This window comes from Myxine glutinosa, chromosome 5 (assembly GCF_964187855.1).
Source record: "Myxine glutinosa chromosome 5, kmMyxGlut1.1, whole genome shotgun sequence".
NCBI lineage: Eukaryota > Metazoa > Chordata > Myxini > Myxiniformes > Myxinidae > Myxine > Myxine glutinosa.
In genome coordinates, this window is record NC_136265.1 from 16,839,490 (window position 1) to 16,983,668 (window position 144,179).

A 144,179-nucleotide genomic window follows, 5' to 3' on the forward strand; every position below is an offset into this window, starting at 1 on the left:
GATTTGGGAATTGTGTGTGTAATTTGATGTAAAACTTGTTGTAAATATCACCCTCTGTAGTATCAAGGTCAAAGGTCACCCTTAGTTAATCCATCGCACACACGTAGCAAATCATAGATTTCCCCTCGGTAGTTATGTCCTTAATATATGTCGGTATAAGGCTCTGTGGTCCACTAATTCATTGCATTGCATCAATTAAATAAGATAGGTCCCTCCGACGCCCCCATGGCATCTTCAAAGTGCCAGTAACTTTGGATGGGGTTTGTGGCATCACTATTGCCAACTGCATTGGGCGGTTGGCTGCATTTGCCTCCATTGAGCACGCGGTCGGGGCAGAGAAGAAAGGCGTGTCTCCACCTCGTCATCAAAGGGTGGAGCCAGGAGAGCCCATGCGACCAACCAAGGCTCGGGGGTTTGGCTTGAGAGGGCGGAAAGAGAACGATCGGGGAGGTTCGTGAAGGTTCGGGGGTGTGGTCAATATAACCCGCAGCGGGACGCCCCCACCTCAGATGAGATACGAGAGATGAGCCCTGGGAGAGCACGCGACGCACGAACGAAGTCCGTGGAGAGCACGCGACGCACCAGCACGCAGCAGCTTTAACCACAGCAGCTTTTGGCTTCGACGGCAGTTACACCAGCCGCGAAGGAATGCGCCGTGCGAGACCGATCAAGACCAGGGCGGCGGCTGCTCCCTCCCGGCCCGACCGTGCTCCGGTCCGAGCTGAACCTTCCTCTCCCTCCAGCCATCCACCTCCTGCCATTCCTGTCATCATCCCCCGTGTAAGTGTGATTGTCGTCTGTCTTTCATGTTGTCCCTGGGTATAAGTTAAGCCTGTTTAAATAAGCTCGTGTGCAACTGTGTCTTCTTCTTCCATTTATTTTCTTATCCTTCTTCCTCCTTGGTTACTTTTGAGTGTATAAATAGTGGTAATAAATCATATTTGTTCTTCCTACGTTCTTCTTCTTCACATTCGGTCGCTTTAGTGATTTCCAGATTGAGGTACGTGGCGCGATTCGGCCGACGCACATGAATCGGGCTTAGTCTTCGGTAAACGGCTCACGCCGCAGTTCGCTTCGCTCGGCGCAATCCATCCATTACGCTGCGGCCGTGAGCGAGGGGCGTTTCCTTGCGTGCCGGGAGGCGCTGGTATTTAGGTCATAGGACGGTTGGGCCTAATACCCTACCCAGCGCCGACCGGGCGTGACGTCATACCCCCGGGACCACGTCGGTCAGTCATAGAAGAGGGGATTAATCCCCCCTCGATAAGGGGGAAGAGGCCGACGTTGAGATCCGCAACAATATGTATTATTTCAACTCAACAATAATGAAAATTTTTATGATGTCATTTTAAATCTAATATAAATGACTTTTGTTGAAAAAGATGGTTCTATCTTTGGAGAATCCTCTCAGGATATTGATTTATCAAATTATTATACAAAGGCACAGGCTGAATGACAAAAATATAATATAACAAAAAATATTAATATGAAAAATACTTGTAAATTAATCAATTATCCCAACCCTACAGATGTGAATGACTTAATTAGATTCAGTGATTTATCACAATATATATCTTTAAATAAAACAGCACGTTTTGTTAAACAAGTAAAATTTACAACCACAACACCTGGTTATACTGACCATACACCTTTCCTCATTCAATTTAACTATCTGCTTACAATTGAATTTTATAAAGAAGGACATGAAGTTAATATGCTAATTAATAAATGGGGGTATGATATGCCTGATTTAAGGTATAATTGGTTTTTTTCAATAAACATAGAAGACCTACATGATTTTAATCAGTCTCGTAAAGAAGAATATTATCCGCTTGGAGAGGATAAGGATTTATGTGGAAGTACAATTAGCAAACAACAAATACATGATTTTAAGAATAGAAAATCATATGACAGCAAAACAATAGTTTATATGACAAAGAAGGAAGGTAATGAGATAAGGATAGATAGCCGAGGAATACAAACCGATTTGGTAGTGGGAAGATGGGGTGGTATTACCTGTCATAATATTAATCTCACATATATTTCTGATACATAAATGGCAGGAAGAAGACTACAAGAGAATTATAATTTTTGTATTCAGGGATACCTACAAGAAAAGGGTGCTCGGTATTACATACCTTATGATTTGGAGCATATACATGGGAATTTTGTCATAAAAAACTGGCCTTATACTGATATTGCTAAACCCACAAATAGAGACTTGATTAAAATATAAAATAAAAATGAACTTCTCAAAGTTATGAAATATAAAACTCTTTTAGAAATCATCAACAAATCTTATTGGTATCCTATTATGAGAAAAATAATTATAGATACAAGAATATCTCAAAATCCAGATGAGTATATGTATAATATTCTTTGGGGCTCAAACTCAAGGGTAGCAAGGGATGAGGAAGGAGTTGAAGAAGAGAAGGAGGAAAGAGAGAAAAAGGAGAAGGAGGAGAGGGAGAAAAAGGAGAAGGAGGAGAGGGAGAAAAAGGAGAGGGAGGAGAGGGAGAAAAAGGAGAAGGAGGAGAGGGAGAAAAAGGAGAAGGAGGAGAGGGAGAGGGAGGAAAAATATAAAAATATGACCATTCCTGAGATTAATGAAAGATTGAAGGTATTATGGCAAATAAATCAATCTCAAGGCACCGAAGAGGAAAATAAAGAAATTCAAAGTGTAAGGAAAATATTATTTGAAAGAATGAAAACAACCTTTACTACAATTTCAGGGAGGAGATTTAAACGAGAAAGTGGGGATAAAGAAGAAGAAGAAGGAAAAGATTATGTGGTTGATGATGTTGGTGTTATTGACTTTAGTTAGTTTTATTTGTAAATAAATGGAGGAGAGAGTGAAGACATTCTTAAGGATTCTTTATGTTTTAAAAATCAAGATAGAAATGTATATGGTGAAAACCAAAAAGGTTTTGGCACTATGTCGGACTTTTTCTCATAAATAAATATGAGTTATTGTCTCAAATGTAAAAAGAAAACTAAATCTAAAAATATCTCTTATGTTAAAGCTAAAAATAATAGAGTTTATCAAAAAGGAATATGTCAATTGTGTGGCTCAAAAAAGTGCCAATTCATCTCTCCTAAAAGTGGAGGAGACATACAAAAGTTTCTGTCAGGAAGTAAATTTACAACAACTGGAATTCCTGGGGAACTACATCTATCTGGATATTCTTTCTGTGGTCCTGGAACAAACCTGGATAAAAGATTATATGAGGCTGACAATCCTAAACCTTGGTCTAAACCTATAAATAGGGTTGATGAAGTGTGTACGAAGCATGATGTTGCTTATGGGAAAACCACTACATTGGATGAAAAACATGAGGCAGACAGAGAAATGTTGTATAATTTGTCTTTGATATGAAATCCTACGTTGAGAGAGAAAGTTGATAGGTTTATTGTGAAAAAAATGATAAGTGCTAACTTGAAACTTGGTCTTGGTTATTCCTCAAAAAACTATTAGGCTCTAATGATGTCATCAAGACTGAGGAGCTTTTGGCTGAAGAATTACACAAACCTATAATCACCAAGTTTAAAAGAAGGAAGGTTTATTCCAAAGACACTGACCACATATGGTCCGCTGATTTAATTGAATTGAATAATGACAGGGGATACATGTATGCTTTAACCGTTATTGATTTGAGGAGTAGATTTGCCTGGGTTGTTCCTTTAAAAAATAAAAAGGGTGGTACTTTAATGTGAGCCTTTAAGCTAATATTTGATAGGGATAAAAGAAAACCAAAGAAGTTATGGACTGATGAGGGAACAGAGTTCTATAACAAAATATTCATGAAATTTCTTAAGGGGGAGGGTATTAAATTATACAGCACCTTTAATGAAAGAAAAGCAGTTGTTATTGAGCGTTTTAATCGTACTTTGAAAGAGAGACTATATAAAAAATTCACACAACTCGGTTCTCAACAATGGGTATATTTAATTCAGGATATTGTAGATAATTACAATAATACTGTTCATTCATCAACAAAATCAAAACCGTCAGAATCATTTACAAAATTAGAATATGAAAAGGAGATTAATTTGAGAAAACCGAAGTTCAAAGTTGGTGATATTGTAAGAATATACAGATGGAAAAGTCATTTTGAGAAAGGTTATACGAAAAAATGGACTAATGAATTATTTAAAATCGTTGATGTAATGGATACAGTCACTTGGACCTACAAATTATATGATATGAATGGGGAAGAAATCTTGGGTTCATTTTACTCACAAGAATTACAAAAAACACAAGTAAGCGGATAATACCCTTGAAAACAATAAATAAATAATAAAATGTAATGGGGATACGTTCTTGAGATCTGTGAACCCCAAACACAGAATCCCTCAACTTTTCAGTTGGGGCTTAACTTTTGTGTGTGTGTATCATGGGGATACGTTCTTGAGATCTGTGAACCCCAAACACAGTATCCCTCAACTTTTCAGTTGGGGCTTAACTTTTGTGTGTGTGTAATGGGTATACGTTCTTGAGATCTGTGAACCCCAAACACAGAATCCCTCAACCTTTCAGTTGGGGCTTAACTTTTGTGTGTGTGTATCATGGGGATACGTTCTTGAGATCTGTGAACCCCAAACACAGAATCCCTCAAATTTTCAGTTGGGGCTTAACTTCTGAACACAATTTTGTTTGTTGGTGTGTGTGTGTGAGTGAGTCATAATAATATACAAACCCTAACCCAACCTCAACCCCAACCCTAACCCTAACTGAACCCTTAACCCCCCCATTAAAACACCAAATTTGTAAGTCTAAACAACTGTATCCATTACATCAACCATTTAAAAAGTTCTTAACTCCATCTCTTTGTATAACATTCCAATTCTATTCATCTTTTTCCAACTTTTTTGAAACAATTCATTGATAATATAAGATAAATGAGTCTGTGAGGTATGACATTCATTCAAAAATTTACCTCAGATCCAGAACCCAAACCCAACCCCATCCCTAACCCAACCCCATCCCTAACCCAACCTATCCCTAACCCTCACATTCAAAATCCCAACCCTAACCCAACCCTATCCCTAACCCAATCCCATCCCTAACCCAACCCATCCCTAACCCAACCCCATCCCTAACCCAACCCATCCCTAACCCTCACATTCAAAATCCCAATCCAAACCCCAACATAATCTTCTTCTTTTTTCTTTTTTTTCCCTTTTCCTGCCAATTCTGTCTTGCAAGGTTTTCAAGTTTGAAGAGGTAGAAATGGGATGAAAGAATTTTCCAGCATTTTCTTCCCCGATCTTTCTTGATATTGCTGAAATATATGTAAAAAAAAAATAAAAAAAATAACTTATCTAATATTGAATCAAATAACATATAATTTAATTGATTATTAATTAACTGAACTTACCTTAAATCAGACGTCATTAAACAAAGAACATTGTTCATTGCTTTAGAATCCAAAGAGTCTCCAAGATGGACCCCACAGGTAGAGTCTCCAAAATAAAACCAACTTTCCAAGTTCCCAAGGTATAACCACATTCCTGTTGAGCCTCCAAGATAGGTATCACATTCCGAGTCATCAAAACAACACCCCCATTCCGAGTCTCCAAAAATATAACCATCTTTCCAAGTCTCCAAGGTAGAACCACAATTTTCAGAAATATTGGGGGTTTCCGTGATAAGTCTCACATAGTATAACTGCGGACCATCAGGAAAAACTTCCCTTTCCCAATTTTTTAGGGTTTCTGTGATGAGTCTCACATCGTATAACTGCGGACCATCAGGGAGAACTCCCAATTCCCAATTTTTTAGGGTTTCTGTGATGAGTCTCACATAGTATAACTGCGGACCATCAGGGAGAACTCTCCTTTCCCAATTTTTTAGGGTTTCTGTGATGAGTCTCACATAGTATAACTGCGGACCATCAGGGAGAACTCTCCTTTCCCAATTTTTTAGGGTTTCTGTGATGAGTCTCACAGAGTATAACTGCGGACCATCAGGGAGAATTCCCGTTTCCCAATTTTCATAAATTTGTGGGTCTCCATTGTGTAACTTGTATTCTGGCTCATCAAGGTAGAACTTGTTCAGTGGGTTTTGTTTTGATACAATAAGTATCATCATGGTAGAACTCTTTTTCAGGATTTTGTGGATCTCCAAGGTATAACTCTTTGGCTGGGTCATCAAGGTAGAACTCGTTCTGTGGGTCTTGGCTGTTCAAAATGTCTTCAAACAAAAAAATAACTTCATTCCAAGTTGTGTTAAAAGCAGTATTTTCATTTCGTATCTCAGATACAATTTCCTGTGAGAGAAAATAACAATGTATTAATTTAATACAATACTTTTATTTGCATAAATCAAGCTCTATGAATATTAAAATAAACTTTGCTAACTCTTACACGAGTCTTATCTAAAAAAAATAAAAAAAATAAAAAAAATAAAAAAAATAAATAAATAAACTTACCTCCATTGATAAGAGGTTCGAGTCCAGTTCATCAATCTGAAGGTTGAGCTCCACACAGGTAGCAGGACTCCAAGGAATGGCAAAGTTATCCCATTCCATTTCAGCACAGTAGTCCATTCTCAAGTGAAGCAGAAAGCGTGTTTTAAAAAGCCTGTGTGGTCCATGCCTTTTATAAGAAGGGCTGGGTGTGTGTCATTTCCTGGGGAAATTCCCCGGGCAAACCTGGGCAAACCTGGGCATGTCTTAACTGGAAATGATGTAATGTCTTAACTGAAAATGATACAATGCTGGAGAGTTTATAAAGTGGGTGGGACTTAACAAAGTGGGTGGGGTTTAGCAAAAGTGGGCGGGGTTTAACAAAAGTGGATGGGTGTTTAACAAAAAGTGGGCGTGGTTTAACAAAAGTGGATGGGGTTTAACAAAAAGTGGGCGAGGGCTTAACAAAAAGTGGGTGGGGGGAGGGGGAGGGGGGAGGGGGAAGGAGGAGGGTGGGGGGGGGAGGGGGGAGGGGGGGAGGTGGAGGGGGAGGGGGGAGGGGTAGGGGGGAGGGGAATGGGGAGGGGGAAAAGGGAGGGGGAGGGGGAAGGGGGGAAGGGATAGGGGGGAGGGGAAGGGGGAGGGGGAAAGGGAAGGGGAGGGGGAAAAGGGAGGGGGAGGGGGAAAAGGGAGGGGGAGGGTGAGGGGAGAAGGGGAGGGGGTAGGGTGGAGGGGGAAGGGAGGAGGGGGGAGGGGGAAGGGGGAGGGAAGGGGAGGGCCAGTCAACAATGACGTTGCAGTTCTCATGGTCGGAGAGCAGCACAACAATCGCGACATCGTCCTGCATCTTCGCAACAGCACGAAGCGGCTTTTGGAGACTCACCGATCCTGTGGCGGGAATGGAACATCACGTGATCGCTCTGAGCGAATCAGCGCGCTGCTCTGCCACCGCCTCAGATTCCGTGTATAATATTCCTCGCTGAAAAAAAATCTATGTGAAACATGCTACTATCTATGCTAAATCATGCTAAATCATGCTAAATGCTAATCATGCTCAAATCTATGCTACTTGCTGTGAGTTTATGGCGGCAAGGAACATCACGTGATCGCTCTGAGCGAATCAGCGCACTGCTCTGCCACCGCCTCAGATTCCGTGTATAATATTCCTCGCTGAAAAAAAAAATGGATCTAAAGATGAAAGAAAAAAAAACCTATGTGGTGTGAATGGCAATTTTCCTCGCTGAAATGTGAAAAAAGGCAATCGCTTTTCGCTCTGAATTACGTGCGAACGCGTAACTGTGAGTTTATGGCGGCAAGGAACATCACGTGATTGCTCTGAGCGAATCAGCGCGCTGCTCTGCCACCGCCTCAGATTCTGTGCATAATATTCTTCGCTGAAATGCGCTGAGGTAAAAATCTGGTAAAAAAATATTATGAAATATTTTTTTTTAGGTCGGCCATGTTCTTCCCAGGCTCAATGGCCATGTCTATGCCAAATATCAAGCACATGAGCCTCTCCGTTTAGGAGTCTATCGGTAACATTACACACACACACACACACACACACACACACACACACACACTGTGTTTTATATATATATATATATATATTGTTGCGGTTTTGAGTTTGTACAGTGAGTATAATAAAGGTTAAAATTTCCCCCTCATAGTTAGTCACACAAGCAACATGTAGCCTCGCAATAGTATAGTTATTTCTTAGTATTTGTGAGCTTAGTCCTTTTCCTATGTTAGTTCTGCGTTGAGTAGAGTCAGGAGAATCGGCCCTACTGCTACTAACTTTCCAGCTTCCCTAGCCTCATGCCTCTTTGCGCTGACTTTGGTTCATTTTGGGCAAATTAACACGAGGCAGGCCTAGGAGGGTCGGGGCGGAGCCGAATGAGGGGCGGCAGAAGCGCTGACGGTAAGCACGACCGCCAATCAGGGCTCAGAGGTGGTGGCGGCAGCACTGCGTCACAGGGCGTGGTAAGAAGGTTCGAGAGGGTTCCAGAAGGTTCGGGGGCGTACCTATATAACCCATTGCGCAAAGCCCCCAGGAGGACTCGCTGATGAGAAGCACTGATGAGAAGCACCAATTGGGACAATTATGGTCAATAACCATATCTACAAATTGAACCACACGCCCAACCATTTCCACAGACTCACGCACCCCTCCAAGCACTTCTTTGCTACTACCTGCACCACAGGTGTCAATATCCAACAATTTACCTAAGCCCTCTACCTAACTTTAAACTACCCTCCCCGGGTATTCGTGAAGGGGTCCATCTTCCCCCATCCACTTCTTCGCACGATGCACTCCACACCACTCATTCCACACCACTCACTCCACAGCATTTATTCCACACACCTGTTCTCCACTTGCACACTATGCAAGCCGATTCACTCAACACAGTTACACTCCTCCTCAATACACCACTCATACACTTTCTCTGGTCATCCCCGACCAATGCCTCATTTGCGCAAGTTCATCCACAAACAATTTCATTCAATTCCTCATTTGCTCACGCTCACCACAAAGATTCTCATTCTCAAGCTCATACACACAGCATCATCTAACTAACTATTTCCCTCTAAAACTCGTGCTTTCCCGTCTTCCCTTACACTAAGCACACCCTCGTCATTAGCATCCATCTAATCTGACTACGTCCCCTCTACCGGTACAAATGTCACTACTTAAATATTGTCCCTACTGTCATTTCTAAATCCCTAACAATATCCTAGCCCACCCTTGGCTAGTTTTCACTGCCATCCCCATAATCTATAGCTCATGTGCCCTATAGAATGGTAAAGCTACCATTCACCATCACTACTGCTATTCGTCCACTATACTTGAGCCTCTCCGTGCAGCAATACATTTCCATCACAGCTCGGCTTCGAAAAGCCGAGCAATGCATGCGGGTGGTTGGTCTCCTGTTGGTTGGGTCCGTCCGGCATTTTCGATTCTGGGGAGGAGACATACTTGGGCCGAGGTTCCAGGCGCCATCTCGGCGCGGAGCCTTTCGGTCTCCGGCACGATGGCCCAACCTCCCCCGGCCGGAGCACCGCGCCCGCCAGTGGGCAAAGGTCCGACCTCGCCTACCTCCTCCTGAGTCGTGCCGTTTGCTACTTTCACCATGGCACGGCACCGACCATACAGGGCGGAGCCCGGTCCAAATCGTGCATGCCGCCGCGCAACGATCCCCGCCGGCCCCCGCAGCACACAAAGCGCACCACGCCCCGAGAGCTCGCGTCGGCTATACGTCGGCCTAAACGCTAACCCAGTCTGCGTCGATGCCCGAAGCGCATTTTCACACCACGTGACCGGCTCCACTCTCGCACATCGAGGCGCTCCAGCACCTCTCATACATCCCCTGCATTCCGTTATTGCACTTTCTTGTGCACACTTGTTCCCTGCACACTCTGGTGCACACTCCTCAGGTGCACTCATGCCGTTCATACATTCCATTGCCACACACTCCTCTGTTACAAACTCCGTAACACACCTGGCCTTCGCACACCCTCGTGTACACTCTTCCATTACATCCTCTGTAACACCCACGGGTGTGCACTCCTGCACATACCCAATCAGCGCACACTTACCCACGGGTGTGCAATCTCCTGTCGCACACCCAATCACGCGCTCTGGTGTGCACTCCCGCACACTCTCTTCGGCCATCGCACACTCTGTATCACACTCCGTTTCACACTCTTCCCACATACACTCCATTGTGCATTCACTCTCACTCTCGGTTTCACACTCGCGCTCCGGCGCCGTTCGCACATGCGCGCCATTCACCTTCACACAGCGCACCACGGACCTTCCACGAGCCCCCGGTGACGTCGGGATCCCAAGCGTGCGAAAAAAGTTTTTGCGCCAAACACTTTCGCGCCATACCTTTTCGCGCCATACACAACCCTACTCACCTTTGGGATTCTCCTCTCCAACCGCACCTGCAAACTTCCATTGGGGTTAGGCAGCACCACATCACGATGTGAATCCAGACTTTGAGTACATTCCATCTCAATCTCCCGTGATACATGTACTAACCCTGCCGTCTCCTCAACCCCAATTTCAATTATAATTTATTTTTCTTTATTAAGCTCGACGACCGCTGGCGCACATAAAATAAAAATTTTCTAATTCGGCGGCCGTCGGCTTTTCCATACCCCGTGTAGCGATTTCTACCCCAGTCCACTTAACTGTGCTCTGCTCTACCTGGCTCTCCACGCGTTCCTCACGTCGCGCTACCCCGTCGCGTACCAATGCGACTTTCCCGCTCGACCTGTGCCTTATGTCGTTCCCCATCTCTTTTATTAACTCCCCTCGGGTGTCCATTTTGCTTTCCAGCCCGTTTTTCGCCTCTTCCAATTGATCCCCCATCTCGTTTTTCAACCCTGTTATTTCCCGGGTAGATTTGTCCCCCATTTCCTTCAATTGGCCCCCCATTTTGTTTTCCAAGTTATTTAACCTGTCTTTCATTTCTTTCATTTGATTAGCCATTTGCCCACTCATCGCATCCATTTTATGGTCCGATTTTACCATATAGGCCTATATTTGTGCCAGAAATAGGTCCTTGTCTATTGGCACCACGGGCTCGGCTACTGCGGCCACGTGCACGGCGCTGCCATTTTCTTCACCTGCCACCCCTACTGCTGCACACTCACCAATGCTCTCCTCTTCTTCCCATTCTTCCTGGGGGTCCTGGGTCATCGATTCTAATTCCTCCTCTACCTCCTCATTTACCCCCACCGGCATCCGACCGTCTTGGTTATCCATGGCACGATTTCAATTTGGATTGTAATGATTACATTTCGGCCGCTCGTAATTTTGAGTGCGTTAGGTGCACTTCGGGTCCAATCCCACTCCCCTGACACCAAATGTTGCGGATCTCAGTGCCGGCCTTTCCCCTTACCAGGGGGGGGGGGGGGGGGGGTTAATCCCCATGTCTTTTACTAGCCAACGGGACCCGGGACCTATGACGTCCTCCCCGGGCAGCGTTAAATAGGGTTTTAGGACTATAAATTCGCTATTACCTAAGTACTAATGCTGACCGGAAACGAGGAAATAAGCCCTGCCCGAATCACGGGTGTTCGTGGAAACGCTGAGCGGTAGCGACCCGTGACCCGAGCCGTTATCAAGGACTAGATCCCGATCCGAGCGGTTCTTAATCGTGCCACACTTACCCAATGGAGAAATCACGGAAACGATCGAATTTGGAAGAAAGGAATAACAGAATTTATTTACACTTTGTACAATAAAGAAGAAGAAGAATACACAGTGCAGCCTTATACAGTCTTAACTTATCCCTGGACAAACGGGGCCATCACACTCAGACACACTCACACGGGGTTGCAGACGAACAGGTCGATGGTCCAGGGATGGCATCCAGGCAGCTTTTCCTCCGGTCCTCAACTCGCACCGCGAAGCAGATAAACAGACGGCAGCGGCCAGGAGCTCTCCACATGGCGTTGGTGCGCACGGGATTATTATAGAGCGAATCGGTAGGGCAGGCTTTGGTGGTTACACTCGCGGCTCAGCCGCGTACGTAATAAGCGAATAGTTCGTACTGGTTCAATAAACGCGAGCAATGCGCTTCTCCCTTCTCTACTCTGTCTCCTTTTCCAACCAGTCCTCTTGATACCAGCGCTTGGCTCCCGTCCTCATCAAGTCCTTCAACACTGCGCATCCCTTTCTCATCTGCCAACTCGACGAGTGCCTCTCCCTTCTCATCTGAGGTGGGGGCCTCGCACCAAGGGTTTTATTGCCACGCCCTTGGAACCCTCTCGAACTCACCAGACGTTTCTTGCCACGCCCCATCAAGCCATGCCTACCGAGCTCTGGTTGGTTGTTGCCCTTACCGTCACCGCCTTCTGACGTGCTGCTTGATGCGGCCACACCTCGACCTCGCACTCCTCCCTCTTTCCAGGCCTACCTCGTGTCATTGGATTAGTTTCGAGTGAAACCAAGGTCAGCGAACGTTGCTGGCGGCCAAAGCGTAATAAACTTGAGGGATGCCAAATGGGGCGCGAGATCGAGTTTGCCCATGATGAAAATTGGAGGGTGGCTGCGTAATGAAAGGACCTAAGCTTATTATTTCTTTACACAACGCAGATGTTACTAGTGAAATGGCCTACTCTTACACATACTATGACATAACTAATTCTAATGGGCCTACGTGTTGCTTGTGGACTAACTATGGGGGGAAAACCTTTAACCTTTAATGATGTTATCTATCTATAATTCCAGTAATCTCTGTGTGTGTGTGTGTGTGTGTGTGTGTGTGTGTGTGTGTGTGTGTGTGTGTGTGTATGCGACCGCTGTTTCTCGACAACTACCGGTCCGATATACTTGAAACTTGCCAGGTATATTGCTGGGGACCCGAGGATGTGCCTTTTCAAGGTTTTAAATTAATCGGACAAGTAGTTACCGAGCTATGGCGATTTCTTTACCAAACTCCGCAAGCCGTTCGCTTTGGACCAAACCATTGCATGTAAATAGAGGGGGGGGATTGTCACCGTACTCGCAAGCCGTTCGCTTTGGACCAAACCATTTCATGTAAATAGAGGGGGGGGATTGTCACCGTACTCGCAAGCCGTTCGCTTTGGACCAAACCATTTCATGTAAATAGAGGGGGGGGGGATTGTCACCGTACTCGCAAGCCGTTCGCTTTGGACCAAACCATTTCATGTAAATAGAGGGGGGGGATATAATTTTAGATATATATATAGTACGGGCATGCCCTAGTATGTACAATTCTCAAAACCTCAACAATATTGTTGCAGTTCTGTGTTTTTGCAATAAAGGTTAATTTTCCCCTCATAGTTAGTCACACTACAACATGTAGCCACGTTTAAGCTCAGTTATTTCTTAGTAAGTGTAAGCGTAGACCTTTCCTATGTGTAGTTTTGCGTTGAGTAGAATAATGAGAGTTAGGTCCCCTTCCAATGCTTTATGCCGCCTCGATGCTTTGAGTTTTGGCGCAAATTACCACGAGTCCGTCCTGACAAGTCGAGGCAAGCCGAAGGAAGGCGGAACAGGAGAAGTGGGAGTGACCGGTAAGCACGAGCCGCCAATCAGGGCTCGAGGGGAGTGGGTTAGCACTGCGGCAAAAGGCGTGGTTTGGAACATTCGAGGCAGGCCAGGGCGTGGCAATATATAACCCTGTGCCCAAAAGCCCCCACCTCAGTTATGGGGAGAGGCGCTTGCCAGTTCCGAGGAGAGGTGCGCTGAACTAAGTTTGAGGAGGACCTGCGCTGAGTAATGAGCTTGAGTTATCAGTTCGAAGCGCTGTGTTGAATTACGAGTTCTGAGGAGAGGTGCGCTGAAGTAGTTCTGAGGAGAGGTGCGCTGAACCAAGTTATGAGCCGGGGTCCTCTGTTGAATTGAGCTTGAGTCAGATCCTGAATTGAGTTGCGAGAGTGAAAGCACGCAGTTGCATAAATTGCGCTGTGAAGGACCGCCGTGCCGGGCGAGAGACGCGCATATATTCCTGCCTGCCTTTGTTCGAGATACGTGCTGCGAGGATCCCTCCCGCCTGCCTGCCTGCCTTCGTCGAGGGACGTGCTGTGACCGCAGAGGGCCACGCCGGGCGAGCTGTTCCTGAACAACAAAGCCGGCGCGTTCAGCGCATGAACCATCCTTCCTTCATTCCCCCTGTGAGTGTGAACGGGCCCATTGTCTGGGAGGTAAGCTAAGACTGTATAAGATCTGCCCTGTGTCTCTGCTTCTGCTACCGATCATTGTAAATAATAATTATTATTAAACCTGTTATTTCTTTGATTCGGCCGTCTCATCTTTTCGCTCATTGACTGAGCGTGGTACGAATAATATCGCTCTAATCGGGTTCCAATACCAAGGTAATAAGTAATAGCACGGACCCCGTGGTGCGCCATCCGCTCGGGTGCACTCAAATTACACGTGGTTCGTGCGAGACTTGATCCCCGCCTCCGCGGCGGCGTGGGTACTTAGGTACGTGCGAACATCGTCCCGAAACCCTGTCCTGCGTCCGACCGGAAGTCGCGACTCGAGTCTCGAGGTTGCGACGACCCAAGAAGAACAAGGGGCTTAATCTTCCCTTGGTAAGGGAACGAGGGTCGCGCACAAAACCGTAACAATATATAAATAAATAAATAAATAATGGAGCAAAGTGTATGTATTTATCACTACTCATCCGAGAGGATTTTACCGAGGAAGCTGAAACTTTCAGGGATCAATAAGGGCACCCTGAAGTTGTGCATATGCAAGTTTCGTTTGATTCCATCAAGCTTTGAAAAGGTTTTTTTTTCACCATCTTTGCATTTTCTTCCTTTGTGGGGTAGGATGGGTGCAATTGGAATTATCCGAGGTATATAACCACAATGTATTATATATGCACATAAGCAGTATGCATGTTTTCGCTACGTAAACCGCGTTAATTTAATTTTTGTGAGCGATCCAGACAGCGGTCCGTTGTCTATACACCGTCCAAAATGAAGGGACGTGTCAGAAGAATACGTTGTACGCTTGAAACAAGATCAGTCATAAGATGGGTATTCTGTTGTCGTATTAACAATTATAAAGATTGTGGCGATGATTCCTCATTTAGTACTGTTTGATAATGATTGATGTTAAAACCAGGTCAACATAAATCTTACTAGTTACTGCAATTTAAAACGCATTGATGTGTGGTGAATGAAGCCCGATTGATGATTAATCCATCACGTTTTCTCTCCAGCTGTTGATGGTGAGGGAAGCACTTATTGGTGTTGAGACACCGTTGCTTTGAGATGGCGTCAAATGCAAAACTAGATGGTATTCATAGAATACTTACCCTGCGCAGTCAACTTGGTGCGAGCCAACTCTTTTGTTTTTGAAGGGTTTTTTTCTTTGATCTAATAAGGCTACCAGATCACGTGAGCAATGACATCATAAATTTATATTCTCTTATATAATTGTTGCGTAGATCACTCAATAAATTTCAAACTTATCAGACTAAGCGTTGGACCTGTCGAATTATGACGTCATAATTAAGGCACTAATGATGTCATTGTTAACAACCCTTATTCCCCACGCAGAGTTCTTTACAATGAGCCACGTTTCAATTTTTTCCATTGAGTGGTTTCGGAGATATAGAGGTACAACGTTTTCGGGTTTTCCAAGATGGCACCTGTACCTCGTCACCTATGATGTCATAATTATCATTATATTCTACAGGAGGAGTCGCTTTTATGGTGAAAATTTGGTGTCCATCAGACCAACCGTTGCAGAGAAAAAAAAATTCATATTGATCAGATGAAGCGTTCATTGTACTTGTCAAAATATGACGTCATTAACGAAGGCACCAATGACAATCATTAACATATCTTATTCCCCATGGAGAGTACTTGACAATAAGCCTTGTTTCAATTTTTTCCATTGAGCGGTTTGGGAGATATAGAGGTGTAACGGTTTTCCAAGATGGCGTCCATACCTAGTGGCCTATGATGTCATAATTAGAAATGAAAATTCCTCCAGGCGACGGTGGTAAAATTTCGTGTCAATGAGACCAACGGTTGCCAAGATAATGAATTTTTAAAATGCAGACACGTATGTACACAACCAAATTTCTAACCCTGATTTTTGTTTCGCGAGTGCAGGATAATGAAGCTGTTCAGCCAAACAAACGAAATTAACTTCGCTCAATGGTCTTGGTGGTGTCGAACAAAAGTCACATAAAAATGAGAAAATCTTGCAGGGAAAGGTGGCGAACTCCCAATGTTGTCATGGTGATAAAGTCTTTGTGCGTAGACCTTGCCGTATCTACACTCCTATTGGCTCTCTGAAAGGACTCAACTGATTGGCGAATAATGTTCACACGTGTACTTTCTTACTCTGCTGTTAGCAAAATGTAAAGAAAAATGAATGAGTCACTACAAGATAATAACACAACACCACCCCCAAACTCCGAAGTGGCTCCCATTGGAAGTGAGCGCTTCCAGTCCTCATAAATAGGCTGCACCTGTTTAGCAAGGTTGTACCTCATAGTATTATCAGACTACCATACCATTTTTGAGAGCGGATTGAGCTTCATATTAGCGCTCATGTACACACATCGAACAACACGGACACGCAACTGAAGAGAAGCAGGGAAGGAGATACTTCGCATGCGGAAGGACGTTCTCAGAAGAGTTGACGTCAACAGTACAACAACAACAATATCCATAATGGTGTGGCCACTTTCTTTCCTAAAAAAGCTCTATGGCAGAACTGGATATGAATGGTCCATAGTGTTTTGTAGCAATGGCGATCGAGAGTTCTTCAATTTCACAGGGAGGCCAGGTGAGTTGGCGGCCCTGCAATTTGGCGCTGAAAAAAACCCGCAAGCCATTGGGTCCCACTACGAGTGAAATAAAGTGTGGTCCCTGTTCAAATTTACTGTTGTTTTGGTTCTTGTTGGGGGTCGATTTTTGAAATGTGCACCCATTCGTCAGACAGCTGTTTGACCCCACCCACACACGTTGCTTGACTCCACCCACCATGGCATCCAGAAAAAATTAATATGGCCGCCATCTTGGTTTTCCAGTGGGCCTCAGATATCAGGTCTGAAGGCTTCTGCTGATTAAACATTGCTTGGGTTTGTGGCGTCATTTCCATTGGCTTTGTTTGGGTCGAGAGTTACTCATGATGAGGGACCCCGAAAAATCGAATCAATGTGAAATAAAAATTATGACGGTAGTAAGGTTTAATCAAGCCCATCAACCAGCACGGTACGTGTGTTATCACTAAAAAATAGCCTGGCTCGCAGTCGGCGTTCCAATTCATCCCAAAGGTGTTCGATGGAGTTGAGGTCGGGGCTCTGTGCAGGCCAGTCAAGTTCTTCCACACCGATCTCAACAAAACATCTCTGTATGGACTTCACTTTGTGCACGAGGGCATTGTCATGCTGAAACAGGAAAGGGCCTTCCCCAAACTGTTGCCACAAAGTTGGAAGCACACAATCGTCTAGAATGTCATTGTATGCTGTAGCGTTAAGATTCCCCTCTTCACTGGAACTAAGGGGCCTAGCCCAAACCATGAAAAACAGCCCCAGACCATTATTCCTCAAACACCAAACTTTACAGTTGGCACAATGCATTCGGGCAGGTAGCGTTCTCCTGGCACCCGCCAAACCCAGATTCGTCCGTCGGATTGCCAGATGGTGAAGCGTGATTCATCACTCCAGAGAACACGTTTCCACTGCTCCAGAGTCCAATGGCGGCGAGCTTTACACCACTCCAGCGGATGCTTGGCATTGCGCATGGTGATCTTAGGCTTGTGTGCGGCTGCTCGGCTGTGGAAACCCATTTCATGACACTCCCGACGAACAGTTGTTGTGCTGACGGTGCTTCCAGAGGGCAGTTTGGAACTTGGTAGATCGACGATTTCGACATGGGCATCACTTTCGACACACGTTCTTTAATTGGTTGTTTGTTTTAATGTTTATTGTTTGATGATACACCATTTAAATTACATCTTGGAGAATATACATTCCATATTATATCACCTGCTTCATTTTATAGAGCTGAATTTTATACGGGAATATCTTTTGAGAGAAGCTAAACACACAAACCACTCAAAGCAGTCAATACACGGTCAGTATCTGGGTTCAAGGTGTGATTTACCTACTGCGCATGCGCAGCACCCATCGTGATAATGAATTTCCATTATCGTTATCATGATAACAAATATAAAGCCATCGCGATTATCGCCCAGCATTAGTTGGTAATAATAACGTGGGCTTTCCAAACAACCATTGTTCCTGGTTCGTTAACTCACTGAATTTACGAGCTTGACCTCCAGTCGTCAAACCACAACCATCGAACGAAGAACATGATAAGATATTCACCAAACAGGTGCTACGATAGATAGGTGGGGCTTCACTTTCTCCAAGTAGGGCCAAAACAATATGCTTCCACCATTAGGTCTCTAACTTTGTTTCTTGGTGAATTCTCCATTTGCGGTGGAGGATTCATTGGGCGGTGGGGGTTGAGGGGGGGTGAGGGACGATGAACTTAGCGAGATAGAACTTACCTGGAATGCAGATCAGTTATTATTAATTATCTTGGGCCAAAAGAAAACAAATGGCCTATTCTAGTCAAGTGTGTTACAAGGAACTTCAATGCAGGAGGCCAATAGATACAAGCAGGAAATCCACCCCAGATCCACTTTTTTGAAATCCCGACTTCTTTCCTGGAAGTCCTTGCAGTGTCCATGGGTTTTATACCTCTCCCACCCCCCCCCCCTTCCCAAACCTCCTCCCCCAAGCCCTCTCCCTCCCACAGATCTCCCGATGTCCCTGCTCTCAAATGTTGTGCTTGTGTGCTTCCCCCTCTCTCCCCATCTTGTCTCCCACTCCCCTTATTATATTTTTACGTCTGTTTTTTTTTAATGATTAATGTTCGCTCTTTCACGAGCCTCGACCTTGCATACAAAAAAAATAAAAAATAAAAAATAGACCTCGTCGAGTCAAGTGTGTTACAAGGAACTCCTTCTAGTCAAGGCAGGAGGTCATTTAAGGCCCATGAAGCATGCGTGTTGGTTCTCATAAACAGAGGTCTCCTCGAGGTGTTTGTTTGGTTGTTGTTTTATTTACTTACCCACGAGCAATAACACTTATCCACATACACCTCTGGCTTTTTTGACTAAAAATAATTGAGGCTCGTGGAATAGCAAGCTGGAGAGTATGAATTCACAAGAAGACAGTGGGGCAACTATTGGATGCCATAATCAAAGGAATGAATGAAGAGGATGGAGGGAACACTGCAAGCTGCCTAGTAGGAGGGCTGAGTTTTGAAGGGTTAATGGGGGTTATAAAAAGACGGCGGGTGGGGATGATATGAGAAGTGGGAAAGGACAGCCTCTGGAAGACAGTTCCACAAATGGGGGAAGTGATGAACAAATGATTGGAGGAATGGTCAGCCTGAAGAATGGAACTTTAACCAGGAGGGGGTTACTGGAAGGACATGTTCAACTTGTACTTGAAGGTTGGAAGGCTGAGTGAGCGAGACTGGAGGAGAGGCGGTAACAAACAGGCCACCGGCCTCATTGTGGGAGATAACAATTGTGAGAGCTTTAGATTCCACTGAATCCAGGAGACAGATGTGATGCTGGCTGGGTGCCAGTAATCTCCTCCATCTCCAGTGACGGATGTAATTATTTAATCCCAGCCAACTATCTTAATGATCATTTATTAATTACATAGTATGGATTGGGACAAGTGTGTCATGAGACATTGGTTTTTCCTTTGGCTTGGTGTGAAGCTCAGTGTTACACGGCATTATGTGCAAGTTCATTCCCATTTTTTCCCCCATAAAGAGCAACTTGTAATTAAAATGAAAATAAAAACAAGACGACGTCATACGTGCAAAATCCACCCCTCCCCAAAATAAAAAGTTACCATGGTTACATCAAATTGTCCATTTCATTATGATTGTAATTGACGATCATAAATCAAAGCTCGGGTCGATCGGATTAAAATCGATGATTTTCAGATGAAAAATGATATTAGAAGTTTGACGTCGAGTTGACCTTTGGCCTCAACAATAGTTGGTTTCCCAATTCAGTGATGCACTATGTACAGTTGCGGCCAAAATATTGGCACCCTTGCACTTTTTTCAAATAATGCACCATTTCTTCCAGAAAATTGCTGAAATTAAAAAATATTTTGGTATCCACACAGGTATTTCTTTGGTTTGCAGTGGAACAAAACAAAAAAAAGCTGAAAACATACTAAATCTTAGCTTATTCCACACATAAATCCTTAAATGGCCCGGAAAATATTATTGGCACCTTTTAGAAGTTGTTAGAAATAATTAGATTTCAAGCAGGTGATTCTCCTTTACTTTGGAATTGAACTCACCTGTGGTGAGTTGCCTGCAATATAAAAATCACTCAATCAACCAGTTTGAATGGAGAAAAGGAGTCATTCTGTTGTTTTGTGTCACTGTGTGTACCACAATGAGCATGGAGAAAAGAAAGAAAACCAGAGAATTGTCTGAGGTCAGACACAAGATTGTAGCCAAGCATGGACAATCTCAAGGCTACAAGTCCATCTCCAGAGACCTTGATGTTCCTGAGTCCACCGTACGCAATGTTATCAGGAAGTTTAAGGCCCATGGCGCTGTAACCAACCTCCCTGGACATGACCGCAAGAGAAAACTTGATCGACGATTGCAGCAAAGGATTTTTCGAATGGTGGCGAAAGCACCTCGATCAACTGCCAAACGGATTCAAGCTGACCTTCAGACACAAGGTACAACAGTTTCAACTCGCACCATCCGTCGCCAACTCAATGAAAGGTGGTTCTATGGTAGGAGACCAAGGAGGACCCCACTGCTGAGGGAGAGACTTAAGAAAGCCTGACTGGAGTTTGCCAAAACACACCTGAGCAAGCCAAAATCCTTCTGGGAGAATGTCCTGTGGACAGATGAGACCAAATTAGAGCTTTTTGGTAAAGCACATCATCTCCATGTTTGGAGAAAACAAAATGAGGCCTTCAAAGAAAAGAACACCTTCCCTACAGTCAAACATGGAGGAGGTTCAGTGATGTTTTGTGGTTGCTGTGCTGCCTCTGGCACTGGGTGCCTTGAATGTGTGCATGGCATCATGAAATCAGGAGATTACCAATGCATTTTGGAGCGCAATCTTCAACCCAGTGTCAGAAAGCTGGGTCGCCGTAGGTCATGGGTCTTGCAGCAGAACAATGACCCCAAACACACTTTAAAATCCAACCAGGAATGGTTCAAGACAAAACTCTGGACTGTTCTGAAATGGCCAGCAATGAGTCCAGATCTAAATCCCATTGAACACCTGTGGGGAGATCTGAAAACAGCAGTTGGGAGAAGGCACCCGTCAAATCTGGGAGAACTGGAGCAGTTTGCACAAGAAGAGTGCGACAAACCACCAGTAGAGAGGTGCAGGAAGCTCATTCATGGCTATAGGAAGCGCTTGACTGCAGTTATTTTGTCCAAAGGCCGTGATACCAAATATTAAGTCTGGAGTATGAATAATTTTGTCAATGCCATCTCCTTTTATTTTCTGATTTAAAAGGATATATTAAGTTCTGAATCAAAAACAAAGGTTCTGTTGTAGCGGTTACCGCTGGATGTACATAATCGCCTTGCACCGGCCAGAACACGGCCAGACGCGCCTCTCCCGGGCATGCCCGGACTCACTGTTCCCGGGCACGCCCGAACCTCCCGGGCACGCCCGCTCTCGCCTTTCCAGGGCTCGCCCAGAGCGTCCGGGCATGCCCGCTATCGCCTTTCCAGGGCTCGCCCAGAGCGTCCGGGCATGCCCGCTATCGCCTTTCCAGGGCACGCCCAGAGCGTCCGGGCATGCCCGCTATCGCCTTTCCAGGGCTCGCCCAGAGCGTCCGGGCATGCCCGCTATCGCCTTTCCAGTGCTCGCCCAGAGCGCCCGGGCACGCCCAGCCTCGCCTTTCCAAGGCTCGCCCTTGATACCCGGGCATGCCCGGTATAGCTTTTGCCGGGCAAACTTCCCGACATAAATGTGTATATATATTGTTGCCCGAAAAACGGGCTTGTCAGAATACCTGAGCTGTTTTGTTTCAATAAAGCAACTCGGACGAATTCCGTCTTTGGTCGCGTCAATTCTTTCGACTCACGTTGGAGCGCAGTTCCTTCATTGGTGATCTACCGACATGGATACGGCAGTGACGCTTAAACTGCCTACCTTCTGGGAGACTCACGCGGCTGTTTGGTTCGCCCAGGCGGACTCCCAGTTCGCCCTGCGAGGCATCACCGCGGACGACACCCGCTTCCACCATGTTGTGGCGGTGCTCGGTTCCACCACCGCGGCCCGCGCCTTGAGCCTCCTCCAGCACCCGCCGGCTGCTGACAAATACGACGCGCTGAAAACGCTCCTCCTCGGCGCTTTCGCCCTCACCGGCAGCACGCGCACGGCGCCTGCTTGACCTGCCCGAGCTCGGCGACACGCGCCCGTCCGAGCGCATGGACTATATGCTCTCGTTGCTCGGCGAGCACTCTCCGGCATTCCTGTTCCGGGAGCTGTTCCTCCGTCAGCTGCCTAAACCCGGTACGCCTCGCCCTGGCTGGCACGTTGATCACGGATTCCCGCGCCCTCGCCAGGGAAGCCGATAAGATCTCCTCGGCGGGCCAGCACATCGGCGCGGTTACCTGGAGCCCGCCGCCGTCCGAGGCGACGCCCGAGCACCCTGCGCGGTTGGAGGCCGAACTGCCGGTGCAACTGGCGGCCGCCACGCCGCACCGCCCGCTTCCGACACGACGACCGGGGCCTCCACCTGACCGGGCGTGGTGTTATTACCACGCCAGGTTCGGACACAAGGCTCGGACGTGCCGGCCCCCGTGCACTTTCGGCAGGTCGGGAAACGGCCGGGCCGGCGTTCATTCCCAGCCATGAGCGCCGACCATTCGGGCAACTTGCTGTTTATTCGGGACAAAGCGTCTGGACGGCGTTTCCTGTGCGACACCGGCGCCCAACTGAGCGTCATACCTGCCTCCGAGCAGGACAGGCTGGACGCAGTTTGTGGCCCCTCTTTGGTCGCTGCTAATGGCTCGGCCATACGCACTTTCGGCCCACGCGTCGTCACCCTCTGCTTCGGCAGCCAGCGCTTTCAATGGACTTTTGTTACCGCCAGCGTCCCCGTGGCTTTGCTGGGCGCCGACTTCCTCTGCGCGCACGGGCTGCTGGTCGACGTCAAACGACGTCGCCTTGTCCACGCCGAGACCTTCAGCTCCCTGGCGTGCACAATGAGCAGCTCCGCGCCGACCGAACTGGCGTGCGCCCTCCCGGCAACGAACGAGTTCGCTCGCCTGCTCGTGGAATTCCCGGCCCTCACGCGGCCGACGTTTTCGGCCGTCGCGGTGCGGCACGGGATCGAGCACCACATACCCACTACGGGCCCGCCGGTCTACGCCAGGGCCCGCCGCCTCGACCCAGCCAAGCTCGCCGTGGCAAAGGCCGAATTCGACGCGTTGGAGCACCTCGGCATCGTGCGGCGCTCCGATAGCGCGTGGGCCTCGCCACTGCACATCGTGCCAAAGCCGGGGGGTGGATGGCGCCCGTGTGGCGACTACCGCCGTCTCTGACGCTACCACCCCCGACAGGTACCCGATCCCGCATATTCAGGACTTTTCCGCCCGTTTGGCGGGACGGGTCATCTTTTCGAAAATTGACCTGATACGGGGCTACCACCAGGTACCTGTCCGGGCGGCCGACGTCCCGAAGACGGCCGTCATCACGCCGTTCGGCCTGTTCGAATTTTTGCGGATGCCGTTTGGCCTCAAGAACGCGGCCCAGGCGTTCCAGCGCTTGATGGACGGCGTGCTGCGCGACCTGCCGTTTCTTTTCGTCTATCTGGACGACATCCTCGTCGCCAGCACGTCCCGCGCCGAGCACCTCCTCCACCTCCGAACACTGTTCGGTCGCCTCAGCGAGCACGGCTTAATTGTCAACCCGGTCAAATGCCACTTCGGCGCGACGACCGTTGACTTTTTGGGCCACCGCATCACCAAGACCAGGGCCGTGCCGCTGCCGACCAAGGTCGAGGCCATCACCACGTTCCCGCGTCCCCGTTCCATCAAGGCCCTCCAAGAGTTCCTCGGCATGGTGAATTTTTATCACCGATTCGTGCCCCGCGCTGCTCAGCTCATGCGGCCCCTTTACGAGGCCCTCCGGGGTAAGCCGGCCAAGCATGACATTGTTTGGTCCGCGGCCATGGACGCGGCCTTCGCCAGTGCCGAACGGGCCCTCGCCGACGCAACGCTGCTGGCTCACCCGGTGCTCAACGCGCCCATCGCCCTCACTACGGACGCCTCCAACTACGCGGTGGGCGCCATCCATGAGCAATGGGTGGACGGGGTTTGGCAGCCACTCGCTTTTTTCAGCCGGCAACTCCGGCCGAACGAGTTAAACTACAGCCTGTTCGACCGCGAGCTGCTCGGGCTATTCCTGGCCGTTCGCCATTTCCGACACCTCCTGGAGGGCCGCCCGTTCACGGCTTTCGTCGACCACAAGCCGTTGGTCTACGCAATGGCTAAGGTCACGGAGCCCTGGTCAGCCCGCCAGCAGCGCCACCTCTCCGCCGTGAAGGAAGTTCACCACGGACATCCAGCACGTCGCCGGCAAAGACAACGCCGTGGCCGACTGCCTTTCGTGGGCCAGCGCGAACGCCGTCCACCTCGGCGTGGACTTCACGCTCATGGCGGCCGACCAGACCACCGACGCCTCGGTGCAGGCACTCCGCGTGGTGGACACGGGCCTCCGCCTGGCCGACATCCCCTTCGCGGGCACCGTCCTGCTCTGCGACGTCTCCCAGGGCCAGCCTCGCCCCATCGTGCCCGTTTCCTGGCAGCGCCGCATCTTCGCCTCCATCCACGGCCTTTCTCACCCGGGCCGGAAAGCTTCTCAGAAGCTGGTGTCGGCGCATTTCGTCTGGCACGGCCTTCGACGAAACATCCGCGACTGGGCCAACGCCTGCACGGCCTGCCAGCGAGCCAAGGTCCACCGCCACACCCAGGCCCCGCTGGCACCTTTCGCCGTGCCTGAACGGCGTTTCGACCACGTCCACGTGGACCTGGTGGGTCCCCTGCCCCCCTCGCGGGGGTTCACCCACCTGCTCACCATGGTGGACAGGACCACCAGGTGGCCGGAGGCCGTGCCCCTCACCTCCACCACCACCGCCGACGTGGCGCAGGCGTTCATCGCCACCTGGGTCGCGTGCTTCGGCGCACCAGCGGACATCTCATCCGACCGCGGCCCACAGTTCACGTCTGAGCTTTGGGGCGCGGTCGCCCGTTCGTTGGGGGTCACGCTGCACCGCACCACGGCCTACCACCCCCAAGCCAATGGGTTGTGCGAGCGGTTTCACCGCTCCATGAAGGCTGCACTCATGGCCGGCCTTCAGGACGACGGTTGGGCCGACCGGCTGCCGTGGGTCCTTTTGGGCCTTCGCACGGCCCCCAAGGAAGACCTCCAGGCGTCCGCCGCCGAGCTCGTCTACGGCCAGCCACTCCGCATCCCGGGCGAATTCGTGCCTGACGCTACCAGTCCCTGGTCCGCCGCTCGCCAGCGCTCGGACCTCCAGGAGGCCGCCCGACGATTTGCCCCCGTGCCGACGTCCCGCCACGGTGGCCCCCAGTCCTACGTCCCCCCAGCGCTTCACACAGCGGAGTACGTCTTTGTGCGTCATGACGCGCACCGGGGGCCACTCCGGCCGCCGTACGACGGGCCCTTCCGGGTCCTGCGACGGGGCGACAAGTCTTTCATCGTCGACTTCGGCGGCCGGCCGGACCGGATTTCTGTGGACCGCCTCAAACCGGCGCACATGGACGTCGACCGACCACCACGGTGAGGCCGCCCCCCGTCCACAGTTCCCCCCGCTCGACCACCCACCACCACGTCAGACCCCTCCCCACGACCCTCCAGGGGTCGCCGGGTCATCCGGACCCCCCTTAAATTGACCCTGCCGGTACAGGTCGATTCTGGAGGGGCGTGTGTAGCGGTTACCGCTGGATGTACATAATCGCCTTGCACCGGCCAGAACACGGCCAGACGCGCCTCTCCCGGGCATGCCCGGACTCACTGTTCCCGGGCACGCCAGAACCTCCCGGGCACGCCCGGTGTCGTCTTTCCCGGGCATGCCCGCTCTCGCCTTTCCAGGGCTCGCCCAGAGCGTCCGGGCATGCCCGCTATCGCCTTTCCAGGGCTCGCCCAGAGCGTCCGGGCATGCCCGCTATCGCCTTTCCAGGGCACGCCCAGAGCGTCCGGGCATGCCCGCTATCGCCTTTCCAGGGCTCGCCCAGAGCGTCCGGGCATGCCCGCTATCGCCTTTCCAGTGCTCGCCCAGAGCGCCCGGGCACGCACAGCCTCGACTTGCCAGGCCGCAGCCAAACATGCCCGGGCAGGTCCAGACTCGCCTTTCCAAGGCTCGCCCTTGATACCCGGGCATGCCCGGTATAGCTTTTGCCGGGCAAACTTCCCGACATAAATGTGTATATATATTGTTGCCCGAAAAACGGGCTTGTCAGAATACCTGAGCTGTTTTGTTTCAATAAAGCAACTCGGACGAATTCCGTCTTTGGTCGCGTCAATTCTTTCGACTCGCGTTGGAGCGCAGTTCCTTCACTGTCATGTTAACAGTGAAATAAAGAATTGTGGAGACCAAATCGTTTTGTCAATTTCAACTTATTTTTAGAGAACATTGTGAGTTATTTGAAAAAAGTGCAAGGGTGCCAATATTTTTGCCACGATTGTAATTGCTGTTTAATTTCCAAGTTAACAGCATGTAAAGGGATGATTTTTCAGATGAAAATTGATGATTTTAGAAGTTTGACCTTGAGTTGACCTTTGACTTTTTTTCTTTTTTACCTCAAAATAGCTGCTTTCCCAATTCAATGATGCACTCTGCATTTGCTGTTTAATTTCCAAGTTAATAGGATGAAAAGTGACGATTTTTCAGATAAAAATTGATGATTTTGGAAGTTTGACCTTCGTTTGACCTCAAAAATAGTTGCTTTCCCAATTCAATGAGGCACTCTGCAATGGCTGTTTAATTTGCAAGTTAATCGGATAAAAATAGATGATTTTGGAAGTTTGACCTTCGTTTGATCTCAAAAATAGTTAGTTTCCCAATTCAATGAGGCACTCTAGTGGGGCAACTTAGCATAACAATTGTGCATTTTGTGAGGAAAGCACCAAATTTGGCACACTAGTAGACTATCCTATTATGAACAGATTTGGATATTGGGCCATCTCAAATTCAGCAATTTTCAAATTCTCAAGAATTCTCAAATTTTTTTTTCAAAATGGCCGCCACTCATGGCATCGAGTTATTCACATACTAGTGAACATCTGTTTACTGTTTGGTATGACATCGAAATTGTTCTGAATCAGTGACGGTCTGCTCTGTTAATGTTCTCTCAATTTTGTGAGCACTCTCCCTCACACACACACAAAGCTGTGCATTCAAGTGCGGCCTTTTTGCACTTGCAACGCTTCACACAGCTCTTCTTGCACTTGCACGATACTAGCTCATAGCAGGTGTGGGCTGCTTTGGGTAGCTTCGTCCAGTGTGGCTCGTCCACCCCGTCATTCTTGACCCAGCCCCAGCTGGTTGGATGGCAGCCTTTGGCCAAGCCAATAGTGCTATGTATGCTTATCATTGGTTTTCATTCAGAATCTGTGTCTTAATTAGACTAATTAGTTCACTTTAACTTTTTTTTCTCAACCAAATCAAATTGTCACTTTCTTTGACCATTATTGGACCTTTATTAGTAAATAAACCTTCACTGTCAACCTGCATTCCTCTCCAGTAAAGCAGATATGTATCATAACAGTAACCGCTGGCAGCCATTTATAGCTATCAGGGGCTGAATCTGAGATGGCCCAATATCCAGATCTTTTCATAATATGATAGTCTACTAGTGTGCCAAATTTGGTGCTTTCCTCACAAATGCACAATTGTTATGCTATAGTTAGCTTAGCTGCCAGACTACTCTGCAATTGCTGTTTCATTTGCAAGTTAATCGGATGAAAATTGATGATTTTGGAAGTTTGACTTAGTGTTATAGCTCGTGTTATTGTGGTTTTTTTTTACCTCAAAAAGTTGGTTTCCCCATTTAGTGACTCAAAATACAAATGCTGTTCAATTTTCAAGTCAATTGGATGAAAAATGACAATTTTTGAAATTTGAGCTTCAGATGACCTTTGACCTCAAAATCAATAGACTTCTTCCTTATGACCAACTCTACCATCTGGTGAAGATCGGTTAAAAATTGTGACCTGTAGGCGACTGACAAACAACCAGCCAGACAAATAAACCAGGTATGATCTTCGATTTTGCAAGTAATAATAAAAAGAAATACATAGAGCACAAATCAACCTCATTTAGCTCAAATGAGCTCGTGTTTATTATTTTGTTCAACAAGACCAATAATTTACTGTTGTTGTGCTATCTAGAGATTGTTTTTGTAAACAAATTGCCACATTTCTCCATCACGCGTCCTCAATGAGACAATATCCTGAAAGTTGCCGGAGAGGGTCAGCGATGACATTTTACACAGCAAATTCCAGCTGTAGAACAGGGATGAAACGTCCGACGGGATGCTTGAGCGATAGCGCACTTTTCTTCAAGTCCAGAATCGACTACAAGTCGTGGTGCTACGCAGGCACGGTGGGACGGACATGAAGCAGACGGGACACCCGGCTTACATTAGTTAGCGCACATTAGAGCCCCCATTGTCTTTCAGGAAGAGTAGGTGAGTTATCACTAAAAGCCTTTAAAAAAATGCAAATTCCTGCCCTAACCAGCAGATGGCACTGCATCGGCGCCACAGCTGTGCTCTCAGCCAATGATGCTACCCCGCAGCCTCGTGCTGCAGCAAAAAAAAAAGAAAAAAAGAAGAAGTCAGTTAATGATACACTTGGGTGAGAAAAATTGAAAACAAGCCCACAAAAAGGTGGGAACAATCGGGGCCATTAAAGTAGCAGTAATATTAGTCAGTAGAGGTGAACAGCGCCCAATAGATCCTATGAGATCTTTGATCTATCCAGATTAAGGATGGCAAAAAGTCTGGCTTCCTCCGGATCGCGTGCTAGAACCAGACAACTCGACGCCGACGTTATTTGTACAACAGGGATTAAGGCACACTGCATGATGATGCAATTCCATTCAACCCCTCCTCGATCCAAGAAAATCCACAATGCATTTTTCACATCGACATCACTTCTGATACCCTAGGTAATCAAATTAAATCATCCACGACGTACAATGTTTGCATTCCAAACATATCCCACACGATTGCAAGATTAATCCCACAAAAAAAATCCGTACCATGCAATTTCACGACCACTTCCGCGTGACACCCGACGGACAGACTTTTCTCATCTCTATACAGGAGCAAGACAAAAAGTAGGCCTTCGGTCATTCATTTCTTATCCATCTTGAAAATTACATTTCAGACATTTTCCCGAAACCACAAACCAATGGCACAGTGGAGCAATAAATAAATAAATAAATACATATTTCTTCCTTAATCTTTTAAACTGCAGTTTTGTACAACTTTGACCTTCCATTTCCAAAATGAGATTCCAAATGTTGTTCACAACTTCCTGGAAGACCTAAAATTCATTTTCAAAACAAAATTAAAACGATGTCAGCATCTCCAAGGTTTCTTGGCAAAGGCAAGCAGTAAGCGGTAGATCATGTTTCAAAGGCTCACACAGAAGCTTTCGGATCCATATTGGGCGCTTCCTTCCCTCGCTCATTTCATCTGGGACTGAGGAGAGGTTCAGGAAGGGAGGCAGTGTAAAGCGGGAAGTGCTGGATCTTCGTGTGTCCGGATAGCCAGAACACCTCGAAACTTGTCAAGAAGAGTGAGCAGTTGCGAGCGGCGCACGTTCTCGTGGTACATCACGTCCTCCAGATGCTGTCGGCCGCAGAAATATGGCAGCAGCCTACACCAGGTGGGTACAGAACGACTTCTACAAACCTCGAGCGCAATGCCATCCCAACACAAAGTCTACCTTTTCCCCTTGCACGTGCATGTCAAAGACATGGATAATTCTTTTTAAAGGCCTGAACAGCATTGCCGGTAAATGGAAGCTTAATTCTGCTCTGCTCAGGAAGTGTGCAAGAATAGTCAGGGTCACTATGTTTTTTCGTTCAAATTTTTTGGAGATTAGCAAAACTATACATTTTTGGAATATTCAGAGCATGAGGAATCCAAAAATTAATGTTAGCATTTGCGTAGACACCTTTGCGAAAATGACACTCAGGATAGTGATGAAGATCTGTAAAAGCATATTCCTGAACGGTATAGACCTAGTAGATCCTGTGTATCAGACTTATAGTTCAATCCGATACTAACAAGGCTTTCTTTGCTTTATAAACCTTTGCTTTATAAGCTTTCTTGCTTTATAAACCCATACCTATAACTTCAAAGGACTTGCAATATCATGTATTATATTGTTACGATTTTCCGCCGCCCTTCCTACCCTTACCAAGGGGAGGTTTTAAGCCCCTTGTTCTTCTTGGGTCGGCGCAACCGAGACTTGAAACGCCCCTCCCTCGGCTAACGCAAGGTAGGGTTTCGGGACAATTCTCGCACGTACCTAAATACCTGCGCGGCCACGGAAGCGGGGAATCAAGCCTCGCACGAGCCACGTGTAATTTGAGTACACCGAGCGGATTGCGTACCACGTGGTCCGTGCAGTTACCTTGGTATTGGAACCCGATTAGAGCGGTTTTATTCGTACCACGCTTAGTCAATGATGGAAGGGACGAGACGGTCGAATAAAGGAAGAACACGATTTAATTATTATTTACACTATTATGTACAATGATTCGGTAGAAGTACAGAGACAAAGAGCAGTCTTAATCAGTCTTATGTTAACCCCAGACACGGGCCCAATCACACTCACAAAGGGGTAATGAAGGTAGGATGATGTTCCTCGCTGAACGGTCGTCCAGGAACGGACCCGCCCGGTGTGGCTCTCCCCGGTCACAGCACGTCTCGCGATGAAGGCAAGCAGGCGGTGGAAGGGATCCTTGTAGCGCATCTCTCGAACAAAGGGCACAGCAGGCAGGAGGGAAATGTACACGTCTCTCGCCGGCTTGGCGGTTTTCCACAGCGCGTTTAGTTACCGGTGCGCTATCACTCGCGTAACCCAATGGAGGCTCGGCCTCGAGCTCAACCGAGCGTCCAATTTGGTAAGAGCGCTTATAGCTGGGTTCATGCGCGTCTTCTCTCAGAACTCGTAACTCTCATCAAGCGCCTCTCCCATAACTACTCAAGCTCAACACCCAGCGCATGCCCTTCCCACAACTTGTAACTCATCAAGCTCATCACCCATCTCATAACTTGTAACTCATCAAGCTCATCACCCATCTCATAACTTGTAACTCATCAAGCTCATCACCCATCTCATAACTCTCGAGCACCTCTCCCTTCTCATAACTCAACGCACAAGCTCACCTCTCCCCGAACTGCTAACTGAGTGCAGCTCCCCTCTCGCAGAATTGCTCTGGGGGCTTCGCGCAACGGGTTATATGGCCAACCCCCTTCGCTCTCTCGAATGTTCTAACCATGCCTTGTGACGCAGTGCCGCAGCCACTCCCTTCGAGCCCTGATTGGCGGCTTGCGCTTACCGTCAGCTTCTCCTCCGCCCTCCTTCGGTCTTGCCTCGATTTGCCAGGCCTGCCTCGTGTTAATTTGCGCCAAAAAGCCAAAGGCGGCATAAGGCGGCATAAGGCAATGAAAGGACCATGATTCTACTCAACGCAAGACTAACACAGGAAAAGGACTATGCTTACACATACTAAGAAATATCTGAACTATCGCGAGGCTACGTGTTGTAGTGTGACCAACTATGAGGGGGAAAATTAACCTTTAATAGTACAACCTCAAAACCGCAACAATATAATACAGTTATATCACAAATATAAAGACAATGGTTTTCAGTTACCTTTCTTTGTTGCTTTTCTATAATCCTCAGCACTATTTTGAGGCCTTTATTGGATTCCTTGGCCCAGAACACATAGGATTAGCATATTTAATTAAGTTTCTAGGTTGACTAGAAGCCGAGATAGCGCAAAATATGTATTTTATGGTGGCCATTTTGAAAATCCAAAATGGCGGCCATGCAGGGGTCTGTGCAAATGCCAACATTGATTTTCCAATTCTCCATGCTCTGATGATTCCAAAAATGTACAGGTTTGCTCATCTCCCAAAATTTTGAACGAAATTATATTTGTTAACATAGTGAACCTGACTAGAAATGGAATTCAATACAAAACCTATAAAGATACCCAAATTTAGAAAGATCCAACAAACATTCATAAATAACGCTGGAGTTGAGAAGAGTAACCGCAAACCTGGTGAAAAGCCGAAGATCATCTTGATTCTGAGCTGCAGGGACGGAAAGGATGCAGCTGCGCTCGTGCTCCGTAAGAGCCGACAGGGGGTTTTCATAGGCCCCGGCGCCGAGCGGGGAATCTTCGCCTCCCAGTCCGAGTTCTGCACTCGATGCTTCCGTGCTCGTCACCTCCGTCACGGGACTTGCAAGTGTCAGGTCATCTCCACTGGCTGTGGTGGGAAGCAAGCACGCAGCGATCAATTTTACAAAACGATGATTAATGCTCGCGAGTCCGAACCGCACATTTGTATTCGAAGCTGGTGAACACTGTGCCGGTGGTCTTACAGGGAGAGCCAACGGGAAGAGTATTGGGCACACCGGTCGCTCTTGCCTCCTGGGTCGATGGTCCGCATTCCATGAAGGCCGGAGGCCTGCAAACTGTTCCCGAGGTTCCATCGGACTCGCCTGCATCAGGCACCATGAGGCAGACGTACGTGTGCAACTGGATCAGCAGGCGCCTTTGGAGCAACCACACGACCATGTGAGCCAGATGTGCCTGCACAGTCCAGTCGGATACGGCAAACAAGTCTCAACAGCCCGGTCTCCGTCCACAACGTTCCTCCTGTGGACTATCCGCCTGTCCTATCATCTGTGATCCACTTAAGTGCAGTTGGAGGGCACCAGACATTTTCATTTAAGTAATCTCTTGGCTAAAAACCTTCCTTTGTCAAGCTGAGTTAGAGTGGCAAGATAACTTATTTTGATAAGTCTATCATTTTGCTTATAGGCCTTGCCATCCTTTCAAGGCCGAAGACTGGCATGAGAGTGCTTCGGTTCAAATAAAGACCTGAAAACTTTATATAAAGAGGAAATTTTCATGGGAATCACAGGAGTGCAATACAAACTTGGTGAATTGAACAGTTGAAGCCATTAAGAGTTTTTAATGTTAGCCCTTACACGAGCCTCGATCTTGTATACAAAAAAATAAATAAAATAGAGGTAAATATCGATGAGGAAAGTGCAAGAAGACAAAACAAAACGGTATGTTCACTTAGCTGTACGTTACTAATTGGACACTTTAAATATTAAGTAAATAAATGAATTCTATCGCAAGGAACTTTGAGCCTGGTGTTCACTTAGCAGTTAGGGTGCCGGCTTGGGATCCTCATGTGCCGTGTGTTCGCTTAGCGGTTAGGGTGCGGCTTGGGATCCTCGTGTGCCTGGTGTTGGCTTAGCGATTAGGGTGCCGGCTTGGGATCCTCATATGCCTGGTGTTGGCTTAGCGGTTAGGGTGCCGGCTTGGGATCCTCGTGTGCCTGGTGTTGGCTTAGCGGTTAGGGTGCCGGCTTGGGATCCTCGTGTGCCTGGTGTTGGCTTAGCGGTTAGGGTGCCGGCTTGGGATCCTCGTGTGCCTGGTGTTGGCTTAGCGATTAGGGTGCCGGCTTGGGATCCTCGTGTGCCTGGTGTTGGCTTAGCGATTAGGGTGCTGGTTTGGGATCCTCGTGTGCCTGGTGTTGGCTTAGCGGTTAGGGTGCCGGCTTGGGATCCTTGTGTGCCTGGTGTTGGCTTAGCGGTTAGGGTGCCGGCTTGGGATCCTCATGTGCCTGGTGTTGCATTAGCGATTAGGGTGCCGGTTTGGGATCCTCATGTGCCTGGTGTTGGCTTAGCGGTTAGGGTGCCGGCTTGGGATCCTTGTGTGCCTGGTGTTGGCTTAGCGGTTAGGGTGCCGGCATGGGATCCTCATGTGCCGGGTGTTCGCTTAGCGGTTAGGGTGCGTATTGGGATCCTCGTGTGCCTGGTGTTGGCTTAGCGGTTAGGGTGCCGGCTTGGGATCCTCATATGCCTGGTGTTGGCTTAGCGGTTAGGGTGCCGGCTTGGGATCCTCGTGTGCCTGGTGTTGGCTTAGCGGTTAGGGTGTTGGCTTGGGATCCTCGTGTGCCTGGTGTTGGCTTAGCGGTTAGGGTGCCGGCTTGGGATCCTCGTGTGCCTGGTGTTGGCTTAGCGGTTAGGGTGCGGCTTGGGGTCCTCGTGTACCTGGTGTTGGCTTAGCGGTTAGGGTGCCGGCTTGGGATCCTATGATTCCGAGTTTGAATCCCAGTTGATCGCTGAATTAACACCAGGGGGGTTGACTCAGTCTGTTATCCTTCCGAGGTCGGCAAATTGAGTACCAGCTTGCTGGGATGAATGATCCCGGTGTGTACACAGATTTAGAATAGGTACACCGTATCCCTGCGCATCGTAAGAGGTGACCAAGGGTTGGCGTCAGGAAGGGCATCTGGCCATAAAAACATTGCCTCAAAAAGGGAACCATGAGGTCATGGGGCCCGCAAGGCTAACCCCCGCTCTAGCGGGGGAAAATGTCCTTAAAAAACGATCATTCATTCATTGCAAGGAACTTCGACCCAGGAGGACACTAGGTCCATGAAGGCCTGTGCTATTATTAGCAACGTATCGTTGTTTGTCAGTGCTCTATCCCTTTTAAATTCTGAATGTCGAGCAAGGAACCAGACAGAACGCACCATTTTAAAAAGTTTTGGAACCATTGACCACCCAAACTCAGAGCAAACTCTCCAACAATGACATCACCGAGTCTGGTGAGAATCTTCCGCTCATAAACCTCTTCATTCTCGTTTATACACCTCAAAGTGATAGTCGACGTACAATCTTCCATGGCTTTCATGGTTTCACCCCATCTCCCAGTCTCTCATTCCGTGAATGTTAATCTGCTAATCGCGACGCTCGAGAAAGGAGAAAGCTGCTCACGTCCCGCATGGTATCGATCCGCAAGTTACGCAATTCAAGGCGTTTCGACACTGCATGGTAACTTACAACAAAATTTTTAAATTGCTGCAATCGCAGGATCGACTCAAACGCTCAGAAAATGAGGGAATCGGGGGAAGAGGGAGAAAAGTGTCGAAAAGCATTTTGTCATTACCAAACAATTGTTTGAAAACACCAAGCACATCCTACCTGCTGGTCGGGGTTAGCTAGAGGGTTCCTGTGCTCGACCAGAGGTGTTGGCAGTGAAAACTCAGCCAGGATGCTGGGCAGGTCGTGACCCGGGAACTGCTGCGAAAAGTTCTCGGCGTGTTCAGAGTACCTGCAGCACAAACAATGGGCAGGTAAAGGCCAAGTAGCGAGGATATGCATTTGCACACGGACCGGTAATTCAAAGAGCACATCTGATGAGCACGCATGTCACATGATCGATCACTCTGGGCTTTGTTGGAAAAAAAAAAAGAAAAAAAAAAAGTGACATTGCACCAATGACCTCATCAGACTTATCTTAGTCATGAATGGGCATATACACACAAACTGGATGTATATTTTACTCATAGAAAAAGGAGGAAGAAGAAGAAGCATGGGTACATACACATAGGTGTCTGCGGTGGGAGATAACATGTAAACGTTGCTTTCACACAAAGGGAAGATGATGTTGGCTTTGCCCCAGTACACCAAATGTGAGGCCAGCTGACACACCTGTGGACAACCGAGGGGAGGGTAGGATGCCCAACATGGCAAAGCGCAAAAACCAACATTGCCGACAAAAGTGGACAACCGGTTTGCATTCGATGGTGACGTACAACTTCGAGCAAAGCATTTGTGTCAAATGTGCACCAATGGCTGCAGATACGACAATCTTTTAAAAAATGGCAGGTTTACAAAAGAAGCTTATAACCATCAAATTAGGCTGAAAATGGGGTCCAACTACATATCAGATCGACAAAGTGAAGGAATCAGTTTAATAGTGTGTGAACTCACTGGACAGAGCAGTAAAAGGCATCGTGGGATGGATCCTGGATTGCATCCCAGGGATTGCTGGTTCAAACCCACCAACAGAAGGCATCAGTACAGTATTGAGGTTTTTGGACCCGAGCTCATCTCAGGAGAACTGCCACATTGGTTACCTCTGCCACCGAAGGTGGATGGAGGTTATATACAGTGCCTTCACAAAGTATTCACACGTCCATAAAGTATTAAAATTGATTAAACTGAGATTTATTTTGTCACTGATCTTCACAAAATACCCCATAATGTCAAAGTGGAAATTTTTCTTTCAGAAATTTTTACAAAACAATTTAAAATCAAAGATAAAACTATCCAATTTACATAACTATTCAACCCCCTGGGTCAATACGTTGTAGAAGCGCCTTTATCAGAGATTACAGCTTCGAGTCTTCTTGGGAATGTCTGTGTCAGCTTTGCACATTTGGATTTGGGGAGTTTCTCCCATTCTTCCTTGCAGATTTGCTCAAGCTCTGTCAAGTTGGATGGGGAGCGTCAGTGAACAGCAATCTCCAACTCTTTCCACAGATTCTCAATGGGATTCAAGGTTGGGCTTTGGCTGGGCCACTCAAGGGCTTTCACATTCTTGTTCTGAAGCCATTCCAGTGTTACTTTGGCTGTGTGCTTGGGGTCATTGTCCTGTTGGAACATAAATCTTCAACACAGTTTAAGGTCTTTTGCACTCTAAAGCAGGTTCTCCTCATGAATTTGCCTGTATTTGGCTCCATTCATTGTTCCCTCTATCCTTACAAGTCCCCCAGTCCCTGCCGCTGAAAAACATCTCCACAGCATGATGCTGCCACCACCATGCTTCACGGTAGGGATGGTGTTAGATGGGCAATGAGCTATGCTCGGTTTCCGCCAGACGTAGCGCTTTGCATTCAGGCGAAAGAGTTAAATTTTAGTCTCATCAGACCACAAAATCTTTAGCTCAGGCTCTCTGTCTTTCACGTGCCTTTTTGCAAACTCCAGGTGTGTTGTCATGTGACTCTCAGGAGTGGCTTCCATCTGGCCACTGCCCCATAAAGCCGAGATTTGTGAAGTGCTGCAGAGACTGTTGTCCTTATGGCAGGTTCTCCCATCTCAGCAAAGGAACTCTGTAGTTCTGTCAGAGTGGTCATTGGGTTCTTAGTCACCTCACTGACAACGGTCCTTCATGTCCGGTTTCTCAGTTTTGTCGGACGGCCAGCTCTAGGAAGAGGCTGCGTCGTTCCATATTCCTTCCATTTCCTAATGATGTTGCTCACTGTGCTCTTGGGGACTTTCAACACTCTAGAAATCTATAATAATAAAAGAGAGTGTGTGTCAGTCCGTAAATCCATGTCCTACATAACTCCAAAACCATTAAACCGAGCACCCCAAACTTTGCATGCATACTTCTCGTACTCCAACGGGGTGCGTGAATGAAAACGGGGTGTTTGGGTTTGTTAAAACACCCCTTTTGAAGATTTATTTACACTAAAACTAGAAACAGGCTTACCGTTGGGCAGCCTGCGTTCTCGGTCGCTCTGCTCGGGGTCTTAATTCCACGATTTCGCCTCAGAACAGGACGGTTTCTGTACAATAAAATTTCATATGTACAAATAGTAATATAGCTGATCTTCATACCTACGAATCGCTGTATTCCTGTATACAGCGCAATGCTTATAAACGCCAGTGTTCGTGCCTTTATTTAATTGTCTGCAAAGCTCGAGAATCTTGTCGCCTAAACCTAATTTCAAAGTTTTAACTGCAGAATTGATTTCAGCAGCAGTTCCGACTATTAAAAAAAAGTGTTCATTTATCTAATTTGGACATTGTGGGACACTCCGGGCATCTCAACCATTTTATTGGAGTGCTTGCTTGAGTGTTTAAGCTGCTTGGCGAGCACTCTACAAGCAGCTTGGTAATGGCACACCCCACGAGATGCAACACCCCTGCTCCCTCCTCAGATTGGGTCTATTTTATTTATTTCCTTCTTTAAAAAGTAAAAGTCCATATATTGACGAACAAAGGCAGCCACCCCACCCCACACCTGCACGCGTTCAGGCCCACAGTGTCGTATGTCGTATGGTGCCTCACCTCAGTTGTGCTCTTTTACGTCCTCCCTTTTTGTGCCATCTGCTTTCATTATACGAACCATCACTTCCACATAAATCGATATATGTGACAAAATAACATTAATCGATCTGGTGTTGGAGTTCCGCCATGTTGGTTCGAGCTGTGAAAAGCATCAACTGCCACTTTGTGCTCTCTGTGACTCATATTTTTGAATTGATTTACGACAAGTCCCGACTTGAAAATTATGACAAGTTCTCTTTGAAAGACTTGTTTGTAGGGAAACCGTTTGGATTGTCGTTTTGATGCTCTCATGTCATGCGTGCGTGTATGTTTATTACTTCGAACAGGCCGTGGCGCTTCGATGGCAACGGTGAAATCACAAGCGCTGATATGGGAGATTGTGTGTGTGTATGTGTGTGTGTGTGTGTGTGTTAAAAAAAAAGAAGCAGACTATTTGAATGTTTTATTGCAGAAAAAGTACAAAAGGGAGCAAGTTCATTGATGGAAACCATACACCATGGCATTTTCAAATCACTCATTATACTGCTTGTAATTGGCATTTTCAATGTCTGCTCGGCCTCTGTTCAAATAGGCTTTGATCCTAACTCTGAAATTCTCCACAACTTGTCTGCAAGTGGCTGGAGTGGTAACCTGATGGTAGTTACCCCCCCCCCCCCCCAGCTTCAGAACAGCCAGGGTTCAAGCTTTGTTGGTGTAAAGTTGACCTTTGGCAGCACCCCAAAAGAAAAAAGGAAAAAAATCCAATGGATTCAAATCAGGGCTGTGGGGCACCCACTCATGCGTTGTGCCCAGGGTGATGACACAATTTCCAAACAGCTGGTGGAGCATGTCGATAGTTTCACCTGCAGTGTGTGGTGGGGCACCGTCGTGCATGAACCATGCAAGTCTGAGTTGGTTTGGAGACGGTAGTTGAGTGAGATCAGCATGGAATCGGCGTAAAACCTCACGGTACCGCTCACCTTTGACCGTCACCATCTTACCATTGGCGTCCTCGAACCAATACGGTCCCAGCAAACCATATATATGGGTTGGTGAGTGCACACGCGTGTGTGAGTGTGTGTTTGTGTGTGTCGTTGGTTGGTATCGATATATATGTGGGTTTCGGAAGGTGGAAGGCGTGTGCAAGTTGCTGTTTTTGGTCGCCATCATACCACCTGGGTGGGTTTCAGGTGATGGTTCGGACACCCATCAAGTCTCAAAGTACCTACCTCGTGTGTGTGTGTGTGTGTGTGTCATTAAGCATAACATATCATTGCACCCTTCTCCCTTTTCTCCACTGCCTCTCACTCTGACACATCCCTCTCTCTCTCTCCTCACCCCTAAGCTTTCTCTCCCCCCCCCCCTCTTTCCCTCACTCCCACTCCCCTCCTAGCACCACCCCTCCCTCTTAGATTGTACAGTACAGTATAAGGCTTCGCTCCCCCTTCTTTTCTCCCTCCCCATCCTTTTTTAAATTCTGTCTCTCTCCCTTCTCTCCCATCCCTCATCCCTCGCCTTTCTCTTCTCCCCTCCCCCCACCCCCATCTCCTTCCCTACCCTCCTTCTTTCCTCCCCTTCCGTTCCTCTCTCCTCCACCCCTACCCTCCTCTATTCCCACCCCACCCAACCTCCCCATCTCTTCATATTCCCCGCACGAAGCGAATGTATTACCCGGCGACGCCTGGTACGTTTGCTAGTTGTTTTATACAACCCTTCCCCATATATATTCCTCTTCACAATTCTATCTCGCAGTTCTGGATTTCCACAGACAGTTCCTTGGACTTCATGATAGAGTTTCTGCTCTGACATGAACTGTCAACTGTGGGACCTTATATAGAAAGGTATCTTTCTTTCTAAATCACGTCCAATCAATTGAATGGGCCACAGGTTGACTCCATTAAAGTTGTAGAGGCATCTCAAGGATAATCAAAGGAAATTGGATGCACCTGAGCTCAATTTGTTGCGTCCTAACAAAGGGGTTGAATACTTATTGACTCAAGACATTTCAGCTTTTTTCATTTCAAGACAAGACATTGACTTAAGAAAAAAGTTCTTTAAAAATAAATAAATAAACTAAAAAAAAAAAGGGGGTATAATGTGTAGATCAGTGCCATAAAATATCTATTTAATCCAATTTAAATTCAGGCCGTAACACAACAAAATGTGAAAAACGTCAAGGGGTGTGAATACTTTGTGAAGGCAGAGTATTCACTCCTGTTTGTCTGTGAGCAGGATACCTCAAAAAGTTGTGTACAGATTCGGACGAAACCTGGTGGACAGGTTGGGTGTGTGACAAGAAGTGATTTGATTTTGGTAAAGATCTGGATCCAGATACTAGATTTTAAAATCAATTCTTCACCATTGAGAGATAGGGCCAAAATGATATAATTGCAGGATATCGCAAAAAGTTATGAATGGATTCGGATGAAACTTGGTGGTTGAGCACATGCAGATTCGGCCCATCAGTGGGATACAACATGTAAACTGTTCAGCCTGGCGGAGGTATGCTCTCTACCGAGTGGCCAATTTTTTTTTTTTTCCTACATTGTCCACCCAAAAGCATTATAAGAATACGTTCTGTTTTGCTGATATTTCTATTCAATGTTTTGCAGCGTGATATTTCGATTCTCTCTAAATATTTGCTCAATGTGGTCGTTCAATGGATGCAAGTTAGATCCCGAGCAACGCCGGGTACCTTTGCTAGTTTGCTCATAATGCTGGAACTGCCGAATAAGGTGTGGGATTTTTAGATTGCAGGTAGGTTTTTGCTGTAATTTTCAATGTGCAAATGCCAATCAAAACCGATGCTTTGGTAGCGATGATTAAAAGATACAAGTGGCTCGAAGAGATGAACGATGGTTTGGAAGCTTCAAGTGGATACATGGATCGGTCATCACTCTCAAACGGGAGAAAGAACGTGCGACATAAATAAGCGTACCTGCTCGAGCGCCAGATCGGAATCCAGAGCGAGCTGCTGAAGGGTTTTCATCGGGGTCGTGATCTTGATCAAGCGGCTTAGGGCTGGAGAGACGTCCGGCGGAAGCTCGGACAGCAATGATTTGCACTCTCCGAGTAGGAGCAAAGCATGGTAAGGCCTGCAACGCAAGACCAGAAAGGGCCACGGGGCAGCAATTGTATATGGTGAGGGAGAGGAATTATTTTTTCTTATTTAATAGGACACGGGAGTGGTTAAGCAGAAATCAATTTACGCTGAACATCTGGTTCCTTTATCTTGAACCCTGGTGTTGGGCTAGCGGCTAGGGTGCCGGCTTAGGATCCTAGGATCCTGGGTTCGAATCCCGGTCGATCGCTGAATTAACGCCAGGGGGGTTGACTCAGCCTGTCATCCTTCCGAGGTCGGCTAATTGAGTACCAGTTCACTGGTAATTCCCTGTTTGTCGTTAAAGGCGGCAAAAAGGGTTGGCGGCAGGAAGGGCATCTGGCCGTAAAAACATTGCTTCAAAAAGGGGACCCCCAAAAAAAAAAAAAAAAAAAAAAACAACAACCACCCGAAAAAGGCCACCCCCCCTCGCTTTGCGGGGAAAAATGGCCTCTAAAGGTTGTTATATATATATTTTTTTTATATCTGGTTCCTTTATCGCTGGTGCTGATGTACATTACTGGTCAAAGCTTTTAGAACACCTCAATTTTTCCAGTTTTTATTGAAATGTACGCAGTTTAATGTCCAGTGAATAACCTGAAATGGTACAAAGGTAAGCAGTAAACTGCTCGAGTTAAAAAAAAAAAAGTTTAGGTCAGCAAAAACGGGAAAATAATGTAAATTGCACAGTTATATTGTAAAAAAAGGCCTTCTTCAGGGAACAAGTAATGGGTTAACAACTTACAGCTGTTCTGCAGCAATGTAAGTAAATTAAGCCTTGAAAGTTGATGCAAACAATTCCTACAGGTGTCCCAACCTCTGCTAATTACTTGATTACAAACCCCGCCTGTATAAAAGCAGTATTGGAACAGACTGTTATTACACCCTCTGAAGCATTATTTGGACAATATTGCACTGCAGGAAGTAGTATATTTGAAACTGGAGGAAACTGACAGGAAGAGGTCTGGCAGACCCAAAGCCACAACAGAATCAGAAGACAAGTTAGAGGCGACTTGCACAGAGTGACTGGCACCCTGAACCAAAAGGGCTACCACAGCATTTTGCAGCGCCATGTAATACCCTCTGGTATAGGCCGAGTTGGTCAGGGGTTCATCCTACAGCAAGATAATGACCCTAAACACACCTCCAGGCTATGCCAAAACTACCTTCGAGGAAAAGAACAAGACGGTAGGCTTCAAATCATGGAATGGCCAGCACAGTCTCCAGACTTAAACCCCATCGAGCTGGTTTTGGATTAACTGGACAGAAGGGTGAAAGCAAAGCAACCTACAAGTGCAACACATTTGTGGGAACTTCTGCAACAGTGATGGGAAGAACTTCCCGAACAATATTTGATTTCCATTGCAGAAAGAATGCCAGGAGTGTGTTCGGCGGTTATATCTCCAAAAGGTGGCTACTTTGCCGAGTCAAAAATGTAAATTAAATTTTACTAAACAAAATGATTCTATGATTTCTTTTTTTAATCTCCAATTGTTTATTTGTTCTATGCTTAATTTCAGAGTACATTGAGACATTAAACTGCGTAAATTTCAATAAAAACTGGAAAAATTGAGGTGTTCTAAAACTTTTGACCGGTAGTGTATCTCAAGTTGATTTTACCTCTTGCATACTCTTCATGCACCCTTCCATACAAGGTATGATTGTGGAAAGTATTTCTGCAAGTTCGGGAATATTTTCAACAGCTTCAAAATTACCGACACACTGAATAGCCACCATCAAGGCTTTGCACCAGAGCTTGCAAGAGTCAAGTGTCTTTACAAGCTCGTTCAGCACTAAAGGGGACCAACCATGCAAATTTCAACAACAATAAGGCCTAGTGGGAAAAAGCTTATTAACAAAGACAGGCCTAAAACCGACACGGGTGACAGACAAAGGTTATTTGTTTCCAGTTAACACGCGGAACGGAAATCGAGTTTTTGATGACCAACCGAATGTTTCCGAGACTCCGGGAAATGCTTTCTGGAGAGACGTGACCGGACTCCACCTTGTGCACCTTGTGCGGAAGGCAGAAGCTCACCTCCAGCCAATTGTTGATGTAAAGCTGCACCAAGCCAGTGCTGCACAAACTGCACGCGCACACAATCGCAACACATGCACACGGTTTGCTTAAAGGTTGGCAACTGGGGGACAATCGGCATTCGAGGAAGTTTACCTTTGATACTTTCATTTCACAAGAGAAATGAGGGAGAGCAATGACGAGGTAAGAAAATAAAAGGAGACACCGAAGACAGAAAAACCAAAGTAGAGTCGAGTTTGTCTGATTGTTCCGGGTCGGTTTTGGTCATTTTTCCCGAGATCGATCATCAGGGAGTTAATCATGGCGTGCGTCCGACTTGGTTGGATTTATTGCCGACATTTGCCTTCGATCCACTCTAGCTTTGCGATGTTGCAATGCGAAGAGATAAGCTGACAATACTTTACATTCGACTTGAGAATACCAGAACGTGTCGACCATTTTGTCAGTGCATGGAAGCTTCTCAAATGCTCCAAAACGTCTAACAATAACTAGATTCGTTGATAACCAAATAAAATCTGCATCGTATCAGTTATAATGATGGTTACCTCTGCCATCAAAGGTGGACGGAGGGTATGTTTTTACCCGTCTGTCTGAGCAGGATATCTCAAAAGTTGTGGACAGATTCGGATGAAATTCGGTTGAGATGTACGTTTGACAAGGACAAATTTTGGTGAAGCTCCGGATCTGGAGAATTTTTTTGAAAGTGATTCTTCACTAATCATTGAGATTTTTTTTTTTTTTTGTATACAGAATCGAGGCTCGTGAAAGAGCTAACATTTATTTCACAAACAAATCAAACAGACAGAATATATAAAAAGAGGGAGCGGAAGACAAGATGGGGAGAGAAGGGGAAGAACACAAACAACATTTGAGAGCAGGGACATCGGGAGATGTGTGGGAGGGAGAGGGCTTGGGGAGAGGAGGCGTGGGAAGGGGGGCGTGGGGGTGGGAGAAGTATAAAACACAAGGACTTCCAGGAAAGAAGTTGGTATTTCAAAAAAGTGGATTTGGGGTGAAATTAGCGGGGGTAGAAAAGATCAAGGTTTTGGATGGGGGAAGATAAGAGATGGTGGTGAACAGCTGTTTTAAAGACCTGGAGGGTGGAGTGGGATTGAAGAGAGTGAGGGAGTTTGTTCCAGAGGCGGGAGAAAAGAGGAATGAAGGAGTGAAGGTGAGGAGAGAGTTGATTTTGGCAGTTTAACCATAAAAGGGTTGCAGGCAGATCTTGTGCGACCTGATTGGGCCAAACACGATATATAACATGATATCTCAAACCGTTATGGACGGATTATGACAAAACTAGGTGGTTGAGTTGGTTAGGTGACAAGAACATCCGGATTAGATTTTGCTTAAGGTCGGGATGCAGATCCGGCCTATCAGTGGGATACAAAGCATAAACTGAATGAACTGTTCAGCCTGGCGGAGGTATCCATCCGCTCTACCGAGCACTGTTATAGTTGGTATTTTGTCATCATGATTTTACACAACTTGAAACATTTTCTGCTATTATTTCTTACAAGAACCATGTCTCCGATAATTTCTGCACAAGTTCGCCAGTACTTCTAAACATGATCGCCAGGGGGCGCTATGAGAACATTTGAACAATGCACAGCATCCAGGATAAAATGGATCCAGGATAATCCATCCTTCCAGGGTAAAATGAAAATACAGACCTGAGTGGTTGGGCTGGCAGAATGGGCCTGCAGTTTCGCACACTCACCTCCGGGCTATTTATTGTCAGTTAAAATCTCGACCCAACTATAAAGTGTCATCCTGTTTTGCATGGAGGGCAAGACACAATGCGTGCCATCCCTCGGATGGATGTTAAACTGGGCGTCCCGTCTGCTGGCATTAGTTGTGGATGTTGAAGACCCCATGGTGTCCATAGCGAAGAGGAGGCGAGCCATCGTCGGTACACTGAACAAATTACAAATTCCTGCTTGAACCCACAGAGGGCATGGCATCGGAGGCACAGCCGCGTTTCAAGAATGATGCAACCACAGGCTGTATACAAAATGAATGAACGGCGGTGTTTAAATTGGTAAATGCAGAAAAACAGCAACACAATCCACAACTACCTGTCCTACTTTAATGATCCCAATTACCCCCACCTTCACAATTTGGTCACAACATCCATCTGAGGAACCGAACAATTGGCGAGGCAACGCCCTGCCTGGAAAGCACCAATTGGATAGTTTATCATCGGGTTGGGAATCAAGCACAGACCAAACAGCTCAAAGGCAAGAGATGTAATGCAAATAATGAAATAACGTCAATGTGGACATGCAAGTGTACGTCACCACAAGACTGAAGGACACTACACGCAGTAGACTATGTTTGAGATATACATGAAATAAAAAAAACATGCAAAATCAAATTGCAGTCACGAAAAGAAAGTTTTATAATAACAAGACTAAACAGAGAAATGGGCGATTTTCAAATGCGAACTAATTAATGTAGAATTCTCATCTCAGCCAATCAGCATCTTGCAACCACATCACACGTTATACGTCTTTGGTCAAAAAACAAAATACCTCCTTGGTAAATGACGACAACCGAAAGTGCATTTCTACGTGTCTACCTGTTTTGTTCTTTTCAATGAAAGATGCTGGTGAGATATTAATCCACTTGGTTGGTATACACACTTGCCTCACATTTGAAACCCAACCCAGCCGTAAACTGTCATCCTGGTGTTTCACAGGCAGGGTGATTCAGCAATGGGGTGCACCGTCTCTCGGATGGACGCTAAATTGAGCGTCCCGTCTGTTGGCATTAGTTGTTGGACACGAGAGATCCCACGGTGTTCGTCACAAAGAGTAGGCAAGCTATTGCCGGCACACTGAAACAAATTACAATTCCTGCCCTGACCATCAGAGAGCACTGCATCAACGCATCTCAGCCAACGATCCAAACCAGCAACCTTGTGCCGCATACAAACAAACGATTGGAAATCACAACATGTTAACCCACCTCACCCAAAAAGATCGTCACATTGATCTTAAATATCGTTAGAAACAGGACTCGAAGTACATCCTGGAATCTTCCAAAATGAATGAATGGCGGAATCTTCCAAAATGAATGAATGGCGGAATCTTCCAAAATGAATGAATGGCAGAATCTTCCAAAATGAATGAATGGCGGAATCTTCCAAAATGAATGAATGGCGGAATCTTCCAAAATGAATGAATGGCGGAATCTTCCAACAACATCTAACGCAAACGAGTTTTGGCAGCCGACAGTAGGATCCACAGCCGAGCGATCAGGTGTTGCGCAACTTTATCCACGCAACTGCTTTGTCCACAGATGAGCAAGTACGGAGGGTAGTTGCGTTTTGAGGTTGCCGTGTTTTTTTTCTTTCTGCCAATTGCAACCTCTGATGCTGCCATATTATATTAGTCAACAATGTCTTCACCAAGTACTGACCATTATAGTCGTCGCATCTGTCGTCGCATCTGTCGTCGTTTTGAATACGAGGTGAAATGCGGAAGTGAAGCCGCAGAAATGGTGATGATTTATCATCGATTTTTCACAAAATCCTCATCTCAATAACCCTGAAAATAGTTTGATGGTCCTGTCTCAGTATAACACATCAGTCAATCTCCTTCCTCTTTTATATATTTATTTTCTCCGGTGAAGGACTAATGCTCGAAACATCGATTTTGATTGCTCAAAGATGAAGATGAATCACTCGAAGATGGAGGACTAAAGCACACCTCATTTCCCCCGACGTTAAGATACCCTAAACTTTCAGTGAATAAAATATATTGTTTACTGGAGAAGGACAAGGATCTCATACAGGGTGCAGTCTCTAGTTGGGTTTATGGAAAACCAAACACGAATGATGTGCGGTTTCAGCTAGCCAAATAGATATTATTACATTCAAGAAACCTACTAGGTATTACCCTAACATCAAATGTATCGTTGAATCCACACATTACACAAAAAGCTAAGTCTGCCTCGAAGAAACTAGGAATCCTCTTCAGATGTCGAAGATTCTTCTTCTCTCAACAGTTGCTTCAACTATATAAAGGATTGATTCGTCCTTGTTTAGAGTACTGCTCTCACACCTGGGGAGGTTCTAGCTCCACATACTTACTGGACAGAATTGAATCCAAAGTAATCCGACTTTTCAACTCTCCCAATCTGACCTCTGAACTCGACCTGCTCGAATTACGTCGCAAAGTTGGCTTTCTCTTTTCTACAGATATTACTTCGGTTTTTCGCTCCCAAGAACGTGACTATCACACGTTGACAATCGTGGAGAGGTTTGCGTGCCCCGATGACCCAATGAGCTATACTGGACAGGTCTAACCAAACCAGGCAGGTCAGAGGGTAGAGGACAGACAAAGTATAGTCAAAACCTTGAGGAGTAAACCTCAATGCCAATAATTCTGATGTCAGAAGCAGGAGCTCAGTAGTTGAAATGGCGAAGCAGAAAGACTTGTTACCCAGCATTTCAACGATGTGATCATTAATTCTGACAAAAAGAATACTGCGTACTCATGCAGAACCTGTGCCCACATGAGTATAATTAGCAACTCTTCCACTCCCTCTTTTAATATATTTTGTTTGTCTGGTTGATTTGTTTGTGAAGTAAATGTCAGCTCTTTCACGAGCCTCGATACAGTATACAAAACAAACAAACTGGAAGACATGTCCGATCGAGATCGACCCGATGATGATGATGATGATGAAGAACTTGCTGCTTGTGTACCGCCGCCATTAGTGATACCATAGAATACTCAACAAGCCACTACATCGCATGATGATTGTGTGGCCATTGGCAACTCAAGGGTGGGCCGCTATGATGTTTGTTTCTTCCCTTCCGCTGCCAAACTATGGAACTCTTTACCTTCCCATGTATTTCCAAACACTTATAACCTTCCATTTTCAAAAAGCAGATTGTTTACTTCCTCAAAAACTCAGACTATTCTCTTTATCTTCACTTTTCTATCAATGCAGCTCTTATATTTAAGGCTCGACTTCGACAGGGACTATATAGTCCATGACTGGAACCTTCAACATAAAAACAAAAATAAAATAAATAAATATTGGGGATTTCTGGATGGGATATTCAGTAGTCTCACAGCTGGAGACGTTCTTAGGAAACTGCCTCCAAAGCTAGGCAGAGACTGGGTATCCTCCATCATTCCAAATCGTTCTGATTTTTCAAGGAACAACTCACAGTCGACAAGGCCTATATCCGTATCTCATTGAAGTACTGCTCTCCATTATGGGCTGGTGTCCCAGCAATATATCCATATACTGTATTATATCTATCCCCTCTCTTGGGTTCTTATTAGCATCTCCCATGACAAAGCATGTTGCTGTCACATCTCAGACAGGTTAGTGCCCCCACCTCTCCTCCGCTCTAGCTCCCTCTGCTCTTTCAACCCTCCGACCCTCCACAGCTCCTCCTGGATAAACGGGTTCTTCCAGTAACCCCAACCTGGTTAAACTCCCAAAAGCCAGGCTTTCCACCCACGTCCACCCTTTTATTTCACTTTTCTCTCGTTTGTGGGCTTGCCTTCCAGAAACTGTTCAATGCCGCTCTTCGCTCCGAAGCTTCAAGCAGGTGGTGCACCACAATCTCATGTCATCTCCCATCCCTACCAGCAATCTTTTCTATCCTCATTAACCTTACCTCACATAACCCTCTTTGTTTGCACATTAGTGTTTCCTCCTCGCCTTTTCCTTTAGTTCATTTCTTACTTGTGTTTCAGCTATGGCCCCACTATCACTACCATTTCCTTTTTATCCTCCCTCACCTCACTCTTCCATGAGTCTTGATTTTGGAAACCAATAAAAAAAAAAAAATGTTTTGAGCCAAATCTGAATGCAAATCATCGAGCCAAAGCTCTGACTTTTGCGTTAAAGCATCAAGCTCGTACCTGAAGTTCCGTCACTTCAAAAAGCACAAATGTGAGGAGTTTCTCAATGAGCAACGGTACACCTGCGAGGCAGCCGGGTGAAAATAATTACATGCAATGGTCTAAATCGACTAGCAGATATCTGGGATGGTATAGCGATGCCTCGATTATCCACGTCCCGCAAGCATCAAAACTTTGAACCGACAGTTTCTCTTTGCAAATGTAGCACCGGCGCTCAAAGCTGTAGTTACACCTGTCAACAGCAACAAAGCACCGAGCACTCAGTCGTGCCAAATCAGATCGCAAACTCAAATTCATCTGTTATAATACCGGAGCGTTTTAGCTAATGAGGCAAATTTACAACCGAGTAGAGCCATCATTTATGATTTCTACAGCATAATAGCTACTTCGACAGAACGACTGCTCTTGCGCAGAAGTGAACCACCGAAACCAACTGAATTCGTAAAGCACTTCACTGTGGTTTCCATAAAAATTGGTGATTGTAAGTATACATCAGGCTGTCAACGGGGTAGTTTTCACGACTTCGACGGTTAACCACGTAGTTTATTCAAAACACCATTTCATGTTATGACCGTGAATATGGCATCTCAGGCTTTCCCTTTTGCGTTCAACAACTATCCCGCTCTAACAGATAAATGGCTAAAATGAATCGGAGGCTGATCGTTTAATTTAGTATGCAGCACGTGCCTGCTGTTTTGCATCATTGGCTGAAGGGGTGTGGCTGTGCCGCTGGTGCAGTCCTCCCGTAGATTAGGGCAGCAAATTGTAATTTGTTCAGGGTGGCGGCGATAGCTCGCTTACTCTTAGTGAAAGCCCCTGTGGGATCTTTAACGTGCACCAGCAAATGCCGGCAGACGGGACACCCATTTCAAGGTTCATCTGAGGGACAGCAGACAAAATTATGAATCGTCCTGCATGTGAAACACCAGGATGACAGTTTATAGCTGGGTCGAGATTTTATGTCAGGCTACATGGCTCAGAGTCAAGTGTACATACCTCTAGGCCGTCCTGCCAACCCAAAAGACCACCAATGCGGATGGCAAAGCCAGAAGAGCAATTGCAAAGCAGGAATGCGTATGAGACTGTCGCAATTGATGCAGCGGATCTCAAGCCAACATGGCACAACTCATCTTTAACCTTTCTAAACATCCCTTTGGTATCCCTCATGGATTTCATACAACTCATTACATGTCTCGTACTGAGACAACACGGTTACTCGAAACAAGAACGCAGTCAATGTCACTGCCAGGAGACGGGAACCTACTTGTCATAGATCTCCTTCAGATCTCGGGCCAGTTTGCTCTTTGGAAGAACGTCTTGGAAAGGCGATTCACCTGCACACACATGGGAAATGGCAAATCAGGAACTCACAAGTGCATTTTCCAACAGGAACCCAGATATACTGATATGATAATAAAAGTTACAAGCTCAAGATGTCACATATTTGCTCACATATCTGGCTGTCTGGCATCTCTCACTTCGTTGAGGTTTTGTGCAAGGGCACATGACCAATTTGTGGCTGAACCCACCTGCATTCCCCGTTCCCTCTCCTGCCCTCCCAAATAGACGGATTGCTGTTTGTGTCCCATAAAGTCGTGTCGAGAGCAAAATTGCCCATCCAAAATGAGAGGGTAACCAATTATCCACAAAGTGGCCATCTACACATTACATTGTGCGACAGAGAAAGAAAGGGGGAAAATCGAGAAGGAAGAAGGAGAGGAAAGAAAAGTACTATTACGTTTGTGGAGGGTAGGCAGTGATTACCTTAGTCCAGGTAGAATTCCATAGGTAGTGCACTCTGACTGTCGTGAAGAAGAAGAAACCCCCATGTATCATAAATCGGGATCCGGTAGACTAGATGTCATGTAAGCATATATCTTCGTTCCCATCACGAGGGGGTGGGGCGTTGTGTTAATTAGTTAGGGATTATGGGTAATTAATCCCCTGTATGTAATGGCCTCTTATTAGTCCCCTACCGGTGTACACGGGAGGGGACTATAGGTTTGCACTCTGTCCCTCCATCTGTCAGTCCGTCATGCAAAGAACAGCTTTCCGGACTTTTTTTCTAAACTCTTAATGCTAATGATTTCAAACTTGGTACATGGTTTCCTCATAAGTTACAGATCAAGTTCGAACTTCACGACGTTTCGATCATTTTTGACAAAGTTATAGCACTTTGAACTGGGAATTTCCCCAACAGTTTTCCGGACTATAATTTGGAGTGTGGTAAGTCAAAGCTGTTAATATTCCTTGTTTTAACTCCAATTTACATTCTGTTTCCACTTTTAGTGAGAAGTAGGAGTCTGTGTAACCAGTCAAACATTATTTGGTGCAAATTGGATAATTTTTAGCTGAGTTACCTCAGACAGTGAGTTGGTAATTATATAATTCACACATAGTGCAATACGTGCAGGCTGCTCCACGGAGCGACATTGCGGGCTTATTTTAACTCCGATTTACATTTTTTCCCCTTTTAGTGAGAGGTAGGGGTCTGTGCAACCATTCATGAACTTTATTTGGTGCAAATCGGATAATTTTTAGCCGGGTTACCTCAGACCATGAGTTGGTAATTATATAATTCACACAGTGCAATACATAAGACTGCTGGTAGGGGACATGTATTGCAGCGCAATACTCAGAATGCTTGTTTTTCCTCTGTTCCTTATGACACCAGCAGCACACACACAAAGCTAAGAAATCGAGCATTTATAACACTAAATAAAAGCAACGGGAACAAGTCATTCAACTACCGCTGGCACTGCCAGCCACGACATCGCAACACAAGCAGGCTATGAACTCCGCTCACTCGCCATGAAATCCCGAAGCAGAGCGAGCAGAGTTCATAGCGCTCCTGTGCGAGGGGAATTCATTGACGAGTGGGGGGTGGGGCGAGTAGAACGGGCGCGGCCTGCTGACTTTGCGCTCGGTGGTGAGAGACGCGGACTGCACAGGAAGCCTAGTTCCCGCTCACGGCAGCACAGCCTGTGGTTCCCACGCAAGGACGTGGAGGCCTGTGACAGACCGGGACGATTCCTGACGAGGTTCAAGAGCGAGATATGAAATCGTGACCGTTCACCACTAAAGCCAGAAGATGCGAGAAGTCAAGAGAAGGAAAATGTCGGGGAGATCGCTCGCCACCAAACCCAGAAAACAAGAGCACGCAAATGTGCCGCCTTCCACCAACACCTCCAGGACCCAAGAGACAAAATGTCCACCCTCCAACTCCTTTGTACTCGAGGCTCTGACGTCATCCAATGACGTCTGCGTGTCCACTCCTATCAGCTGGTGCCATCTCATCGTTCTTGGTGTCCTGACTAATTACTGCTCTTCGGGGCGTAGCCCCCCGGACCTGTCTGCTTGTGTTGCGATGTCGCGGCTGGCAGTGCCAGCGGTAGTTGAATGTCTTGTTCCAGTTGCTTTTATTTAGTGTTATAAATGCGCGATTTCTTAGCTTTGTGTGTGCTGCTGGTGTCATAAAGAACAGAGGAAAAATAACAGAGGCCATTACATACAGGGGATTTACCATTAATCCCGAACTAATTAACATATCCCACCCATCGTGATGGGAACGAAGATATGCGCTTACACGACATACGGTCTACTGGATCCCTACTTATGATACATGGGGGTTTCTTCTTCTTCTTCATGACAGTCAGAGCATACTAACTATGCAATTCTACCTGGACGAAGGTAATTACTGCCTACCTCCCACAAACGTAACAGTACTTTTAGTGTGGGAGGCGAGCGGAAGTAACGGAAGGGGAATATGGGTTATACGAGAAAAGGCAAGAAGGTAAGGGAATTGTAAAAAAGAAAAATAAAAACTGCAATTTTTGTGCAAGCAATGCGCAAAACAGTCCCAAACCAATCATTGGTCATGTGGTCAGAAAATTCCAATCACAGGGCTTTAAAAAAAGAACAATTATTTATTTTAACATCACAGTTACTGGCAACATTGCATAAAGCACTGATGTTATCAAGGGCACACCATACCATCGTGAGCCCCCAGCTCATCCTGAGCGGCCAGCATGACCTTGGCTTCCCGTGTCAAGTACTGGCACCGCCACTCCTCCCGGCGAAGGGCCAGGGCCAGCCTCCGTGACAGGGTATGCACGTATCCAATCAGAGAAGGGTCTGCGTGGGCCTGCGCTCCCCACCATAGTCGTGACATGCCGGGCCATTACGGCCAAATTCCATTGAAACGTTTGTCATTCCGGGCCATTTATCACAAGACTGCCGCAAAGCTAAGTGGGATGAAGTGAAATTGCAGAGTGCAGATGCACATTACCCAAAGCTATCTCTGCACCTATCAGGCCTGGCACCCAATCATCGAGAAGCGTTTTGGTCCAAGGCTGTGTTTATGATTGCCACAATTACGAGCCATTTCCCATCTTCTGCTCGGTCTTGGCATTAGCTCAAGCATTGATGCAAACTCGGTGTTTCAAAAGGAGAAACAGATGGCCCAACACAAAATGTACTTCTTTTAAGTCTCCCAAACACGCCCCCCCCCCCCCCCCCCAACAACTAACACACACCCTACCACTTCCCCCCTTTCTTGCATGCCCGAACATTAACCCATCATACAATTCATTAATGCAGCTTGCTACATAGCAATCTGCCAGGAGCCACACAACATTTGCCCACTGAATGGACGACAGGTGGAACAAATGACGTTCTTGACAGGCAAGGTCAAAGGTAACTGCAAGGGATGCGGTATACATTCCTGCACAAGAACGGAGATAAATTACAACCTTCCGAGCGGGGAAGAGTCAAAAGGAATAGCACATGGAGGAGGGGAGTGCAGAGGTGGGGAAAGGGGTTGGGAAGGTGATTAATTATATTGATGTTGTAATGGCCTCCTCTTGAGAAGTTTTGTCCCAAACTGGTGGATGCATTTGATTTTTTTCAATGTCAAATATGTTGTATTTTTAAAGAAGGTTTTGACAGTATGGCATAAGCATAATCCCTTGAATAATTTAACAGTCAATTCGTACTTTATGGTAGACTCAGCTCGACACATACCCAGAAACCTTGACGATAAGAGCAGAAGTGGAAAACAAAGTTTTGACCAAAAGAAGGCAAGGATACGAGTTTTTTTTTTTTTTTTTTTTTTTTGTATACTGAATCGAGGCTCGTGAAAGAGCTAACATTTACTTCACAAACAAATCAACCAGACAAACAAAATATATAAAAAGCGGGAGCGGAAAACAAGATGGGGAGAGAAGGTGAAGCACACAAACACAACATTTGAGAGCAGGGAGATGTGTGGAAGGGCGAGGGCTTGGGGGGAGGAGGCATGGGAAGGGGGGGGGGGGGGTGGAGGGAGAAGTATAAAACACAAGGACATCAATGACTTCCAGGACAGAAGTTGGTATTTCAAAAAAGTGGAATTGGGGTGAAATTAGCGGGGGTAGAAAAGATCAAGGTTTTGGATGGGGGAAGATAAGAGATGGTGGTGAACAGCTGTTTTAAAGACCTGGAGGGTGGAGTGGGATTGAAGAGAGTGAGGGAGTTTGTTCCAGAGGCGGGAGAAAAGAGGAATGAAGGAGTGAAGGTGAGCAGAGAGTCTTGATTTTGGCAGTTTGACCATAAGAGGGTTGCAGGCAGATCTTGTGCGACCTGTAGGAATATTTGCGGGACAGAGCCCAGAGAGAGCTGGGGGGGCAAGGCCAGAGAGGAGTCGGTAGAAGATGGAAAGACCACCAACCTGCCTGCGGTGAGTGAGTGAGAGGCCCTTGGAGTTAGCTTCATCGCGGGAGATTCCAATGATTCTGAATGCTTTGGTTTCAACAGCGTGAAGACGAGCTAGGTGTGAGGCAGGAGCACCAGCCCAGAGGGGAGAGCAGTATTCCATTGAGCTGCGAGTAGGGTAATAATGTTGCTTCTGGGACAGCCCGTTTAACATGGGAAATCCCTATCTAATGTCGTTTACCCCTATTTGGGAAAACACCCCTATTAATCCAAAAGACTCTATGGGCCTTTTGACCTTATGAATCATGAGTCAATTAATCTACTTGGGCTAATACATAATGAATATATTTTAATTGAGCTAGGGATGGGATTGGGTTGGGGGCTGTATATTATTATGACTCACACATACACAAAAGTTTAACCTCAACTTTAGTTGAGGTTTAACTTATGTGTATGTGTGAGGGATAGGGGTTCACAGATCTCTAGTGTGAACCTGTGATCCTTTTGGACCATGAGTCAATTAATCTACTTGGGCTAATACATAATGAATATATTTTAATTGAGCTAGGGATGGGATTGGGTGAAGGTTAGGGGTTCACACATACTGGAAAGTTGTGGGATCCTTCTGACCTTATGAACCTTTTACCCACTCAAACATCGACCCGACAAATATTTGTTTATGCGTGGGAAATAATTTAATTCTCCTACAACTCTCCTCACCGTCTAATATATTAACAAAAAATATGTTTGAGTTTGGTTCTTTATTAAGATATTTTAACTGAGCTAAGATAAAATGGTAAACCTCCCTCAATGTTCTTGTCTGAGCGCCTCCAGTGCCACATACCATTTTTAAATTAAAGTATATATTTTCCTGACAACCATCAAAGTTTTCCGTCCACTCAAAAATATTTCCATCTTTTTTACCCAATTCACCGGTATTTAAATTAATTCTCTTATTTGTTTTGTGAACTTTTTTACCAGTTGCCTTTTCAATTATACCTATTTGATATTTTTCACATTCATTATGTTTTCCATTTATATACCAAGGTTGATTACACCTCCACTCTTTAGTCTGGTTGGTACTTGGTTCTATCATTTATATACTTATGGTAGCCCGTTATCTTATCACTTATATACTCATATATGGATGGTTGTTGTTTAATGGCTTATCAGTTTTGTTTTTTGTAATTCTTGTGTGTAAAATGAACCCAAGATTTCTTCCCCATTCATATCATTTAATTTGTAAGTCCAAGGAACTGTATCCATTACATCAATGATTTTAAATAATTCATGAGTCCATTTTTGCGTATAACCTTTTTCAAAATGGCTTTTCCATTTGTATATTCTTACCATATCACCAACTTTGAACTTGGGCTTTCTCAAATTATTCTCCTTTTCATATTCTAATTTTGTAAATGTTTCTGATGGTTTTGATTTTGTTGATGAATGAACTGTATTATTGTAATTATCTACAATATCCTGAATTAAATACACCCATTTTTGAGAACCGAGTTGTGTGAATTTTTTATATAATTTTTCTTTTAAAGTACGATTAAAACGCTCAATAACAACTGCCTTTCCTTCATTAAAGGTGCTGTATAATTTAATACCTTTCCCCTTAAGAAATTTCATGAATATTTTGTTGTAGAACTCTGTTCCCTCATCGGTCCACAGTTTCTTTGGTTTTCTTTTACTTTTATTAAATATCTGTTGGAAGGCTAACATCAGAGTATAACCTCTCTTGTTTTTCAAAGGAACAACCCAAGCAAATCTACTCCTCAAATCAATAACGGTTAAAGCATACTTGTATCCCTTATCATTATTTAGTTCGATTAAATCAGCGGACCATATGTGGTCGGTGTATTTAGAATAAACTTTCCTTCTTTTAAACTTTGTGATTATAGGTTTATGTAATTCATTAGCCAAAAGCTCCTCAGTCTTGATAACATCATTGGAGTTTAATAGTTTTTTGGGAAATAACCAAGACCAAGTTTCAATTTAACACTTATCATTTTTTTCACAATAAACCTATCAACTTTCTCTCTCAATGTCGGATTTCGTATCAAAGACAAATTATACAACATTTCTCTCTCTGATTCATGTTTTTCATCCAATGTGGTGGTATCCCCATAAGCAATATCATGCTTCATACACACTTCATCAACCCTATTTTTTGGTCTGGACCAAGGTTTAGGATTGTCAGTCTCATCTAATCTTTTATCTAAGTTTGTTCCTGGACCACAGAAAGAATACCCTGGAAGGTGTAGTTCCCCTGGAATTCCAGTTGTTGTAAATTTACTTCCTGACAAAAACTTTTGTATATCCCCTCCACTTTTAGGTGAGATGAATTGACACTTTTTAGAACCACACACTTGACATATTCCTTTTTGATAAACTCTATTATTTTTAGCTTTAACATACAATACACTTTTAGATTTAGTTTTCTTTTTACATTTGAGACAATAACTCATATTTATTTATCAGAAAAATTCCGACAGAGTATCAAAACCTTTTTGGTTTTCAACATATACATTTCAATCTTTATTTTTAAAACATAAAGAATCCTTAGAAATGTCTTCACTTTCTCCTCCATTTATTTACAAATAAAACTAACTAAAGTCAATACCACTTTCTCGTTTAGATCTCCTCCCTGAAATTGAACTCATCTCATCCGTTTTTAAAACCAATTTTTTCACAAGAGTCATTCTTTCTTTATTTTCCTCTTCGGTGCGTTGAGATTGATTTATTTGTTGTAATACATTTAATCTTTTACGAATCTCACTGATTTCCATCTCCCTCTCCTCCCTCTCCTCCTCCTCCTTCTCTTCTTCAATTCCTTCCTCAGCCCTTACAACCCTTGAGCTTGAGCCCCAAATAATATTATACATATACTCATCTGGATTTTGAGATATTCTTGTATCTATAATTATTTTTCTCATAATAGGATACCAATAAGATTTGTTGACGATTTCTAAAAGAGTTTTATATTTCATAACTTTGAGAAGTTCATTTTTATTTAATACTTTAAACAAGTCTCTATTTGTGGGTTTAACAATATCAGTATAAGGCCAGTTTTTAATGACAAAATTTCCATGTGTATGTTCCAATTCGTACGGTATGTAAAACCGAGCACCCTTTTCTTGTAGGTATCCTTGAATACAAAAATTATAATTCTCTTGTAGTCTTCTTCCTGCCATTTATGTATCAGAAATATATGTGAGATTAATATTACTAGGGCATGCCCGTACTATATATAAGCTAGGACGTGCCCGTACGTGGGTGCCCGTTCCTTGCAAAAAAAAAAAAAACTGCAAAAAAAAAAAAAACTGCAAAAAAAAAACAATGGTTTGGTCCATTCGCAACGACCACAGAACCCCCCCCCCCCCCTCTATTTACATGAATGGTTTGGTCCATTCGCAAAGCCAAAGCGAACGACCACAGAACCCCCCCCTCTATTTACATGAATGGTTTGGTCCATTCGCAAAGCCAAAGCGAACGACCACAGAACCCCCCCCCCCTCTATTTACATGAATGGTTTGGTCCATTCGCAACGGCAAAGCGAACGGCGAACGGCTAAATCGCCATAGCTCGGTAAGTACTTGTCCGATTAATTTCAAACCTTGAAAAGGCACATCCTCGGGTCCCCAGCAATATACCTGGCAAGTTTCAAGTATATCGGACCGGTAGTTGTCGAGAAACAGCGGTCACAGACAAACGTACAGACGTACAAACGTACAGAGATTACTGGAATTATAGATAGATGACAGGTAATACCACCCCATCTTCCCACTACCAAATCGGTTTGTATTCCTCGGCTTTCTATCCTTATCTCATTACCTTCCTTCTTTGTCATGCTAACCATCGCTATACTATCATATATTTTTATTTTCTTAAAATCACGTATTTGTTGTTTACTAATTGTACTTCCACATAAATCCTTATCTTCACCAAGTGGATAATATTCTTCTTTACGAGACTGATTTAAATCATGTAGGTCTTCTAAGTTTATTGAAAAAGACCAATTATACCCTAAATCAGGCATATCATACCCCCATTTATTAATTCGCATATTAACTAAATGTCCTTCTTTATAAAATTCAATTGTAAGCAGGTAGTTAAATTCAATGAGGAAAGGTGTATGGTCAGTATAACCAGGTGTTGTGGTTGTAAATTTTACTTGTTTCACAAAACGTGCTGTTTTATTTAACAAGTGTGATAAATCACTGAATCTAATTAAGTCATTCGCATCTGTAGGGTTTGGATAATTGATTAATTTATAAGTATTCTTCATATTAATATTTTTACTTATACTATATTTTTGTCGTTCAGCCTGTGCCTTTGTATAATAATTTGATAAATCAATATCCTGAGAGGATTTTCCAAAGATAGAACCATCTTTTCCAACATAAGTCATTTATATTAGATTAAAAATGATATCATAAAAATTTTCATTATTGTTGAGTTGAAATAATACATATAAACATAATTGACCACAACATTTAGAATTAATTTCTTGAACTTGAAATGTTTGATAAACACCATTCTGTAAGAATTGTATTACTTCAACAGGTGGTGGCATACCATAACTATCAAAATAATATTTATCCTGACTATTATGAATACAAACCCAATGAGAACCATTCTGTGTGTCTAAATTCATAATAATATTCTTTGTATTCTTATTTATATGTATTAATTCATCTCTCATACAAATAACCACATTATCAATTTTTAGTGTTTTACAATACTTGGCTAGTTCTATATTTGACGTTGTATTCTTTCCAAATTGTTTAAACCATTTATCCATTTATTTATGAGAAAGATACAATCCATTACCCCGTTTAGTTAGTTTAACACCCGCTTGAGCGATAGAGGAAAGCATATCACCAACCAACAATCTAGCTTTATCAGGCAGTGGGTGAGTAAAATCTACAATTACACCACTTCCACTAATTTGTTTCTCCAACTCCTTGTTATGTCTTTCCAATTCTTTTTGAGCTTTTAGTTGTGCCTTCCTTTCGTTAGCAGTTTTTACCGCTGCTGAAATACCACCAGTCAATGCTCCCGCCGCACTTAAACCAGCAAATAAAGGAATTAGAAACGGGAGAAATCCTCCTCTTGACTCGTCTATTGAATATTTCTTTAACATAGGTTTCGTCATTTTAATTTTAAGTGATCCAACATCATTTAGTGTTTTTGCTTGTGTGTGAGTGAGTAAAACATCAATTCTTACAGCTCCTTTTCTTTGAATTGTATTAACATTAATAATACAAGGCTTTTGATTTTGAATACAAGATGTTAATTTATTAAGATTGATTTGATTAACATATACCCCTACCATTTATTTATGAGAAAAAACCTATGTGATATTAATCATAACACCATTATCTGTATTAATCTGTAATTCTGTTTCCTCCAAAAGCAAACAATAAGCATCAACTTCTTCATTCTCCCCTCTTTCAATGTATAGAGAAGTATCCACTCGATTAGACTTTATAGTTTCCTTTTGAGAACTCAGGTCAATTGCGTAGATTGTATATAAACCTTTAAATGCAACCATATCCAAAATAGGATCATTATTACCATTACTTTCACACACCTTTTGGTAGGACTTGTAGGCTTCCGCATAATCATTTTTTTCCCAATCAATTTCCAATCTATCTCGCGGATAAAATGTGCCATCAAGAGAAACCCGAAGTTGTTTCACCTTAGCATTATCACTCAGCGCAATATTCTTATTAGTACCCTCCTCTCCATCTGGTTTTTTAAAAATGAGCCATAGGTATCGTGGCTTTCCTTCAAGAACACCCAAATTCCAAGTGTAGGTAGTGTGTTCCAGTTTAACGTGTTGACATCTTCTTTTAAGGTATGATACATTTAGCGGTTTCTTTGAGTTAAGTCTTTTATTTAACATCTCCTCCGTTTTAAGATTAGGAGTATATTCATTGATATACCAACACAAATCATTAATAACAAATTTATTATTGTCGCCAAAAGCATTTTCAGCCCCAAAAAGCAATCTATTTACATTATCATTCCTTTGTAGTTGAAATCTAATTTTAATACCATACAAAACTTTATCATAATCACAAAATCCAAATATACCTTTAAGAGGTACTGCTACGGTAAAACTATTCTCAGCTTTTGCGTCATCATTATACATTGACTTCCTTTGACTATAACCAGGGTCTGTGTTTGTTCCCATTGACATATCAGGAATAAAGCCTTCAACAGCTCCCTTACCCATTCTATCACCAAACGAATATAGTGTAAATTTCATCATTTCAGATGTAGCAGAGACATAATCAACCGCTTCAACCTCTTGTGTTCCAATATACAGGCGAACACTGTCAAACATTTTCCAGAAGAAATCATTTACGAGTGTAGCATTAGTATTATTCGCAGCCTTAGTGAATTTAAATTTACACAGCAAGAAACTATCAGCTATATTCAAGTAAGTTTGTTGATTATTTATTTCAAAACTTTTTGTTCCGTTTGAATTCCAGTCGGTTCCTGTAATAGCATTTACCTTAAAATAGTCTTCCTTTTTAGTAGAGTTTGAAATGATAATCGTATCATCCAAATCATAGATACTATCAATCGCTTCCATACTTGTATTTATATAGTATTAAAATTGTTGAAACCCTGACCCAAGTATTTTAATGATTTTTTGTCGTTCTTGTGAAGATAGTTGAGTTTTACCTTTTTTAATTTCTTTGATTGCTTGTAATTTATGGGACTCCTTTTGAGCATCTTTTATACTCTTTACAACACCCGCTACATTTCCCATGAGAGAAGCAGTTGAACCAATTAGGTCTTTATGTTTAAGAATGGTTGAACCAATACCCATTAGAGTATCAATTATCCCATCTCCTTTATTTCGAAATTGATGACCCACACCCCGTTGTCTCTTAGGTTTATAGTATCCTTTACCCACATACCTTGTATAGTCTGGTGAAAGGAACATGCCCTCCCCTGTAATTATTTTATATTTTCCCAACTCGTGTTTTCTTACAATAACCATTATTTATTTATTGAAAAACTTCACGTAGGTGAATTCTGATGGATATAATTTCATCATTAAAGGATATCATACGATTATCTTGGTCGGTTATCCTAAAATTTACTCTGAATATGGTTTTTCCTGACACAGGTAAATAGACAAGATTTTTTGGTTCCATATTAAATTTATAACCAATCGGGGTTGAGTATGCACTGAATGAAAATTGTATTTGTTCTTATTCCATCGTTATAAGCACCATCAATCAAATCACAATGAATTAATACTGAATTTATACCGGAGGATATTTGGATAACATTATCACTGTAAAACGTCCCGTTATTTTCAATCTTTTTTGAAGAGAAACCCAATAGCTCTCTGAACGAATTTTCAATCGTGAAATCAACTTTATAATTATTTTTCAGTTTAATAGTTGATTTTGAAGTGTGTGTTTGAATATCTATTACAATATTTTTTGGTTCATCACCTTTTTCTTTCATAAGGCGAGAGAGTTCTGAAGATATTTGAGAAATCTCGTAAGCTCCGGGTGAAACGGTTATAGTTTTGTAGGCAGTGCCTGGATTATAACTAAACTTGTTGTTTTTCTCTGTGATATTAAAAAGGGTATTGTAAGTTTCCATTGACAACAAAGATGCCTCATATGAGGTAAGGGGGTCAAGTTGTAGTGGGTAAGGGAATGAAGCTGTGTAATCGCTCGTTGTGAAATTAAAACTAAGAATTGTGCTTCTCATCTTATTTAATATCTAATAAAATATCTTTGTATTGACATTTATTAATTATTTTCATGTTCATCAACTGATCTAAAATGGCTGAGGATTCATTAAAACAATTGTTGTTTCCAGCCTTCTTACTACCTAACAACAATAATAGCCTATTAACTAATTGTGATGGGTCATTTGGAAGAAAACTAACACCCGAACCAAGCTTACTTAAAGCATCAATAATATGTTTCTCCTTCTCGTTCTTCTTACTTTTACCAGCAACAGAAACTCCATAATCAAGTGCATTTAGCAACTCAATATATACCCTATCTTCCTCTCTTTCCATATCAAGTGGTTCCTCAAAATATTTTGAACCGCTGAATCCGGGGTTTGTTAGAAGAAACATTAATCTTGGAGTTAATTTAACATTTGGTTGAGTAGAACTCAAGAACATCAATTCATCATTAAATATCAATACCTTTTCTTCCACAAGATGAAACACTGCTGGTTCTTCTGTTGGAATGAGACCTGCTCTGGTTTTTGAACCCGCCGAATATTCATTGTTTTGAAGAGCTTCCACAACATAATTAGGGGGTTGATTTACCTGCTCAAGTTTCCGAAATAATTCTTCATCATTATATTCTAATTCACCAAGTTCTTGTTTTGTTATCTGACTAAAATCTTTGAGCATTTGAAGTTTTTTCGGAGTAAATTCTACCGTGGGAACTGTAGGTGAGTGTTGAGTTTTCAAAAGTGGTTTAAAGAATTTCTCTTGTTTTCTTTCAAAGGCTTCTTCACCAGTTAGTTTCTGTTTCCGTTTCTTCTTTATCTCTTCCTGTTGTTTAACAACTTTTGAAACTAATTGTTGATGTTCCTTAAACTTTCTCTCTTTCTTCGGTATTCATTTAGTATTGAAAAATATCATTTAGTATCTCATCTTGTTTCACAACAATATATTTATATTTTCCAATCGTGTGTTTCATATAATTTTCAAATTCTTTTTTACTACATAACGTAGAGCAATTATCTCTCCAAAAATTATTTACATCTATTGAATTTAACTTAAATAAAATAAAAGTATTGGCATTGTTTCTTATTGAGCGTTGAGGGAGTTGAAAATATGACTGACTAAGATAAATACAATTACAAGAAGAATGTCTCCCTCTTGTATAGTAGCTATCCATTACTGTTTGGTTTCTCTCATTAACACAATCATCAAAGATGACGAGGTTCTTTTTTGATTTATCTAAATCTTGAGGTGAAGGTATATCATCCGTATTATCACTGAGAATACAAGTTATGGGTTTCGATTTTGATTTCTGTGTATCACAAAATAATTGTATTATATCATCAATATTATAATCATTTAGTTTGTTTTGAAGTTTAAATAAACCGATAATGTCTTCCTTTTTAAGACCCGCATTAAAACCCTGTGAGAGTAGTTGATACTCGGGTTGAAAACTTGACTTTGTAAAAATTATTAAATTATCATAATCTAAAAAATTAGAACCAAGGAGCATCTTTAAAAGTAAACAGGTTTTTCCACATCCGCTTGAACCAACTATTAGACATCTCAATGAATTTGGAATGTTTTTATGGTTATTAAATTTTATCTTATTTTCCCAAACGGGTAAAAAATCATTCATTTATATATTTGGAAAACAAGTTATCCAACTTTTTTTGAGCTATTTGAGAAACTCTATATTTTATCCTGAGTTCAGGTTTAATTTCAAAATAATTCATTATTTTATTTATGTAGTATCTTGTATTAACATTTCCATTAAAATTATTTTGAATAATAAATATCATTAAACCCTTATACATTTCCTCAATACAAATAGTCTCTTCCCTTGAAAGAAATGGTGTATTATCATCACAATACTTAACATTCATCTCTCTTATTAATCTTGTAAAGTAATTCATTTTTGGTTCTAATTTAAAAGAGTTATATGTTTTTTTATATTTTTTATTATCATTAATTAGAATATAATCACAGAAAATACATTGTTTATATGAATCCTCATCATTAAGCCCCACTCTATCACAAGCCGGACAATTCTCTAATTTATCATATGGAGAGTCTGGAAATTCTAAATATCCTTCAGAACTTATCATATTTATATAGTAAATTTTTACTTAAACTAAACGCAAGTTTATTCACTAATAAATACAATGTTTCACAACACAAAAGACCAATTTCAATCTATTACCGAAGGTTCTATTGATTGTGTCAAAGATGTAAAGTTGAACAAAGATAAATATGGTAATTTTTGGGTTTATCCCGAATTAAATGATAATATTAGTCCATCAATTATGTTTAAAGGCCGCGGATTTTCTATTCCAGCTAAAAAAATCGATAAAAGTCCATTTGGATCATGTCTCCCCCCTTCTAATGGCTATTTATGAAAAGATTGGTGAAAAATTGGACGCCACTTCTTTGGAACTTAATGATAAGACCATCAACTCAAGTAAAGGAGATGTATGTATATTTTTTAATAAAACAGATATTGATGTTAATAATAAAATCATAACCGGGGAGATGACATTTAGGTCAATTATAATTAAAGATTATTTGAAGATAACTTTTAATGTAAAAAATATTATTATCCAAAAGGATATTGAAAGAAAAATTATTGGGCTCGATGGAAATGTAATTTAGTTTAAGTAAAGTTTTCATATATAAATGGGGCACACAATTCAAAACACAATTGAACTTCTTAGCCAAATCCAAATTGAAAGAGAACCTCTTGAAGAATCTACTAACCTACTAGGTTATGAGACTAATAAAGATGGGCCATTTTATTTTAGATGGGAAAGTAAATCTGATATTGATTTTATTATGAGAGATTCTAAATTAGTTTGTTTTGATCAAACAGTTGTTAATAGAATCAAAAAAACTTTAGAATTGTTTGATAATAATGTTTTAGAATATGTCGATAAAACTTTTGGTGATTCTCTTCAGTTAAATTTTTTTGGGTCATGTTCATTTGCTCATAACTTTAGACTAATAAGAAATCATGTTGATAAAGATAATGGAAGAGTTAATTGTGATTTTGAAGGAAAAATGATTTTAGAATCAATTATTATAAATCATGAAAAGCAAGAAATATGTTATAAGTTTTCTTTGTTAAATTGTTTAAAAAGATTTTTAAATTCTGAAGATAGAATCGGAACAGAAGAATATGAAACAGAGCCTGACCCTGAAGATTCATCTGACCCTGAAGATTCATCTGGCCCTGAAGATTCATCTGACCCTGAAGATAGAATCGGAACAGAAGAATATGAAACAGAGCCTGACCCTGAAGATTCATCTGACCCTGAAGATTCATCTGACCCTGAAGATTCATCTGACCCTGAAGATTCATCTGACTCTGAAGATTCATCTGACTGAAGATTCATGTTGTAATCGAGATGGAATGCCTCCAAGATATACGAAACTCGATAATGATCTTTTTAAATTAACAAAGGAAATATTAAATCCAGATCAATTAATAATTCTTAATGAAAAAATAAATAAACTAATTTTGGACACAATAAACTCTTTGTGTCCCTATAAATATGAGTCAATACAGCAGTGAAGATTTTACTATTTCATTGAACTTGGATGATGGTGATGATAGTATTTCATTGAACACAGATGATAGTTATGATACTAATAGTTTGTGCTCAAATGATAGTTATGAGAGTAGCTTTATTGATGATGACACAACGAGTGATTTCTCGAGCTTCCTTGAATCTCAAAGTTCTGAGTCAGATTAAAAGTTGGCTTGGTGCCAAATGTGCGTGGCTTTAAGGAAAGATTCATAGTTAAATGAGTGCCAAAATCTCACAAGATTGTTCACCTATAAATATGGTTTATTGTTATACTTGCGAGAAGGAAGTAAAATATTATAAACAACATATTCTCACCGCAAAACATACATACAACATTCTAAATCAATTATCACCATTTCCTAAGAACAAAAAAAATTGTATTCACTGTAATAGAGATATCCTAAAGAAGGGGTTCAAAGCCCATCTTAAAACAAACAAACACTTGTCAAATTTAATCACTATTAAAAATACTGATGGAGCATTCAAAGGACATATCAGGATTCGAATCTTTAAATTCAAATCTCCTACACCAGAGTCTATAGTTGAAGCTGTAGAAATAGTTAAACCTGCTGTTCAAACGTTGATTGAAAAAACACTAAAAGAAATGAAACCACTTAAATTTTATATGGGAATAAAATTTGAAATGTTAAGGGATACAGGAGAAATATTTAAACCATACATGAGAACAGAGCCACACTTTATTTCTTCATATCAAGATTTTAAAACATCAGGAGTCTATGGTGAACTTATTAAACAAGAGGAAAGTGTGGGTAATTCACTCGTAGGAAGTGGATTCACTATAGGAGAAATTATTTACATAGACATTCATATTCTTAAATCAGATCCTCTAAAAGCTTCTTCTTACATTGATTTACCCAGTGTTATCAAAAATAGAAAAGCAGTTATCAATATCAAAAATAAAGACAATAAATGTTTTCTCTGGTCTATTTTAGCACACTTACATCCTCCACATTTTCATGATGAAAGAGTATCTCATTATAAAAAATATGAGAAAACATTAAATACGAAAGATCTAAAGTTTCCGATGACTTTAAATGATATTCCTAAATTTGAAAAGATGAATAATTTATCAGTTAATGTTTATGGTCTAACAGAAACAAACAACATTCAGGTTTTAAAGCTTTCTGACAATTGTAAACAAACTCATATTAATCTTCTATATTTTAATTCAGATGAAAATTCACATTATACATACATCAAAGATATTGCTAAATTAATAAAACCACAAGTCTGTAAGAGAACAAATAAAATATATATTTGTTTGCGTTGTCTTAACTTCTTCCATACACAAGAAAGATTAGATAAACATTCAAATTATTGTGGCGAACATAAATCAACGGTAATCAACATGCCTAAAAAAGGCTCAAAGATCACATTCAAAGATACAAAGAAAAAGATCAAACATCCATTTGTTATATATGCTGATTTTGAAAGTATTTTAGAAAAAATTGATACTGCTTCTCCAGATCCAAAAGAATCATACACAAATAAATATCAAAAACATACTCCTTGCGGTTTTTGTTATTATATCAAATCATCCGTTGGTGATAAATATAACAAGTTAGAGATGTATAGAGGCTCAAATACCCCAGAGGAGTTTGTGAAACGACTAGAAAAAGACTGTGTTCGATTAACCAAGATAATGAGAGAAACCAATAAACCAATGTCCTTGACGAGTAAAGAAAAAAGAGAATTTAGACAACCAAAGGCTGCCTGTCATATTTGTGAGGAAAAAATTGGTGAAGGTCTAAAGGTTAGAGATCATTGTCATCTCACTGGTAAATATAGAGGTCCGGCTCATCAAAGTTGTAATATTAATTATCAACTCCCCTCTTTCATTCCTGTCTTTCTTCATAACAACGCTCATTATGATACACATCTATTTATCAAGGAACTCTCAAAGACTTCTGGAAGTATCTCAGCAATTCCAAACACGGATCAGAAATACATTTCATTCACAAAAACAATTCACACATCACCTATTACTCATATCAGATTTCTTGATGCATTTAAATTCATGGCAAGTCCATTGGTTAACTTGGTTCAAAATCTAAAAGAGTTTCCATGTCTTTCAGAGTATTTTTTAGATAAAGATTTTCTAACACAAAAGGGAATTTACCCCTATGACTATATGGACTCATTTGAGAGATTCAATGAAACACAACTTCCTTCAAAAGAAAATTTCTATAACAAATTAAACAACAGTAATATATCTGATAAAGATTATGTACACGCACAAAATGTTTGGGAAAAATATAACATCAAGAATCTTGGCGAGTATCATGATTTGTATCTCAAAACTGATGTCCTTTTATTGGCCGATGTATTTGAAGCCTTTAGATCTGTTTGTCGCACTGGATATGGATTGGATCCTGCTCACTACTACACAGCACCTGGATTGGCCTGGAGTGCGATGTTGAAAATGACAAAACAAGATTTGGATTTGATAACCGATGTTGATATGCTTTTGATGATTGAAAAGGCAAAGAGAGGAGGAATTTCACAAGTCTGTTCAAAGAGATACGCAAAAGCAAATAACAAATATCTTCCAAATTATGAATCAACGAAAGAGAGTTCTTACTTGATGTACTATGACGCAAACAACCTGTATGGCTGGGCAATGTCTCAGGCTCTTCCTTATGGAAAACTTAGATGGGTAAAGGAAAAAGACTACAAAAACGTTTTACAAGATGTATGTATCTCAACACAAAAAGAATTGGATGATTCAAAGGTTGGTTATTATTTTGAAATTGATTTAAAATATCCAGAGGAACTCCATAACCTACACAAAGATCTCCCATTTGCTTGTGAGAAAGAAAGTCCAAAGAAGGAGTGGTTAAGTGATTATCAGCGATCATTTAATATAGGTGAATCAACAGAAAAATTACTTACTACATTATATAACAAGAAAAATTATGTTCTACACCAAAGAAATTTGCGACAATATTTATCAAAAGGTCTAAGAGTAGAGAAGATCCATAGGGTTCTAAAGTTCAATCAAAGTCATTGGTTAAGGGGGTACATTGATTTCAATACACAAAGAAGAACAGAGTCAAAAACCGATTTTGAGAAAGACTTTTATAAATTGATGAATAATGCGGTCTTTGGTAAGACCATGGAGAATGTGAGGAAAAGACAAAATATCAGACTATCAACATCTTGGGAACAAGCATCAAAATTAATTAATAGACCGAGTTTTACTCGAGCTGAGGTCTTTACTGAGAACTTTTGTGCGATCCATTTGGTTAAAGAGAGTATTGAAATGAACAAACCTATTTATATTGGAACAACAATTCTTGATTTATCAAAGTCATTAATGTATGATTACTTTTATAATAACTTGAGGAAGAAATATCAAAATGATGTTAATCTACTTTATATGGATACAGATAGTTTTATTTTGCAAATTAATACTGATGATGTTTATTCAGACATGAAAAAGGACATTAATATCTATGACACTAGTAATTACAGCCCAGAGAGTGAGTTGTTCTCCTCCAAAAATAAAAAGGTGATTGGAAAGTTTAAGGATGAATTAGGAGGAAATGTCATGAGTGAATTTGTGGGATTGAGGTCTAAGGCTTATGCTTATAAATATATTGTGAATAACGTCGAAAAAACTGATAAGAAGTTAAAAGGCATAAAGAAAAATGTCATAAAAGAAACAATAAACTTTAAGGATTATTATAACTGTTTAACAACAAAGAAAGAAGAGTTTAGAAAGATTAATGGAATAAGAAGTTATAAACATCAATTATATTCAGAAGAGATAAATAAGAAAGCATTGGGGGCTTTTGATGATAAGAGGTTTATTTTAGAAAATGGAATTGATAGTCTCCCTTATGGTTATATAAGTATATAAGTGATAAGTTAATGGGGTTAGGGATTTTAAGGGCTACCGCCGCCTTTTTACTATTATATAAATGATAGAACCAAGTACAAACCAGACTAAAGAGTGGAGGTGTAATCAACCTTGGTATATAAATGGAAAACATAATGAATGTGAAAAATATCAAATAGGTATAATTGAAAAGGCAACTGGTAAAAAAGTTCACAAAACAAATAAGAGAATTAATTTAAATACCGGTGAATTGGGTAAAAAAGATGGAAATATTTTTGAGTGGACGGAAAACTTTGATGGTTGTCAGGAAAATATATACTTTAATTTAAAAATGGTATGTGGCACTGGAGGCGCTCAGACAAGAACATTGAGGGAGGTTTACCATTTTATCTTAGCTCAGTTAAAATATCTTAATAAAGAACCAAACTCAAACATATTTTTTGTTAATATATTAGACGGTGAGGAGAGTTGTAGGAGAATTAAATTATTTCCCACGCATAAACAAATATTTGTCGGGTCGATGTTTGAGTGGGTAAAAGGTTCATAAGGTCAGAAGGATCCCACAACTTTCCAGTATGTGTGAACCCCTAACCTTCACCCAATCCCATCCCTAGCTCAATTAAAATATATTCATTATGTATTAGCCCAAGTAGATTAATTGACTCATGGTCCAAAAGGATCACAGGTTCACACTAGAGATCTGTGAACCCCTATCCCTCACACATACACATAAGTTAAACCTCAACTAAAGTTGAGGTTAAACTTTTGTGTATGTGTGAGTCATAATAATATACAGCCCCCAACCCAATCCCATCCCTAGCTCAATTAAAATATATTCATTATGTATTAGCCCAAGTAGATTAATTGACTCATGATTCATAAGGTCAAAAGGCCCATAGAGTCTTTTGGATTAATAGGGGTGTTTTCCCAAATAGGGGTAAACGACATTAGATAGGGATTTCCCATGTTAAACGGGCTGTCCCAGAAGCAACATTATTACCCTACTGCTGCGGATGAAAGCCTTGTATGTGGTGAGGAGCTCAGGTGTGCCAAGGAAGGACTTCGCACGACGGAGGATGCCCAGTCGGCGACTGGCTTTGGAGGCCAGATTTGAAATGTGGTTTTCCCAGGAAAGATCATGGCAGATAGTGAGACCCAAAAGCTTGAGTGACAGAACTTCTTGGAGAGGATTATTCAGAAAGTGGATGGGAGGGTTGTCCAGTCGGTCTTTTCGGAGAGACATCGTAAGAGTGTGAGATTTGTCAGGATTGAAAGACATGTTCCACTTGTTTGCCCAGTCTGTGATTTTGTCCAGGTCTGCAGAGAGTGAGGAGGCAGCAGACTGCCGATCTGAGGGATGAAGAATGGAGCGACAGAGAGTAGAGTCATCAGCAAAGAGATACAGAGGATTTTCAAGAGAGTCAGAGAGATCATTGATGAAGACCAGAAAAAGGACAGGGCCTAGAACACTGCCTTGTGGAACTCCAGCCTGAACAGGAAGAGGAGATGAGAGAAACCCATTCAGGGCCACACGTTGACTACGACTAGAGAGGAAGTCCGCCAGCCATGCGTGGAGATTTCCATGGATACCAAAAGAGGAGAGTTTGGTGAGCAGAGCGGGGTGCCAGACCGTATCGAAGGCACGTGATATGTCAAGGGAGACTGCTCTAATTTCCTGTTTGGCATTGAGGACCTCCATCCATTGTTGAGAAAGCAGAAGCAGCATGTCCAGAGTAGAGTGTCCAGGTCTGAAACCAAATTGATGATCAGAGATCAAGCCATTGGAGAAGAGGAAAGATTTCATATCTGAAGCAATGATGGATTCCATGACTTTGCTGATAATTGGGAGAAGGCTGATTGGTCTGTAGTTGCTGGGATCTGTTTTTGCACCTTTTTTGTGCAAAGCGGTGATGTTAGCAGATTTCCAAGCAGATGGAAGATGACCTTGAGCAAAAGAGAGGGTGAAGAGAACAGAGAGAGGGAGTGAAAGAGCGGAAGAACAGGATTTTAGGACCCGTGGGCTGATGCCGTCAGGTCCAGTTGCAGAATCCGAGTCGAGGGTTGACAGAAACTTTTCCACCTTGTCAGGAGGAAAGGACACAGAGTCCAGGAGCAGCTGGGTACGACTGGGTACGGTGGGTACAGAGAGGGATGGGTTTAGGACACAAGATTTAGAGGCAAACACAGAGTTGAGGCATTCAGCTTTTTCGCGTGCGGAGTCAGCCGTGTGGCCATTTGAGGTGAGGGAGGGGATGGAGGGGGAACAAACACCAGAAACAGATTTGACCAGACGCCACCAGGATTTGGAAGAGGGAGACAGATAAGAGAGTTCGGTCCTGAGAACGGAGAGATATTGTTTCCTGGCTCTCCTGAGCGTGGACACACACTTGTTTCGGGCTTTGTGAAAGGAAATGAGATTTCCTTCCGTTGGATTTGCTTTCCAGGAGACGAAAGCAAGTTGTTTCTGGGCAATAGCCTCACCACAAGATTCCGTGTACCATGGACAGGAGGAAGGGTATGACAACAGAAGACGAGATGGGATAAATCTGTGCATGAGAGAGAGCAGTTTGCTTTGGAAGAATTCCCAGGAAGAATTTATGTCAGAGGCAGTAGAGATGGGAGACCAGTCCAGATGATTGATGGCTGCTTGAAGACCGTGCCAGTTGGCCTGAGTGAAATGCCAGACTCGTCGACGCTGAGGAGGCTCTCTGAGAATGGTCAGAGAGATGTCCACTTTAACAAGCACATGATCAGAAGAGCCGATTGGAGCAGAAGAAGAGCAGCAGACATTTTCAGGGAAGTTAGTCATAACCAAGTCCAGAAGAGAAGATGCTCCGTTGACTGAAATCCGGGTCGGGAAATTGACAGTTTGTGTCAGTCCCAGTGAGTCACAGAAGTCCTTTGCTGAAGAGCCATGGCTGGTGAGAGAGGTACCCACACCCAGCCAACTGGCATGGTGACAGTTGAAATCACCACATATGAGGAAGAGAGAGTTGGGATGGGTAGATAGAAGTTGGTCCATATTCTCAGACAGCGAGATGTAGATGGAGTCATCACTGTTTGGTGGACGGTACAACACACATATGAACAAAAGGTGGGAGCGAAGGGGAAGCCGTAGCCAAAGGTATTCCTGGGGGTGAGGTGGAGAGAGGGCAGTGCAGGGCGAGTGAGGAAGAGAGTTTTTTATAAAGATAGCAACCCCACCTCCAGGACGAGGCTCAGGTCTATCATACCGGAGTAGGGAGTAACCTGGGAGAGATACCAAGGAATCAGAGACATCGTGAAGGAGGAAAGTTTCTGTTAAGCAGATCACGTCTGGTTTGTCAGAAGCAACCTGTATGGAGAGATCAGACATGTTTGAGCGAAGGCCCCGGATGTTTGAGGTCCATACTGTTAAGGAAGAGGAAGGGGGAGCATCGGATACAGAACAGGGGGGGGGAGCGGTAGGGTAAGATGTGGAAGAGGAGGAAGAGGTAGGGAGAGCTGTTGAAGGTGTGTCAGAGATTACAGAATAGCTCGGAGAAAGGGAAGGATGGGGCAGACAAAAGGTTTGATGGTGATTGGGAGAGGCGCAGTGAGGTGTTATTTGACGAGGGGGAAGAGCGAGGCAGAAGGTTGAGGGAGATGAAGGTGAAAGTTGGAAGGGGGAAGAAGCGGGGAGGACGCTTTGAGGGGGAGGGGTGAGAGGGGAGTCTAGGAGGGGAGGAGCGAGGGAGAGTCTCGGAGGGGAGGGGTGTGGGGGGAGATTTGAAAGGAATGGGTGATTGGGAAGATTTGGAGGGGAGGGGCAAGGGGGAAGATTTGAAAGAGATGGGTGATGGGGATGATTTGGAGGGGATGGGCAAGGGGGTAGATTTAGAGGGGAGGGGTGATGGGAAATGGGATTTTGGGGTGATGGGATTTTGAAAAATGTACGATTAATGGGAAACGAACATTTATTGCAAAATGACTTTCTTGAGACATTCGAGTCAAAAATACGTTTGAGGACGCTGGAGGGAGGATGGAGTGCTGGAGAGTTTAGGGAATGAATGAAAGATGCACTATAAGAGATGGAATTTTATTTTGGAATGAATGGATTTGGTGAGCAAGTCGAAAGCATCCTTTTATAGAAGAAGAAGAAACAGGTGTTATAGAATATGACAGAATACATGTCTTCAGGGTTCAGATGACACATTTTTTAACAACGTGATCACAAACAGCGTGGTCGAAGAATGAACGAACGAACAACTAAGAACGAATAAACGAATAAAAACGGAAGGAAATGTTTTTGGGTTTTTTTTTTTTTTTTTTTTTTGAGATTTTAAAACAAGGAAGTATGGGATGAAAAGACCGTGAAAACAGAGACCGGAAAAAAATTTCAGCGTGATCGGAGAACCGCTGAGACAAAAACAAAGCCTAAAGCCAAGGTTGGACACAGTAGCCTAGTACTACACTTAGGCCTCAGAATACACGATGAGAAAGACCGACGATTCTGTACACAGGTACAAAAAACCAACGCCAAGAATACTATTAAAGACACCCCAATAGGTACATACAAGACCAGTTTCGACAAAAACACAATTGTGAAAAGTTACTTAACTTTGAAAGCGAGCGTGCATAGACAGCTTTGAAGAGACGAGACCTCCAATCTTGCGCATGCGCAGAAGGAGTTGAAATGTTAATTATTACCTCCGCCACCACCACAAGGAGGTTATTTTTATTTTTTATTTTTTTTGTATACATAATCGAGGCTCGTGAAAGAGCTAACATTTATCGCACAAACAAATCAAACAGACAAACAAACAAAGTATATAAAATAGGGAGCGGTAGACAAGATGGGGAGAGAAGGGGAAGCACATAAACACAACATTTGAGAGCAGGGACATTGGGAATGTGTGGGAGGGAGAGGGCTTGGGGAGAGGCGGAGTGGGAAGGGGGGTGGGGAGTGGGAGAAGTATAAACCCAAGGACACCAAGGACTTCCATGAAAGAAATTGGCATTTCAAAAAAGTGGATTTGGGGTGAAATTAGCAGGGGTAGAAAAGATCAAGGTTTTGGATGGGGGAAGATAAGAGATGGTGGTGAACAGCTGTTTTAAAGACCTGGAGGGAGGAGTGGGATTGAAGAGAGTGAGGGAGTTTGTTCCAGAGGCGGGAGAAAAGAGGAATGAAGGAGTGAAGGTGAGCAAAGTCTTGATTTTGGAAGTTTAACCATAAGAGGGTTGCAGGCAGATCTTGTGCGACCTGTAGGAATATTTGGGGGACAGAGCCCAGAGAGAGCTGGGGGGGCAAGGCCAGAGAGGAGTCGGTAGAAGACGGAAAGACCACCAACCTGCCTGCGGTGAGTGTGAAAGGCCCTTGGAGTTAGCTTCAGCGTGGGAGATTCCAATGATTCTGAACGCTTTGGTTTCAACAGCATGAAGACGAGCTAGTTGTGAGGCAGGAGCACCGGTGCAGAGGGGGGAGCAGTATTCCATTGAGCTGCGGATGAAAGCCTTGTATGTGGTGAGAAGCTCAGGTGTGCCAATGAAGGACTTCGCATGACAGAGGATGCCCAGTCGGCGACTGGCTTTGGAGGCCAGATTTGAAATGTGGTTTTCCCAGGAAAGATCATGGCAGATAATTTGGTGAGCAATTCGAAAGCAACCTTTGAAAGAATAAGAAAAAGGTGTTATAATATACGACAGAATACAGTACTTCAGGGGAAAGTTTAAACATTTTAAAGTTTAACAGTGAAAACTATCTGGGGAAATGGGGGAGAAACACGTGGTCGAAGAACGAACGAACGAATAAGAACAACGAATAAACGAATAAGAACAATGAATAAGAACAGAGAAGGAAATGTTTTTTTGGTTCTGTTTTTTTTTTGAGTTGAGATTTTAAACAAGGAAGTAGGTTATGGGGTGAAAACACTAGGAAAAAGAGAATGAAAGTTATTGGAGCACAAACGACGGACTGCTGAGAGAAAAACAAAGCCTCAAGGTCGGACACGGTACAACCCCTCAAAAGCCACGACACGAATTAACACGATTTTCTATGCAGGTATGAAAGATTTACACCGATAATTTTCCTAGGGACCCACTGTAGGTACACACACCATAAAATAAATACAGTTTTGACGAAAATACAAATGGGAACAATTACTTAACTTTGATAGCATGGAGTGTGGACAGCTTCGAAAAAACGTAACCTCGCCGGCAAGACCGGAAGCGGATGCTTTCACCCTTGTCACCCCTGTGACCTGTTTACCCCTGTGTTGTGTTTTCACCCCTGTCTATTTGTTTGTCTGTGAACAACATATCTCAAAAAGGTTGTGGACTGATTTGGATGAAATTTGGAAGAGGTAGTGTATGTGACAAGGACGAAATTATTAGATTTTGGTGAAGACCTGGATCCGGCTTGTGGAATTTTTTAAAGCGTTTCTTCACCATTGCGGGATAGGGCCAAAACCGACATATAACATGATATTTAAAAAAAATTATGGATGGATTAGGACGAAACTTGGTGAAGAGGTTGGGTGTGTGACAAGGACGAATCGATTCGATTTTGATGCAGATCTTAATATGGATTCGGATACGAGAATTATTTAATTTTAAAGTGATTCTTCACCATTGAGAGATCGGATGAAAAGCGATATATACAACATGATATTTAAAAAAGTTATGGACGAGTTATGACTAAACTTGGTGGATGAGTCAGTTAGGTGACAAGAACTAGTCGATTAGATTTTGGTTCAGGTCCAAATCCAGATCCGGCCTATCAGTGGGATACAGAACGTAAACTGTTCAGTCCGGCAAAGGTATGCGCTCTACCGCGTGCCGTTCTAGTTAAAGTACGAGACCAAGGGCCAATGTAGAGACACAGCATTGCCTTAGTAATCAAGGGCTGAGAAATAAAATTGCATCAAACAATGTCTGTGAACAAAGGAATGCTTCCAAAAAATAAATAAATGACAGAATGAATGTAAAATGACAGAATGACAAAACACAGACTCCAATGATTGCTGAATGCAATTGTCAGTATCATTTTCATGAATGGAGCCCATCAGGGGTTACTGCTGGTTGTGCAAAAAAAACAAATAAATACGAGAGCGAAATCGATGGCGCGCCATCACAAATCCCCACTTATTCCCACCTAAAGCAAGGTGGAAAGATGGCAAAAAGTTCCACCAGGAAGGACCCAAAATCATACATATTTTGAGTAAACAAAAAATCCGTTTTGACCCCTTGACCTTTTAAAAATGACCCCCGTGGTCATTTTAAAAAGCGTCATGTATTTTATGCGTCCGCCAATATTGATTGCATACACAAAGTTTCATTTAATAATGTTAGAAAATGCGCCCGTAATTGCATTTTTTGGGACTTGACCTGTTGACCTCACCTGAGGGGGCAGGGCCAAAAATGATACTGCTCTTGTACCTTTGTGCCATGTGATGATCATGACTACCAAGTTTGGCGAATTTTTGCCCATCCATTTAGGAGGACATAACGTAATAGATGGATGGACAAACAGACGGACAGACGGACGGAGCCAATTACAAACCCCCCCCCCCCCCCCGTTTATTAAAAAAAGGACGGGCATAAAAATGGGGAAGAAGAACATGGTTCTGGAAACAAATGGAGCGACATTCCAGCACAATTATTGTGACGTTTCCGGCGATGCATGTCAATAATCACCGAACGTCACGAGTTCAAAATGTTAGCTTGCCTTCTCAACGCGGAATATATATTACGTACGATGCTTATTCATTCACAGTCTAAGATGCACACGACGACACACAAGTTGAAGCAGACAAAATTTGAAGGTCCAACAGGAAGCGAAGATGCGAAAACCGAATTCATGGAATCAAGGTGACATTTAATCAAGAAGAGCTTCTACGAGTTTAAAAAGAAATGACAGACTCGCACAAAATCATCCAAAAACTCACCCGCAGGGCAAACACGACGTTGAACAAAATCATTGTTGGCACCTCGCGCTTTGGAGAAGGGTCAGCTTTGCAGGCCTGTGCAGTTGGAAAAGTCACAAAATGTACAAGGAAAGACAAAGGCCGCTGTTGAGGCAGCCGATTGTTCGAGGAAAGATTTCACTGTTTGCAAATCACCCTTACCATCTCCAACACTTAGTCAAAGAATGGCTGCACTTCTTTTCTTCATTATAAAACAATCACAACAAATATCACTCAAGCTATGGTTTCGTTTCCTTCATCAACAGTAACTGAATTTCCCACAGGGCTCTCATTCCAAGGCCGAAATCTATCCGAGGTGGCTTCTGCGATACCTGTGACGAATTCTCATGCTGCAGTAGGGTGGCATGGCCTACAAATCTCACATCGTCCACCTTCAGCTCAAACTTCTTGCCACAAAGTTCTGACTTGGGGGCCAAAATGGTGGCCAGGATCGTGTCAGAGAACCTGCGCGACGACAAGAAGAGGGTGTCGGGTCACCACCTCATACATCAAATCGCGCGGCATTCTGGTGGAGTACGATTGGGCAATCAAAAATCCCCGCTTGCGTGATCTGCGAGACGCATAATTGGAAAAATGGTTGCACGTCATCCTTGGATTATTGGGAAGCTTATACGATGTGAACCGATTTGCATAATTCAGTGACATTAATCAAATCTGACAACAAGTAAGAAGGCGCATGATAATTATTTAAAAAATATTGCACTTTTGCTCCAAGGACGGTCGATTAATAAATGAAAGGTTGAAAAAAAAAAAAAGTCGGAAACAGGAAATAGAAAATCCTTTCCAAAGAGCACTTTGCGTGCTCCTCTTCCCGAGAAAAACAACTTCGGATGGCACAGCAGATTACCTGTTTGTGTGTACCACCTCCTGATAATATAGACAGGCAAGATAATGGTGGAAAATGGTGGAGAATCTATGGTGGAAAAGAAAGCATTCCGTGTGGCCTGTCAATTGTTTTTTTTGTTTTTTTAACCTCATGTCTCAAACCGATCGGGTATGAGCGGCCAAGGCTGTGCTAATTCCCCTGCAAACAGGTATTGCTTGGGAAAATAACGCACCCGAGGTTAATGCAATTGATCGAGCTATACGGAGAGTGACCTACGACCCTCACTGGATCAAACTGCTATTTAAGTTTTACATGTAACGAGTTAACATGGGAGGTAGACTTTCATTTTGATCCTCATTTAAAAATAAAAACAAACCAAAAGTTGCAAATTATCAAATTAAAATTTCACCCAAGGTGTGATCTTTTCTCCCCTCATACTCACAGGTTTTTGTTTCCACACACTCCTCTCTGCTCCTACATTTGCTCACCCCTTTCCTTGACTCAGTGTGTTGCCCCACTGGCCTACTTTGTTTATTGCCCCTTACTGCTGGTCATCTTGCTCTTTCATGTGCTTAGATTTTATAGACAAAATTTTATACAAAATTTGATTGACAAAGAAATGCGCGATTCTAATTAGGATACACGATTGTGTCATGAGGACGCGCAATTATAATGACTGATGAAACAAAAATAGGGCCTCATGATTAGGACCCACGGCACTTGTGGGCCCTCAGGGAGGACCTGCGGTGCTTGTGCACCCTCAGGGAGGACCTGCGGTGCTTGTGCACCCTCAGGGAGGACCTGCGGTGCTTGTGCACCCTCAGGGAGGACCTGCGGTGCTTGTGCACCCTCAGGGAGGACCTGCGTTGCTTGTTCGCCCTCAGGAAGGACCTGCGGTGCTTGTGCGCCCTCAGGAAGGACCTGCGGTGCTTGTGCGCCCTCAGGAAGGACCTGCGGTGCTTGTGCGCCCTCAGGAAGGACCTGCGGTGCTTGTGCGAACTCAGGGAAGACCTGCGGTGCTTTTGGACTTGCAGGGAGGTCCTTATAATTATATTTATTTTATATAAAATATTTATTTTAAAAAATGAATTCAATACAACTTTCAAAACAATCTTATTTTAAAATAATTTATTTTGGATTGAAATCACACCTTCTCGGAAAAGTTTTTTTTTTTGATGTGATTAAAAGTCAAACATAATGGTGCCATTTTACAAGTAAAATAATTTTTCCAAAACCATTGACACCACAAGCAAGAAAGAACAAAGAAACAAACAAACACCACGAGAAATGTGTTTGTGAAGCATCAGTTTTGCTTGCAGTGTGTGTGTGTGTGTGTGCATGTGTGTGTGTGTGTGTGTGTGTGTGTGTGTGTGTGTGTGTGTGTGTGTGTGTGTGTGTGTGTGTGTGTGTGTGTGTGTGTGTGTGTGTGTGTGTGTGTGTGTGTGTGTACGCACACACCCATATGTCCGTGTGCGGTTAATGTATCAGATCATTTTGAAATTAATTATTTGTCTCTTCTAAAGAATAACAGATGATTAAACATCCTCAGAATGATCCTTGAGCCACCATTGATTTCTACCTCTGCATTTAATTATGACCATGCCAGATACAGCTATTTGTCGCAATATTGAATCCTTCCACTGCTTTTTCAGCCAAACGAGTCAATAACAAAAATAAATAAATAAATAATGGGCTTAGCTTTCGCTTGCTCAGACCTTTGCCCAGGGCCAGGCCTCCATCGGGCTCCAAGAGAAGGTGATCGGCGATCACACCTAGCAGATGTCATTTGAGAAAAGCATCATTGTATGACGTGCGAGAAAAGAAATCTCAGAAATATGACAGGAGTAATGAATAATTTGCTCAAGTTAGTAGATTTCAAGGAACTACATTTTAGAGAGATTAAATCAAGAAAGAAGTGAAAGCTTAAACGTGTGAAAAATCTTATTTTGTACCCCAGATAGATGTGTTAGCAGATCACATTTTGATTCGCTGAAATTGGAACATCGTCAATGACAGGTGGCACCGGAGATGCATCCAGGTGTGATTGGTGATTCAAAAAAGAATTTTCAGCAGAATAAAAAAGGAACAAAAATTCAGATTAAAAAAAAACTAATAACAGTTTGAGCAGCCTTACCCATTTACCAACTGCTCATCGGTTAAGAGGCATGATTCACTGGTGGGTTGGAATGAAAGACAAACAATAGTATCATCACAATCTTAAAGAATAACGAATAAAGTCATACAAAGAGATAACATTAAGAACGAGAACGATACTTGGTAGAGAGCACACCTCCGCCAGGCTGAACAGTTTGCATTTTGTATCCTACCGATTGGACAAAACTGGATTCGGACCTGAACCAAAATAGAATCAACTTGTTCTTGTTACCTAACAAACTCATCAACCTAGTTTTGTTATAAGTAGTCCGCAACGTTTTGAGATATCATGTTATATATCGTTTTTGGTCCTTTCCCTCAATAGTGAAGAAACACTTGGAGATTAAAAAAAATAATCTCGAATCCAGATCTTCACCAAAATCCTATCATTTCGTCCGTGTCACAAACACTACCTCTCCACCAAATTTCGCCCGAATCCGTCCACAACTTTTGATATATCCTGTTCACAACCAGACAAACAGAGAAGAAGACAAGAAACACGTCATGCAGAGCACGATACTTGCAAAATCCAACCCCCTCCCAAAAGGTTGCCATGGACACATCAAATTGCCCATTTCATGAAGATTAGAATTGACTTTAAGGTTTAAATTGATCTAATCAAACCTCAGGTCAATCGGATGAAAATTAATTATTTTTCAGATGAAAATTGATGATTTTAGAAGTTTGATCTTGATTTGACCTTTTGACCTCAAAACGGTTGTTTTCCAAATTCAGCGATGCACTACGTAATTGTTGTTTAACTTTCAGGTTAATCGGATGAAAATTGAAGATTTTCAGATGAAAATTGGTGATTTTAGAATTTTGACCCCGAGTTGACCTTTGACCTTTTGACCTCGCAAATAGTTGGTTTCCCAATTCAGTGACTCAACATGCAAATCCTGTTCAACTTTCAAGTCAATCAGATGAAAAATGAAAATTTTAGAAATTTGACCTCAAGATGACCTTTGACCTCAAAATCAATAGACCGACTCAGTTGTGACAACCTCTACTACTTAATAAAGTTTCATGAAGATTGGTTTGGAATTGTGACCTCTGGGCGAATGACAGACAAACAAACAAGAAATATGTCGTGCATAGCACAAAATCTAAATCTTCGCGAAATCCCTAAAATAAGTGACCTGCAGGCAATTGACACACAAATACAGACAGACTGAATAACGCACATGACCAACCAATATACTTGAAAAAAAAAAATCTTCGATTTTGCAAGCAAAAGAGGGGTGAAAACAACCTCGGTCCACCTGCAGTGGTGTACATAATTTAAAAAAATTTTTTTCCAAGTATCCAGATCCGGATCTTGGCTTAGGATCTTAGCGGTTAGGGTGCCGGCTTGGGATCCTAAGATCCTGGGTTCGAATCCTTAGTCAGGTTCACTATGTTTTTTCGTTCAAAATCATGGTAGATTAGCAAACCTATACATTTTTGGAATCGTTATTACATGGAAAATCTGAAAATCAATGTTTACATTTGCCAATTCCGACCAATTCGATTCGACCAATCGACCAATTCCATTCGACCAATTGCTTCGATCGACCATTCGACCATTCGACCACTTTGATCGATTCGATTCGATTCATCGAATTCGATCGACCATTCGACTTGCCAATCAATTTGACCGACCTTTGCTTGTGTGGAACGGACTGTGAAAACGATGCGGACTATATTGTCGGATACGACACACAAGACAGTGATGACGAACTCTAAATGGCATATTCTGTAATCGTGTATGTTTGATGCCATTGACTGCCTGTGTATATTTTGTCATTGACTGCCTGTGTAGATGTGAAGTTATACTGACTGCATGTGTATATATGATTTTGCTGACTGCCTGTGTATGTTTGGTGATATGAATTATTGTGACACATTTTGATGTTATTAACTGCCTGTACAAAATGATAACATGTATTTGATTATGCAACTTATCGCGAATATAAAGACAGTATTTTGTAATTCAAAACCTTTGATTCGTGTCTTACCATTCCCCATAGCACTAATTTGATACTTTCATTGGATTCCTTGTCCCTGAAAATATAGGTTTAGTATATTTTAAAAAGTTTTTAGGGTAATTAGAGGCAGAAATAGAACAAAATATGTATTTTACAGTTTTTTTTTTTTGTTTTTTTTTTTGTTTTTTTTTGTATACTGAATCGAGGCTCGTGAAAGAGCTAACATTTATTTCCATTAACATTTAGCCATGAAAATCCAAAATGGCCGCCATACAGGTATCTCTCCAAATGTAAACATTGATTTTTAGTTTCCTTATGCTATAACCTTTCCAAAAATGTATAGGTTTGTTAATCTACCATGATTTTGAACGAAATATAATTTATTGACATAGTGAACCTGACCTGGTCAATCGCTGAATTAACACCAGGGGGGTTGACTCAGCCTGTCATCCTTCCGAGGTCGGCAAATCGAGTACCAGCTTGCTGGGATGAATGATCCCGGTGTGTACCCCGGTTTAGAATAGGTACACCGTATCCCTGCGCATCGTAAGAGGCGACCAAGGGTTGGTGCCAGGAAGGGCATCCGGCCATAAAAACATTGCCTCAAACAGGGAACCATGATTGTCATGGGGCCCGCAAGGCTAACCCCTGCTCTAGCGGGGAAAATGGCCTTAAAACGATCATTCATTCATTCATTCATATTCATTCATATCCAGATCCGGATCTTCACCAAAACCTAATCAATTCCCAGATCCGGATCTTCACCAAAACCTAATCAATTCGTACTTGTCACACTCCCAACCTGTCCACCAAGTTTCATCCGAGTCTGTCCATAACTTTTTGAGATATCCTGCTCACAAAGACAAAACTTGGGTGAAAACACAACCTCCGTCCACCTTTAGTGGTGGAGGCAATAAAGTTTCGCTTCCAAGTTGAGCCACATAAATAACTAGAAAGAGCAATCAGAGATTGCAAACCTTGTTGAGTTAATCACCAGGACGTGTTTTCAGTGGTTTTTAAGGGCTTTGTGTTAAAACAAATATGGCGGCCGAACCACGTGACCGATGACATCATTATTATTTTTTTCTCCACGAATTTATGATGACGAATTTGAGATGACACTCAAGAAATTTCATCTTGATCGGATGAAGTTTTGTACTTGTCCAATTATGTCATATGACGTCATAATTATTATGAAGTCATAATGGAAGCACCTATGATGTCATCATTAACATCTTATGCCCCATAGAGTTCTTTACAATGAGCCATGTCTCAATTTTCTATGCAGCGCTTTTGGAGATATAGAGGTGCAATCTTTTTGGGGTTTTCAAAGATGGCGGCTATACCACGTGACCTATGACGTCATAAATATCATTAGAAGGTTCTACAGGTGGAGTTGCACCTATGGCGAAAATTTCCTATCAATCGGACCAACGGTTGCAGAGTAAATCATATCGATTATGTGCGGACAAACAAGAAGATGTCATGCAGAGCACGATACTTGCAAAATCCACCTCCCAAACCCAAGGAAAAAAAATTCCATCGATACAGCAAATTGTCCATTTCATCAAGATTTAAAATGACAATCTTGATCCAAGCTCGGGTCAAAAGGAAGATAAGTGACGATTTTTCAGATGAAAAATGCTGATTTTGGAAGGTTGACCTTGAGTTGACCTTTGACCTTTAGACCTCAAAAATAGTTAGTTTCCCTATTTAGTGACTCAATGTGCAAATGCTGTTCAATTCTCAAAGTCAATCGGATGAAAACTTAGGATTTTAAAACTTGGCCTATGTTGACCTTCTGGCCTATGTTGACCTCAAAAAATAGTTGGTGGTTGAATTCAGTGACTATATGCAAATCCTCTTAGAATTTCAAGTCAATCAAATGAAAATTGGTGATTTTAGAAATTCGGCCTATGTTGACCTTTTGGCCTATGTTTACCTAAATATAATTTGTGGTTGAATTCAGTGACCATATATGCAAATCCTCTTCAAATTTCAAGTCAATTGGATGAAAATTGAGGATTTTAGAAATTTGGCCTATGTTGAATGAAACCACAGCGTTAGAGGCTTTCCATCTGAGTGCAAGAACTTTTTTTGGTCTTCCCAGAATGACAGCAAGTTATGCAAACCTCCGTTTGAGGACTCGACATGTGTAGAACTGCATGCTTTATCGTCTCTCTGGCAGAGAAACGCCTGGTTTCAAATCCCGACACTGCTATAAACTCTCATCCCGGTGTTTCGCAGGCAGGGCAATTCATCAGTGTGTGTGTGCCAGCCCTCGGATGGACCTTAAACTACTGTGAAGACTGGGCGAGTGAATGCCCCCACCACAAACAAATTACAAATTTTCTGTTCTAACCTACAGGGGGCTCTGCATCAGCGACAGTCACACGCCCAGTAACGATCCTTCCCGCAGCCATGTGCTGCATACTAAATAATAATAAGAAGCGCCATACACATGTGAAGGATATACGGGCATAACACCTCGCCATTCTTGCTACCGTCCAAGTGATGCTTCAGTGGTGGAACGTGCTGTTGATCCTGGCCCTCTGGCAGCATTTTCAGATATCCCAGAGCGGTTCAGCTGAGTTTATGTCAGGCCTTCGAGCCAACCACTGCAGAGAATCTCAATGCCTTTGAAGCAATTCTTAACAGGCGTATACAGCATGCAGTGCTGCATTGTCACGTGTGTGAGGGTAAGGGCGCACACAATTCTAATGCAAATCCAAAAGTGCAGCACTGTCAAAAACTTCAGAAGAATGCACCTTAATCACGCTTTGCATTGTGCGAACAGATTGACAGTTTGGGAGCTTCATTCCAAGTCAAATTAGCAGAAAGGTCAACACTCTATCATAGAGGTTTTACTGCATTTGCATCCCTCCCTAATACCTTCAGTCAATGCCCACCATGGTTTGGAATAAATCCGACAAGTTCACAGATGAACGATCCATTAACTCAACAAGGTTTTCTTGAACACGAGATGCTATTCTTACATCAAAGTGCTGCACAGATGCATTGTGCACATGTCTGCACGAAACCAAATGGAGAGGACTTGTTCGCTTTCCATATCCTTCCTTATTGAAAGAACAATTTCGCTGAGAAAACTACTCCGAGGATTTCCTTCCTGTGGAGGCGCTGCCTCGGTTTTGTGCGCGACTCCAAAGGAGATTTGCCATTCTGGCGGGAAAATAAGGCTAACGCGTCGCCCTGTGTGACTGTCTGGCTGCTTAAAGTGTCTATGAGTGAGTGTCCTACCAGAGGAAGTCGACATTGAAATCGGTATGTGGGTTGGGCCCATTACAAACCTCACATTTCTCCTGAAATCATGTGGGATGATGCTACAAGGATAAACAAAAAATACACAAGCACACTCACTCAAGAAGAAGGCGAGTTTCCCTCGACTGTTGGACCGAAGAGACAATCCTTCAAGCCATACTGCCCGAACCATGAAAAACAGCTCCAGACCATTATTCCACCTCCCCCAAACTTTACAGTTAGCACTATGCATTCAGGCAGGTAGCCTTCTCCTGGCATCTGCCAAACCCAGTTTCGTCCGTCGGACTGCCAATTGGTGAAGTATGATTCATCACTCCAGAGAACGCATTTCCACTGCTCCAGAGTCCAATGGCGGCGAGCTTTACACCACACCAGCCGACGCTTGGAATTGCGCATGGTGATCTTAGGCTTGTGTGCGGCTGCTCGGCCATCGAAACCCATTTCATAAAGCTACTGATGAACAGTTGTTGTGCCGACGTTGCTTTCAGAGGCAGTTTCGAACTCGGTGAGTGTTGCAACCAAGGACAGACGATATTTACGCGCTACGTGCCTCAGCACTCGGAGGCCCCGTTCTGTGAGCTTGTGTGGCCTACCACTTCACGGCTGAGCTGTTATTGCTGCTAGAAGTTTCCAGTTCACAGTAACAGCACTTGCAGTTGACCGGGGCAGCTCAAGCAGGGCAGAAATTTGACAAACTGACTTGTTGGAAAGGTGGCATTCGATGACGGTGCCACGTTGAAAGCCATCAAGCTCTTCAGTACAGCCCATTCTACTGCCAATGTTTGTCTATGGAGATTGCACGGCTGTGTGCTTGATTATACAGACTTGGCATTTAATATGGAATATTTTTTTTGTGGGGGTGAACTTACTTTTCAAGATGACTTAGAACCAAAAGTTCATTGGAATTATGTTGAAATTATTCTAGATTTTGTTAATGTGACCTTTAAAAGAAACAAAAACCACATTTGACATTTCGAAACAAATAAATTGATCCTTGAAAGTGATGTAAACTGATATCGAACTCAATTCAAGGACAGTACTGTGTTAAACTTCTGTACGTTTTCCAGAAGTATCTCTTTATTTTGCACATTAGCCAAAAAATTTTTTAACAAAAACAAAAGTTAAATTACGACTGGGATTACGGACAGTAAAATTACAGTTCAGTACTTCGTGTAACCCCCACGAGCATTCAGGAGAGCACGTACACGTTGAGGCATGCTGTTTATGAGATTTGCCAAGGTTTGGACAGGAATCGCTTGCCATGCAGTGACAATAGCCTGCTGCAATTCGCGCACAGAGGTCGGTTGCTGGTCCAAGTGGTCGATTTGACACGTTAATTCTGCCCACAAGTTCTCTATCAGATTCATATCCGGGGACATGGCAGGCCACTCCATATGCTCCACACCACGGTCAGCAAGAAAGTGTTGGATCATGCGAGCACGATGAGGCCGTGCATTGTCATCTTGGAAGACAAAGTTTCCTCAAAAGGCTGCACGAGCAAATGGAAGCAATGTTTCTTCCAGAATGGCCCTGTACTTGAACTGGTTCAGGTTTCCATTCAGAACAACCAGGTCAGTTTTGCCCCTTGCATGAAAAGCAGCCCAAACGGTCACCCCACCACCTCCAGCTTGGACTCTTGGCACAATACAATCTTTGTTGTTGGCTTCATGCACTTGTCTGCGCACTCGGACGTGGCCATCTTGACGATAGACCAGAAATCTAGACTCGTCACTGAAGATCACGTGATTCCAGTGTCCTGGCTGCCATTGACGGTGCTCTCTGGCCCACTGCAATCAGCGCTGGTGGTGTTGTCTGGTCAGGCGTGGCTTTCTCAGGGGACGCCTGGCACGATAGCCTGCTTGAACCAGTCATTGGTTGACTAGCCTTCTGGATACAGGCACATTTGTCAGTTGCTGCCACTCAGCCCTAAGCCGATTAGCTGACTCGGTATGGCCATTGCGGACTAACCGGTGCAGCTGGCGATCATCCCTCCTTGTGGTTCTGCGGGGACGTCCTGGCCTCGGTATTGGAGTAGGGACACCCCTCTGAGCATTTAGTTTCAGGATCTTTGACAGCTGACCTTGAGTGATGCCATACTGCCGAGCAATAGCACGCTGTTTCATGCCAGAATTTCGTAAAGCCACCACTCCATGACAAACAGCATTGTTGAGTTGACGGACAATCTCCAGAGGAAGCAGCAATAACTTTTGGAGACGTGCAGCAGTTGTTTTCCACTAATACAGAACGCAACAACCCTTATATACCCGATTGTGAAGCCAATCGTCAAATGTACCTGTCCGTACATTTTGCCACGCTACCTGTGATATAATCCTGTTGTTGACTTCTTGCTGCGACAGACAATCAGTGACAAGGTTCTTTTAACAAATAAATCACCAAAGTGTAAAAGAAACTCACCAGATTGATATACTGAGTTAAGAAAGTAAACCCAAGTCAAGAAAAAAAAATATTCCATATTAAATGCCAAGTCTGTATATACCTGTCAGCAATGGGTGTGGCTGAAAGTCGAATCCACCAATTAGAAGGCATGTCCGCATACTTTTGACCATGTCGTTTATATATATATATATATATATATATATATACACAGACTTGGCATTTAATATGGAATATATTTTTTTTTCTTAACTTGGGTTTACTTTCTGAACTCAGTATATCAATCTGGTGAGTTTATTTTACCCTTCGGTGATGTCTTTGTTGAAAGAACCATGTCACTGATTGTCTTTCGCAGCAAGAAGTCAATAACAGGATTATATCACATGTGGCGTGACAAAATGTAAGGACAGGTGCATTTGACGATTGGCTTCACAATCGGGTATATAAGGGTTGTTGCGTTCTGTATTAGTGGAAAACAACTGCTGCAAGTCTACAAAAGTTATTGCGACTTCCTCTGGAGATGGTCCGTCAACTTGACAATGCTGTTTGTCATGGAGTGGTGGCTTTACGAAATTCTGGCATGAAACAGCATGCTATTGTTCAGCAGTATGGCATCACTCAAGGTCAGGTGTCAAAGATCCTGAAACGAAATGCTCAGAGGGGTGTCCCTTCTCCAATAGCGAGGCCAGGACGTCCCCACAGAACCACAAGGAGAGATGATCGCCAGCTGCACCGGTTAGTCTGCAATGGCCATACTAAGTCAGCTAATCGGCTTAGGGCTGAGTGGCAGCAACTGACAAATGTGCCTGTATCCAGAAGGCTAGTCAACCAACGACTGGTTCAAGCAGGCTATTGTGCCAGGCGTCCGCTGAGAAAGCCACGCCTGACCAGACAACACAGCCAACGCCGATTGCAGTGGGCCAGAGAGCACCGTCAATGGCAGTCAGGACACTGGAATCACGTGACCTTAAGTGACGAGTCTAGATTTCTGGTGTATCGTCAAGATGGCCGCGTCCGAGTGCGCATACAAGTGCATGAAGCCCACAACGAAGATTGTATAGTGCCAAGAGTCCAAGCTGGAGGTGGTGGGGTGACCGTTTGGGCTGCTTTTCATGCAGGGGGCAAAACTGACCTGGTTGTTCTGAATGGAAACCTGAACCAGTTCAAGTACAGGGTCATTCTGGAAGAAACATTGCTTCCATTTGCTCGTGCAGCCTTTCGAGGAAACTTTATCTTCCAAGATGACAATGCACAGCCTCATCGTGCTCGCATGATCCAACACTTTCTTGCTGACCGTGGTGTAGAGCATATGGAGTGGCCTGCCATGTCCCCGGATATGAATCTGATAGAGAACTTGTGGGCAGAATTAACGCGTCAAATCGACAACTTGGACCAGCAGCCGACCTCTGTGCGTGAATTGCAGCAGACTATTGTCACTGCATGGCAAGCGATTCCTGTCCAAACCTTGGCAAATCTCATGAACAGCATGCCTCAACGTGTACATGCTCTCCTGAATGCTCGTGGGGGTTACACGAAGTACTGAACTGTAATTTTACTGTCCGTAATCCCAGTCATAATTTAGGTCTTGTTGAAATTTTTTTTGGCTAATGTGCAAAATAAAGATACTTCTGGAAAACGTACAGAAGTTTAACACAGTACTGTCCATGAATTGAGTTCGATATCAGTTTACATCACTTTCAAGGATCAATTTATTTGCTTCGAAATGTCAAATGTGGTTTTTGTTTCTTTTGAAGGTCACATTAACAAAATCTAGAATAATTTCAACATAATTCCAATGAACTTTTGGTTCTAAGTCATCTTGAAAAGTAAGTTCACCCCCACAAAAAAAATATTCCATATTAAATGCCAAGTCTGTGTACACACACACACACACACACACACACACACACACACACACACACACACACACACACACACACACACACACACACACACACACACACACACACACACACACACACACACACACACACACACACACACACACACACACACACACACACACACACACACACACACACACACACACACACACACACACACACACACACACACACACAATCTTAAAAAGTTGTGGACAAGTTATGACAAAATTAGGTGGATGAGATTGGTAGATGACAAGAACAAGCCGATTAAATTTTGGTTGAGGTCCAGATAAGGATCCAGGCCCATCAGTGGGATACAAAATGTATAATGTTCAGCCTGGCGGAGGTGTGCGCTCTACCGAGTGCGATTCCAGTGTCACCAAATTATGAAAACAAACCCAGCTGGCTTACAAACGACGTTCAGGAGGAAGTCGTCTACCTGCCAGGCCTTCATGCGACACCAGTCCACAATTAGCTGTCGACTGTTGATGGCCTTTCCATGCCCTTACTAGATCTCCTCCAAACCTCCTTTCCCCTTTCTTTCCAATCTTCATCACTTGCCAAACTTTTTCTTACCACCCCTTTCTCATTTTGTGGACCTAATAAGAATATGTGGATGGCTACTTACCGCAACAGGGTGAAAGGAGCGTGCAAAACAAGGCCTTCCAAATCATTGGAATCTCCCGTGTTGAAGCCGAGTGTCTGGGCCACATCACAGAGAGGTTGGTGGCGTCTGTCTTCTCGTACATCCTTTCTGATATTACACCCTCTCCCCTGTGCTCTAAACACCGATAATTCCACAGTGTGCACACGATCTACCAGGAAATCTATTCTGGGGAAACTCGTCAAATCCAGATTTACTGCTCACTTCCACTCATTTGATCTTTTTTTCACACTTGTGGAACCAACGTCCTCAGTCTCTTCAATCCCATTGTTCCCTCCAGGGATTCAAGACAGCTGTTCACCACAATCTCAGATCATTCCCCATCCAAAACCATGATCTTTTCGACTCCATTTAACCCCACCCCCTCAAGCCCAACTCTTTCAGGGTTTCGAGTTTTTCTTTCCACTTATGCAATTGACTTGCTCTCATTCTTCCCACCAATGTCCTCCCTTGCTCTCATTCTTCCTACCAATGTCCTCACTTGCTCTCATTCTTCCTACCAATGTCCTCAATTGCTCTCATTCTTCCGACCAATGTCCTCGCTTGCTCTCATTCTTCATACCAATGTCCTCACTTGCTCTCATTCTTCCGACCAATGTCCTCGCTTGCTCTCATTCTTCCTACCAATGTCCTCACTTGCTCTCATTCTTCCGACCAATGTCCTCGCTTGCTCTCATTCTTCCGACCAATGTCCTCGCTTGCTCTCATTCTTCCTACCAATGTCCTCGCTTGCTCTCATTCTTCCTACCAATGTCCTCGCTTGCTCTCATTCTTCCTACCAATGTCCTCGCTTGCTCTCATTCTTCCTACCAATGTCCTCGCTTGCTCTCATTCTTCCTACCAATGTCCTCGCTTGCTCTCATTCTTCCTACCAATGTCCTCGCTTGCTCTCATTCTTCCTACCAATGTCCTCGCTTGCTCTCATTCTTCCTACCAATGTCCTCGCTTGCTCTCATTCTTCCTACCAATGTCCTCGCTTGCTCTCATTCTTCCTACCAATGTCCTCGCTTGCTCTCATTCTTCCTACCAATGTCCTCGCTTGCTCTCATTCTTCCTACCAATGTCCTCGCTTGCTCTCATTCTTCCTACCAATGTCCTCGCTTGCTCTCATTCTTCCTACCAATGTCCTCGCTTGCTCTCATTCTTCCTACCAATGTCCTCGCTTGCTCTCATTCTTCTTACCAATGTCCTCCCTTGCTCTCATTCTTCCTACCAATGTCCTCGCTTGCTCTCATTCTTCCTACCAATGTCCTCACTTGCTCTCATTCTTCCTACCAATGTCCTCGCTTGCTCTCATTCTTCTTACCAATGTCCTCCCTTGCTCTCATTCTTCCTACCAATGTCCTCGCTTGCTCTCATTCTTCCTACCAATGTCCTCACTTGCTCTCATTCTTCCTACCAATGTCCTCGCTTGCTCTCATTCTTCCGACCAATGTCCTCGCTTGCTCTCATTCTTCCAACCAATGTCCCCCACCCTTGCTCTAATTCTTCCGACCAATGTCCTCACTTGCTCTCATTCTTCCTACCAATGTCCTCGCTTGCTCTCATTATTCCTACCAATGTCCCCGCTTGCTCTCAATCTTCCTACCAATGTCCCCCCTTGCTCTCATTCTTCCTACCAATGTCCTCCCTTGCTCTCATTCTTCCTACCAATGTCCTCCCTTGCTCTCATTCTTCCTACCAATGTCCCCCCCTTGCTCTCATTCTTCCCACCAATGTCCTCCCTTGCTCTCATTCTTCCCACCAATGTCCCCCCTTGCTCTCATTCTTCCTGCCAATGTCCTCCCTTGCTCTCATTCTTCCTACCAATGTCCTCGCTTGCTCTCATTCTTCCTACCAATGTCCTCGCTTGCTCTCATTCTTCCCACCAATGTCCCCCCTTGCTCTCATTCTTCCTGCCAATGTCTTTCCTTGCTCTCATTCTTCCTGCCAATGTCCTCCCTTGCTCTCATTCTTCCCACCAATGTCCCCCCTTGCTCTCATTCTTCCTGCCAATGTCCTTCCTTGCTCTAATTCTTCCTGCCAATGTCCTCCCTTGCTCTCATTCTTCCCACCAATGTCCCCCCTTGCTCTCATTCTTCCTGCCAATGTCCTTCCTTGCTCTAATTCTTCCTGCCAATGTCCTCCCTTGCTCTCATTCTTCCTACCAATGTCCTCGCTTGCTCTCATTCTTCCTACCAATGTCCTCGCTTGCTCTCATTCTTCCCACCAATGTCCCCCCTTGCTCTCATTCTTCCTGCCAATGTCCTTCCTTGCTCTAATTCTTCCTGCCAATGTCCTCCCTTGCTCTCATTCTTCCCACCAATGTCCCCCCTTGCTCTCATTCTTCCTGCCAATGTCCTTCCTTGCTCTAATTCTTCCTGCCAATGTCCTACCTTGCTCTCATTCTTCCTACCAATGTCCTCCCTTGCTCTCATTCTTCCTACCAATGTCCTCCCTTGCTCTCATTCTTCTGACCAACGTCCTCCCTTGCTCTATTTCTTCCTGCCAATGTCCTCCCTTGCTCTCATTCTTCCTACAAATGTCCTCCCTTGCTCTCATTCTTCCTACCAATGTCCTCCCTTACTCTCATTCTTCTGACCAACGTCCTCCCTTGCTCTAATTCTTCCTGCCAATGTCCTCCCTTGCTCTCATTCGTCCTACCAATGTCCTCCCTTACTCTCATTCTTCTGACCAATGTCCTCCCTTGCTCTCATTCTTCCTACCAATGTCCCCTCTTGCTCTCATTCTTCCTACCAATGTCCTCCCTTACTCTCATTCTTCTGACCAATGTCCTCCCTTGCTCTCATTCTTCCTACCAATGTCCCCTCTTGCTCTCATTCTTCCAACCAATGTCCCCCCTTGCTCATTATTTCTACCAATGTCCCCCCTTGCTCTCATTCTTCCGAACAATGTCCTCCCCTTGCTCTCATTCTTCCGAACAATGTCCTCCCCTTGCTCTCATTCTTCCTACCAATGTCCTCGCTTGCTCTCATTCTTCCGACCAATGTCCTCGCTTGCTCTCATTCTTCCTACCAATGTCCTCGCTTGCTCTCATTCTTCCGACCAATGTCCTCGCTTGCTCTCATTCTTCCGACCAATGTCCTCGCTTGCTCTCATTCTTCCTACCAATGTCCTCGCTTGCTCTCATTCTTCCTACCAATGTCCTCGCTTGCTCTCATTCTTCCTACCAATGTCCTCGCTTGCTCTCATTCTTCCTACCAATGTCCTCGCTTGCTCTCATTCTTCCTACCAATGTCCTCGCTTGCTCTCATTCTTCCTACCAATGTCCTCGCTTGCTCTCATTCTTCCTACCAATGTCCTCGCTTGCTCTCATTCTTCCTACCAATGTCCTCGCTTGCTCTCATTCTTCCTACCAATGTCCTCGCTTGCTCTCATTCTTCCTACCAATGTCCTCGCTTGCTCTCATTCTTCCTACCAATGTCCTCGCTTGCTCTCATTCTTCCTACCAATGTCCTCGCTTGCTCTCATTCTTCCTACCAATGTCCTCGCTTGCTCTCATTCTTCCTACCAATGTCCTCGCTTGCTCTCATTCTTCCTACCAATGTCCTCGCTTGCTCTCATTCTTCCTACCAATGTCCTCGCTTGCTCTCATTCTTCTTACCAATGTCCTCCCTTGCTCTCATTCTTCCTACCAATGTCCTCGCTTGCTCTCATTCTTCCTACCAATGTCCTCACTTGCTCTCATTCTTCCTACCAATGTCCTCGCTTGCTCTCATTCTTCCGACCAATGTCCTCGCTTGCTCTCATTCTTCCAACCAATGTCCCCCACCCTTGCTCTAATTCTTCCGACCAATGTCCTCACTTGCTCTCATTCTTCCTACCAATGTCCTCGCTTGCTCTCATTATTCCTACCAATGTCCCCGCTTGCTCTCAATCTTCCTACCAATGTCCCCCCTTGCTCTCATTCTTCCTACCAATGTCCTCCCTTGCTCTCATTCTTCCTACCAATGTCCTCCCTTGCTCTCATTCTTCCTACCAATGTCCCCCCCTTGCTCTCATTCTTCCCACCAATGTCCTCCCTTGCTCTCATTCTTCCCACCAATGTCCCCCCTTGCTCTCATTCTTCCTGCCAATGTCCTCCCTTGCTCTCATTCTTCCTACCAATGTCCTCGCTTGCTCTCATTCTTCCTACCAATGTCCTCGCTTGCTCTCATTCTTCCCACCAATGTCCCCCCTTGCTCTCATTCTTCCTGCCAATGTCTTTCCTTGCTCTCATTCTTCCTGCCAATGTCCTCCCTTGCTCTCATTCTTCCCACCAATGTCCCCCCTTGCTCTCATTCTTCCTGCCAATGTCCTTCCTTGCTCTAATTCTTCCTGCCAATGTCCTCCCTTGCTCTCATTCTTCCCACCAATGTCCCCCCTTGCTCTCATTCTTCCTGCCAATGTCCTTCCTTGCTCTAATTCTTCCTGCCAATGTCCTCCCTTGCTCTCATTCTTCCTACCAATGTCCTCGCTTGCTCTCATTCTTCCTACCAATGTCCTCGCTTGCTCTCATTCTTCCCACCAATGTCCCCCCTTGCTCTCATTCTTCCTGCCAATGTCCTTCCTTGCTCTAATTCTTCCTGCCAATGTCCTCCCTTGCTCTCATTCTTCCCACCAATGTCCCCCCTTGCTCTCATTCTTCCTGCCAATGTCCTTCCTTGCTCTAATTCTTCCTGCCAATGTCCTACCTTGCTCTCATTCTTCCTACCAATGTCCTCCCTTGCTCTCATTCTTCCTACCAATGTCCTCCCTTGCTCTCATTCTTCTGACCAACGTCCTCCCTTGCTCTATTTCTTCCTGCCAATGTCCTCCCTTGCTCTCATTCTTCCTACAAATGTCCTCCCTTGCTCTCATTCTTCCTACCAATGTCCTCCCTTACTCTCATTCTTCTGACCAACGTCCTCCCTTGCTCTAATTCTTCCTGCCAATGTCCTCCCTTGCTCTCATTCGTCCTACCAATGTCCTCCCTTACTCTCATTCTTCTGACCAATGTCCTCCCTTGCTCTCATTCTTCCTACCAATGTCCCCTCTTGCTCTCATTCTTCCTACCAATGTCCTCCCTTACTCTCATTCTTCTGACCAATGTCCTCCCTTGCTCTCATTCTTCTGACCAATGTCCTCCCTTGCTCTCATTCTTCCTACCAATGTCCCCTCTTGCTCTCATTCTTCCAACCAATGTCCCCCCTTGCTCATTATTTCTACCAATGTCCCCCCTTGCTCTCATTCTTCCGAACAATGTCCTCCCCTTGCTCTCATTCTTCCGAACAATGTCCTCCCCTTGCTCTCATTCTTCCTACCAATGTCCTCCCTTTCTCTCATTCTTCCTACCAATGTCCTCCCTTGCTCTCATTCTTCCGACCAATGTTCCCCCTTGCTCTCATTCTTCCGACCAATGTCCCCCCCCCCTTGCTCTCATTCTTCCTACCAATGTCCCCCCCCCCCGTGCTCTCATTCTTCCAACCAATGTCCCCCCTTGCTCTCATTATTTCTACCAATGTCCCCCCCTTGCTCTCATTCTTCCGACCAATGTCGCCCCCTTGCTCTCATTCTTCCTACCAATGTCCTCCCTTGCTCTTATTCTTCCTACCAATGTCCCCCCTTGCTCTCATTCTTCCTACCAATGTCCCCCCCCCCCTTGCTCTCATTCTTCCTACCAATGTCCCCCCTTGCTCTCATTCTTCCTACCAATGTCCTCCCTTGCTCTCATTCTTCCTACCAATGTCCTCCCTTGCTCTCATTCTTCCTACCAATGTCCCTGCTTGCTCTCATTCTTCCTACCAATGTCCTCCCTGGCTCTCATTCTTCCTACCAATGTCCTCCCTTGCTCTCATTCTTCCTACTAATGTCCTCCCTTGCTCTCGTTCTTCCCCAAGTCTCCTCTTATTGTCCCTTAACCCTGCTAATGCTGTGTTCCCTTCCCCTCCCTTTCTACTGTTCTTTTCGTTCTATTACGTCCCGATCCATTGCGTTCGAGCTAATCCATGAGCCTTGACACTGTATATAAAAAACACCATTAAAAAGCTTTATGGTGTATAAAGTGAAACTCGGGTGAAACCCAAATCCATCCTGTGACAGCAACAATGTTGGGATAATAAAGCGGGTGATCAATCATGAAAGACCAGGCCGTTTCTTTAACAGACTACTGCAACCACAGTTAAGCTTGCGGCAAACCATCACATGACGTTATCAGTGGTACAGATATCGCTGTTATCAAGAATGACGTAATATTTTCGGTCACAAGGGACGAATGTAATGCGAAATGATCACAGCCTTCATCAAATCCATGTACGGAAGGATGACACGGATCCCATGGTGAATGCTTTTCACGCATAAAGACGCACACATGCCAACAGGTTCATTTAACAAGGAGGTGAAGATTGCGGCGCCCGACCCCTCGAAGACGGACGACTGCAGAGGTTTGTCTAGGTTGCATAGCCACACTCTTCCACATCAATGATTCATGGAACATGTGCCTTTGACTGTCCTGGTTTTAGATTAAAACGCAAACATTCAAATGGGATCATAAATGGGAGAACAAACCTCTGACAATCGTGATTAAATCCCAATGCAATATTAACAGGGATGTTTTCCTGTTAACTGGGGGTCCCTCCGACCATGTTGCCACATTTTTGTGACCTTCCTCAACTCATTGCGGTCAAAGAATGGTCTTCTGCGTCATACTGTTTTCTTCCTCTGATGTGCGTACATTACTGTGTTCAAAAAGGATCCGACCTTTATTTTTCGTGCGTAAAAAAAAGAAGCTAGGGAGGCGTTGATTGGTGCACGTATGTAGGCGATCCTAATGCACACGCCTGAATTTTTTCCCACCTGCAGAAGCTGTCATTCGACGGCAGACCGCCGATGAGTGAGGACATGTAAGTGAGCGCCGTCGGATTTTCGTTTTTGACAAAAGGACGGAAAAACTTGAACAACGCTACTGCATCAAATTTTGTGTAAAGCTTGGCGATTCCCAAGTGGAAACGATCCGCAAGATTCAACACCGTTCATTCCATTATGAAGGAGGATTTGGGCTTCAGGAGAATCTCAGCGAAGTTCGTACCAAAGCTGCTAACGATTGAGCAGAAGCAACTCCGTTTGGAGATCGCACAGGACATGCTGGAGACCGTGAACAGCGATCCCAGCTTCCTCAACACAGTGATCACTGGCGATGAGTCCTGGGTTTATGGGTACGACCCAGAAACCAAGTTGCAGTCATCACAATGGAAGCATCCAACATCCCCGAGGCCAAAAAACACAAAATTTGATGCAGTAGCGTTGTTCAAGTTTTTCCGTCATTTTGTCAAAAACGAAAATCCGACGGCGCTCACTTACATGTCCTCACTCATCGGCGGTCTGCCGTCGAATGACAGCTTCTGCAGGTGGGAAAAAATTCACGCGTGTGCATTAGGATCACCTACATACGTGCACCAATCAACGCCTCCCTAGCTTCTCTTTTTTTTACGCACGAAAAATAAAGGTCGGATACTTTTTTAACACACTATGTACATTGCACGTCGGGTAATGACGATAAGAAGCATCAATGCACTTTAAAATCAATTACAAGGACATTGGTAGACAACAGACAAATAATGAACTGAACTTTGGATCCCAGCGTTGGGAGTCTTTCATTAGGAAGAACAAACATGGCGAGGTTTGTGTTCAATTATATCCTGCCTTTGTCGTAGTCGAGAGCGAACACCAAATACGACTCGACTCGGTAGCGCTCTGACTGGTTGGATGAAACTCAAAGAAGCTTTGGAATATTTCTACCTTTTCGGAAGTTTTGAACATCACCCTGGGTAAAAAAGGCTAACATTCTCACTCTGCAGGGACAGCGTTTGCACCTCAAAATGGTGTAATCCAGAGAATGATAAGGACCGATACGTCTCGCAATATTCCAATGATGGGGAAAATAAAAATAAAAATACGAAACCATTACCTGCAGTCTCCTTCTTGCTCTTCAACTTCTCCCGCACAGACAATGGCAAAACGATTCCTACGACAGGCTGCAGGAAATGGCAACAAACAAAAAACGGTGCAATTGTCATAAGGCAAGTCAAACCTGCACACCTTGTGGCTAGATTTGTATGAAATAGATTCATCCTGGCATGTCTACCCATTGTGAATCACAATAATCATCAATTTGGTTAGGCAGGGTGGTTTGGCCGGGCCGTGCGGCTCGGACACGATGGGTGGCTAGGTGTTTGTCGGATACGTCTACATTTGGCCACAGTATCAATGATAACTCGTCTACTTTTCATAAAAGACTGTGGGATCTTTATTCGATGAATGCAGCACACACCGATGTATCGCCTGGCATGAGGAACACCAGGGCGACAACTTATAGTTAGGTTGAGCTTCGAACATATATAGCTCAAAAGCAAACGCACATACCTCCATGAGTCCAAGCCATCCTGTCGGCCCCCACACAATGCAAATAAAAGCAAAACAAGGCTAACAAGCGTTACGCCTAGGTCCCCCGTCGTTGAAGTGATGAGAGTTGACAAAGTGGAAGACGCAAGGCGGCCATCTTGGATTTTGATGTGGCGACCCAATTTTCAATAGCGTGCTTCCTTATGCGTGTAAACACCCACACCAGATTAGAAGTTAGTAGTTCGTTTATTTTTCAACATATTTCGCTGACAAGGTTCAGACATATTGTTACGGATCTCAGAGACGGCACTCCCCTTAGCAAGGGGGGGTAATCCCATTGGCCTGTTAAGCTGGCCGTCTCTAGTCCTGGTACTTATAACGCTCCTCCGCGGGGTGAGATTGGTCAGGGTTATTGGTCCAGGTGTTCTCCCGAATACCTTTACCAATCCCTCCGTAAAGCAGGGAGACAAGTACCGCTCGAACCACGGACAAGATGGTATTTGCCGAGCGGTTTAGTAATCCGCGATTCGAGCCGTTAGCAATTGACTAACCCGATTCTGCACGTTGGCCAAATCGTGCCAGAGGTACTCAATTGGAGACAGGACAAAAGCGATCGGGGGAAAGAAGAAACCAAAGGTAAGAAATAACAGACATTTATTAATTATGTACACCAAAACCAAAGGAAGAGGAAACGAAAGTAATATACAGGACGAAGAAGAAGAAGCAGGACACAGGGCAGCCTTAAACAGTCTTATATTATACCCCAGGACAAACAGACAGACTTACACAAAAGGGGAATAGCAGGCAGGAATGACTGGAAGAGGGAGAAGGTCCAGGTGGGACAGCAGGGCTGGAAGGTCCGGGCAGAGGCACAGCATTGAGGTCCGCTCCAGGTCCACGCTACGGGCCGGAAGTGAACAGCCAGCGGCAGCTTCTGGTCTCGTATCTCACACGGTCGGACAATGCGAAGAAAGAGTGGGATTGTCGCCGTCAAACGGACCCACTCTCCTCCTTACAATGCTCCGCATCCTCGTCGGGTACCTCACTCATCTGCCGGATCACGTCTTCTCCCTCAACTCCCTCACTCATCTTCTCACTCAACTGTCCAAGCAGTCCCTCGCAGCCGCTTTTATTGTCCGTCTAGAAATCAAGCCGCCGGCTCTGATGACACGCCTACTGGTTGGCTCATCTCGGTGCTGGTTGGCCGGCAAGGGCTCGCTGACTCCACCTCTGCTGAAGAGTCGACGTGCCACACCTTGTTCTGGTGGCTCCGCCTCCTTCTTCCTCGGCTTGACCGCATGGCTTATGGCGGCGTGGTGCCAGCAAAAACAGCCCAATGCAACGGCAGCGAACGCGGCTGGCAAGCGAAGTATCACAATTTGGAGAGAGCAAAATGGACGGAATGGGGCCTATCTTATTTGATTAATGCAACGCAGATTCAACTATTGGGAACAGATCCTTAACTGAAACACACAATAATGAAATAACTACAGAGAGGTCCTATGGTTCGCTACGTGTTGTACCTGGACTAACTAGGGTGTGATCTTTAACAAAGCCAATTGATGGGGATATTTACAGGGGATCATTTATAAGGGAAACATTTACTAAAATTTACTAGTGAAGGTTCTAAAAACCGTAACAATATATATATACTAGCAGAAGTACCCGGCATTGCCGGGCGGGGAAGGGGAGGGGTACGGGAGGGGGGGGGGGGGGGAGCGAGCCCCTTGGCAAAGCGACCGATTTTTTTTTCATAGCGTCATAGCGTTTCATAGCGTCATAGCGATTTTTTTTTCATAGCGTCATAGCGTTCATAGCATCATATCGTTCATAGCGTCATAGCGATTTTTTTTTTCATAGCGTCATAGCAGTCATAGCGATTTTTTTTTTCATAGCGTCATATCGTTCATAGCGTCATCACGTGATCGCTCTGAGCGAATCAGCGCCCACCTGCTCTGATTCCGTCGATTCTGTGCGCTGAGGTAAATATGAATAAAAAATATGGATCGTCAAATATTTTGAGTTCGGCCATGTTCGTCCCACGCTCAATGGCCATGTTAAATATCAAGCACGTAAGCCTCTCCGTTTAGGAGTCTATCGGTAACATCACACACACACACACACACACACACACACACACACACACACACACACACACACACACACACACACACACACACACACACACACACACACTTTTATATATATATAGATGGTGGCGGCCATCTTGGATTTTGACGTGGCGACCCAATTTTCAATGGCGTTCTTCCTTAAATGCCGAGATACACCCACACACCAGATTAGAAGTTGGTACTTCACTTATTTTTCAAGATATTCCGCTCACAAGGTTCAGACATACATGGCGTCAGACATACATGGCGGTGGCCATCTTGGCTTTTGACATGGCGACCTAATTTTCAATAGGGTTCTTCCATATGCCTAGTTGCACCCACACACCAAATTAGAATTTGGTCCTTCGCTTACGCAAGGACGCACGCACACACGATGGAGGGGAAAACCATAGTCCCCCTTTCGCTCCGTGGTGCGACGGGGGACAATAATATTGACAATGCGAATCCATATTGCAGAATGCATCACTTGCGTATCTTCAATGTCGGATTAGCCCAGAGCAAAGCTCCGACCACAGGAGGTATAAATTCCCATCTGCTCAACAAAGTAAGAACATAAAATAAAAAAAAAACATAATTGGCTTCCACAGCAGATGCCACAATCATGAAACCCACTCAGGTACAATTCCCAAGAACCCACACGTTTCTCAATTAACCCAGCGTCGTCCACCTAAAGGGCCTCTCTTAAAAATAAAATGGCTACAGGCTGTCCCGGTCAACAGTGCATCCATCACCTGTAACGATTCGCAACGGCTCACCAACACAGAGTACAACATTCACATTCGCTCTCTGTTTCTCTCCACCAATTGATAATGGTCAATGGATGTCAATTTCAACATCGCCCCAAATCTGCAACGGGCAACAGCCACTTGTGATTTGACAAGTCTGACTTGGAGAACTCAACGGGGTGATAAATAAGAACATCGTCAAATTGGATTTCATTTCAGCTCAACTTCAATGTGCTTAAATCGGAGCGTGATACTGTTACAGACAGCTTCTCAGCAGTAGGTCGGTCCATTAAGGTCAAATCAGATCATGCGAGCCGTATCAGCTACAACATTTAATCACACAATCATTTAAGCTACGAGCTCAACGAGCTACAGCCGGCAGGAGGCATGCGGACACAGGAACGCAAGATTTGCACGATTTGGCAAAGAAACACTTTGAAAGAAGCAGCGTTTTCACCATCACATGGATTTGGGGCAAACATCCCTTTTAGATCTACAATGGCACTGGGTACTTGGTAGGGCGCACACCTCTGCAAGGCTGAATATTTTAAGTTTTGTATCCCACTGATGGGCCGGATTATTATTATTATTTTTTTGTATGCAGATCCGAGGGTCTTGTAAGAGCTAACACAATGAACATGAAAAAAATGCACAGACACACAAAACATGCAACGAAGGGAGTGGGAGACAAGAGGGGGAGAGGGAAGCACACAAGCACAACAGAAGAGACCAGGGAAGCTGGCAGATCCATGGAAGGGGAAGGGCTGGGGGAGGAGGGTGGGGTACATGGTACAAAGCAAATGAACACCTCCAGTAAGCCCAGGAAAGAAGCCGGTGATCCAACGAGGCGGATCTGGGGCATTTCAATGGGGGTACAAAAGACCAAGGCTCCGGATGGGGGAAGACAAGAGAAGGCGGCGAACAGCTGCCCCAAAGACCCAGAGGGAGAAGAGGGACCGAAGAGAGTGTGGGTGCCTGCTCCAGAGGGGGGAGAAAATAGGAATGAAGGAGTGAAGGCGAGCAGAGAGTCCCGACTTTGGCAGCCACACCAGAAGAGGGCCGCTGGCAGATCCTGCGCGCCCTGCAGGAACACTTGGGGGACAGAGCACAGACAGAGCAGGGGGAGCAAGGCCGGAGAGGAGTCGGCAGAGACAGAAAGATCACCCATCCGCCCACGGTGAGAGAGAGAGAAAGACCCCCAGAATCAGCCCCACCGCAGGAGACCCCAACGACTCTAAATGCCCCGGTCCCAACCGCGTGAAGCCGAGCTAGGCGCGAGGCAGGAGCACCAGCCCAGAGGGGAGAGCAGCACTCCACCGAGCTGCAGACAAAAGCCCCGCATGTGGTGAGGAGCCCAGAAACACCCTGAAAGGACCCCACATGACGGAGGATGCCCAGCCGGCGACCGGCCCCGGAGGCCAGCCCGGAAACACGGCCCTCCCATGAAAGACCATGGCAGATATAGAGATCCAAAAGCTTAAGCGACAGAACCCCTTCAAGAGGACAGCTCAGAAAGCAGATGGGAGGGCTATCCAAACGCCCCCCCCCCCCCCGGAGAGACAAAGCGAGGGCCTGAGATCCACCAGGACCCAAGGACATGCTCCACCCGCCCGACCAGTCTGCGATACCGTCCAGGTCTGCAGAGAGTGAAGAGGCTGCTGCCTGCCGATCTGAGGGGTGAGATATAGAGCGGGAGAGGGAGCGGATCCACCAGCAAAGAGACAGAGGATTTTCCAGAGAGTCGGAGAGATCATTAATGAAGACCAGAAAAAGCACAGGGCCCAGAACACTGCCTTGGGGAACTCCAGCCCGAACAGGAAGGGAACAGGAACAGGAAGAGGAACTTCAGCCCGAACAGGAAGGGGAGAAGAGAGATTCCATTCAGGGCCACACGTTGACTGTGACCAGAAAGGTTGCATTTGCATCCGGACCCTAACCAAAATCTAATTGCCTTTTCTCATCACCTACCAAACTCATCCACAAAGTTTTGTCATCACCTGTCCATAAATTTGAGATATCGTGAAAAGTATCGTTTTTTCCCCCATCTCTCAATGGTGAGGAATCACAAAAATTCTCACATCTGGATATGGATATTCACCAAAATCTAATAATTTTGGCCTGGTCACACTCCCAACATCTCCACCAAATTTCATCCGAATCCATCCACAACATTTTGAGATATCCTGTACACAAAAACAAGTCAATCGGATGAAAATTGAGGATTTTAGAAATTTGAGAAAAGTGGTTGACTTTCAGCTTTTGTTGACCTTTTGGCCTATGTTGATCTCAAAAATAGTTGGCGGTTGAATTCAGTTCGGTGATATGAAGATCCGATTCAAATTTCAAGTCAATTGGATGAAAATTGAGGATTTTAGAAATTTGAAAAAAAGAGTGGTAGACATTTGGCCTATGTTGACCATTTCATTTTCAAAAATAAATTGGATTTTGTCAGACCACCAACTTTAGCATTCGGTGAAGTTTCCAGAAGATTGTTTTAAAATTGTGACCTGTAGGCAAGTACAAGTGAGCGGACAGACAAACACACACAAACAGACGTCAAAGATTTTGAATCCACATGTACAGGACAAAGGGTCTGAAGGGAGACAAAAGGTCTGAAGGTGAATATCGGAAAAACGAAGGTGATGGCAAGTGGTAAAGCATGTGGTGAGGTGGAAAGAACTGGGAAGTGGCCGTGTGCTGTGTGCAGGAAGGGTGTCGGAGTGAACTTCATTCAATGTACAATGTGCGCTGAGTGGGTTCATCGAAAATGTAGTGGTCTGAGAGGGTCATTAACGAGTGTGGCAGCTACAGTCAAGTGCAAGGTGTGCACAGAGGAAGCTGCAGATGGAGGAAATGTTGAGTTGGATCTTGGAGACGGCGTGAAGCTGGAAGGTGTGAAAATATTTTGCTACCTCTGAGACATGCTGAATGGAGAAGGTGGATCAGACTCGGCAACGGTTGCTGGAGTGAGATGTGCATGCAAGAAGTTTCGGGAACTGAGTGGCGTGCTGACGAGGAGGGGAGTGTCGTTGAAGCTGAAGGGAACGGTGTATGCTGCATGTGTGAGAAGTGTTATGGTTTATGGGAGCAAGACATGGATAATGAACGTAGAGCAGCAACGAAGGCTGGAAAGGGTGGAAATGTGAATGGTTCGGTGGATGTGCGGAGTATCGTTGAGAGAGAGGAAGACAAATGATGAATTGCGTAAGATGATGGGAATAGAGCCTGTGATGGATGCTGTGAAGAGAAACAGGTTGAGATGGTTTGGTCATGTGTTGAGGAAGGATGAAAGTGACTGGTTGAGAAGAGTGATGGAAGTGAATGTCGAAGGAAGTAGAGGATGGGGAAGACCGAGAAAGACTTGGCTAAAGGTGGTGGAAGAAGAAATGCGGGCAAGGGGGTTAACAAGGGGAGATGCAGAAAATAGGGCAAAATGGAGAAGATAGTCATGGGGCCCGCAAGGCTAACCCCCACTCTAGCAGGGAAAATGGCCTTAAAATGCCTGTTGTTGTTGTATGTACAGGCAGGCACACACACACACACACACACAGAGACAGACAGACAGACAGACAGACAGACAGACAGACACAGACACAGACACAGACACAGACACAGACACACACACACACACACACACACACACACACACACACACACACACACACACACACACACACACACACACACACACACACACACACACACACACACACACACACACACACACACACGTTATGAGGGTGTTACAGTGTAAAATGTGGTTAATGAGAATAATCACTGTGTTTCTGTATTGAGCAGCCGTATCACCATCGTGCTGCTGGCAAGGCAAAGGGGGAGCCTCAAGGCCAGCTCTCCCCCTTTCTAGACATGGAGTTGGCCCAGGGTCCCAATGACCTCTGTCCTCGACTGATAAATGCAAACACCTTTGTACCCACATCTCACAATTGATGACAACAATCGATCGTAGTCTGTCGAGATACCTTACAGAGACTATAAAATTGAGATCACCGAGAGGGCTCCTGGCTGAAATTCTGTCTTTGGATGTTCCTTTGATGTATTTTGTGATAGGTACTTCAAGTACCTTTGCATTTTGGTATGTTCTTTGTGTATAAAAGTCGGACTCTCTCCCGAGCATTAAAAATATTCTTCCATGTAATCCTACTCTGAGGACAATGGATGATTTCATTACAATTGTGTTGACCTAATCATAATGATCTAAATTAATCCTCCTCACACACAAACACAAACACAAACACAAACCAGAGTGATCAACATACTTGTCAAAAATATTTTTTTTGCCAAGTAGGAAACAAAGAGACAGACAGGGGTGAAAACATAACCTCTGTCCACCTTCGGTGATGGAGGTAATAAGTCTCCCAAATCATCACACCTTGGCAGTTTAATCTTCGATCTGCCAAAAGCAATAAAACCAAAGCAAGGCCCAGCACCCCCCTCCCCCAACCACAAAAATAAAAATCATCCATCCATCCATATTAAATAAACCATCTCTGATGACAAAAGCTGAGAAATTGTGGAAATTATCTGAGGTCCTGGAGAATGCTCTCAACAGCACATTATGATAGGTCGAAGCGATGTCGAAATCGTTCAGACCAGGGGACATTGACATTCCCGAGTGAATAAAGTCTCCTGGTAAATAGAGATCAAAGTTCAGAGAACAGATTGGTTGGAGTTTTTCCGATGAAATTTTCCTTGAGATTGCAATAATCCGTCTAATTGAAGGAATGGAGAGAAAAGAAGGAACGAATCAACACAAGACAGCAATTCACCGGGAATAAGAAAAGGGGGACAAAGGAGCGGAGCTCAGCAGAATTCCCATTTTCTTGGTGGGGGTGAAACATGAAAAAGCTCTCCACTCATTCATTCCTCTGCTCACCTCAACTAATTTCTTCCTTTTTTGCCCTACATGTGGGACCAATCTTACACATTCTCTTCAATCTCATTCTTCCCTCCAGGTCTTCAAGACAGCTGTTCACCATCAAAACCATCTCAGATTGTCCCCAATCCAAAACCATGACCTTTTCTGCCCTCATTAACCCCCGCCCCTCGACTCGTTCACACCTCCAGGTCCACGTCCTTCCAAATTTCCAGTGTTTTCTTCCTGAGTTTGCTTCTGTATCCATCTTGTTCACGTGTGTCCTCTCACACTCCCATTCCTCACCACACCCATTATTAGTCCAAGTCTCCCTCTATTTTGTCCTTCAACCCTGCTGTTGGAGCCCCCCCACGCTCTCTAATGTTTTATCCTGATCCGTTCAGTGTTCTTGCACGAGCGCTGATCTTGTACACAAAAAAACATGACTGAATAAAAAAATAAAATAAAAAATATATATATTGTTGCGGAACCCAACGTCGGCCTCGGATCCCTTCTCGAGGGGGGATTAGTCCCCTCGTTTGTGACTGACCGCCGTGAGTCCTGAAACTGCACAAGCTCCCTCCAGAGGCAGGTGAGCAGCTTCGTTCGCGACCGCGGATAAGATGTTAATTTGCCGAGTGGATGGCAGCCGCGGCACGAACCGTTAACAGAAACTAGACCGATTCTCAAACGTTGGCCAAAATCGTGCCACAGGTGTCCAATGAGGGAAAAGACAACAACGACGGATGTAGAGGAAAGAAAGGCAAAGGGTAAGAAATACAAATATGATTTATTTACTATTTACACAATTGAAAGCAACCAAGGAGGAGGAAGGATAATAAAATAAAAACAAGAAGAAGAAGTAGCGGACAGTGCACCTTAGCTTACCTATGCAGTCTTACTTAGTACCCCAGGACAAGACAAAAGACAGACTACGAGCACACTTACACGACTGGGGAATGAAGGCAGGAACGATTGGCTGGAAGGAGGGGAAGGTCCAACTGGAACCGGAGCACGGTCGGGCCGGGAGTGAGCAGCCACCGCCCCCTTCTCGATCGGCACGTTCAGCAGCCGCCGTTCCTTCGCGGCCACGGTCGAAACTGCCGTCGAAGCTCACAGCTGTGGTGGTTTAAAGCTCATGGGACATCCCTCTCTCCTCTCCTGGACCACGCAGCTCGTCTCAGGTGCGTCGCGTGCTTTTTAAGCGCTCATCCTCTGTATCTCATCTCCGTAGCTCATCTGAGGTGGGGGCGTCTCCCGCGGGTTATACAAGCCCCACCCTTGAACCTTCGCGAACCTCCCAGATTGTTCTCTCTCCGCCCTCTCAAGCCAAACCCCTTATACTTGGTTGGTTGTTCGGGGCTGGCTCACTCCTCCCCTCAATGACGAGGTGGAGACACGCCTTTCTTCTCTGAGCTGGCCGCGTGCTCAGTGGAGTTTTGGGATGAAGAAAACCGCCCAAATGCAGTTGGCAATGGATGCTTTGGGAATGGGAATGAAAGGGAATCTATCTAATTGAATTTGGTGCAATGGAGTGTTAAATTAATGGAAGACAAGGCCTTAACCTACATAGAATAAGGAGATAACTGTATAGGATATATGATTGGCTACGTGTGGTATCTGAAATAACTACGGGAACAACCTTTTGACCTTTATACACAACAACTGGAGGAAGGAGGGTGACATTTTACAATTCATTACACAATAAAAAAAAAACACAATTCTCATATCCACAACAATATATATATATATATATATATATATATATATATATTCCTGTCTGACTTCTCCTACTTTCTGACCCAGCTATGTTCCCTCTCCCCCTCAATCCTCCTCCTTGGTGATTTCAATATCCACATGGACTCCACTGACTCCACAATAACCACTGACTTCACTGATTTACTCACCTGCTTTAACCTCACTCAACATGTCGACTTTCCTACCCATATCCGTGGTCACATTTTGGACCTTGTCTGCTCCACTGGATTAAATTTGCACCATCTCTATGGCTCCGACCTCACCCTCTCTGACCACTTAGCCATCACTCTGACCATCAACATCCCCGCCCCAACACCAAGGCATTATCGCACAATCAACTTCCATAAGCTAAACGCTCTTTCACCTACCTCATTCTCATCCACCCTCTCGGAAAAAATGTCCACTTCTCCCTTCATTGACCTCCACACCCCTTCCGACCTCACTGACTACTACAACCACACTCTCTCCTCCTGCCTTGACCAGCTTGCGCCTGTAAAAACCAAAACAGTTTCTTTCACCCATTCTGCTCCCTGGTTTACCCCTGAACTCCACCTGATGAAAACTCGTGCTCGCCAACTTGAAAGACTCCGCAATAAAACGGGTCTCACAGTTCACTCCCAAGCCTACAAGGACCACCTACAACACTACAAAGATGCCCTCTCCCGCACCCGCTCTGCCTACTACTCTCAAATTATCCACTCTGGCTCCGGAAACCCAAAAGCACTCTTCTCGACAATAAACAAACTCCTCCGCCCCCTGAACACCACCACCCAGTCATTCACAGTAGACAACTGCATCTCCTTCCTCTCTTTCTTCCAACGCAAAATTGACATCTACAACAGCTTGACCACCGCCGCACCCGCTCCCCCTCCAACCACCTGCCCCCCCTTGTCCTGCCATCCCCTGTCTCGGTTCTCCCCAATCTCCCCTACTGACCTCTCTGAACTCCTCATAGGAATGAAAACTGCCACCTGCACTCTTGACCCCATCCCCTCCAGCTTTGTCAAAGCCTCCCTCCCTGCTCTCTCTCCACTTATCATTGCAACAATAAACTCCTCCCTGTCTACAGGCATCGTCCCACCTTCCCTCAAAATTGCTGCTGTTACCCCCATTCTAAAAAAACCTGGTCTAAACCCTGACACCCTAAACAACTTCAGACCCATCTCCAACCTACCCTTTCTGTCAAAAGTTTTGGAACGCGCTGTAGCCACTCAACTCAAACATCATCTCTCTGCCAATAACCTGTATGAAACATTCCAATCCGGATTCCGGTCCAACCACAGTACTGAAACTGCTCTCCTCAAAATCACCAATGACCTTCTCCTCTCCTCTGACGCTGGCAACCTCAACATTCTCGTCCTCCTCGACCTCAGCGCTGCCTTTGACACCATCGATCACACTATCCTCCTCACCCGACTTGAATCCACCTTTAACGTTACCGGCACTGCCCTCTCTTGGATTAAATCATACCTCTCTGACAGATGCCAGTTCATCTCCATCAATAACTGCAAATCCCCCACTGCTCCCCTCCCCCAAGGTTCAGTTCTTGGCCCCCTCCTCTTCATCCTTTACCTGTCCCCGCTCGGTCACTTAATCCGCCGTCATGGTCTCCAATTCCACTGCTTCGCCGATGACATCCAGCTTTTCATCTCCACCAAGTCCGTCTCCACCGACACCCACTCTATCCTGACAAACTGCATCACTGAAATAAAATCCTGGCTTCAAATCAACTTCCTCAAGCTTAACTGTGATAAATCTGAAATAATCATCATTGGCCCAAAAACGCTCACAAAATCCACCCATAACTTTGCCCTCAACATCGACGGTATCCCAGTATCCACCTCCCCTCACATCCGGAATCTTGGCGTCATCTTTGACCAAACCCTTTCCTTCGACAAATACACTAAACAGATCACAAAGTCAGCCTTCTTTCACCTGAAAAACATTGCCCGTCTCCGCTCATCCCTCTCCTCCACGGCTGCAGAAACCCTCATCCACGCCTTCATCACCTCCCGTCTGGACTACTGCAATAGCCTCCTCTATGGTTCACCCTCAAAAATCACCAATAAACTCCAATACATTCAGAACTCCGCTGCCCGTCTACTCACCCATTCCCGGACCCGTGACCACATCACCCCCGTCCTTTACAAGCTTCACTGGCTCCCCATCCCCCAGAGAATCCAGTACAAAATCCTCCTCTTGACATACAAAGCCCTCCATAACCTGGCCCCATCCTACCTGGCTGACCTCCTCTCCAGACACACTCCCACCCGCAACCTCAACCTCAACCACCCGCAACCTCCCACCCGCAACCGCAACCCGCAACCTCTGCTGGTACCAACCTCCTGACCCCCTCCATCCGGACCAAATTCAGATCCTGGGGGGACAGGGCCTTCTCCATCGCTGCTCCCACCCTCTGGAACTCACTACCTCACACCATCAGAGACTCCTCCTCACTCACCACATTCAAAACATCACTAAAGACCCACCTGTTCAACACTGCATTCAACATTCAACCCACAGCATTTAACCCCTGACTATCTCTTCTCCTTCTCCCTCCTTTTGCTTTAAATATTTCCCTATTGATTCTTGTCTTTTTGCAATTGTTGTTTTCATGTATTGTTATGCATTATGTTTGCCACTCTGTCAAAGCGCCTTTGGGCTTCTGGAAAAGCGCTATACAAAATAAATGAATTATTATTATTATTATACACACACACACACACACACACACACACACACACACGATAGAAAACATTTCTCACACAGGATGTTCCCAATTAATCAGTCTCCATCCCTGGCTACTCCTTCTCTTTGAAGGATCAAGGACTTTCAGCTCGATCCGAACCGACGAGGACAGGGGTTCTGATCGAGCATCCACATCACTTGGCCACAACCGTAACCTTACTGACTCGAGCAGACTATTTGGTCCACTGCAAGAGGAAGATCTTCCTCAAAATGGTCCATTCCATTCTATCTAAGGCAATTAGAGACCACCTTCCTCAACATGGTCCATTCCATTCTATCTAATGAAATTCGAGGCTGCCTTCCTCAACATGGTCCATTCCATTCTATCTAATGAAATTAGAGGACACCTTCCTCAACATGTCCATTCATGCTGAGGCTCGTTTAAGAGCTAACACAATGAACATGAAAAACATGCACAGACACACAAAACATGCAACGAAGGGAGCAGGAGACAAGAGGGGGAGAGAGGGAAGCACACAAGCCAATTAAGCTGTTGGACCACTCCTTCTGGAGATGCAGGGAACACTTTTGGTGAGGTCACGTCTCTGACGCCTCTTTCGATCTCGACCTCACAACTATTTTTATTCAGTTTCAAGGATCACCAATCCATACTTCGCTCGATAAATTTGTGTCTGGAGTTGACATTTATGTGATGTGGAACTTGTATGATGGCATTTGTTTCCACGCCGATTGAAGGCTTTATCATAATCAACTAGAGAGAAGTCAATGGCGCACCGTCGCAAATCCCCACGCTTCCCACTAAAAGCAAAGTTGAAACATGACAAAGTTCCAATATCAAATTTTGAGTTTAAAAAAGAATTCCTCCATTTTGACCCCATTGACCCCAAGTTTCCACCCCCTGGGGCATGAACCAGAGGTCAAAAGCAAAAAATCGTTACATACAAGGCCTTTAGAAAGTATTCACACCCCTTGACCTTTTCATATTTTGTTGTTAGTCTGAATATAAAATTGATTGAATTGAGATTTTTCTTGTTACTGATCTACACATAATATCCCATAATGACAAAGTGGATTTTTTTTAAAGAAATCTACAAAATAATTAAAAGTGAAAAGCTGAAATGTCGAGTCAATAAGCATTCAATCCTTTGCTATGACAACCAAAATTGATCTCAGGCGCATCCAATTTTATTTGATCATCCCTGAGAAGTCTCCACAACTTGATTGGAGTCCACCTGTGGCCAATTCAATTGATTGGACATGATTTCGAAAGAAACACCTTTTATATGAGGTGCCACAGTTGACAGCGCATGTCGGAGCAGAAACTCTACCAGGAAAATCTTCGAGGAGAACCTCCTCCAGAGAGCAAAAGACATTTTCTGCAGCGAAGATTTACGTTCCAACAGGACAATGACTCCACGCATACAACCAAAGCAACATTGAAATGGCTTCAGAACAAGAACGTGAAAGTCCTTGAGTGGCCCAGCCAAAGCCCAGACTTGAATCCCAATGAGAATCTGTGGAAAGAGTTGAAGATTGATGTTCACCGAGGCTCACCATCCAACTTGAGAGCTTGAGCAAATCTGCAAGGAAGGATGGGCGAATTTCCCCAAATCCAGATGATACAGGCATACCCAAGGAGACTGGAAGCGGTAGTCACTGCCAAAGGAGCTTCTAACGAAGTGTTGGAGCTTCTCGGGGGGCTGAATACTTATGTAAATTAGATATTTCTGCATTTCATTTTCAATACATTTGTAAAAACTACCAAAAACATGTTTTGACTTTATGGGGTATTTTGTGTAGATCAGTAATGAAAAAAAATCTAATATTAATCCATTTTAAATTCAGGCTGTAACACCAAAATGTGAAAGTCAAGGGGTGTGAATACTTTCTGAAGACCCTGTATTTCTTATGCTCACCAGTGTTGATTGCATAAAGTCTCATTAAAAAATATATTTTAACATGTGCTTGTAAATTACATTTTTTGGTATTTGACCTTTTGACCCCACTTCGTGGGGCGGGGCTAAAATGACATTGCTCTTGCAGCTTCATGCCATGTGGTGGTCATAACAGCCAATGCTGCGGGGTATCATCATTGGCCGAGTACACGGCTGTGATGCAGTGCCCTCTGCTGGTTAGGTCAAGCATTTGCAATTTATTTGGGGTGCCAGCAATAGCTTGCCTACTCTTCACGAAGGACACCATGGGATATTTAACGCCCACGAAAGAATGCTGGCAGACGGGACAACTGGGTGAACGACCATCCGAGGGACGGCACATGCATCGAATCACCCTGTTTGTGAAACATCTTCATGACAGTTTAGAGCTGGGTCGGGACTTAAACCGAGGGTATACAGTTTAGAGGTAAGTGCGCGTACCTATAGGCCATCCTTTCAGCCCCTCCAATCATGATCAAGACAGACGGTGGAAGGCAATGCAATGACAGTGGGGTTATGGTACAACAAACAGAACAGAGGGGGGAAAGAGCATATCAAAGCGCATGATATGGATGGGAAGCTATACTGGAGAGGGAATGATGGAAAGGATCACCTGCGGTGATCCTTTCCATCAATTCCCCGGTCGGGATGGAAGTGTAGTACCAGCTTCAAGTCCTGGAAGGAAGAATGGGATTTGACAAACTTAGGAAGGAGATTCCACAAGTGGGAGGTGATAGTAGAGTGGAGTCGAGGTGAGCAGCAAGCATTCGTAAATGCTGATGTCATCTCATCTCGATTCTCGAAGAGATAAACTTATAAACTGGGTCTTGATGGCCGAATGTCTGTCCGTCCGTTAACTTTTTCCCATTTTCGCTACTCCTCCCTTATCACCCGCCTGCTTGTTCTGAAACTTAACAGAGGCATACAAGAAAGTATCTCGCACAATCGCTCGGGCTTGGAACTTTTGATTTCAGATCATGAGGGGTCATGAGGAAGGTTGAGGAGGAGCTCCAGAAGTGGTTGCCCCCCCAAACTTCTGATCCCTACTCGTCCCTTATTTACCAACCGATTGCTCTGAAACTCGATGCAGCCCTTCTGCTTGGTGGTCCGCACAATCGCTCGGGCTTCGATTTCGGTTCATGGGGGGGCTCCCAGAGGGGTTGAGTGAGAGGGGGGGGGGGGGGGGTCCCCCAAATCAGCAGAGATCTGAACTACAACTTCAGGAGATGACCGTCAGCCCACGGGGCTATTTTTGTTTATGGTCCCATGAGAATCCCTTGTTAAAATGAAACTGCAGCATTTATTAGAAGCAGTCCAATAAGGTTTCCGCCCTCTGTGGCGAAGAAGCTCACATAACACTGAAGGAACGAACTTACTGCTCGCAGTTTGTTGCTTGGTCTTGCGTTGGAAGGGGTAGCGGAACAGCAGCTTGTTTCCCCTGCTCCCCGAGCTCACCAGGATAACGCTGATCGGGTTCGTTCGATCTCTGGCCATTGCCGGTCCGCTTCGATCACCGTGACATCACCAAGCCCAAGGTGCGTTTGCGCAGAGGCCCACGGGGTCCGAGTTCCTTCGTCACGTCAAAACGGCCTAAGAGATCTGCGCAGACAACGAACCAGCCCTAATTATCCAAAACTAGGGCAATTAATTTTATAATGCAACATGAGCAATAAATAATTCATTCTGATGCACGTTTCAGACCCTTTGCCCTTTGGTAAATTATCGCTACAAAATCGTACACCACCAAAATCAAAGTTAATTACCCTTCAAAACCGATTAAATACTAATTTACGACACAAACCTGCACGCCATGAATGGCTAATAAATAAACTTCACGCAAGAGTTTATTGAACGACTTCCTTTATAAAAAAAAACAAAAAAAGATCTATATTAGTATATATGAGCACTGCCACGAACTATATTACCATGGCCATCATAAACTGTACAGTTATGCAAACGTCAGGCGTTCATCGAATGGGATAAAGACTGTCGGCGTGAACCCGTGTGGGCGAACAGGTGTAACAATTTACGAAATCAACGAAACGTTTATTTAACGAATCAACTGAACGCTTGACGGACGCTGACGTTTCTGGTGTTCAATCTCGCTAGCGGCCCTGGTTCAGTTTGTGGCGAAGGGTGGACGCCCGCAACGTCAGCTTCCCCGGCTCTTTCGAAATTCTGAAGAAGGTAAGTACAATTTCTACTCGCCATTTGTTATGTGGATTGAAGAACCAAACTTCTTGAATGTGGAATGCTTCGATGAGGTATTGGGACAGGCCACGGCGTCGTCTATTGAGAGTGAGCGTGAACTGCCGGAGATGACAAGTTTTTTGGATGCTGACAGTGACACCTTCAACTTCAAGCTGTTGTCTTTGAGTGCGTCAAGCAGCCGTTTCCAGTTGATGAGCAAGTCCAGTTCGTCTGCTTGTTCCACTTCAACAGAGATCAGCTAGTTTGGCCACAACACCTGCCCTCGCTCGATGCCCAGGTGCGCGTACCTCGCTCGATGCCCAGGTGCGCGTACCTCGCTCGATGCCCAGGTGCGCGTACCTTGCTCATCACACATTTATCCCATCGTCTTCAGTTGTCATACCCTTCCTCCCATCCATAGCACACAATCTTGTGGTGAGGCAGTTGCTCTGAAACAACTTGCCTTTGCCTCTTGGAAGGCAAATCCAATGGAAGGTAATCTCAGTTCTTCACAAAGCTCGGAACAAGTGTGTCTACCCTCAGGAGTGCCAGGAAACTATCTCTCCACTCAAGACTGAACTCTGAAACCTGTCTCTCCTCCAAATCTTGGTGGCGTATGGTCAAATCTGTTTCTGGTGTTTGTTCCCCCTCCATCCCCTCCCTTACCTCAAACGGCCACACAGCTGACTCCGCACGTGAAAAAGCCGAATGCCTTAACTCTGGGTTTGCCTCAAAATCTTGTCCCAAACCCGTCTGTACCCACCGTACCCAGTCGTACCCAGCTGCTCCTGGACTCTGTCCTTCTCTCCTGACAAGGTGGAGGAGTTTGTCAAACCTTGACTGATTCTGCAACTGGACCAGATGGCATCAGCCCATGGGTCCTAAAATCCTGCCCTGCCACTCGATCTCACTCTCACTCTCTCTCAATTCTCTTCACCTTCTCTTTTGTTCAACGTCATCTGCCATCAGCTTGGAAATCAGCCAACCTCTCCGCTTTGCACAAAAAAGTGCAAAAACGGATCGTTGCGGCTACAGATCAAACGGTCTGCTCCCAATAATCAGCAAGGTCATGGAATCGATCGTTGCTTCTGATATTAAATCCTTTCTCTTCTCCAATGGCTTCATCTCTGGTCAATTTTGGATTCAGACCAGGTCATTCTACTCTGGACATGCTGCTGTCTCAATGGATGGAGGTCCTCAATGCCAAACAGGAAATCAGAGCTGTCTCCCTTGACATATCTCGTGCCTTCGATATGGTCTGGCACCCGCTCTGCTCACCAAACCCTCTTCTTATGTTATCCATGCAAACCTCCATGCATTGCTTGCCAACTTCCTCTGGTTGCAGTCAACGTGTGGCCCTGAATGGAATTCTCTCATCTCCCCTTGCTGTTCAGACTTGAGTTCCTCAAGGCAGTGTTCTGGGCCCTGTGCTTTCTGTTCTTCATTAATGATCTCTTCGACTCTTTGGAAAATCCTCTATCTTTGCTGATGACTCCACCCTCTGCCGCTCCATATCTCAACCCTCAGATCGACAGTCTGCAGCCTCTTCACTCTCTGCAGACTGAAATAAATAATAAACTGACCAAACATGTGGAGCATGTTCAATCCTGACAAATCTCACTCTCTCCGTGAAGACCGTCTGGACAATTCTCCCATCTACTTTCTGAAGAAATCCTCTAAGTTCTGTCACTCAAGATCTTGGGTCTCACTATCTGCCATTATCTGTCCTGGGAAAACCACATTTCAAAGCTGGCCTCAAAAGCCAGTCTCTGACTGGGCATCCTCCGTCATGCGAAGTCCTTTCTTGGTACTTCTGAGCTAATTGCCGCATACAAAGTTTTCATCAGCAGCCCAATGGAATACTGCTCTCTGCTCTGGGCTGGTACTCCTGCTTCACATCTAGCTCTGCTTCTCACTGTAGAAACCAAAGCTTTCAGAATCATTGCCTGATTGGATTCTTTCTCAGTTATGCATTTATGCAGATTACTCAACACTATATACTATCTACCCAGGAACCTCGTCTCGTCATACCGGTAACCATTCCAGTACCACTCAATTAGGATCTTGAGTCATAAACTGGGGAAAAGACTGGCTTGTTACTTTCAACCAAAACAAGACCCACTTGTTTGTGTCCTGTTCAAGATCACCTTGTTTTCCAATCTTGTCTATGGATTAATTCACCTTTGCAGGAACTTCCTGTTATCTGTCTGCTTGCATTGGATATCAGCTGAAGCCTCGGCTGGGAAAAGTACATCTGGTATCGCTAAAAGAGCCTCCCAGTGCCTTGGCTGCTTATTTCGTGCTTTGCGATACCTTTCTCAAGCTGCTATTCTCCATCTATACAAGGTCACGATACGACCTGTAATGGAGTATCATTGCCATATTTGGGCTGGTGCTCCAGCCTCTCACCTATCTCTTCTTGACAGAATCCAGTGACATGCTGCCATTCTGCTGGGACAGGAGTTGGCATCATCCCTGGAACCTCGGTCTACCACTCTGTTGGTTCCTTGAGCCTTTTCTATTGATATCATGGAATATGCTCCGAGGGTCTTTCACAGGTTGTTGCACCTGCACATATTTTCAGTTGCTCCACACGTTTGGCAGTTTTTCCCATTCATACACTCTGTCCTGAGGTGCAAGACTGAGGTATTTTTTTTTTCTCCCTGTACTGCATCACTGGAAGGGTTTACTTGCACAATTGCACATTGCTGTCCCCTCTACCACAACCTTCCTCGATTCAAGAGGAATGTCAATAGATTCCTCCTTTCTGTCTAATATCTATACTTTTCTTTCCTTTGCTTATCCCGCACCTCACGTGGCCTTGTAGGTTTTGTGGTGGGTGCCTCGACTTTGTATACAAAAAAAGGCTGGGAAATGAGCTGCTCAAGATTATTTTATACCCAGAATTCCGAAATGATCTGCTTTCCATCGGTCTTATACCATTCCTTCGATGTGGAGATGAGCTAAGGTTTTGCCATACTTGAGCCAGGGAAGCTGCTTAAGTGACCCTTCAAGCTACCGACCAAAATCATTACTCTGCATCATGCGAGTTTGTGTGTGTTCTGCAAGGCTGTGTATCATCGCTGGTTGAGCCTTCCATCCCAATGGAACAGGCAGGATTCAGACCAGGGAGAAGCTCTGTGGATCAGGTCCTGATTTAAACAACGGACATTGAGGCTGGATACCAATGCTCAAGAGTGGCATTGCCTTGATAGATCTATCAGCAGCTTGTGATATACTTCTGATGACTCCAATGCAGTATTTGGTTTTCTGTTTGATCATGCTTCCCCATTGATGGACCTTCGGTACCTTGTACCTCTTGCTGTGAGCCTGGGAAATAACTACTGACTATCGATCTGGGTTCCTCCTACTTTTTTTTTTTTTTTTTTTGTTCCCTTCATGCTTTTTGACTTTTTTCACATTTCTCTATTCATTCTACTTCTTGCTTTTCCTTTTTTTTTTTAACTTTCTCTATCTGTCAAGGGAGAAGTGAATTCTTGCAGAAAATTTTCTGTAAGACTCACTTGCCTGCACCTGGATGTTTAAGGGTTGTGAAGTAGCGGCTGAAACCCGAATCCTATCCACATTCCTTCTGATGACTCAATTGCAGTATTTGGTCTTCCGTTTGATAATTTGGAGACGTGTCCTCAAGACGGCAAAGTTCCTTCACTGCCGTGCAATGTACTAGTTTTGAGTGAGTACTAGCATCTATGCTTGGTAACCATCATTTCAATCTTGCTTGTGGACACGACCAGTGTACCAATAACTCTGAATATCTCCCACAAGGTCTCTCCACTGATGCTTTAAATTAAAACATGTGTACAAGTGACCTACCTGTGACTACTTCACTGAAGTTTGCTGATTATCCCACTCTTGCCTTCCAATCATGCAATCTTGATGTGAACAGAGTTCTTACGAATGTTTCAAGGTTTTGGAGGAGTCATCAAATGGCGACATCCCAATCCATTAAAAACTACTGGCGCTGTCTTGCATCTGACCAATCACCCATAGTACAGCAGATAGGTGAAAGTATTGTGCACTTGATGATAAATGCATCAAATTTGGAACAGTTTGGCCATATCTAAAGGAAGATTTTTAGCTATAGAACCATTGCAGAAATGTACTGTGACAGCAGTGGCAGCAATTTTTCCAAAATGGCTGCAATTTCCATGCACTTTCCACATACGTCCTGGATTGGGACATCTCGTCATTTCAATTTTGATTTATTGGAACCATTTCGCATTTGTAAAGTTAATGATGGTATTTTAAAACCAACAAATGCTGTCTGGTGCACATCCATTTGGTGCCAATGTCACAGATCTGCTGTATACCGAAAAATAGTATGTAGGTGGATGCTCAATACTCTGCTATGATACTTAAGCAGCACATTCACAAAGTGCTGTACATGGAAGAGCTGCCTTAACACATTTACACAGCCCTTCTTGCAGCCGTGTCTAGAGTTCCCGGCAGGCTTTTGATGCTTCTAGAAGTGTTGTCCAGCATGCATCCCATTCCCATTGTCGCCCTTGTTCCATCCCCATTTGCTTGGGCTTGGAAGCTGTGGAGCAACAATCATTTGGCCCCAGCAGTAACCAGCTTGGTATGCAGTCCTCCTTATGTGTTGGATTAATGCTGCCTTTGTTGGAGGAAGACCACCAAGTGCTCTACCCTTCTGAGAAGAAAACTGTTTGCGGGCCTGATTGACACTGCTCACTACTAGTACGGCCATGCAGCAAGATCACAAAGCGCTCTAGTTGCTCCATTGAATCATCTACAGACTCTGGTGCAGCACTTAATGTGCAAAATGCTGATGTCATCTCAATGTAGCACCTCCATGTGTCCCATGCAGTCTTCTTTCCTCGACCAGCAAAGAATGACAGTCACATCCCCATGAATGCATGAAACGCTGGCAGAGCTGCACACTTCTCAAGACCCAGAGCCTTGGCCATAGCGTGAGCTGCCAATGATACGAATTATTTCCAGTTCCAAAGGCAACCCACACCTCAGGAATGTTGTTGCTCTGCTGCTGTCACTGCCAGAACCACCACATCAGCATCAACTGTGTGGATTGAGATCTTTGTATACCCTTGTTTCACAGCATCCTGCAAATGGAGCATGATTCTTGTATCTGCTTCCTCGTGGTTGCAGGGAGAAAGGCCTTCATCTCGACGCTGATTAAAAAGGATGCCAGAGTGATGTGTGGTGATGCCTTGCTTGTCGGTGTCCATTGATCCAATGCAGACTGCCAGAAAAGAGAACAGTTCCACCTTGTTCTCGTCAATCCTGAGAAACGCATTCCAATTCCGAGGAACTAGGGTGGATGGCTCTACACGTCTTCTAACTCCTTTCCCTCTTCTCTTCCATGTACCTGCCCTCAGACTGTCCTTGAAGTACTCATCGCACACAGTCTACCCGGCTTGCTTGTGTTACGGGATCCCCCCTTACCTCCGGTCTCGGTGGACCTCCGAACCCCGAGAGGGTCCCCGGCAGAAAGATGGGTTATCCTTGGTTGAAATCCAGCAAATAATGAAACCCTCAATGGAACCAGCAAATGAACGTCAGATCAATAATGCAACCACACCAGGTTATAAACAAACAATAATATATTATAAATCACACACAAAGCCATAGAACAATGGGGCAATCACCCCTACTTTCAAATCTTACGATGATCCTTGTCAAGCCCCTTAACCCCACTCACGGCACCTCCCCAATGTCTCTGCACCCCTCCAAGGCGAAGTCCCAATGTCTCTGTGCGCTCCTGCGATCGGGGAGTCAAGACCCGATGGTCAATTGAGGCATAGGCGAGCGAGACGACCCCGAGGTCACGTTGTTCAGCACCCAGCAATACAACACAACACAGCGGTGGAAAGGAACCTCACAGATGCGCTCCGACGTACACGTTGCGGTTCAATCCGCGAGCCTCCGTATAATTCTCACGTGCCCCTTTCTGGCACAGCCGTCCCCAGCAAACCACCAGGGAATAATGCCCAGCCGACACGACAAAAACCTGTTCACTGCAGGTTGCTCGCGTGGCGAAGATGGCGGATGGCTTTCACTCCAACCCAGGCTTTGAGGCCTGGATCCTCCAGAACCTCAATGAGAATACCCGACGATACAGGCTCCACGTACTCCGGCGATAAGAAATATCGCCCGAACTTCCCTTCAAGGACGCAAAGTTCACTTGCACTATGTCGAATGCTTGGTCCGGAGCTTCCACAACCACGTCTCTTTTCGATCTCCCCCCGCCTTTTTTTCTTCGCTCCACCTCTTCCGGTCACGATCCGGATTTCCGGCCACATTTTACCAGGAGCGCTTTTAAATCTTTTAACTATAATAACCCTTTCCCTTCAACCACAATCGCCAGAATACTTCGAACCAACAACAACTAGAACGGGCACTCGGTAGAGCGCATACCTTCGCCGCAGCTACTGTTCTGTACTTGGCATGGGAGTGTAGGGAACAGAACAGTGAACAGTTTGGTGCTGATTTCATGCAAATCGGATAAGAATTGACCGCGCTATGGTAAAAATACGATTTTGACCTTTTCGTGACCTTGACCTTGACCTTTGACCCGATTGCTCCCAAAATCTAATCAAATGTGTCCCGTATAATAACCAATCATCCCACCAAATTTCATGCAATTCGGTTGAATACTTTTTGAGTTATGCGAATAACATACACACACACACACACACACACACACACACACACACACACAGACATACAAATAAATACACAGCGATCAAAACATAACCTTCCGCTTTTGCGAAGGTAATAATCATAACAATCATTAGGGCCGAATCCGTAACACTTGCTGCAGGTGAGGTAGGAACACTGCAGTTGCATAATCGCCAAATGTTTTGGCCAGGTTGCAGCATATTGACAACTGCAGCTCCATCAAGAACAATAACATCTGCAGCTGGTGCAGACGCACTGGTTTTTGAAGGAACGAGTTCTTCCAGGCAGCTCACCAGGTGTGATTTCACTCGAGTTCTTAACTTGCCCATTTGTGATGGCAAAGGTGGGCAAGCCTGATTCTCATGTTGAAAGAACTTGTTGAGGTCCCAATCTCGTATCCATGAGGCAACGTATAGCCTGGAGAACAAATAAGTTGCCAGTGATGTTAGCTGCTGTTGTCCCTTTGGCTTCTGTTGGGCTGGAGGCTGACTGAAGAGGGGCAGGTTGTTCCTCTTGATTGGCTCATAAATATGTTTTGTTTGGTTGACTAGGCGCTCTGACATACGTGTTGTACTGATCTTGTCCAAGCTTCTCAATGTGACATAGTGTGTACGACAGCAGGATCAACAAGGTCTCTATTGTCCATTATGAGAAGATCACCACGCTCCTCACAGAAAGGATTCCCCAGTCTTTCTATTGTATGTCTCAGTAATTTGACATCTTTTGCAAATGCCTTTTGTGTGTGTGGTGCCTGATCATGATGCCTGTGATCTGACTCCTTTCTCCTCTGTTGAGCTTTCAAACTCTTCAATAACTTGTGCCATTTCAGGGCCACAAACCATCCATCGCCTCAGTGCTGCTGGATTCTCAGTCAGGCCAACAGCTCCACCATCACCCTTCACTGCAGCATTGTTTTGTTCATGGGCCTGATCTATTGCTATTGCAGAGAATGCTCGACCTGTCTTCACCACAGTTTCCTTTGATAAACTTTGCAAAAGATCTGTTTCATTTCCAATGTTACCATGTCGTGGATTGTCGCGCAAATGGACAGGAACCCACCTGGCATAATTGGTGTGGTCGAGAGTGAAGAACCAGGGTGTGATCTTGGTCAAAGCATCCACGTATAGCAAGACGTCTGCCTCACGTATTGCTCACATAGATCATTAGCTCGAGCTCCAAATTCAGTATGATGAGCCAAAACTGGATTTGAGGACTGACTTCAGCTCGCTTGGAACACCAGTCTTCTGGAGGCAATATGCTTTCTCCTTCTTGCAGGCTTTCCCCATACTGGTCATGTGTCCTGCAGGAGTAGGTACAGAGCACAGGCTGTCACCTGATGAGCACACCATGTTTGAGGAATGAATCTGCAATGCCAGATGTGGCCACACCTGCTTCTACCGGTACACTGGTCCATCCACTATTGTCTAGAAGATCTCCAAGTGTTTTAAGAACTGCCATTTCAATGTGCAGTCCACCGAACATTACAATGAATTTGTCCTCACCATAGCTTGTGGGCCAACTCCACTGGATTTGCTTTCCAAGTTTAAACGGAGGCTGATCCATGGTAATGATGGGCACTTGTCCAAGAATGAGTATCTCCACTGCCTTCTGTACAACATCCATTGAATGACGAATCATGGCAACAGCTTGCTTGGTCATAGAACAGGGAAAGAAGATCTAAGTGATACGCTGCTCTCTGGCTCTGAACCAACTGCCTGCTGACTCGCATGATGTGCAGCCCAGGAGGCAGTTTCTTCATCACTGAATGAGTCAGTAGCGACTGTCTGCTTCACATGCTCCAGCCAACTGAAAACACAAGAGAAATACAATAGTGTAACATTTCCAAAGAAAAACCATAATAGGGTGATTATGAAAGGCGACTTCCTATATTTTACCTGTATTCTTTCTGCATGGCCTCAGGTATACGTCGACAGTCAGCTCTGTTTGGCCCATCTGTTTTAGGCACTGGTGGATCCTTTCTGTGCACTGGGGCTGAAGGCACACTTATACAATTCTGGCAACTGGGCCAAGGTCTTCTTGGAGGCAGTCTGGGTATCACAACCCTGCATGGCCCATTTCATGCCACTGGTGTCAGAATTTGGATGCTGAAACAAGTGAAACAGGGACATGCCTGTTCCATGAAATTAATCGTGAGCAGTTGTCAAGCTTGCGTTGTGGTCTGTTAACTGCAGCAGTTGTGAAGAGACCACCTCTCATGAGGGCAGACCGCTTTCTCAGTCTTGGTGTTGACAAATCTGGTTTCCTAGATCATTGGAGATGTTCAGCACTGTCATGAGATAGTCCTAAGTTGAACAGTGTCTACAAGGTCATGCTTGCGTGTCTGTGTGAACCATCACTCCTAGATTGACTGGCAGAGGTCTCTCGTTGGCTGTGTTGTAGCATTTGCTGCAGTAGAGGTCTCCTGATGGTGCACAAAACTGTTGAACATCAACAGCCGTTTCATGGTAAGAACTGGTTGAGGCACTGATGTGAAACTTGCTTGTGTTTTGATATTTGGCCCGTTCAGGATCATAAATACTCGTGCAGAAAGGGAACTTGGTACCGATTCCTCTTGGTACTGATCACCAAATTAACCACTGAATCTTTTCATTTTCAGCATTTCTCTCCAAACTATGTTGGCAGTTCTTGCAAGAATTAACGGCATCACTGTCAGCATCATATTCACATGCTTAAGGTAGAGCAGGACCAACATCCTCATTGCAAATAAGTGCAACCTCTCAGCCTTTTGTTACTGCTATCATGTCTGGAAAATAGGCAGAGATTCGATTCTTTAGCCTGGTGGAGTGAACACGTCCAGTGAACTCGGTACCAAGCTGCTCCAGTCTGCTTGTGTACAGTTTGACCAGGTCTGACATGGAATACTGCTGCCACTCCATTGTCCATATGAACTTCCTCAATACAGGAAATCGGCCCAGCTAATGCAATGCCATGGTTGACGGGAATCCACATAGGTCTCTTTGGACGACTTTTTCTCGTGCTCTGTTATACAGACCACGCATTTGACGTGGTACTTGGCTTCCTGTGCAATCAAGTCACCAGCACTCAATTTGGCCAGCAGATACTTGGCTTCGAGTTGAAGGGGCACATTTCCTGACCTGAGCATTAAGGTCAAATGTTAATGCTTCATGCAATGTCTCCCCAGCCTCAAATTCACGACAGAAGAAACATTTTGTAGTAAGAGCTGAAGACTGCCCCATATTCAGATGGGTAAACTTCTTGCTCACTTCTGTACTGGTACTTTCCTTGGCTGATTTTTTTTTTTTCTTTCTTCCTTTTCTCCACACGATGCAGCTTGCTTTTGTTGAATTTCTGCCTGCAAGAGTTATGAAACTTGGCCTTGTGATGTCGCAGTGTTGCCTCGATTCCATCACCATCATCCAGTTGAGATGTAATGCTCTTGGCAGGCAGCCAATCCTGACATGCCTGAAGATTGCTGGCTATGGTTCTGTAACCTGCTCCCTCTGCCTTGCCTTGAATTATCTGGGCAGATCAGTGACTTGGAAGTTTCTTCCTGACACAGAAAACACGTGTCCCAGTCTTTGATATGCTCCACTGGATGTCCCTGCAGGCTGCTGAGGATCCATGATCTGGTGTACCATCTCCATTGTGTAGCCAGAATATTTAGTTTGACCACCACCAAACACTAATTAAATGTTGGACCAGCACCAGAGTTCACAATGTAGATTGACGTAGCAAATGAGTTGGTCAGAACCTGCAAGCAGAATAAACGATGTCAGCAAGCATCCTTCCAGGCCATACATGCATTCATACATGCATATGGGAAAACGACACCAAATTATACTCATTTTATTACATTATCATGACACCTGGAAATACTTCATAAGGCGTGTTCCCACCTGTTTGGAAAGGTGGTCGTCACAGCCATCATGGAGCAAATTTCCAATTGCCCTATGGCCAGTTTTCTTACTCTGGACATACCTGAGTCACCTGCCAAATTTCATGCTTTTATCAAGTGCACAATACCTTCATACATTTCACATATCTGCTGGAATACCAGCTCATGCCCAACAATCTTTCCTTCTGTGGTAAGTCAATGCTGAATGAACCACACCCCACATATCTGAGAATCGCTCTGCATCACAGCCTGACATACAGGGAACATCTGAAAAGGGTTTGTGAGAAAACGAAGACTAGTGTGAACCTCATCCACAAGCTCGCTGGCACTAGCTGTGGAGCTGGCACACGCAGCCTTAACATGTTGCACATGTCTACCCTCGCTCTAGTGTATCCCACTGCAGAGTACTGTGCACCTGTCTAGGCTGCGAACAGTCACACAAGGCACCTTGATGCTATCCTGAACTCTATTGAGAATTGTATCTGGCACATTGAAGTCAACTCCTCTAACTTGGCTTTGTGCCAACTAACATCAAGCTAGGGGGAGGCTTGTACTTGGAGGGTTTGTGTCTACAATTATTGCCCCCCAATTTTAATGGTACCCTGGAGTTTCCTGGATTCCCTAGGAGGCCCTCGATGCCAAACAGGAAATCAGAGCTGTCTCCCTTGACATATCACGTGCCTTCGATACGGTCTGGCACCCCACTCTGCTCACAAAACTCTCCTATGGTATCCATGGAAACTTCCACGCATGGCTTGCAGACCTCCTTTCTGGTCGCAGTCAACGTGTGGCCCTGAATGGGTTTCTCTCATCTACCCTTCCTGTTCAGGCTGGAGTTCCTCAAGGCAGCATTCTGGGCCCTGTGCTTTTTTTGGTCTTCATTAATGATCCCTCCGACTTTGGAAAAATCCTCTCTATCTCTTTGCTCTTGACTCCACTCTGCCGCTCCATGTCTCAACCCTCAGATCGGCAGTCTGCAGCCTCCTCACTCTCTGCAGACCTGGACAAAATCAGACTGGTCAAACAAGTGGAACATGTCATTGAATCCTGACATCTCACACTCACTTTGTCTCTCAAAGGACCATCTGAACAACCTTCCCATCCACTTTCTGAACAATCCTCTTGAAGTTTTGTCACTCGAGGTTTTGGGTCTCACTATCTGCCATGATCTTTCCTGGGAAAACCACATTTCCAAAGCCAGGCGCCGACTGAGCATCCTCTGTCGTGCGAAGGCCTTTGTACTTCTGAGCTCCTCACCACAAACTAAGATTTCATCCGCAGCTCAATGGATTTCTCTCTGTCACTCACTCTCTCTCTCTCCCACCGCAGGCAGGTGGTCTTTGTCTTCTACCGACTCCTCTCCAGCCTTGGTCCCCCTGCTCTGTCCCTCAAATATGCCTGCAAGGATGCACAAGATCTGCTAGCAACCCTCTTTCTGGTGAAACTGCCAAAATCAAGACTCTTCTCACCTTCACTTTCATTCTTCTTTTCTCCCACCTCTGGAACAAACTCCCACACTCTTAAATCCCTCTCCTCCCTCCAGGTCTTTAAAACAGCTGTTCACCACCATCTCTTATGTTCCCCTATCCAAAACCTAGATCTTTTCTACCCCCGTTAAAACACCCCAAACCCGCCGCTTTCAATCCCCAATTTCTTTCCTGAAATTCCTATTACTGAAATTCCTAGTCGTGTTCATTTGCTTTATACCGTGTACCCCTCCAGGCCTCCCCCTTCCACAGATCTACTGCTGTCCGTTCTTTCCTGTTGTGCTTGTGTGCTTCCTTCTCGCTCCCTTCATTGTATGTTTTATGTCTGTCAATGTTTTCATGTTCAATGTGTTCGCTCTTACATGAGCCTCGATTCTGTATAAAACAAAAACACAATCACCATTATTTCTTCATTTTTCCTTCCTGCACTCCCAATTTTCGAGCTGTATCTCAAAGCTGGCTGAGGCTTTCAGAATGAAATTTTGCATCAATGATGTGAATAGGAAGTTTGCTGAGTTGACTGTTTTGACCTTGACCTATTTTTAAGGTCATGACCTAATTGCAAATATTGAAACATTTTTTAAACCACAACTCGACTAAGGTCTGTCCGATCGGAACGAAATTGCACTATAGGAAGCCTAGAGCAAGGCACATTTATGCTCGATTTACTACATACCCCTTTGGGTTACAGGTCAAGGTCTTATACCCCACGCAGGAAGAAACCACCATTTAGGTTTTTCTCCATTTTTTTCCCCCTGCTGCCTCTTAGGACTTTCAGAATCAAATTTTGCATCAATAATGAGGGATAAAAAGTATACGAGCTTGGCATAATTGTTTTTGACCTTTACCTAATTTTAAGGTCATGACAAGTCGAGATATTTTAACAATTCATAAGTTGACTGCAGTTTTCTGATCGGAACGAAATTGATCTCTAGAGATAGCTCAGAGGAAGGAGCATTTACGCCCTTTACATCATACCCCTCTGGGTTAAAGGTCAAGGACTTGCATTCCTAGGATTACTAAAGAATAATCTAGGTTTTTCTCCCTTTTTCTGCCAATGTCTTGTTGTATCTCAGATCCGGCAGGGAATTTCCGAATGAAATTTTGCATCAATAATGGGCATAAAAGGAATGCAAGGTTGGCATCTTTTGACCTTGACCTAATTTTGAGGTCATGGCCTAATTATATAAACTTTTTTCACCATACTTGGTCTATGGTTTGTCCGATTGGAACAAAATTGCACACTATAGATACTATAGATACTAGATAGCCTAGAGCAAGGTGCATTTATGCTCCATTTACATCATACCTTTCTGGGTTAACCTTATATGTATGTACCCCTTATATATGCACCCCTTATATATGTATGAAAAACCTTATATGTATGAAACCAGCATATAAGGTTTCCTCTTTTTTTCTGCCGTGTCCTCGAACTTTTGGAATGATATTTTGTATCAATATTGCCAATAAAAAGTATGTGGGGCTGGCAAAAAAAGGCCTTGACCTAATTTAAAGGTCATGACCCAATTATAGATATAGGATTTTTTGCCACCACTCGACACAGGATTGTCTTATCGAAACGAAATTGCCCTCCCTAGATAGCCTAGACTAGCGCAAGGTGCATTTACGCTTGTTCCAAGATGTTCTTGCATCATAATAGTGTACCTGCACTGAAGTTATGCACCTGATATTTGATTAGTGTCCTTGGCCTACTTATTTTTGGATTGTGACCTAATTAACAAAAAACACTTTTTTATCATAACTTGAACATTTTTCTTCCGATTTTCATGAGTTTTATGGATAGGATTCCAGATGGGGACCTCTTCAAAATTTACACTATATCCCTAAATGTTGAGGTCAACGCTGTATGGCGGTCCAAAATAAAATGGCCGTAATGGGATCGTGGGCCAATGGTAAATTGCAGGCAATCATCAAGGGTAAGTCTCCCCCCACATATAACTTGAAGGAAGAGTAACACGAGTGCGAAATATGCACTGGTGCATAGTCTTAACTGTGCTAAAGGGCTGAAGTCTATGTGCCAACAGTAAGGTAAAAAAAAAAATTAGGATCGATGTTGGAGTCTTGAGCTAGGGGATGGAAGTTTAACTTTAACCACCAAGAAGCAGAATATCTCAAGGTCTTGGACGGATTTGGACGAAATTTGTTGGAGAGGTTGGGTGTGTGATAGACGAATTGGCTACATTTTGGTGAAGATGCAGATCCGGATACTATAATCTTAAGCGATTCGTCACCATTGTGATAGGGCCAAAAACAATATATAGCATGAGATATCTCAAAAAGTTGTAGTGACTTCTAGTTTTACATGCATCATTTTCAACATGAACAGAGATGGTGCAGGCAGAATCAATTTTCCAAGCTTTTTCCTCATACTGACGCACTCCCAGCAAATGTTTGGTTAGTGGAGCATGGTTTAAAACCAGGAACAACCAATCACCTCCGAGTACACCGAGAGGAGGAAACACGAGGGTGAAGAAGAACAGGTTTTTTTGCGCTGACTTTCGACTCTCGGGGTTTTGAGCTAAAAAGGTGCGATTACTGGGGACGTGGATAAATATTGCACTTCACTGTTCTTTGGTTTCCCTTGGGAGTATCAGCAGCGCTACTTCACCACAAGCTCGCTTTTCATGACGACCCGCCAAACTTTTCTACTTCCCGGGGTTTGTTTGTTTTTTCTCCCGCCATTTTAGATTGCTTTTTGGCAGTGAAATATTTATTTGGTTTTAACCACCGCACCGGTCACTCTGAAGCACGAGTATTTTCGTCTCCTGAATATCGACATTTGCTGCATCTCGTTGGAACATCCATCTTTACTCCAGTTTAGCCACATTCGTCGAATGTAACGGAAATGGAGGATTGTCAGCAAGTATCTAACCTGTTTGACCACACGTGAGTAGTAGAAATTCACACACACATTTCTCCAAAGTTATGGATGACTTGAGACCTTGAGGGCCTAAAAGACCCAAAATATCCAGATGACCCAAAAGTCCCCACGGACCTATAAGACCCAGATATCCCAAAATAATTGATCCCCGAGGACCATACTCGTAATCCCTGAGGACCCTAAAAGACCCAGATGAGCAAAAAGTCCTCAGAAGACCCAGATAATAAAGTCCAAGGACCCAAAAGACCAAATGGTCCCCGAGGACTCGTTATGGCCTGAAGCACACCAAGCCAAGCATGCGATCAAAGCGGCTTTATTTATAGGTTATAACAATCGGAAATCTATTCCTATAAATAAAGAGGAAACGAAGAAGGAAGAGAAGAGGGAAAAACCAGATTAGGCCAGCACGAGGGTGAAGGAGTAGGCAGCCAGGGCTGGAGGGTGCTGCTCGTGTAAAGGACCGGGGTGACCTGAGGGAACCCCTCGGAATCCGGCCAGTCCCAAGGGAGGACCTACAGTCCGGTGGTTCTGAAGATGTCAGAAGAGGAGAGACCCAGACGGTGAGGATGTGAGCGGTATTATATCCTCCTGTATCAACTCGTGGCAAGGTTGGGGATCCGAACTGGAGGAGACTCGGCGAGAGTTCGAATAAGCACGGCATTTAAGGCAGGCCCCAAAGCCGGCCCCAAGGCAGGCCCAGCAGTAGGCCCCAATGCAGAGATACGGCAGCAAGAGGAAGAAGTCGCATTTGAGAGAAAAGAAAGGTCACAGACCATAACACTCAAAAGACCCAAAAGTCCGAGGACCAAAATGACACAGATGACCCAAAAAGACAGATGACCCAAAAATCTCCTCGGGCCCAAAATACCCAAACATTCCCGAGGACCCAAAAGACAGAGGACCTAAAAAACCAAAAACAAACCTGAAGACCAAGAAGTTCCTGAGAACCCAAAAGTCCACAGGGACCCAAAATACCGAGATAACCCAAAAAGTTCCCGAGGACCAAAAATAATGAAAAGTTCCCAAGGACCAAAATGACAGATGACCCAAAAGTTTCCCAGGACCTAAAATATCCAGATGACCAAAAAGTCCCTGAGGACCCAGAAGACCATGAAGACCCAAACATCCCCTTCCGCCTTCTCCCAATTATCAGCAAAGTCATGGAATCCATCATTGCTTCGGATATGAAATCTTTCCTCTTCTCCAATGGCTTGATCTCTGATCATCAATTTGGTTTCAGACCAGGTCACTCAACTCTGGACATGCTGCTTCTGCTGTCTCAACGATGGATGGAGGTCCTCAATGCCAAACAGGAAATTAGAGCTGTCTCCCTCGACATATCACGTGCTTTCGATATGGTATAGCATCCCGCTCTGCTCACCAAACTCTCCTCCTTTGGTATCTATGGAAATCTCCAGGAAATCTCCATGCATGGCTGGCGGACTTCCTCTCTAGTCGTAGTCAATGTGTGGCCCTGAATGGGTTTCTCTCATCTCTTCCTGTTCAGGCTGGAGTTCCCCAAGGCAGTGTTCTGGGCCCTGTGCTTTTTCTGGTCTTCATCAATGATCTCTCTGACTCTCTTGAAAATCCTCCATCTCTTTGCTGATGACTCCACTCTCTGCCGCTCCATTCCTCATCCCTCAGATCAGCAGTCTGCAGCCTCACTCTCTGCACACCTGGACAAAATCAGACTGGGCAAACAAGTGGAACATGTCTTTCAATCCTGACAAATCTCGCACTCTTACGATGTCTCTCCGAAAAGACCGACTGGACAACCCTCCCATCTACTTTCTGAATAATCCTCTCCAAGAAGTTCTGTCACTCAAGCTTTTGGGGCTCACTATCTGCCATGATCTTTCCTGGGAAGACCACATTTCCAAGCTGGCCTCCAAAGCCAGTCGCCGACTGGGCATCCTCCCTCGTGCGAAGTCCTTCCTTGGCACACCTGAGCTCCTCACCACATACAAGTCTTTCATCCGCAGCTCAATGGAGTACTGCTCTCCCCTCTGGGCTGGTGCTCCTGCCTCACACCTAGCTCGTCTTCACGCTGTTGAAACCAAAGCGTTCAGAATCATTGGAATCTCCCGCGATGACGCTATCTCCGAGGGCCTTTCACTTAATCACCGCAGGCAGGTTGGTGGTCTTTCCGTCTTCTACCGACTCCTCTCCGGCCTTGCTCCCCCAGCTCTCTCTGGGCTCTGTCCCCCAAATATTCCTGCAGGTCGCACAAGATCTGCCTGCAACCAACCCTCATGGTTAAACTGCCAAAATCAAGACTCTGCTCACCTTCACTCCTTCATTCCTCTTTTCTCCCGCCTCTGGAACAAACTCCCTCTCTTCAATCCCACTCCTCCCTCCAGGTCTTTAAAACGGCTGTTCACCACCATCTTATCTTCCCCAATCCAAAACCTTGACCTTTTCTACCCCCGCTAATTTCACCCCAAATCCACTTTTTTGAGGTGACTTTTGACTTCTTTCCTGGAAGTCCTTGGTGTCCTTGCGTTTTATACCTATCCTGCCTCCCCCTAGGCCCTCTCCCTCCAAAAACATCTCCCGATGTCCCTGCTCTCAAATGTTGTGTTTGTGTGCTTCCTCCCCTTCTCTCCCCATCTTGTCGATCGCTCCCCTTTTTATATACTTTGTTTGCTTGTTTGTTTGATTTTGATTTGTTTGATAAATGTTAGCTCTTTCACGAGCCTCGACTCTGTATCCCAAAAAAAAAAAAAAAAAATCCCCGAGGACCCAAAAGACACGTGACCCTAAAGTTCCTGAAGATTCAAAGCACCCAAATGTCCCCGAGGACCAAAAAGACCCCGAGGACCAAAAAGACCCCGAGGACCAAAAAGACCCCGAGGACCAAAAAGACCCCGAGGACCAAAAAGACCCCGAGGACCAAAGATACAATTAAAAAACGAGAGTCTAACAGCGGCGTAGCCGGGCTTGTTTGATACTTTAGTTGAAGATAGACGTAATGACGCAGCGTGACGGCCGGACACAAAACTGCCGCTACTTTATTATATAGAAGATATTGTTGCGGATATGGGATTTGCATCCATCCATATCCGCTTGTAAATATTCCCCTATTTCCTCAATACTTCCCAACTATCCCCAATCCCCCATTCCCTAGTCCCATTTTCTGTAAACAACACTCTGTAGACCCGACCTCCCCCTATTTCCCCCATTAAATGTCGTGCCCAGGTTCAACACATCTCATGTAAGACAACTATAGGACATCTTGCTAGTTATTCTTAGTCTGTCAGTTAAGGACTCGTTTCCATTAATTCTGACCCTTCGTTGCACCAGAATGTGATTGTATGGCACCGTTAGGAAGTTTAGGACCTCCCAATACCTCCCCGCAGCTCTTCCTCACAGTTCAACAACAACAACAACAACGAGCGCAGGAAGTGCGCGTCCTCACTCCGGCTTGGTTGGTAGGGGGTGTTGGGAGGGCACCAGGCCTTCCCAACGAGCCGCCATCAAACATGTGCTCGACGGGGTTACCAAATAGGGGCTCCCTGTCAGCTCCTCGTCAAGGGCAGAGCCCGGTAACCCCCGCACCCAATGGAAGCGGCGGACCGGCCCCAGTGGGGCGGAACCAACCAGCCGAGGGCGTGTCACTCCCGGCTGAGCATGCGCAGTGAGGGGGAGGTGACGTGAGATGCGCGCTGAGCTTGAAGCAAGAAAGACGTCCCCTCCGAGCGCTGTGAGGCCTCCCCGCATCTTCTGGACCGTGCTTTATCCTGTCCCCGAGCCAAGGTGCACCTTGTGCTATCGACCTACCTGTCCCTTCCTGCCATCAATCCCTGTGTAAGTCTGCCTTGTTCCGTTTGTCTGTGGTCTGTCTGGGATAAGATAAGACGGTAATTAAGTGCCCATCTCTTCTGTGTCTTTACCTCACTGCCTTGTAATCTACCCCTTTTCTCCACCACTGTAATTATACCCTCCTCCGGAGGTCTTGAGAACTGTACCCCTTGCGTCGTTTCCTCTTTCCCAGTCGTGTCCTTTCTATCATTGATTTGGCATAGCGCGATTTGGCCAACGTCTGGGTGAATCGGGTGAGTTGGGGAAGAATCGGGGGAACTGTTCGGTCGCGGTAATACCAACCGCTCGGTAAATAACATCTTTAACCGCGTCCGCAACAATATTTTTTACCTTCAGTAACTTTGCAGTCAATACAAAGGGATTAGTGTTACGATTACATTTACTATAATAATGTCACATTATCATTATTATGAAAATGATTTTACGATAAAAAATAAATAGCACCGCAAAGTGGGCATAACCCCTCAGCCCATGCATGGTGAAGGGAAACATTGATGATAATTTATTTGAAGTGAAGTTGTATACCGAGTAGGATTTTGCAGTGAGGCAATTTTTGCCCATGAACCCACGCACCCATTTCACGCCCATGAAGCTTCCTCGACTCAACCCCAACACACACTGCAAACATGGATTTAATCGGACAAGCCGTTCTGTTCGAAATTGACGGAAACCAATTTCAAGATGGCTACCGTGGTGGCCATATTGAAAATCGCAACGCACCCATTTTCGAAAGGAACCTTCCTCGACCCAACCCCAACACACACCGCAAAAAGTGAATTTAATCGGACAAGCCATTCTGCTCGAAATTGACGGAAACCAAATTCAAGAAGGCTGCTGTGGCGGCCATATTGAAAATCGCAACGTGCCCATGAACCTTCCTCTACTCAACCCCAAAACACTGCAAAAATGGATTTAATCGGACAAGCCGATCTGCTTGAAATTGACGGAAACCAATTTCAAGATGGCTACCGTGGCGGCCATATTGAAAATCGCAGCATGCCCATTTTTGAAAGGCACCTTCCTCGACAACCCCAACACATACTGCAAACATGGATTTAATCGGACAAGCCGTTCTGCTTGAAATTGACGGAAACCAATTTCAAGATGGCTACTGTGGCGGCCATATTGAAAATCACAGCGCGCCCATTTTCGAAAGGACCCTTCGTCTACCCAACCCGAACACACTGCAAAAAGTGAATTTCATCGGACAAGCCATTCTGCTCGAAATTGACGGAAACCAAATTAAAGAAGGCTGCTGTGGCGGCCATATTGAAAATCGCAGCGTGCCCATGAACCTTCCTCAACTCAACCCCAACACACTGCAAAAATGGATTTAGTCTGAAAAGCCGTTCTGCTCAAAATTGACGGAAACCAATTTCAAGATGGCTGCCATGGCTGACATATTGAAAATCAGTGTGCCCATTTTCGAAAGGCACCTTCCTCTCCTCAACCCCAACACATACTGCAAACATCGATTTAATCGGACAAGCCGTTCTGCTCGAAATTGACGGAAACCAATTTCAAGATGGCTACCGTGGCGGCCATATTGAAAATCACAGCACGCCCATTTTCGAAAGGAACCTTCCTCCACCCAACCCCAACACACACTGCTAAAATGGATGTAATCGGACAAGCCATTCTGCTCGAAATTGACGGAAACCAATTTCAAGATGGCTGCAGTGGCGACCATATTGAAAATCGCAGCACGCCCATGAACCGTTCTCTACTCAACCCCAACACACTGCAAAAATGGACTTAATCGGACAAGCCGTTCTGCCTGAAATTGATGGAAACCAATTTCAAGATGGCCACAATGACGGCCATATTGAAAATCGCAGTGCGCCAATGAACCTTCCTCTACTCAACCCCAACACACTGCAAAAATGGATTTAATCGGACAAGCTGTTCTGCTCAAAATTGACGGAAACCAATTTTAAGATGGTTGCCGTGGCGGCCATATTGAAAATCGCAACACGCCCATTTTCGAAAGGCACCTTCTACTCAACCCCAACACACACTGCAAACATGGATTGAATCAGACAAGCCGTTCTGCTCGAAATTGACGGAAACCAATTTCAAGATAGCTACCGTGGTGGCCATATTGACAATTGCAGCGCGCCAATTTTCTAACAGAACCTTCCTCGACCCAACCCCAACACACACTGCAAAAATGGATTTAATCCGACGAGCCGTTCTGCTCGAAATTGACGGAAACAAATTTCAAGATGGCTGCCATGGCGGCCATATTGAAAATCGCAGGGTGCCCATGAACCTTCCTCTATTCAACCCCAAAACACTGCAAAAATGGATTTAATCGGACAAGCCGTTATGCTCGAAATTGACGGAAACCAATTTCAAGATTGCTGCTGTTGCGGCCATATTGAAAATCGCAGCACGCCCATTTTCGAAAGGAACCTTCCTCTACCCAACCCCAACACACTGCAAAAAGTGAATTTCATCGGACAAGCCATTCTGCTCGAAATTGACAAATCAATTTCGAGATGGCTGCCGTGGCGGCCATATTGAAAATCGCAGCATGCCTATGAACCTTCCTCTACTCAACCCCAACACACACTGCAAACATGGATTGAATCAGACAAGCCGTTCTGCTCGAAATTGACGGAAACCAATTTCAAGATGGCTACCATGGCGGCCATATTGAAAATTGCAGCATGCCAATTTTCGAAATTAACTTTCCTTGACCCAACCCCAACACACTGCAAAAATGTATTTAGTCTGAAAAGCCGTTATGCTCAAAATTGACGGAAACCAATTTCAAGATGGCGACCGTTGCGGCCATATTGAAAATCGCAGCATGCCCATTTTCCAAAGGAACCTTCCGCTACCCAACCCTAACACACTGCAAAAAGTGAATTTCATCACACAAGCCATTCTGCTCGAAATTTACGGAAACCAATTTCAAGATTGCTGCCGTGGCAGCCATATTGAAAATCGCAGCGCGCCCATTTTCGAAAGGCACCTTCCTCAACGCAACCCCAACACACACTGCAAATATGGATTTAATCGGACAAGCCGTTCTGCTTGAAATTGATGGAAACAAATTTCAAGATGGCAACCGTAATGGCCATATTGAAAATCGTAGTGCGCCAATGAACCTTCCTCGACTCAACCCCAGCACACTGCAAAAACGGATTTAATCGGACAAGCTGTTCTGCTCTAAATTGACGGAAACCAATTTAAAGATGGCTACCGTGGTGGCCATATTGAAAATCACAGCGTGCCCATTTTTGAAAGGGACCTTCCTCGACAACCCCAACACACACTGCAAACATGGATTTAATCGGACGAGCCGTTCTACTCGAAATTGACGGAAACCAATTTCAAGATGGCTACCGTGGCGGCCATATTGAAAATCACAGTGCGCCCATTTTCGAAAGGAACCTTCCGCTACCCAACCCTAACACACACTGCAAAAAGTGAATTTCATCGGACAAGCCATTCTGCTCAAAATTGACGGAAACCAATTTCAAGATGGCTACCGTGGCGGCCATATTGAAAATCACAGTGCGCCCATTTTCGAAAGGAACCTTCCGCTACCCAACCCTAACACACACTGCAAAAAGTGAATTTCATCGGACAAGCCATTCTGCTCAAAATTGACGGAAACCGATTTCAAGATGGCTGCCGCTGTCGGCAAAATTGAAAATCGCAGCGTGCCCATTTTAGAAAGGCCCCTTCCTCTACTCAACCCCAACACATACTGCAAACATGGATTTAATCGGACAAGCCGTTCTGCTTGAAATTGACGGAAACCAATTTCAAGATGGCTGCCGTGGCGGCCATATTGAAAACCGCAGCGCACCCCTGAACCTTCCTCTACTCAACCCCAAAACACACTGCAAAAATGGATTTAATCGGACAAGCCGTTATGCTCGAAATTGACGGAAACCAATTTCAAGATGGCTACCATGGCGGCCATATTGAAAATCGCAGCGCACCCATTTTTGAAAGGAACCTTCCTCGACTCGACCACAACACACACTGCAAAAATGGATTTAATCAGACCAGCCGTTCTTAAAATTGACAGAAACCAGAAGTTGATGGACGCCCGGACGACGCCCATGACGACAATAACCCTTAGCCCATTGGGCTGAGGGGTGAAAACCGAGGCTAATTCCTTACTTCCGCGGTTATTAATATTAGTGCTGAACACTGCTCATCATTGATCATGAACCATACACCGCTTCAATCCATTAACTTTCCATTCACGACATTGGGATTAAAGTGTTGTGCTTATATTTACTGTATTATTATTATTACGGAAACGATACACAGCTGTATGAATAAACCTGGGCTTAATTTGTCCAAAAGCGGTCCAAAGATGAGGCATGAAGCCTAAGGCCTATACGTACCATATTGTTGGAAATGCCGTAACGCCGATGCTTTCGATATTTGATGATCATTTTAACAATCGGTTTGTTTGTGGTCCACACTGAATGAAAAACGTAAAGGTAAAGCATGGTGATTGTGATATATGACAGGTTCGATGATATGTTCGGCCTGAACGAATTTGGAATCAAAATGGCGGTGTGCGGAGTCAGCTGCCGTACCGCAGTAATGACATCAGACGTAGTCACATCACCCTCTCATCTGACCATATCCTCAACTCTGATTGGTGTACTTTTGGGGGGAGGCATACATACATACATACATACATACATACATACATACGGACGGACAAACACTGTTCTGGACGGCTTTGCCCGATGGACTATGCCATAAAAATAAAAATTTCTAAACTTTCCTCTGCTTACTCTGATACTCCGATCTGACTCCAGTCCTCTTATTTTATGCCAAATAAATACCTTCTGATTCTCGTTAATGGCATTCCTCATCTCACTACCCAACCATCCTGGCCTCTTTCCACCTCTAGTTTTCACCTGTGCTTACTCTGAACTCTACATATTCATGTCATGAAGGTTTCCCATTTCTCTGATGCTGATTGGCTTCTTGTTAGCCTCTCCCAAACTAAATCATCCAGCTCTCTCCTAGTACCCTCAAAGTTTGCTTTCCTGAAATCTTAATAACCTCATTCTACTTTCCCCAACTCCAACTCTTACGGAATCCTTGCACGCATGATGTTATGGTCACTTGATCCTAAATGGTCACCTACCTCCACCATATTAGGATCGTTACTTTGTCGATCATTGTACTCCTCGCTCTATACTTTGACCTCAACTCTTCCATCCTATTATTTTAACACCTGGCATTGGTATACAATATGTTGAATTTTTTCCTTCCTGAAATTCTATTTTCTTGCCTGGCCTTACCAAACATAATTACATCATCAGTTCCTTCCTTAATAGCTTTCCCACCCTAAGTTGACCTAAAGAATCCTGAATTCCTTCCTCAATTTCCACTGCAAACCCCTTGCTATTTAGCAAATGTCCATCATTCTGGAAACTTCCTTTGCCCTCAAAATGATTCCCACTGCCCCTAAAATGAAAACCGCCGACACAATTCTTCCAGCCATTGGTTGACATCTTTTGCTCGACTCATAATTTATATTCCATTTCCTAATCTTGGGATAATCCCAGAAAAAGATTACCTCAGAGCATTTGCTTTCAGCCTCTTTCCCAATATCCTGTATCTATTTTCCAAAACCTCGACTCGGTTTTCCCTAAATCATTTTTTCCTCGGTGTATCACAACCGGCGTCTTCCTACCATGACGCGATACGATGCCATTTTACCTTCCTTCAATGTCCCTAACTCCTGCTCCTTCAAAACAAAGTTTCACCTCCAACAATCCATGTTCATTTATCACGATTCGTGTTCCGATACATGTTAAAAAATATAACATTCAGTTGAAATCTAGTTGTTCCTCAACCAAAAATGGACGTTTGTGGACGGACATTAACCGATTGCTTAACCGCGCTTTTCGCTTCGCTGCAATAAAGTTGTTCCTCGACCAAAATCCGACCTTTGTGGACGGACAGACCTTTGTGGACGGACGGACAGACAGACATGAAGCCAATTGCTTAACCATGGTTTTAGTTTCGCGTGCGTGGGGTACTTATCCCCTCGCCTCTTCGGAGAGAATGAAAGGTACATCCGGCCGCGTTCCCAAGAAGGCCTTGGAGGGTTCAGGGAATGGAGAATGTGGGTGGGATTCTCCCCCTATTCTCTTCCTCAATGACCGATGGTCATTGATCGTCACAGGATCCTCCCACAATGACCGATGCATTACACTGGAGTGCGCCAGTGGTTCAAAAGCACTTGCAGTGCATGCTTCATTCGATTTGCTCTGACATCAAAGTTGTTTCATTTTCCTTATTCAATTTGCATCCCTTTTCCAATATCATGACACCATGGTCCCATGAACAATGTGGCTCAGGATTCTCAGAAGTTACAGATAAATGGTTTATCTTGTTTACTCCAAAACCGAAATAGTTTAGATTGTGGTCCAAAAACTCAATAAACGAAGTTTCTCTTCAGACCAGTTGTCTTCATTCAGATTGAGTGTTCAATTTATCAAAAAAAAATTGGTTTACATAGTCGAGGCTCATTGAAGAGCTAGTATACTGAACGGATCAGGACGTGACAGGACAAAAGGAACAGTAGAGACAGGAGGGAAACACCAACAGTGGTGTGGAAGGACGAGATATAGATAGACTTGGACAAACAATGGGCGTGGGGAGGAATGGGGGCAGGAAAGGACAAGATTGATACAGAAGGAAACTCACAGGAGGGAAAAACTGGAAGTTTGGAAGGAGGAAGGCTTGAGGGGAGGTGGGGGGGGGGGGGGGGTTAGCGAGGCCGGTAGAGAAGATCAAGGTTTTGGATTGGTGATGATCTGGGATGGTGAACACTGTCTTGAAGACCTGGAGGGGACAATGAGATTGAAGAGGATGTGGACGTTCTGCCGCAGGCGGGAAAAACGAGAAGCACATGAATGGAGATGAGCAGTGATCCTGGATTTAGATAGTTTGACCAGAAGGGGGTTGAGATGGTGGACTGTGCGGGCCGTGCAGAAACCTGGGGGGACAAAGCACGGAAAGAGCAGATGGTGCAGGACCAGAAAGGAGGCGGTAGAAGACAGATTGAGTCACCGACCTGTCTGCGATGGCGAATTGATACTCATAAACTCACTCAGTACAGGACATTTCGATGATCTTGAAGGCCTTGCAGATGGACAGGAGTTTACGTGTGCCAAGGAAGGATTTGTACAACGGACGAAGCCCTGTCGGCAGCAGGCTTTGGAGGCCAACATCGAAATGTGGAGGCCACCTTCCATACTATTGTGAATTTCAGCTTTAGTTAAGTTCAAGTACACTAGAGCACGAGGTTATGTTCCTGACGATCTCATAAACTTGCGATTGGAGAACTTGTTTCAATTAAGTTTTATGGGAAAAATAGGTGAGGTTCCAAACACCTACCCATCCCAAAATAACATTAGATATAATTATTAGTTATTCATAATTAGCTTAATTTACAACATTAGTCAATGCATTTTATGCTAGAACGAGCACATCTCCCCCACCCCACCCCCCCCCCCCCCCACCCCTCACCCCCCACCCACCCCTCCACCAGACTGAATTGTTTGTTTTGTATCCCACTGATCGATGAGATCTGAATTTGCACATGAACTAAAATCGAATTGGCTTGTTCTTGTCACCTACCCAACTCATCCACCAAGTTTTGTCAAAATCTGTCCATACCTTTTGGAAATATCATGCTATTTATCTTTTTGGCCACGTCTCTCAATGGTGAAGAATCACTTGAAAATGAAACAACTCTAGAATCCGGATTTGGATCTTCACCAAAATTAAACCAATTCATCTTTGTCATCCACCTTACCTGACCACCAGGTTTTGTGTAAATCCATCCATAACGTTTTGAGATATCATTCTCACAGGCAGACAAACAGATAGACAGACAAATAAACAGACAGATAAACAGAAACATAGAAACGGTGTTACGACCAGGCCCATGGGTAGAGGGCTCGGGGTATGTCCTATTGCTCCGGAGGTCCTAATTGATGTACTCGGGAGGTCAATACGTTCCCCTGTGTGCGTGTCACGCCATTTAAGCAGTCAGATGTGGCCGAGCGAAGTTATCATCCGAATGCTGATGCAACTTCACACCCCCACTCACCGATACACAGTATGCAAATGTATGTCAATTCAGTAATTCCATGAAAATTCAAAACATTGGAATGAATGCAAATCCTTTACTCATGATGAACCAAAACACTGGATATACAACCAAGCAATATAAAAACCATAGGAAAACCCCATGGACATGAGGGTAAAGAATACAACACACAACAGGCATTTTAAGGCCATTTTCCCTGCAAGAGCGGGGGTTAGCCTTGCAGTCCCCATGACAATGTTCTCCATTTTGCCCTATTTTCTGCATCTCCCCTTGTTAACCCCCTTGCCCGCATTTCTTCTTCGACCATCTTTCGTCGTAATTGTCATGGTTCTCTTTTTGAGGCAATGTTTTATGGCCGGATGCCCTTCCTGACGCAATGGGTCAGAGGGTAAAGAATAAGTAATTAAATTAAATAGAGATAGACTAGCACCAAGACCAAGACAATGTGGACAAGACAAACGCCACACCAGATATCCCTATCTCATCCCAAGGAGGAGGTGGGCGGCAGGAATCAAAGTAACAAAATAATGTTTGCCAGAATATCAAGAAAAATAGTTAGGAAAATAAAAAGAGGTGGCGATTGAGGCGGGGTGGAGATTCAAGCCTGTTTGAGATGACTTCCAGTGGCCTTGTCTCTGCCACAGGCCCCAAAGATGGTGCCTCAAAACCCCCCTCTCTCTCTCGGGATGTCCTCAAACTTCATGAACCAATGGATCAGAGAAACTTTCAACATCAGAAAAACAGCACGTTGCCTCAGGTTGGGCAAGACGATACTCGACGAGGAGCACACGCTTCTGCTCCATCCCTCTTTGCTACATGACGCCACATGCACCGTGCACCGATAGGCTCTCCTCCACACCAGTTCATCTTTGACAAATGAACAGACAGACACACAAATGAACAGACAGACACACAAATGAACAGACAGACACACAAATGAACAGACAGACACACAAATGAACAGACACACAAATGAACAGACACACAAATGAACAGACACACAAATGAACACAGACACACAAATGAACAGACACACACACAAATGAACAGACACACACACACAAATGAACAGACACACACACAAATGAACAGACACACACACAAATGAACAGACACACACACAAATGAACAGACACACACACACAAATGAACAGACACACACACAAATGAACAGACACACACACACAAATGAACAGACACACACACAAATGAACAGACACACACACAAATGAACAGACACACACACAAATGAACAGACACACACACAAATGAACAGACACACACACAAATGAACAGACACACACACAAATGAACAGACACACACACAAATGAACAGACACACACACAAATGAACAGACACACACACAAATGAACAGACAGACACACAAATGAACAGACAGACACACAAATGAACAGACAGACACACAAATGAACAGACAGACACACACAAATGAACACAGACAGACTTGGGTGAAACATAACCTGAGGTCACCTTCGGTGGCAGAAGTAACAAATATTT

At 44.5% G+C, this 144,179-nt stretch overlaps 1 protein-coding gene across 3 annotated transcripts; it reads right to left on the bottom strand.

Annotated features, from left to right (window-relative positions):
- Nucleotides 1-28,285: 28,285 nt before the first annotated feature.
- On the bottom strand, nucleotides 28,286-115,486 carry NPRL3 (NPR3 like, GATOR1 complex subunit). Of its 3 annotated transcripts, XM_068117700.2 has the most exons (16): nucleotides 115,387-115,474; nucleotides 114,962-115,184; nucleotides 99,021-99,087; nucleotides 80,887-80,925; nucleotides 80,468-80,524; nucleotides 78,238-78,370; nucleotides 77,888-77,962; nucleotides 53,108-53,258; nucleotides 50,379-50,448; nucleotides 43,135-43,272; nucleotides 41,024-41,180; nucleotides 35,633-35,739; nucleotides 35,230-35,359; nucleotides 32,605-32,815; nucleotides 32,279-32,489; nucleotides 28,286-29,859 (listed from the first exon to the last, which is right to left on the bottom strand). In XM_068117700.2, exons 2-16 carry the CDS (start codon nucleotides 115,077-115,079, stop codon nucleotides 29,694-29,696), a joined length of 1,830 nt encoding a protein of 609 aa, XP_067973801.2. In that variant the 5' UTR covers nucleotides 115,080-115,184; nucleotides 115,387-115,474; the 3' UTR covers nucleotides 28,286-29,693. The 3 variants fall into 3 exon arrangements, with proteins under 3 accessions (XP_067973801.2, XP_067973802.2, XP_067973803.2); XM_068117701.2 differs by lacking the exon at nucleotides 80,468-80,524; XM_068117702.2 differs by lacking the exons at nucleotides 80,468-80,524; nucleotides 80,887-80,925 and having other exon boundaries at nucleotides 115,387-115,486.
- Between the last annotated feature and the right edge of the window lie 28,693 nt (nucleotides 115,487-144,179).

Coding starts and splice junctions, on each gene's coding strand:
- NPRL3 (XM_068117700.2), bottom strand. CDS start 115,079: ATGGCCAGAGATCGAACGAACCCGATCAGCGTTATCCTGGTGAGCTCG. Junction 80,926..99,020: donor GAGCAAGAAGGAGACTGCAG/GTAATGGTTTCG, acceptor CCAACCCACCAG/TGAATCATGCCTCTTAACCG. Junction 32,816..35,229: donor TAGCTAACCCCGACCAGCAG/GTAGGATGTGCT, acceptor TGGACTGTGCAG/GCACATCTGGCTCACATGGT.